Genomic DNA, 133,267 nt, shown 5'->3' on the forward strand with positions numbered 1-133,267 from the left:
GCTTCAATATCCATTTTGATACCCTTGGATTTTCTTTATCTACCCGTGCTGCTACGACTGTACATGTAGGCGATTCAATCATTCAAAGCATTTGTGTACGCCTTCGAAGCACCGCAAGAAACTGCAGCAGGCCTAGCTCGATGTACCAGAAATCCAGCGCCAGTGCTGGGCGAATCAGGGGCGGCCAGCGTGTCGGCGCGGCGGTTGGCTACAAAACGGGCGCGCTCGCCATTGGCCGAAAAGCCTGATTTGTGGGGCGACCATCACTCCGAGAGAAGGATCTTTTTGACCAATGCGGTGACTTCAACATGGGCGCGATCCGGCGCTGATTGGCCGAAAAGGTCCGCGGAATCCCATTCCCTCCGACCAGCCGGGAGGGGGAGGAATCACTTTCGAAAGAAGCCCGAGGCGCGCAGCCACCGTCTGAGAGCCGCAGAGCCGTTGAGAAGAAGCGCAAGCATGGACAAGCTGCTGGAGTACAAGGAGAAGATCTCGGCCAAGCTGGAGCGCTACGAGAAGATCGTGGAGCTGGAGAAGCAGACGGGCGTGGACAAGTTCTACATCTTCTGCGTGGGCGCGCTGCTGGCGGGCATCCTGCTGTTCGTGGTGGGCGGCGAGGAGCTGGTGGTGGGCCTCGTGGGCTTCATCTACCCGGCCTACATGTCGTTCAAGGCCATCAACACGCCCGGCACGGGCGACGACACCCAGTGGCTCACCTACTGGGTCGTCTACGCCTTCTTCAACCTCACGGAGTCCATCACGGACCTCGTGCTCTCGTGGATCCCCTTCTACTTCTTCTTCAAGATCGCCTTCCTCGTCTGGAGCTACCACCCGACCACCCAGGTGCGGCGCTGCCCGTTTTACATCTATATCTACATCTCCCAGCTAGTCAGCTGCAGGAACTGCGCGATCTAACGGTCGTTTTTCCACCGTTTCTCTTTGCTGCTGCAGGGCTCTTCTATCATCTACAACTCGCTCATCAAGCCGTACGTGGCCCCGCACGTGGGCCAGATCGACTCTGCGCTCAAGCGCGGCGAGGAGGCTGCCAAGAGCGTGGCCGCCAAGATCCAGGAGAAGACCCAGTAAGGCGGCGGCGACGTTGGGTGGCGGCGGTGCCTTTGCAGGGAAGAGATCCCAGTCGGTCGAGCTTCCAAGTTGGATGACAGCGCAGCAGGCACCCTCCCCAGCTAGTAGTGACGTGGCAACTGCTCGCCTTGCTCCAGTTGGCGGCAGCGGACGAGTCTGCTCCGCCGCACGGAGCGGCGAGCAACCCGCGAGCAAGGTCTTTGTATTTTCCGTGCCCGGATAATCCATTTCGTACATGGCGAAGAATACACTGTTCTACCCTGTGCACGCTCGCGTTGTTGCCGCCTCGAGTCGCACCACCGCAACGCAATGCAGCGAAGGATAGCCCCATCGCATGCAGCCATCACACGTTGCACCCGACCAGCTGGACGAGAAAGATCGGTCGTCAAATGGTTTTTACAAGACCACGTAATTACCCATCCGCGGCTGTCAATTGGATGAAAAGCACCTTCTCGATATCAACGAATCCGCATCGACAATTTACCGTTCACACCTGCAATTGGCCGAAATGCGGCGTGGATCCGCTCTGCGTTTTTATCACAGTTGAAATCCTGTGAACCAAGCGAGTGGAGGCGATGGCCGTCAGCAAGCCGTTGCCCGCGAAGGAGAGCGCGCTCTTCCGCTCCATCGTGGTGCGTGCCAGCCCCTCCATGCGGCTCACCTTGTTCCCCTCGCTCTCCTCTGTCTATCCATACCCCGCTCGCCCTCCACCGCCCCCTGGAAGCTTGGGAAAAATGGATAATACACAGCTAACTCCACTAACGCTGATACTTTATTGTTTACTACGCTAGAAAAACTATGAGATCAAGCAGTACAAGAAGGGTCTGAAGGCCGCCGACGCCATCCTGAAGAAGTACCCGGAGCACGGCGAGACGCTGGCCATGAAGGGCCTGACGCTCAACTGCATGGGCCGCAAGGACGAGGCCTACGAGTTCGTCAAGAGCGGCCTGCGCCACGACCTGCGCAGCCACGTGTGCTGGCACGTGTTCGGCCTGCTCTACCGCTCGGACCGCAACTACCCGGAGGCCATCAAGTGCTACCGCAACGCCATCCGCATCGACCCGGAGAACCTGCAGATCCTGCGGGACCTGTACCTGCTGCAGGTGCAGATGCGCGACCTCAAGGGCTTCGCGGAGACGCGTCGCACCATGCTCACGCTCAAGCCCAACAACCGCAACAACTGGATCGGCTTCGCCATCGCGCACCACCTCGTGGGCAACTACCAGATGGCCATCGACATCATCGAAAAGTACTTCAGCACGCTGGACAGCGAGCCGGTCGCCAACTACGAGGACAGCGAGATCCACCTGTACCAGAACCAGCTGCTGGAGGAGGCGGGCGACGTCGAGAAGGCCCTCAAGCACCTGGAGGACACCAAGTCCCAGATCACTGACACGCTCTTCTGGCGCCAGAAGAAGGGCCAGTTCCTGCTGCAGCTCGAGCGCTACGACGAAGCCCGCGCGGTGTTCGAGGAGCTGCTGGAGATCAACTTCGACAACTACGAGTTCCAGCGCGGCGTGCAGTGCGCCATCTTGAAGCGCAAGGAACTGTTCGTGGCCAAGTCCACCCAGCAGAAGAAGACGCCGCTTCCGTCCGAGGTGCTGGACTTTGCGAAGGAGAAGAACGGCGCTGAGCTGGAGAAGGCCTTGGCGGAGTTCTACGCGGAAAAGAAGGAGACGATCGGCGCCAAGTCGCTGGTCTCGCTGCGTTTCCCGCTGGACTTCACGCGCGGAGCGGAGTTTAAGAAGTATGCGGATGTGTACCTCAAGAGGCAGCTGAACAAGGGCGTGCCTGTGCTGGGCTCGGACCTGAAGCCGCTGTACGCTAACAAGGACAAGGTGAAGGTGATCGAGGAGCTCATTCTTGGATATCTCAAGACTCTGGAGGCCAAGAAGCCGCTTGATGCTGACGACAACTCTATTGTTGCGACCTCGACGGAGAAGGTGCTGCTGTGGACGAACTACCTTGCGGCGCAGCACTATGACCGCCTGGGCAACCATGCGAAGGCGATGGAGTTCATTGAGAAGTGCATTAAGCAAGAGTCTACCCTGCTAGACTTTTTCCAGCGTAAGGCGCGTATTTTGAAGCACATGGGCGACCTGAACAAGGCCGCTGACGTGATGGTCGAGGGCCGTAAGCTTGACCTTGCGGATCGTTACATTAACAACAAGGCCACGGAGTACCTGCTGCACGCGGACCGCGTGGAGGAGGCTGACGCGACGATTGCTCTTTTCACTCGCCACGAGGGCGACCCGCAGCAGAACCTGTTCGACATGCAGTGCATGTGGTACGAGATCGAGTGCGGCAAGAGCCAGCTGCGTCAGAAGAAGTACGGCCTCGCGCTCAAGCGCTTCTTCGCTGTGGAGAAGCACTTCAACGACTTTGTGGAAGACCAGTTCGACTTCCACACGTATTGCATCCGCAAGATGACGCTGCGCGCGTACATTCAGATGCTGCGTCTGTGCGATGAGATCTACAACCGCCCGTTCTTCGTGGAGGCTGCCCACGGTGCCATCGCTTGTTACGAGGCTCTGGCCGACAAGGAGGAGCTCAAGGCGCAGGAGGAGGCTAAGATCGCTGCTGCCGCTGCTAACATGTCGGCTGCCGAGAAGAAGAAGGCGAAGCGTGCTCTTGCTAAGGCCCGCAAGGCTGAGTTCAAGAGGAAAGAGGAGGAAGAGCTCAATGCCAAGTTGCACAAGGAGGTTGAGGAGAAGGAGCGTGAGGCGACCAAGAACGGTAAGGCCAAAGCCAACCCGGGCCCGGCGCGTCCGAAGGACGACGATCCGTTCGGCGAGAAGCTGGCGGAGAAACCCGCTCTCGAGGAGGCATGGCGCTTCGTGGCCATTCTGCAGAAGTACGTCCCGGAGGACGTGAAGACGCACCTGTCTGCGTTCGACATCGCCCTCCGTAAGAAGAAATTCCTGCTGTGTCTGCAGGCTCTTCTGAAGGCTCAGAAGCTGGAGAATGTGTCAGCGAAGGCCCACAAGGAGCTGAGCTCGCGCCGCGCAGTCTTCCTGGAGGAGGTGAAGCAGGTCACAAACCCCGTCGTGCTGAAGATCATTAACGAGAAGAAGGCTGAGCTGAAGAATTAGAGAGGGGTAGTGTTTCGAGGGCGTGGGCTTCGTGCAGTCGAATCGGTGGTGATGACACTCACGCTTAGAGACGAGGTAGAGACAAGGGATGCAACGGCCAAAGCGCGTCCGTCGACAGTCAATAGAGCGGCATCCTGCTTGCTGCGCCTGCCACAAACAATGATAAGTGTCGTTCGAGTCTCATGCTCCAGTTTGTGGCTACCCCTGATTGTGGCAGTATTATTTGTGGAGAAAGTGGCAGATGCCACGGATAGCAAAAAAGTACTTTTTTATCGGGCAGGGCCGATATCCCAAGATGTGGCGTTCGCTTCGGAGGCAGCGGTGCTTGTCTGTGTGTGGGCTCTCAACTGCTGCTCGTGCACCCGTGAAGCTCTACGTGGTCGCCGGGGAGGCGTCGGGCGATGCGATCGGCGCCAAAGTCATTCGAGCGTTGCAGCGCCACCAACCGCCCCAGTCTCTGGAATTCCGAGGCATCGGAGGGTGCGTCACTTGTGGTCCCATGAAAGAGCGACCGTCGTGACAATTAATTGCTGTTTTGTGGTTGCAGTCCTCAGATGTGTCGGGCCGGTGGCTTTGAGTCGCTCTTCCCCATGCAGGAGTTGTCCGTCATGGGACTCGTGGAAGTGGTGCCCTATCTGTGGCGATTCCGGGTAGGCGGAGGCTTAAGAGTTAGGGCGACCCCGTTAAAGGTTGACTGTCAATTGCTGATATGGATGTGTGTTGGTGACGGTAGCGACGGATTCAAGACACTCTGCGAGATATTGAGGCTTTCCAGCCGGAGTTGGTGCTGACGATCGACTCCAAGGGGTTCACGTTTCGGGTGCTGAAGGCGCTGCAAGCAAGTGAGCGGCAGGCGGGTGGTAAACGCCTCAAGAAGGCGCATTATGTTGCACCGTCAGTATGGGCCTACAAGCACCGAGGCAAGCGCGACTTCACGGAGCTGAAGCAACTTTTGGATGCCATGTTCGTGATCCTGCCGTTTGAAGAGGACATCTTCCGTGCGGGTGAGGAGAAGGAACAGCATTGGTGTCACTTTGTGGGCCACCCAGCTGTGGAAGACTTCCTGGAAAGCCATGGAGCATACGATCGCTTCCTTAGTTATGCGGATGAGATGCCCGAGGAGGCAACACCCCACGAAGTGGAAATCGGAGCTGATGCCCTTCTGGACCTGTCAAAGTTCGATGCGAGCAATTTGTTGTTGCGCGGTCAGCTTTTCCGGGCATTGGCTTCCGGAGGACGTGAATCCGGCTCTAGAGCCCAAGCCAGAAAGGAGTTCGGGATCCCTGCAAACGCGTTTGTGATCTGCGCTCTTGTTGGAAGGTAAACATGCTTTCATTTTTGGGTTGAAGTGACGACACTGTCCTTACTCTTTTTGTCGTTGCAGTCGCGCCAATGAAGTGAAAAAGTCGGCACGATTGGTGCTTGACGCCATCGACGAATTTAAACGAACAAATGCCTCAATGCAAAAGGAAAAGGTAAACTCTACTCAATCAGCTTGCTCCCTGCAACAACTCGCTGACCGTTGTGGACTGGATTGTGTACTAGACCTATGTTGTGTTCCCCACCATCGCTGCAGTGGAAGAACAAGTTAGTGCACACATCTCCGTAGGAGATTGTGAAGTCAAGTGTCGTGTCCTTGCTGACTTAGATGCAGTGGCACGACTTCGGCTATTTCAGGTGATACAAGCATCATTTGGTACGGCAATTGGTGTTGCAAAACTTACTGTTCCCCATATCTTTGTGCAGAGCTCTGATCTAGCGGTTGCCGTGTCTGGGACGATCGTGCTTGAAACCACTCTGGCAACCTTGCCGACCGTGGTCATTTACCGCGCCAACAAACTCACCGAGTGGATCGCCCAAAGACTGGCTTCTGTGCGATTCGTATCCGTCCCGAACCTGCTGCTTGGGAGGTGTGTTTGTATCTACTACAAAATAATCGTGGGGATCGAGGAATTAAGAAGACTGTTCCTGTGTGTAGATCTCTTCTGCCGGAGGTTCTTTTTAGTGATTGTACTCAGTCGAACATTGCTAATGCGCTAAGGTACGTTGTTCAGTTATGCATTGCTACCCAGGGCTTCACATACTAACGCTGTTGATTCATAGCACGCTTCATCGGCAGCCACTTGAGCAACGCGATGAGCTGCACCTAGCGATGGCTGTGAGCACGTTGACTAAATGGCAAGAAAGTAGTGGTGAACCAGCTACAGCGGGTAAGTTACGGCCAATTCGAGCAAGTGGCTTGGTCGCCGAGCATATCCTTAACATTCTGAAGAAGTAACGTCAACTGCAATCAAGGTTCCTCCAAAGATGTTACACAGTTTTTACTAGAATTATGTTTTTAGAGTGTCACGAGGAAGTGATTGAGACCAAATGCTGTAACGAATAGTTGAACCCGGGGAAAGCTGCTGATCCGACGCATTCTTGTCCATAGTATTCAGAGTTCGGGTAGGGTATCGTAAGTACTTTGCATAGGAAATCACCTTGAACGACTCAATACTGACTCCATCGGCCGTCGCCTCCGTTTCCATCTGGAAGAACCCTGTTGTTTCCAGAGGTGGCGAGACGAAAATTGGAATCTTGCAGTTTCCGTCGGGGTAAAACACGCACACTGTTGTCGATGGAAGGTTTTCCCACACGACTCGACTGGCAGGCCCCCAGCCTTTGCTTGTACACACGGTGGTGGGAGCCTCGAACAGCAGCGAAACCTGAGGTAGCGTCACGTGACTTGTTGATAAAACCCAGTCGTGGATCACTCATTAAAATTCGGTTTGCAAACACATGGATGCAAGCATCCGTGTTGTTGACATGTTATATCAAAAGAAGTCAATTTCTATGTGAAGTAATTCCCAACGCTCTGTTTATCAAGTACGCTACTTCTTTTTGCGGTAAATGGCGAAGAAAAATACTGCCATCCTAGTTGTGTGGTAGCGACTCACCCCTGTGATCCAACGTCCGTATCCGCGACGATCGAAGACAAGTTTTCGGGTGTGGACCGGTTCAACACGTCGCTACGTTCGTGATAGTCCGTGAGGTCGTAGTAGCATTCGCTGATGACGCCATTCAACGGATCCATCGACTGGCCGACTGCCATGAGCGACCTGATGGCGACTCCCGCTGAGCTGCTTGTGAGCACCGATGTTCCCGACGCTTGCCCCGTTGGCGACGCGAACACGATTTTGCCTGTACAGTCGTCGTCCGAGTAGTACCAGATGCTCACCGCACCCGGCGCAGCGCGCCAGTTCACGCGATCCGAGTTGGCCCACGCTTTACAGTGCGAAAACGTCGTGCACACTCGAGCCGCAGCGTCGAACCACAGGTCGACGCCATTAACCGTTCGAACTCCAGCGACTGCCATTTCAATTGCCTCGACGAAGTGGACGAATAGGTCGAAGAGAGTGAGATGCCGGTGTTGGTGTCGAGCAAGAACAAAAGTGAAGCATGTCAAGCAACGAGAAATATCGCCATCGGGCAACGTACGTCGAATCGTGCTCGTATCGTTCTTTCGTGGATGATGTTCCTGAAACATCTAGATGATGATCATGAGCGCGAATAATACTAGATGGCGGTAACTATAATGTACTGAGGTCACTATCATATTGTCATCGTATCGGCAAGAAGCGCCGGTCGTACTCTGCCTTCCATCTACATGTAACCCAGAATTATTGCCGTAGCATCCTGAAGACACACTAGGCTTGCTTGCATAAAGCATGCTCAACTTGTCGGCCACCGACATTCCTTCCGTCCAAAAGTCTTCGAATTTGTCTTCATCACGCTGAATCAACTCGCCTGGGTAACTGATAGATGGGCTTGCAAGTTCAAACAGCAATTGTAGGGACGATCGAGTGAAGAGGTTGGCCGTCAACGTCACCAATCGTTGTCTCAAAGTGAAACTTGACGTTGTGATAGTCCGCTGTTCGGACAAAGCTTCGCCTTGGTGCAGAAGTTCCTGCTGTTGTCCGTCCAATTCACCTAACAGCCGCTCTACCAGCAGCGTTTTGTCGAATACTTTCAGGTGGAACTGCCGCTATGTTCGTGGTAGATGAAGCTGATCTGGCGCTGCTCAAACGCATCCTTCAGAGGCTTGAAAAGCAGCAATCCATTTCTCACGTCGTTAATGTCGTCGCAGCCGGCCACATCCTCCGCTAGGTGCGCCACGGTTCGAGGAAACAAGAGGACAGACAAGACCAATTTTGACGGAAAGGCCGTGTTCAGTAGCATACACCGCAACATCCCGTCTTCCTTGTTGTCTTCACCAGATTCTCCTTGAGGCGGTTATAACTGCTGGCTGTCGATGAAGTCCGACAGAGCCACAGCTCATGCAACTCAGAACTTTTGTACCGATCATGAAGAGCATCAATCGCGTGGTCCGAAAGCTCCACCACCACGTGAATTTGTCTCAGTTTTGGAGCAAACTTCCCGGTCATCCCCAACAAAGTAAGCCACGCATCAATCGGTATGGCATCGTTAAGCTCCAAGTCTTCGTTCAACATCTCGAGTTCAGCGCTGTTTTCGCCCCGGTGTTGTAGTTTCCTCATGCCGTCGGTACTTGCCAACTAGCGCCCATTCTTGATGACAGGAAATATTCGCAGCTCGTCCACGTCCGTGTTGCGCTTGCGGTTCCTAACCTCATTCTTCCGGTTGCCACGACCCTGCCGAAAGGTATGCGCACTACGATGGGTTGGCATTCGATTGCGAGTAGCATGCGTGCGAGAAACGGAACCCCCGTCTACTGAAGACGTAAGTGTCGTCGCCAGAGAATGCATCTTTCTTCTTGTCGCTGGCCGTGTTTCCTGTTTCCTCGCACTGAATGTCAACTTTGGGTCGGGATTTTCATAATATTTCGGGACCAAAAGTGGCCATGTGTGACAAGAACTTGTTGTTTTTCGTGATCAGCCGCTTTTAGGATTTGTATTGCAGACCCCTCAAATTTCAGCGTAAAATCAGCACCCGCGATAGCACACAAACAAGTCATTTTAAAAATTGTGTTGATGGGTCTCTCATATAGCAACAGCATTTCATTGTTAATTTGTTTCTCGACGTAGGTGAGGGGGGATTTACGGATTCCGGTCACGAAGCCATTCAAAACGAAAAGTGAAATCAGCACCTACCGAAGGAATCAAATACATACGTTTTAGCAACTCCACGGAGTATTTTGCAAGGCGAAAGTGCTTACCGAAATGTTTCAGCTCGTACTGCAACACGTTTAGGATCAAGCAAAACAGGACTGCCTGCACAGGATAATATTCCCGTTCCAGCACAAATGCGACCTGGTGCAACGGTGAAAATGCGAACTTCCGTTGTACGAATCCGTTGAATGAGATAAATAATCCGATTTCCAGTACCGCAAACAACGAGACGCTCGCTACAGATGCCATATTCCAGTTCCCACCACCACCAGGGTAGTACACCACATTCGGCAAATGCTCGAGCACAGACTTGTAAACCAAGAAAATGATCGGCACAATGCACTCAACGTACTGGACGAGCGCCACGTATTCGCAGTGGAAAAGAAGCCGTACACCTTGGGTTATAATTTTCTGCGATCGGTCGTTCGCTAAACGGAAGTCAGTCGGTCCTGATTGCACTTTGGATGATACCATCTCGCTTGGAGCAATCATAGCACTTTGGTGTCGTGAAAGCCGCCGTTGCGAGTTCACTTGAAGATCTGCGTCTTTGTAGCTGTACACACCCAATTTTTCAAGAGCCTGAAGTCGTTCGACTATTCCTGCCGTTAGCGGATACGGCAAACAAGCCCACAGTCTCACGTTCTCCAGCGATTTCGGCGGGAATGAAGCTGAATCTTGGGTTGCGTCAAGAATGATCGTCAATAAATTGGTCGAGTCTGCAAAGTTGTACTTGCTGCACAGATTAGTTTGAGAAGCTCTTCGTTCGTTCAGCAGTTCTGTCAAAGCTTTGCTATTTGCACGCATGGCACGAAACTCAAGCAATGATTGTCCGGTGCTTGCCAAGACGAATAGGGCCATCAATAAAATAGACCTTGACGTCGACATGCACACCGAGACAAATAGCGTACTTAGGAAATCAACACAAAGAGCCACGAGCACTAGCATGGCATCCTCCAATTCACGCGTGGCATTCACCATGAAGCGTTTCGATGCAAACTTCCAGATCGGCAAAATGATAACTGCGATACCTCGATTAGCCATCGGGATGAGCTCGTATAGGACTTTGTATACCGGGAAGACGGAACCGAGCGTCAGAAATGCTAAAAAGAAGCGATTACATCTGTCAAAATCAACCTTCAACGGTGAGCCCTTTTCAAAGAGCGCTGAGCCCAGGACCACCCGCATCATGATTGTCGAGTAAATTCCGATTGGAATCGCCGAAAACTGCATCATAAACGGCACTGGGAATCCGATATTGTTTGCAGCCAGGAAATAAGTCGCCATCAAAGGGCCCGCAACTCCCACAGCAATCGTCGTTCTCTGAACCAGTGTGAACTGGAGATCTGGTATAAATCGGATCATTTGAGAGTTTACAACAAGGCCAACGACGAACTGGGAGATCAGTAGACGGGTCCAAAAAACCCAATTCGCTCGCCATCCTTCTGAAGGCGATTGCAGAGGCAAACACTCGAGCAGTAACGCCACCGTTGACGCTGGAATCGGAGCAAGTATGCAGATACAGGTTGCTCGGCGAAGTGACGTGGTCTTACGATAAAAATCGAGACTCTCAAGACGTTCAATCGAGTACGCGCCTTGACTTTCAATCTGGATGCCGTCCCATTTCTCCTTTAGCCACTTTGTGGCTAAAACTCGTGGCGATGCATGCTTGATATGTGTTTTCGTTGGCGCTGTGCGTGCCGGAGCATGTCCTAGCACCTCGACCTCCGACATTGATCGCCAAGTTTCGAGGAATGGCACCACGCACCGTCGGAAGTCTCACGCTACAATTATAATACTTGCTCAGCTCAAAGTAAGACGTTTAATTTGTACTATATCGGGGCAAGTGCGTCCTGATTATTTGGGCTCTTCTAGCACGTTGAATTAAAAAAAAGATGGAGCTCTATTCCGCTCATTTGTACATCGTACTACTAGGGAAAACAAGTATGTGTGGCGGGTTAAAGACTACATGTACAGTATATGAACTGAGCAGGAGTTCGCAATTGAACGCTTCTGCCTGCTCCTACTCAATCTAGTGGTCCCGTTGAGTTGTTGGCCATTTTGCAACCACCGTCGTTAACGTTGCATCTCCCAGAAATCTTTGTGTAAGTAAACTCTGCCGGAAGACATGCCAAGTACCTGTACCAAATATCATCGCAATCATACAATAATCGTACAGTCAATTGTCTCAGGCAAATGCTTCGCAGTGGAAGTGAGATAATTCGCTCGCTGACAGAGATGAATGAACAACTTTAAACATAGAGTTATGATCCTGACGCCAGTTTGCTTGAAGAACTGGCGTAGATGTGAGCAATATCGGCGTTATCCGCAAGGGCGTCGTTCCAATTCGGTGGTATCGGCTGATCCTTCGTCAATACATCGTATTCCTAGGACATTGATGTGTCAGAGAGGGCATCGTACCAGTTTGAGGACAGACCGCTGTCGAAGGTCGATCCGTTGTCTCCGGTGTCGTAGCTTGCGTGTTCGTAGTGAGCAGGGCACTTCTGAGTCGTCGACAGGGGGTGGTGCGTGTAGTTGTGGTTCTCGCCGACCATCATGGACTGAATGGACTGGGGGTTCTTAAATGTCTTGATGCTGGAGGTGAGGCCTTGAGGCGATACAAAGACGTACTTGCCATCCGCCTGGCATCGTTTCGACTCGAAGAACATGGCGAACTGGTTGGTGGAGAGGTTCACCCACGAAACGGAGTGCACAGGCTGTCAGAAGTCGCAGTTCTTGAAATCCAGGCAGCGCCACATGCCCGGGTTGTTGTACTTGAGGTTGTCCGTCTTGGGGAACGTCACACGTAGGAACGAATTCGTCATTGCTCTAACTCAATTGCAGCAAGAGGCGCCTGGGAGTGAGTACAACGGAGAATGAAAGCTTAGAACTAATCGATTGATTCCGTTCCTTGCTGGCGCAAATCAAATGGCCAGCCACTTCAAGTTTTGGGACCGCGCGTGTCGTCTCTAGCAACTTATCAAACCTAGGGTGAGACCCACTTAAATTTCATAGTTATTAGATATCGAAACCAATTCTAAGCCACTACCGGAAGGTTTCCAAATCGAACCCCATTTCAAGGACCGCCCTGCTGGGCGTTCGAACTCGCAACATCGCCACCAACTGGGCTTGGGGTGCTTGGAATTGCATCGCTCCAGTTCGACGACGGCCCACTAGCTTCCCCCGATGCATTGGCTCCCCCCACAACGAATGTACTGGCGCCGTTATCGGTAGATCTAAGAGCTGCGTGTTCTTCGTCGTCTGGACACTTGGAATAGATGACTGACGGTCGACGTGCGAGGTCGCTGAAGTCTCCGATCATCACCGATCGGATCGCCTTTGGCTCCGGAAATGTAAACGACCCGTTAACTGCGAAGACGTCCATGCCATTCTCGTCTCTTGCATGGCACGTAGTCGATTCGTAGAAACCCACAAACACAGCGGTGGGGACGTTCGACCACGCCACTTGAGCCGTCTTCTCCCAGTAGCCGCAGCTCTCAAACGTCCAGCAATTCCACGTTGAACGAAGCACGAACTGCAGACTTGCGCCGCTGACGAAAGTCACGTTCAGGGACATGGTACAAGGTACAACTTGTCGCCTCGAACGCAAATTTCCAACTGTGTACGAGCCGTCAGTCTGTAGCCAACTCCAACCGCATACTGGTAAGAACGACGGAACGCATTCGAGTCTGCACGGAGTTGCCTCAGCTTTGTTCGAGCAAAAATTCTGCAGTTGCGTCGCGATTCGAGATTGGAAAACAGAATGTAAACCGTATTATTCCGTGTCACTTCTTCCAGCATACGAGTGGATGTGCTTTCAGTGCTTGGGGGACAAGTTACAGGTATTTACCTACTAGTGGGTGGTGGCTGGTGCAGACGAACGGTAAACAATGTGGTGGTATTATAGCGATACGAGGCTACGCACATGTGCAGTGCAGCCCAAATGGCATACCCTTGATAGTGATAGAGAAGTGTCCTATAGCTATTGTAAGGTCGTTAACTATATGATAGTCCGACGTTGTCTCTACGCTACCAACGCTATGAAATCGGTTTGTACCACGATAAGTTTAGATGACACCTTGTCGGTGTAAAATAAACGGCTCCAAGGCTACAACTGCAGGGAGTTGTCGCCGAAGTAATATTTAGTAATGCACAGCACAACAACACCCCTATCCAGGATAGCTACAAGTAACAGCCCCAACGACGCAAAGTATTTGCTGCCCGGCTCATTGCTTAGTTGGTGTCGGTGGCAGCAGGTACCTCCATTTCGTCGTCGACGTGTTATTGTGCTATCCGTTGACTGACCCCTCTGCTGCCTCTGGCAGAGCATCGGACCAGTTCGACGACAGCCCACCAGTAGAATCTCCGCCCACGACCCACTCGACCTCAGCATCACGCGTTGTCTTGTTCATAGCAACAGGTGTACCTTCATACAAGTGCGGAACGATGGCCCCACTGATAATCTTGGTACTCCAGCAGCCACGGTCGATGGTATCCGAGCCAAACTTCTGCGAGTCTAGGGCATCTTGCGTAACCCCGAGCATCATTGACCGGATCGGCTGGACGTTCTCGAACGCGTGCGACCCATCGACGTCTCCTTGCTCCGTGATGTACACGAAATAGCCCTCGCCGCTGTAGCAATTGTCGGTCTCGAAAAACATGGCAAAGCGGTTGGTTGGGAGGGCAAACCACGAAATCATTTTCGCTGGGTGCCAGTCGTCGCATTCCCCGATCGAGAAGCATGTGTGGCTTTCTGGGTTCGGGTACTCCATGATGACTCCGCTCTGGTACAGTACGCGTAGTTTGTGCATCGCTGGTGTTGGCGTCGACCTTGGCAAAATGAACAATGCGTAGGTTGGTTGGCAAGTTGATCAATCGATGGAGTCGGTCCATAAGAGGATCCGCGGAAGGATGGATTCTACTTTGCAACATCATAGTTACGGAACCGCTTATTGGAGTACACGTCAGTGTGTGGGTGACGGCCCAATGTAACCTCTTCCTTTCCCGATTCAGTGAATAGCAACGAACAGCTTCAGCGCTGTTTGACTACCACCCGGCATCAACTTGAATCAATGGGTTCGATGCAGCCCGATCTCACTGGCAATCACCGAATATAGCAAGCTAGAAACTTCTGTTGATACATAGTACGCTCCTTTGAAAATAAATTCGTTGTATAATACATGTACCAGCAGTATTCTTGCAACATAAGTACTCAGCAGGCATGACGTATCATACAAATGAAAATGATCGAGGTCGAGTTGAACAAAGTGCATTCTTCTTATCTATTAATTTCTTTTAGCAAAAAGAACAGCAAACGTTTCCTCAACTTTGATGCACATTCAACACACCGGCAGTCTAGTGATTAGTTGACTCCAGCGACAGTGATTTCACCTTCATCAGAACCGCTGCCCGCCGTGCTCGATGAACCTGGAAGTTCCTCACTCCAGTTTGCCGATAATCCACCAGTGGCATCGCCTTCGTGCACCCACTCAACCTCGTAGGAAACGTTGCCGTCCGTCGCGTTCCCATCGAGAGTAGCGCTGTCAAATACTGGTGAAAAGTGGAAGAAGGCACAGGAGCGTGACACCGAAGTGGCGGTGAGCTTCTCCTCGAGCACGGCATCTTCGTTGCGACCCAACATCATGGACCGAACCATCTTGACCCCCTCCAGCGGAATACTACCTGTGACGTGCTGTCGGGCCGATCCAGAGTTGTAGGTTGAGTATCCCTCGCGGTATGTGCAGTCAGGAGTCTCATAAAAAGCGGCGACTTTGTGTAGCGGGAGATTCGCCCACTGTACAAGCACAGCTCGAGGCAAGCCGGGGCAGTCGAACGAGCGGCATACGTACTCGGATGGATTATCGTATCTGATGTAGAGATCGCCAGGAAAGAGTACTTCAAGGTACGGGCGACTGCCCGGGACCGGAGTTTCCATTCCTGTCGGAGCAAGGCAAGTGTTCGAGTGTTGGTGAAATGGCAAGTGGTGCTGGCGATCGGGATGTGTGGAAGTATGGAGTGTCGTTTCCAGTGAATCCCAGGGATCACAACGCTGAACTATGGATGGTAAAATACATATTTTACGTTCATATTCGATACATCTGCCTAGATTCATCGTGATTCCGCGTTCCACTCACAACTGTTCGAGGATACTGACGAGTATGCGTCCACACATCTGCACGGTATATACAAATATGCACCGTGCTCTGAAGGAGAAACAAGAATAAAAGGAACGTTCCCAAGTTCATGTGGTTTTCCCCTTCCGAATGTTCTCTTTATCTTGTTGCTGCTTGAATTCATAACTCGCTCCGAGCGAACTTAAGCACTAGTTGTGCACTAGATCGCACGAGTTTCGCGTACCAAGACAAAGAGTGTATCGCCTCTGAAAAAATGAATACTTCTTTAACTGAAGTAAGCTTGACAAATTCATTCTGCTTATTTCGTTTTTCGGCTGCTCAAATTCAGTCTCACGAGAGAAAAAAAAAATCCAAAACGCACCGCGACAATCTGCATTCCGATGACTGTGGGAACGACTTAAGTGCCACCAATAGCACCGCTCGCCAAATCAGCAAGTTCGCCACCCCAGTTTTATGACAACCCGCCAGTAGCATTATTGGCTTCGTTCAGCCACTCAATCTCGTTGGTGGCGTTAACACCCGTCGCGTTCGTGTCGAGATCATGCTGTCAAACAACGGCAAGCGGGGCCACGACAACAACTGCACGTTTAATTCACAGGTGCGAGATACTGAAGTGGCCGTGAGCTTCTCCTCGAGCACGGCGTCTTCATTGCGACCGAGCATCATCGACCGGATCATCTGCCCCTCCGGCAGCAGAGAAGCACCCGTGACCTGCGTTCGGGACGATCCAGTGTTGAATGTGAAGTAACCACGGCGATAGGTGCAGTCGGTAGTCTCGTAAAACGCGGCAACTTTGTGCAACGGCAGATCCGCCCACATCAGGAGCGATGCATGGGGTAAGTGGGGACAGTCGAATGAGCGGTACACATAGTCAGACGGATTCTCGTAGATGATGTGGCGGCCTTCAAGAAATACTTCGAAGTAAAACTTCTATCTGCGGTAAAGTCATTTCTCTTGACGTCTTCAAACGTACCCCTCGAGGTGTTTGTATGTAAATTGAGGAGTGATTAGCAGGCAAGGACGCTTCCCATTTTATATGCAAACACTTCGAGCAGCACTCGTGAAAAGTGGGTATACTATCCAGAACTTTCAAGTGAATGGTGCAGTCGTTGGCAATTTTACAGGCGCAGCATTGTGGATGGTAAAACTGAATAGTTCAGAAGTACTGTTACAGGATTGAATTCGAAATCTACCACTGCATCGAATTCATCCCTATTCACCTCGATTCCACCGATTAGTACCCCTTCTATTGAAGTATATCCACGGTGTACTATGCAGTGATACATGTACCGTACCGTTTGGTTGCTCAGTACAGTTAAGCCAAATTTCTTGACAAGAAACAAACCACATTGATGAACAAATTGTGTAGTTATTCAGTTTCCTCCTGCAATGAAATTCCACAAGGTGTCATCAAACCCCTTCCGCTGGATTGTGTTTTTACTGCAGTGCGTAGTTCAAGATCGTGTAAGGTTTAGTCTCGATCAGTCCACCCCAGTTGGACGAGGTGTCTTCGTCCACAGACCCAACGACAGTCAACTCGGTCGAGTTCACATCATCATCACCACCGTCGCTGCCGTTCAGCGACGCAGCCTCGGCCCGTTTGGCTTTCTTCCGAGGCTTAACGCACTTGTGGGCGACACTCCACGGGATACTCCCCCACAACGGCCGGGCGTAGATCGAGCGGATGGCCTTCGGCGTTTTGAAGGTTTGCATCCCGTCACCGGCCTCGTTTTCCGTCCAGGAGTAGACGTCGCCGTCAGTCACACCGCCGCAGCCATCTTGCTGGTAGAAGTCGACGCTCCAGTGAGCGGGGAGGTTTCTCCACGAGACGGACTGGGCCTTGTTCCAACCAGGGCAACCGGCAAACTCGATGCAGACCGACTCGGAGGGGTTCTGGTACGAGAAATAGTCGCCGTTTTCCAGTACCACGAGCAGCTCGACGGTGTTGGCTTTCTCCATATTGTTGAGGTGGGTGGGAGGTGTTCTCGGTTGCTAGCAAAAGCAAGAGTGGTAACATGCCTCAAAAGTCAATGAATCTCGTGGAACAGCTATGGTATAATCGAGGGTATCGGTGTGCTTGAGCCAGTTTCAATTTTTGGGTTGATGACCGCTGCCCCGAATCATCCGAACAACAGCAATTCATTCCATGATCTTGTAAAAAAAACGTCTCAACCACCATCACTGCACCACCTGCACTGGTAGGGCTATCAAGAGAGCGTGTTGAGTACATGTAGGTGTAGAGTGTTCGATACGAACGCCGTACTGCTAGGTTTTTCTCCTATTCAGCAGGAAGAGGGTCGGTCCAATTCGACGACAGATCTCCGGCACTGCTCCACTCAATGTTGGACGTGGCGTTGGTAAGCGTGCCGTTGACGTCGAGGCCTTCAAATGTCGCTCGAGCCTTGGCGATGTTGCAGGTTTGAGTCGACGACGCCTCCGTGAGATTCAGCTCCAGCAGCGCGTCCTCGTAGTCCCCGAACATGAAGGACCTGAAGGACTTTGCCTGTTCAAAGGTCTTCCACCCGTCAACATGACCTCGCGTCGTCTTGAAGTTGTACTTGTCGTCCCGGAACTTGCAGTCGATGGTCTCGAAGAAGATGCCGACTTGGTGCGTCGGGACCTCCCACCACGAAACCCATGTTGAAGGTGCCCAGTCGTGGCAAGTGTCGAAGCGTAAGCAGAAGCGTTCGGAGGGGTTGTCATAGCGCAAGCGTAGGCCATTGCGGAAGTTAAGCTCGAACACCGGCCGGTTTGGCATGATTTGCCAGCCAAAGCAAAATGAAAAGTGACGAATAGACATCCCTCCCCGCTGATGCACTATCTTCTCAAGTGACGATTCTTGGCTGGTTACATCCTGGAGTATACGGTGACGAATAATTTGTTGTCTTCGAGCCCATTCCTTTTAGGTCAGAGACATCCAGCACTTTATTTCCCAGCGATTGCATCTCCATCCTCGATCGGTTGAAACCAGTTCGACGAAAAGTCTTCAACGATGTCGGAGCTGTTGGTCTTGCTACCATAGACTAGTGTAGACTCGGCATGCTTGACGGGCTGGCGAAGCTGAACGCACTTGCGGGCCACGCTCCACGAGAGTTTTCCCTGGATTGGGCGGGCGTAGATGGACTTGATGCCGCGCGGTGTAGCGAACGTGTGCTGGCCGTTCGTAGCTCTGTCGCGAGAAGCCGAGTACACATCCTCGACGCTGCCGATGCATCTGTCGCTCTGGAAGAAGTTGATGTACCAGTGCGCGGGGAGATTTCGCCACTCCACGGCCTTCGCAGCCTGCCAGTGCGCGCAGTCGGAAAGCTGAATACACACGGTCTTCGACAGGCTTTGGTAGGCAAAATACGCGCCGCTGTCGAGAACCACCCGGGCCTCGAACGTAGTCGCCTTCTCCATTCCACCGCAGACCACGTAATTTCAATCCAGCGAAAGTGGGGATGGCGTCTGGAATTCAACGCTCCCAGCCACTTCAACATGGTCTCCCTCATGGTGACAACCAATTCACTCAGCACCAGTTCCGTCGCCACGTCGACGTTGTCGTTCGTCAGCACCAATTGTCCTCCAAAGTCAGCGTCCAACCCTCGATAAATTACATTCACTTTAGAGCTAGCGGGGGAGGGGGGGGGGAGGTCCGCAGCTTATATCCACTCTTTCCATCCCTCCAATCCGTCAGCCTCCAAGGGGCGCGTCGTTCCGGTACGTGACGACATCAATCTTGCCGGCTTTCCCGCCCGCCGTGTCCATGGCCCTGAGCGCCCACGCCCAGCGCAGCAGCGCGACGCAGCACAGGGCGGCCACGATCTCCAGCAGCTGCAGGGCTTTCACGGCCAGCACGAGGCTGCAGGGCGGCGTGTCGTAGACCAGCAGGGCCTGGAACTCCCTGCGGTGCTTCCAGTAGGGCGAGTGGCCCACGTCGTGCTCGGGTCTGCGCACCGCCAGGTACTCGCCGCACCACTGCAGCTCGCCGAAGCTCAGGCCGGTCACAGCCGCCAGCACCTGCGCCGCGTGCTGCGCGCCGAGGCGGCTCTGGATCTGCTGCTCCTCGCGCGAGACGTCGGCGCAGAGCCGGCACAGCTGCATCTTGTCCTGGTAGCCCCAGAGCCGCACCGAGTCCTTGAAGCCCTCGCAGCTCGTGGCCACGCGGCGGCCGGGAGCGCGCACAGAGTCCACGGGCCAATCGCGCAGCGGGAAGAGCTGCTTGGCCTCGGCCACGCTGCCCAGCTGGCACACCTGCAGCCCCTTGGCGTGGCAGAACACGTCGTTCACCTGCTGCTCGAAGCGGCCCTCGTGCTCGGCGAAGGCCTCGGCCGTCCAGGGGCTCTCGGGCGCGCGGTGGGCGGCCACGGCCGCCAGCAGCAGCGCGTCCGCGACGGCGGCTATGGCTAGGATTATAGCCAATAGCCGGGCGACTCGGCGGGCGGCGGCGACGGGTAATTTTATCCAATGGAGAGCGAGCAGCGCGGCGCCTAAGACGGCGAGGAGGCTGCTGAGCGCCAGCGCGCTCTTGTCCAGCGGCGTGAGCGCCAGCAGCGCCGGCACGGACGACGCGCAGCCCAGCTCCAGCAGCGGGAGAAGCCCCAGCGACGACAGCGCCGCGCCGCCCGCCAGCAGCAGAGCGGGGCGCTTGGCGGCCTCCATGGTCGAATGCGTTATGCGCTTCCCGATGGAGCCATCGCTATACAGCTGCCAAGTGAGCGCGGGCTGTCGCAGGAAAGGTTCCGGATCGGTGATTGGCTGAAAAGGCGGAAGAGGTTGGATTTTTGGAAGGGAAGTGGGTGTCACGTTGTGGGGCACTAGCCGCGCGCCGATGATGCCCCACGCACGATGAGCTAGCTGCCGATCCTCGCGATACAATATATAAATGCCACCGAGCAGCGACTATCCACGCTTCGGCGGAGGGGTGGTGCCGCCGCAGTATCCAGCGATGATGTTGCCCCCCCCGGCGGTGGCAACGGCAGCGGCGACCGCACAGCCAGTTACATGGATCGCTCGGTGCTGCACCGACCTGATTCCGACCAGAGAGCGGGTCGGTGGCGCGGAATGTACTGGGTGCACCGATGAACCCATCGGCGCATCCTATGGCGACCTTTTGGGCTGTCAATCGACGGTCCTCGCTGGTCGCGCGCGACGCTTCCGTGCTGGTGCATAACACGTATATCCACACGATCTCGTCTACTGTTCGTGTTCAAAGTGTTTATAATGTGAAGTCTATTCGGTCTATTATGTACACTATATGCATATGTATCATCTAGCTAAGCTTCGGGTTCCGACAGCTCAGTTCTTGGCCTGCAGCATCTCGAACCACTGGCGCAGCGAGTCCGACAGGATCTCCGGCAGCATGGCCGACGTCGGCAGCAACACGTAGTACGGGAACGGGTAGTTCTCCAGGTACGGCACCATGCGCACCTTGCCCTTCTCGAACGTCACGCTCTGCGTGTCCAGGATGGACGTCTGCTGCGGGTTCTCGCTCTCGGCCGCGCCCTGGTCCACGATGAGCAGCACGATGAGCTGCTGGCGCTCGAGCGCCGTCTCGATCAGTTTGCGGATGCGCACGCGGCCGTCCGAGTCGAAGCGGCCGTCTGAGATGAGGAACACGATCTGCGTGAACTCGACGGTGCTGCTGGACGCGGCGGACGATTGCTTGGCCGTCTCCAGCAGCTGCAGGATTGTGTCCAGCGTCTGGACCATGTTGGTCTTCTTCTGCTGGAAGCCGAAGCGCCCGATGAGGCGACTGCCCGCGTCGTCCGTGAACGGCGTGTCAAACGCGTGCAGCAGCTCCAGCTCCTGGCCGAACTTCACCACAGAGAGCTCGCCGACCTCGAGCTGTGTCATACCCTTGCAGAGCGTTGCCAGAGCTTCCAGTGCCAATCGGCCAGCGTGGTTGTCCGCCATCGACTCCGAATCGTCGATCGCCAGCATCACCTGGTACTGCCGCTTCGACGGGCGCGTACGACGCAGCCAAATCTTGTCCTTGCGGAACTGACTGGCGATGTACGGGATTACCTTGCGCATGTTGATGCGCTTGCCCGTGCGGAAGTCGCCCTCAAGCTTGGCGCGCAGCATCGGCTCCAGCACCAGTCGGAGCTGCTCACACAGCCGCTGAGACGCACCGGCAGTCAGTGCCGTGTATTTGGCCCACAAGTCAGCACCACGTTCCTGTTCCGCTTGAGACGACCAATTAGCGATGAAAGAGTCCAGCTCGTCACGCAAGGCAGCGACCTCGTCAGGAGTCAGGAGCTTCACCGCTCTAGCCTCCGCTTCATCGCCTTCGTCCTGATCTTGCATGCTGTTGGTCAAGTCCAAGTCGCGCAACCTGGACGGGAGCGCGTGTTCCGCCTCCTCATCCAAAAGCTCGTGCTCGCCGCCTTCAGCAGCGTTCTCGGGCTTCATTTCCTGCTCAGCAAGCTTCTGCTGCTCCTTTTCCGCGTTATCCTCAGCTGCATCTGAGTCAGGTTTGGCCTCTTGTTTCACCGGCCTGGGTGTGTCTTTCTGCTCCTGTTCTTCCGTGGATTTCTCCTTCTTCTCCTCCTCTTCTTCATCCACCTCCATGGCAGTAGCTCCGTTTCCAGGGTTTGTTTCTTCCTCTTCCTTCTTCTCGACATCTTTGTCCTCCTCTTCTTCACTTCGAGGCTGATTCATAACCTGGTTTTCGTCAGCAGCAGCCAGCGCATGCTCCACGTCCTCCATTTCCTCATCATCGTCCACGAACTCCGCCGTCGTCATCTCCGCGGCCTTCTCCTGCTTCTCGGAGTTTTTGCTGTCCTGCTCCTTTTCTTCTTCAGTGCGGTCCACCATCTCCACACGCTTTTTCCAGTGCTCTTGAGCCTCCTGTGCATTCCGATACGGGTTTGGCTCGCGACGATCACGACGTTTCTCGCGAGGTTGCTCGTTCTCCGGGTTACTCTCAACCTGTGACTGCGGTTTCCACTCCTGCTCCGCATCTTGGAGTCGTTGCTGCTGCTCTGCTTTTGAGCCCGGCTGCTACTGCTGTCGTCGTTGCTCTGCTCCTGATCCTGAGCATCGGCCTCCTCCATTTCCTGGTCCTCTGCCTCCTGCTCTTCAGCTTCCAGCTCATCCTGGCCATCCTTCGACTGCGTACCAGCCACCGTTGACGCTGCATGCTCTTCCTCGGCGCTCTCAGGCACCTCAGGCTGCTCTGCATCCTCCTCCTCTTTCTCTTCAGCCTGCTCAGGCTCGTCCTCCAGACCGCCACCGCCAAGCTGAACAGCATTGTCCAATTGCTCCTCTTCCTTCTCCTCCTCAGCGTCCTCATCCTCTTCAGCGCCGGCAGTTTCTTCTCCTTCAGCATCCACTGCTGCCTCGTCGTCTGGGTCATCAAGCTTGTCCATGTTTTCATCATCCGGTTTATCCCCTTCAGCGTCGCCATCTTCATCACCGTCGTTGTCAAGCTGCATATCTTCAGGAAGTTCGTCACCGTGCTCCTTCTCGGCTTCGTCCTCTCCGTGACCCTCTTCTCGCTCGGTCGGGTCCACGTCATGATGGTCTTCATACTTATCCTCGAAGTCGTCGTTGACCTCTTCCATCTTCTCATCGTCTCCGTCTTCACCGTCATCATCGCCGCCCTCGTCATCATCGGCACCCTTGTCGTCCGACTGATCCAGCTGCGGCTTCTGCTTGTCATCCTCCTTCTTGTTCGAGTCATTCTTCTCTTCCTCATCGCCGTCCTTGCCGCGCACTTCATCCTCCAGTGCCTCGCCTTCAACCTTCGAATCTTCCTCAAACTTTTCCTTGTCCTTATCGATGTTTTCTTCGTCATCGTCCGAGTCCTCGCCCCACATCTTTTCGTCCACGACATTTTCATCGTCCTGATCGAACTCGCCCATTTCGCGGTCCAGCTCCTCCTCGTCATCATCGTTCTCGTCTTGATCTTCCTTCTCGTCATCCGGGACGTCCTGCATTGTGCCCTCGAAATCGTTCTGCATTTCCAGCCCCGTGTCTTCAGGTTTCTGGTCCGCCGGTGGCTCCGGTTCCTCTTGTTGATCTCCCTGAAGACCAAGAAGTTGCTCCTCATCCTCAATCTCATTGCTCACGTCCTTCTTTCCCTCACCTTCTCCCATACCAGTGCCTTCAACGTCGTCCTGGAACTGCATCTTGCCCGCACCTCCATCGCCTTCTTCGTCATTCTTCTCCTCGTCCGTGCGACAGAAGCCGTGCTGGAACAAGTTTCTGAAGATGCGAACTAACACAAAGTCCAGCTTCATGACGCTCTTGTGCGCCACGAGGAAGTCGACAAGCAGCTGCCGGCTAATACCGCGCACATCGAGCAGACTTGATTCGAAGTGTTCCAAAAGCGACAAAGACTTCAAGAAAATACCTCGCCACTCCTTAGACTGCGTATTGGCGAGCTGGACATACTGATATTGCAACATCTCCAGCAGCTCGCCCAATTGTGAAGCGACATGGTTCACACGTGAGTCCTTCACCATCGCGGAAAGTGTAGCAAGCTGATCACGAAGCGACTGCTCTTCTTCCTCCTTCGATGTGGCTGCTTCCTGGGTGTCCTTCGAGATTTTTGTCAGGTCCTGGATCGAAACCAGGACGGTCTCAACAAGCTTGTCATAGCGCTCGCTAAACGTAGTCAGCGCCTCCGCACTCTCTTGCTCATACTTCTTTTCATCAGTGAATGGTAACGAGCTGCCACTGGCGTTAGCCATCAACTGTGCAAATTTGCTGTCGTCACGAGTGATGCCAGCATATTCGACTAGGAAGGCTTCGAAACAACTCGGGGTTGTCACCGTACCAAATGCCGCGGACGTATTTAACAGGAGATCTTGGATTTCACTGAACCGAGCAGCGTTCGACTTCAGCACATCAACTGCTACAGGCAACCTTTCTGCAGGGTTTTCTGATGACCTCGCCACAACCGGAGACACACCGTAGACACGCTTGGAAGGTCGCGCAAAGGACACAATAGCAGCGTCGCCACCCGCATCCTCGCTAGCGCTCACAGCACGGTGGGGAATCGCTGGCACACCAAGCGACTTTACCAACCCAGCACTATCGGTGAACGAGTTGTGAATGATGTCGCATAGCTCAAAAATGCGCTGGAACAGCTGACGAACATCCATAACCACAGAGGCGTTCTCTGGTGATTGCTGCAAAATTTGCAGCACTGAGATCTCGAGCTCACGGAGAGAGTGCCGCAATGAAACGACGGATGTTTGCTGGAATGCCTGCCACTTACTTGCAGTTTGAGGGTCAATCGCTGCTTCATCATCACTGCTACACGAAAGGTAGTTCGCCTTAAACTGCTTCAGCAATTTGAGCGTGGTTAGTCCATCTACAAGCTTTTCGTGACTCAGTGACGTAGCGTGAAGGATCTGTCGTTGCTGGAGCATCGTGAATAGCATGTTTTCTGCGTATCCACTCATACGCTCGGTTTCGCTCGACGACAGGTCATGAGAGAAACTCGTTATCGCGCTGTACCGCAATGAAGACAACTGGCCGAGGAACCGGTAGTAGTAGCCATCAGCACGCTGCCACAACCACATAGGCGAGTTCTTCGTCAAGGTCTCTTCCGCCGGTTGAGACTGATGAGCGCCACCAGCCTGTTTTCCCTTCTTCTTGCCTCGTTTTTTCTTATCCTTCAAACCTCTGCCACTAGTTGAAGCACTCAAACTCTCGGAATCAACAGCAGCCTCCAGCTCATCCACGTGAATACAGTTCTCCACATCCGGCACATCCAACTCGAATAGTTGCTGGATTTGTTGTTGTTCAACAGGTAGTTGCAGTCGGTGGAACGCCATGCCCTGAGTTTTGAGTTCGCTGAGCAGATCAATCAGTGCCTTTTTCTTGGCACCCTTCGGTAGCCCCGTTGCCTTCTGTAATTTAGCCATCCGGTAGAAGATCGTTTCGCAAAGATCCTCACACAGGTCTCGCACTTGCTGGCGGCGCTCGATCTGCTCGCGAGACAAAATGTGCTTTTGAGTGTACTTCGCGATACGCTTCGACAGCGTAGAGAGCTTCGCCGCGTACGACGAGAGTTGAAGCGTGGCTTCATCTTCGTTGTTCTCGATTGAAGGCGCGCTTGTATGAATCAGGCGCAAAGCAAGCGGTCTGTCAGAATCCTGTGAATCCTCCTCCGTCACGGCCTTAGCCTTCTCATTGTCATTCCCAGAAGCGACACCCTCGGTAGAATTGGTATTTGCATCCTCATCGTCGGTATGTCCAACATCCTTCGGCACGACAACCCTGTCGTCGAGGCCCGCTAGTTCCGCTTTTGTGGATTGAATTCCGACAAATCCGCCGTCCTTCGTAATTCCGCTATCAGTCGAAGCGTCAATCACAGTTTGCATCGAGACAGTCAACACCGCATCGTAATCACGGACAAACTTCATCAGCTTGCGGTGCGATTTCTCAGCCGATTCCGCAAGCGAGTAGTACGTTTGTTCATCCCAGCGGCAAATCTTTACGAATTCAACAAGTTTGCGCTGGATCGGCGCCTTCATGCTGCTCCACTGGCGCTCCAAGTATCCCAAGTGCTGTCCATAGTACCGATACAAATGGTACAACATGTTGGCGAGAGCATACTTTGAAGACTTCGAAGCAAGGGTGTTCGATGATCCGTGACGCTCCGAAGGACTCCACATCTCCATAAACAACTGGGCGCAGAACGAGTAAACCACTAGCAGGCGAGTCTCATATTGGCCGATGGGGCACGAACGAATGTAAGCGTCCAGTGTCTCAAACAATCTGCCCATAAACTCGCGCTGCTTCTCGGCACTTTCTCTAGCTGTATCGCTGAGGGCCTGAACATCCGCCCTGTTCTCGCTTAGCGGCGTAAAAAGCCACTTAGATAGGTGACTCAAGTGAAGCCATTGCAAGTTCTGCGGGTTCGCACGGTTCAGGTCACACTCATCACTCATGCCCTCGTCAGATTCAAACTGCGCTGTCAGCAGCGAGTACATGTTAATCCACGTCTTCTGCGCCGCGAAACGGTGTTGCTTTTCCTTCACATACAGCAGGTGCGGCCAAGAGTAGAGCTCGAGCTTTCGCCACCGCGTAACCAAGGCTGAGAGAGCGCCAAGTTCGTCACTAATTGAGTAAGCCTTTGCCGCATACATCTCCCACTCCTGTGCCTTGCGGAGCAACAGCTCCACACCCGTGAGGGTGCGGACCAGAGGAGAGCTTATTTCAAAGTTGCGGATACGGTCGGCAATAAGGACAATTTGTTGCAGGATCGCATGGTCGGGCCATTGAGCCAAAAGTGACTGGACCTTCACCATCAGGCGCTGCAGAGGCTCCGCAACCAACACAACTTCCTTGACCAAGGGATCACGGTGGAAGTCGATACCTTGAATGTAGTCACTGTTTAAAGATTGGAACGATGGCACAGCTCCCTTTTTGGTGCCCACGCTGCTGCCAAGGCGGGCTTGGACCAAAGAAGCGGCAAGAACTCCAGACGACGCCACAGCACTTTCGATAGAGGTAGACGCTGTAGCATTAAGCGACTTGCGCAACTTCACGGCGAGAGAAAACGCTCTAGCGAATGTGCTCACGATCTCCTCCTTGGAAATCGCAATCTTTGAGTTTGAAGTTTCAGCGTACAGCTTAACGTGAGTTTCACACAAGCGCTGCATGATCTTGTCTGTGATCAGCACGTCCATGTCTGCCGCAGATGGAAGAGCAGCTGCATTAGTATTCGCAGCAGCAGCTTGCTCAGGGCTCAAAAATGCTTGGAAATCACGACCGCTATAGTCTGGGAATTGTTCGCGATACTCCTTCTCTAACAGTTCCTCCTCTGTTTCCAGGTCGAGCTGACGAACCTTGTACTTGAAAAGCTCTTCTTCCTCCTTTCGCTTCTGTTCCTCGCGTTCTTTCTGCTCTTGCCACTTTGTCAAAAACAAATCAAACAAAGTCTTGCTGCTGGTGAGTGCAGTGTCCACTGCCAGTGAGTCCAGATCACGGTTCATGCGTGAAGTCGTCACTGTTTCGCGGAAAAGAAACTCCATTTTGGCAAGTGCCACGTCAAGCAATGTCACCTCGACCTTGCGCTTATTCGCTACACCAGCCCCAAACATGATTGAAGTGCCCGAAGTACCAACAGTTTGCAGCATTAACTGAATTGCACGCCATGATTGATCCACGGTGTTCACGCTTAAAGCAGCCGGGAACTGCACAAGCGCGAGAGCCAAGGTCTCTTTTTGTTGTTCCTTCAGCGAAGCCTCCTTCAGTTGTTGGTAGAGTGACCAAGTGACAAGTGCAACTCCCTCCTTCACGCAGTAAATTGCCGCAGCGACAGGTTCTAGAATATCCCTGAAGCATTCGCCGAACTTCTTGGACAGTTGAGTGAGGAAGCTTTCAGACGTCTGCTGGAACATTTCCAGTTCACGCAGAAGCTCGCGTTTTCGTTGCTGTGACAACTTCGCCGATCGAACCGTCGACAGCAAAGCTGCTAGCTTCTCTGCCGGCATCACCGTAGCATTAAAGCGCAATAGATCGCGGAAGAGTTCTCCGAAAACAGAGGTAGCGACAGGCTTCATTTGCAGCTCACTTGTTTCGATTGCATCACCGTCCCTGCGGATTGTGTTTGGTTGAAAACGCTGGATTGCGAATGCTGATACTTCCCTCACTTGCCCGTACAGCTCGCTCAATGAACGACTAGCATTCTCCACGGCTTCAGGTGATGGCGCAGGCAAAGGATTGAGCCTATTAATCGACAGGCATACTGCGTCCTGCATGGTCAGCATTGCCAAGCGGTTCAGCAAATTCTCCTTCTTCACGAGCGGCTTCGTTACAGGGTCCACCGGTGAAGAAGGAAGAAGCAGTGCAAAGCGCCACAGTCCAAGTGTCACCATACACTCGCCGATTGCTCTTGTGACGATACTCTGGTCATTGTTCATGCGCTGCTGCTCCATCGCCACAGACGCCATCAATGGCGCAACAAGTGGATCCACTAGCGACGCGAACGTGTTGTCGGTAGAACTTCGCAAAGCCTTCAACAATGCTGCTTGAGCCTTAACGCCGAAAGTGAGCGGGCTGTCAGTAAACTGGTGAAGTAGGGACTGAATCTCCTCCCACTGCGTAGGCGCTGTGTTGTGCTTGAAGGTCGACTCAAACGCAAGTACAGTCGCTACGAACAATTCTCGAACAAAGGAGAAGCTTGCGCTCGGCATTAGCTTTCCTGCTTGCGCCTGTTCCGTGGCAAAGTGGCTCTTGATTTTTTTCCAATCGCGCAGCTCGCATCTGAGCCTCACTTGTGGGGCACATCGATTCCTCCAAGTCCACCTCCGCTATACTCTTCAGCACGACTGCACTCTGGACTGCCTGAAACAGCCGCGGGAAACCAGCAATCACCTGAGCGTGGTCAGCAACATCAGTACTCACAGCTGGAAGCCGTTTGTTTGCCTTACGGAGTTTTTTTTCGCGTGTCAAATACCTCCAGGGAGATCAGATCAACCTGGTTAAAGCTGTTGCAACGCAAGAATTGGTGGAATCCAAACAACACGCCGTTCAGGTGTGACTGAACCACCGAAGCGAACTTATCCAACTCTTCAGCCTGGTCAGTATGTTCCTCGCTTGAGACACCCAGAGAAACGAACTTGTGCCCGCACCACACAATATCTTGATACGCGTAGAAGCAAGCAAGGTCACGAAGGCCCAGACGCACGAGCTCCTCAATGATTCCTTCAAGCAACGTCAGCACCTGTGAAATGTCCTTAACAACTGTCACAAGTTTGTCTTGACACAAACCGCTCTTGTACAGGCGATACTTGTTCAGAACGCGCACCAGCTCCGTAATTGCCTGAAGCTCCTGGCGCGCGAGAGCATGCTCTAACAGTGGGCTCAACTGGAACGTCACCATGCGATCCATCAAAAGTGCACTCTCTTTCATATCAAAAAGCAAAATTGGTGCATCCTTGCCAATGCGGCTATCTTCTTCGCTTAGCAGATCCACATGACTGTCACCACTGTCTTCGATTTCACTTAAGTAGAGAGTCTTCTTTGAGATAAGCGCCGTAATTTCGGCTTGCTTTGCGCGCAGCTTCTTCAAAAGAACACCCGGTAGCTTAAACAACTCTTCCGCCATAAGCGCTTGCGGCTGACGTTTCGCACGCTCGCTTCCGCTTTTTCCGCGTGTTTGCTCCTGCGCCAAGTATGAGAATGCACATAGTGCATGCAAAACTTCCTTGCGAGCGTCAACATCCACATAAAATAGCGAAGATACGTCCAGCTTGCCACTTTTCATCGCAGCTTCCATTGAAGCAACACCTCCAAATAACAATGCCAAAACGTCAACCCTGCCGTCGGCAGATCCTTCAGATGCGCCCACAGAAATTGCTGAGAAGGAGGTCGAATTAACTTGCATGAATGACTTGGACAGCCGGTTCAAAAGATACTCAGCCTTCCAGAGATCAGCATTGCTAGGGAGCAACGAGTGGCCGCCCTTCTTCCAAAGCACATTCTTCCTCGATCCACAACCAATAAGTTTCTCGATTGTCCCCTGCATTCGCTGGGACATATCCAGCAGGTCGTTCCAAGTCGACCTCCACGGCGCAGTGAGCTCCGATTGCTCATCGGTCAGCTTCGCAAGCCGCAAAAGCGACTTCTTCAACCATTGCCAGTGGATAAGAAAATGAGTCCATTCGAATGTCTGCACACGCAATTGGATAGAAAACTCAAAGCGGTCTCGGAGGACAGCTTGGACGCCTTCGAAAAACTCCGAATTCATCACCAATTTCGGGAAGTTTTGGGTGAAAGCTCTCAGGAACGCGTTAAACGCGGACAAAAGTGGGTGAACCAAGAATATCAGTTCGTTCTCCACGTTAGAACGGTCAGCATGGTACTTGTGAACTGCATAGGACTGCTGCAGTACTGATAGCTTGTTCACATTGATTTCATGGCGAGTCGCACCTCCCTTTTTCGCCTTGCGCTTGTTGGTCTTCGATGGCGCGGCTTCAAACAGTGTATCAACCTGCTGGTACTGCTCCTGCTCGCAGAATCTCAACCACTCCACACCGTCAAGCAGCTCGAGCTGTCGCTGACCAACCAACATAGATTCCCAGACGCTGTCTAGTTCGGACTTCGCAGGGGGGAAACTCGAGGTACGTGCCGCAACAAGTGACTGCAATCGCAAGAAGCCCGCATGATTGGCAGCAAGATACACAGGCACAGGAGGCAAATCAGCCGATGTACCCAACAAGGCAGTCAGACGTCGAGCCACTTCCTCGATCTTCTGGCTAATATCAGCGTACTGCTCAGATTTTGTCGTCGACTGGAGGAAGCGTGCCAGCAACTCGATTGAACGTAGCGTTTCAGTGTTGCCATTCGCTCCGCGAGCAATCTTCTCTAATGCGAAGAGAAGGCGATCCGCTGTCAACGGCCCATTGATACTGCATGTACTCGCCACTTCCAGAATCTTACGTAGTGCGAAAGGGGCTAATGTCACTGCCAGTGTGTTTTCGCTGTTCTCGTCCTCGAGTCCAAAGAACGATTTTGACGACAGGTGCTTCCGTGCTTCTTCGAGAGCTCTCTGGGAATACATTGTCTTTCCTCGCTGACACCGTGAAGCAACACACTTAAGCCATGCATCTGCGTTGGAGTCTCCATCAGTTATTGCGGCGTCTTCACCCATAGTAATACCGACATCTGGGGTCAGCCAAATCAACTGCAAGTCCATAGCGTTTTCGTCTTCAGGCTTCTGTGAGGATAAAACAAGATGTTCAAGGTATGCAACATCTCGCTGCAGTGCAAAGCTTTCGCTCTGTTGACACAGCACAAACGTTGAGGAACAAGCAACCATTGGAAGCACACGCTGTCTCTGAGATTTTTCTTGCGAAGCTTGGAAAGCACGCAGGAACAACTCTAGAACGTCTTGGCTTAGACCAAGCTGTGCAAGCAACCCGTCACCATACACACGTTGGAAGGACTCGGCGATGGCATTAAGAGGTTGTACTCCACGCGAAAGCTCTGCTGACGCCAGCAAAGACCAGTTCTCCAGGTGTCGACGGTTGATACGGCCGTATTTAGAGCCAATCGTAAACTCTCCAAGTTGCGTTACCACACGCTCATGAGCAGCTTGGAAAGCTTGAGAAAGAGCACAGCCTGGAATTCCGCATGCCAGCGGTATCTTGATGAGGTCTAGACGTGGTGAGTCTTCATCTGCAAGCGCGATTTCAACGCAACGGTTTCTCATTGCACGAGAGACTTCACCGTACTGTGCATCCATCGCCAGAAACATCCGGAAGTTCTTGTGCGGCTTAATCACACGAAGTTTGCCGTTAATGATACCGCACTCGTTGATTAGCATTTCACCACCGGTTTCCATGAGCGAGTTCAGTCGATCCAAAACAGACGAACTGCAAAAGTTGACATTGTCCAGCAGCACCCATTCACCCTTCTCCATTGCTTGGATCAATGTGCCGTCCACCCACTCAAAGCAGCTCGCAATCGATTTAGATTTGCTGAGCTGCACCACGCTTTCAATATCGTTCAACAAGCCAGTAAGTTCCGCTACCACCTCCTCGCTGTTGGTTTCCGTTTTCTGGAGCATGCTAACGATGTCTTTCATCAAATCAACAACCACTTCGTCCAGTTGGCCCTTTGGCAGCTTTTTAGCTTTGTGCGTCTTCCCACTGTTATCACGGCTCCGCGGATAAGCATTCTCGCTGTAATACTTCTCACGCATGTTAAGTGCCCACCATGTGCTGCTGATACGGTTTGCCTTTTCAGAAGCGCTGTTTTCTTTTCTGTGAAATTCCGGTCGAAGCCGAAGACAGCATTAGTTGCTGTAGCACATTCGCATACACAACTTGGATCTTCTGCTTGATGTCACGCAGCTTTCGCCCTACATCCACCTGTTCAAAGCAGCCAAGCAGCTCCGTGGCATCCGTCCCAGCACTCATGCCGAGTTCGTGCAGAGTATTACCGCTCAGCGCAGCCAACAAACGGACCGAAGACGTTTTCCCGCTAGCTGGCGGTCCAACAAGAAGTGCAGGCCACGACATGTTTACACAATGTGCCAGTGCCTCCATTGGTTTTAGAAGGAAGTTAAACAACGGAGGAAGCGCGACCGATCTGCATGTTTTCTTGTCTCTTTAGCAATGCGTTGCCAATCTCCACAAAACCAGCCGACATGCGAAGCGAAACAGCACCTAGATCCATTGGCTTCACACCAAAGAATTCTTCAAAACGCCGGGAGATTAATTCGCGATCCCGAGATGAGCGCATCCTTTCCACATAGATAAAGTTCACATAGTAGCTCAACGCTTGCAGTTGGTGCTCGGCACTGTCTAGCTGTCCATGTTGCTTAAGCAGGTCACAGAAACGAAACACGTCACGCAAATTGAACTCCCACGGCGCACCGAGGCGACCGTATCTGCAATTCACCATCGTGTCTTCATGCACCGCTCGGTTGAAACCGATCATTCGCTCGAGTAGAGTCTGGCCTACCAAGGCCGAGTCGTTCATGTTTTCTTCCGTGACAGGGCAATGTAGTGCGGGATACATTGAGCTCGCAATGTGGATAAGGTCCTGTTCGTGAAGTGTCTCGACAAAGACTCGGGTAAATCGGTTCAAAACGACTTTGGCAGTCCCTTACGACCACCACCCTGACGAAGCGGGTTTTGAGCAGCAAACACACGGAATGTTGGCGGACACTCAAACTCTCGGTCGAGCTCCGGAATGTACACGCTTCCTCTGTGGTCCAGACACGAGTTCAATCCTTCCAATACAGACTGCGATGCGAGATTGAGCTCATCGAGTAGCACCCAATCTCCCGCTTTCAGCGCACGCAAGAAAACGCCATCACACCACTCAAACATGCCGCTGGAGCCTCCTCCTTGAGGTAGTTTGCTGCCCTTGTCATCCGCATTATCAGCAGGCGCCGATGCAGCAGGTAAATCTGACCCAAAGAGGTCGGAGATATCGGTTTGCTCTGACAGATTAATTCGCACAAGCCGATGGCCTGATGCTGCCGCTAATGCACTGATCAAACTGGTCTTGCCCACACCCGGGGAACCTTCCAGAATGATGGGGCGACTAACCTGCATTGCACGCAGGACGCGGTACAGATTTGACATCGTTGTTGGCGCTTTCAGCGAAAATGCGGGTTTTCTCAGCACAGGGTCGGGTCCACGTGGAATAAGGAATGGGGAAATGCCGAAGCTCCCCTCTGTAGCCTTTTCCGAGGAAAACGAATTCAACTGGTCGATGTTGTTGTCCACAGACAGCGATGCAACATTCAACGAGTCCACCACCTTTTGCTTGACGAAATGGTCATCATCGGGCACGAGCGCCAACAAATAGTGGTATGCCTCCTCTCTAGCTTTTAATGCGGTGTGCAGTGCCTTATCAGAACCAAGACCAAGTCCGTCCAGAATCGAGAGTGCTGCACCCTGGACAAATGATGTCCAAGCTGTTACCGTCAACGACGAGTCGTCATTCTGTTTCGTCACCACGGACGTGATAAAGTTAATCCAACTGAGAATGTCACGTAACGTCACGGCTCCGCATCCGCCGACTCCACCGTTTGCCTCGTTGAAGGTTTTCACAAAGCTTAGGATGGGATCGCATAAAGTAGACAAGTTCGCTGATGCGGCTGCTGGCAGAGCGCGAGATGGCGCCACGATTCCCCGGGGTCCAACCAACCGATCACGAATAATCGTAGCGATATCATCCAAGTCGGAGATTGCCGGCACCCAGATTTCAGTGAACCGGTTCCGCAGTGCAGGAGACAACTCACGCTTACCGAAATCGCCTCCAGGATTCATTGTTGCCATTACTCGCCACTTGGAGTGGGCTACAATCTCTTCCACTTGGTCACCACCCTTTTCGGCGAGTAGTAGTGTGCGCGATGGCTCCAAAACACTATTCAGACGTTCCAGCACGGCATCCTCTGCAAGGTTAACTTCATCGATCAAAATCAAGTCACCATTCTTCATGGACTCAACAAGAGGACCATCTGCCCACTCGAAGATAGACTGGAACCTCCGCTTCAACACATCGATACGTTCAACAAGTTCCTTCTGCTGTACCAAGTCGCTATCCACGACGCTAGATCTGGCACTCTCGTATTTGGTCAGCATCGCGGCTACGCCCTCAGATTTGATGTCAGCTCGGCGCTGCTCAACTTCATGTTCGTCGATGCATCCGTCAGTCACGGCAAGAAAATCAACAAGCGCCTCTTCCAACTCGTGCGCAGTTTTCTCCTTTCCGCGCACAGGGCGTAAACAACCCAGGAAATCCGAAGTCTCGGTGTGCTGGTGACAATTCAGGATGTGAAGCGGCTGAGAGAAAAGAAGCGAGTACAACTGGCAAACAGTAGTTTTTCCGCAACCAGTTTCTCCAACGAGCAAAACAGGTTCCTCATTCTGCAAACAGCGACCGACCAGCGCGAAAAGTCTCCGTAGTGACTTAGTAACACTGATCTTCTCGAGACCTGCTGCGTTACCTGCTGATTTTGGCTCACCGCTTGATGTTTTGCCACTTGCAGTTTCCTCAATCGCTTGCTCCACCATCGCTTGGACCCGTTCGAACTGCTCCTTCGTACCCCATACCGTCTCTTGCTCAATCTCGCCGTTCTCGTTCAGCAGATTTGATTCGCGAGGTTTGCCGCTGTAGTAGAGGGCGTCGAGATCAATTTTCACGTTGCATTTCTTTTCCAAAACTTGTTTGACCACCTGCTTCTCTTCATCCTTCCGCAGTCGCTCGGCCAGCAAACAATATCCTTCTTCTGCTAAGGCTTGCTTAGTTGCTGGTCGACGTTCAGCCCATCGAAGCAAGTCACGAGTAGTGATGAAGCCTGACTTGCCAGCGAAAACGGATGATTGCTGTCGAACAAGTTGCAATTGGCGCATGATATCAATCAAAATTCCACAGTAAGACGGAGGTAGCGAGCTACGTTCCTGCAAAATAGTTTGAAGCTCACTGGATGCAACTTCGTCCACTTGAATCTCCAAAAATCGATTACGGAACGCGCGGGACAAAACTTTACGTCCACCATACAGACCTGGTGGATTCTGAGTCGCGAACAACATGAACTTCGGGTGCGGTTTCACCGTCTCTTGTGTTTCCGGCAAAAACAGTTCGCGGTTATCATCCAAAAGTCGATTGAGAGCCTCGAGGACCTCTGACGGAGCCAAATTCAACTCGTCCAGAATGATCCACCAACCCTTTCGCACAGCCTCCACCAAAACACCCTCCTTAAACGCAAGCTTGCCGTTAGAGTCAGACACGTAGCTTCCCATGTACTCCTGGATGTCTGTGTGCTCGTGGTTGTTAATACGCACACACTTTTGTCCGATACGTGCAGCAAGGTAACCAATCAAAGACGTTTTACCGGCCGACGTAGGACCCTGCAAAAGCACAGGGTATTTGCCGATCAATGCTGCTCGCGAAACGTGACGCAAATTTTCTTCCACAGACTTCGTAAGGACAAATTTCCGTCGAGAAGTCACCGGGTCCGGCAACGAGTCGTCTCTGGGCGGCTGAAAATCACCTTTTCGGACCCAGTAGGAGCTCACCAAGACAAATTCGCTAGTCTTTTTGGAACCACCGGGGCATGGGGGAGAGCGCGTCAGTTCCTTCGATTTAATCGTTTTCGCGAATGTATTCTTGATAAGTTTTCAAGATACTGACGCGATTCCATTTCGAGCTGCGTGCAGAAGCTTGAACAGAAGCCTTCAAACATCGCTCGAGATGTACCGTAGCCTCGCTGAATCAAGATGCGAGTGATATGCAGTGCCTGGCTGAGTGTACGGAGGGAGTAGCGAGGCTTGTGGCGCGCACCATCGCTCAACCGTAATTCTGCTTGCTTCCTTGCTTCCAGGTAAAACTCCACCGTTTCTGGCACTAGAGCGCCTGTAATTTCCTTGAACTGGTGGTGAACGACCATCTGCAAGTCTGCAGGATTGACGCATTCATCGACGTAAATCTCCGTAAATCGATTGCGGAGAGAAGGAGGCAAATCCTTTTTACCAACGTCGGTTGAGGGATTCATTGCACCGAACAGTCGGAAATTCGGGTGCGGCCGGATGACTTCGACATCACCACGCTCCGTTAGCGAGAATGCGCTCGTTTCGTGTTCTAGAAGGGTGCTAATTCGCTCCAATGTATCGGATGAGGCAAGATTGATTTCGTCGAGCAACACCCAATGGCCCTCACGTAATGCTTTCACTAATACACCTTCCACAAATGAAAAAGCAAAATGTGATTCAGCTTGTTCCTTCTGCCGTTCAAATCGTACCAGCTCTGCCTCAAAGGTGTCCCATCGGCCCACCAAAACGCTGGTAGAGGCGCCCGAGACAGCCATCTTGTTACTGCTAGCAGCCTCCGAGTTTTCTTCATCTCGGCCAGTGCCACCGCTGCTGTTCTGAAGCTTGGAGGTAGCCATCTGGATCGCTTTACGCATGCCTTTTACGAGCTTCTTCCAATCCTTGTGCTCCAGCGCAATTCGAACAACGTTAAGAAATCCAGCGTTACTCTTCTGTGAAAACGTAGCAGTGAACAGATCCACGAAATCCATGTACAACGGCCGCGCGAGAAGATGAATCTCCACAGGTTTGAATCCGCCCACGAGATCGGAGCTATCACTCTGAATATTCAAGTTCTGAACAACCAGGCGCTGTCCCATCGCCGCTGCCATGTGTTGGATAATCGTAGTTTTACCGCAACCAGTTTCACCAATGAGCAGTGCAGGCTCACAGGTTGCAACAATGGCAGCCATTTTCTCCAACAGTCGTAGAACGTGGCCTGTCATCACAACAGAGCTGTTAGCGGGTTTATCACCTTGTTCCAGCTGCGCCTGCTGCGACAAGGTTGGCAGATGCACCCGACCAAACTCCACTTCGTGTGTATTAAATGCAACGTGAGGCTTGTGCTGCTCCAGATAGTACTCGATCTTTTCAGCCTGTACTTCCCAAATAGCAGCCAACGCGCAAGCAGAATGTAAGCGTGTCTTCGTGTCTCGAATACCGGCACAAAATACATCTAGCGCTTCCACAACAATACGCATACGATCGTCCTCAGTAATGTAATCGTGGCTGGAGGATGCGTTTTCATGAGTAGCGCCCGCAGCATAATAGCAAAGCGGTAAATGCGCTTGCACCACTTCAGCAAATCGCGCAGGCAGAAGTCTCGTCCATAATTCCGACGTGTCTCCTTCCACAACTGCACAGGTCCACCGACCTCTTCGCTTGCATAGCCAGATACTGCATTGTATGTCGTCATGATCTTGGATACAACCTGTCTAGGGATTTTCACGAACCGAGTCAGCATGATCTGCTCGATTTCGCTATCTGCGAGGGGTGCAACACCGACGCTTGTCCACACGGACTCCTGGAATCCCTTCGGCATCTGATGTCCGTGTGTAGTCGTACCGAAAATCTGGAAGTTCGGGTGCGCCACCAGCAACTCGCCACGACCAGGAAGCACCATTTCGCGAGTCTCGAGCAACGGCATCAGCGCTGCCAGGACCTCAAACGGTGCGCGATCAATGTCCTCAATAACCACCCATCGGCCTGCGAGTACGGCGGTTGTGAGTGCACCAGGCTGCCACGTAAACTCGCCGGGGACGTCTGTGCAGACGTACGATCCTAAGAGCGTCTTGCTATCAATCTGGTCGTCCAAGTGGAGCTCAACCATATCGCCGTTGCCCGATAGCCGGGCAAGTTCCCGAATCGTAGCTGTCTTGCCGCATCCCCCAGGCCCGGCCACCAAAATCGGGCGTTTGAGACCAAGAGCAATCGCAAGCGACTGCAAGTTCCGCTTGGTCGACGGGGTTGGTACGAGCGGCTCTGTGGTCACCGCAGCATCTGCCGCGATCTGTCGTTGCTGGTGCAATTTACTCGTCGGGATGACCACGCCAAAAATGTTCTGCAGTGAGTCGTGGAACGGCACGGGCTCGGGTTGCGTCTCGATGGTGTCACTGTCGTCCTGTTCCTGATACACGCTCAGCTCGATGAGCTGTTCCTGTCGGATCGCGTCTTCGCTGTGCAGCTCCAGTTCAATCTGCCGCACTGTCGGGCTGTCTCCGCTCACGGCAGCGTCCTCGCCGACGCCCAGTCCCTTCAAGAATTCATTCCGCTGGGCGTTGCCCATGCTCAGCACCAAGGCCGAGGCGCGCGTTGCGAACCAGCGCACGCGTGTGTCGTCGTGGAAGCTCAGCGGGAAGAAGGGCGTCCAGTTCCAGAGCGCCGTGAGCTCCGTGGGCCTCGCACGCAGCAGCAGGAACGCGGTCTTGGCGATGCGTCGCAGGCGCGCGAGCGTCTCGGCGCTCTGCTGCTTCTGCGCAGCCGCCACCTCCGCGAGCGCGAAGAAGCACGGCGCCGTCTCGAAGTACTGCTGCGCCAGCGTGCTGGTGGCCGGCAGGTACGTGAGCAGCTCGGCGAGCGTGGCCGCCAGCAGCTCGCTGCGCCTCATGCTGTCCGCGCACTCGCTGTACTGCTCGCCCTCGTGTTCGTACAGCACGAGCGCCGGGTCGGTGAGGCGCACCATCAGGTCCAGCAGGAACGGCCGCAGGTGCTTGACAACCAGCACGCGCAGCTTGCGGTGCGCGAGGCACGCGGCCAGCGCCTGCAGCTGCAGGTGCACAGCGGCGGCGGGCTCTTCAATGGTAGGCGTCAGCGCCTGGAGAGCTGGGTGCTGCTGCAGGCTCGTGTCGTTGCTGCTGCGCGCGGCGGCCAGCAGCTGCCGCAGCCCCGCGCGCAGGCGGCCCACGCTCACCTGGCGCTGCTCCGCCGCGTCGGCGCGCGTCGCGTCATGTCCGTCCGCGTCGGCCATCCAGAGTGCGGAATTGCGCAGAGTGATGGTCCGTCAGCCACTGGCGGTGCGGCAAAGTGACGCCACTATGTTGCTTGAAGCGACGCAAGTCGCAGCGGCGACCAACCAAAAGTGGTCCATCCTTTTTTTAGTCTGGCACAAAAAATGTGACACTCGAATTCTGCAGTGCGCATCTTTTTTTTGGTCCGGTACAAAAAGTGTGACGCTCAAATTCTGTAGTTCTAGGTTGAAGTATCCAGATTTAGTTTTTTAGATTCACTTGGTATTTAGAAACCTAAAAGCATGTTGAAGTGACCGGGATTCTGAGTGCGTCCTTCATGCAAAGTAAAACCCGTCGCTGGCCAATTTGCTCGCGGGTCTATGGGAGATCTGGAGCCTGCACCCGCAGCTGCAGCACCGGGTTCTAGCCAAATGTAGGTTGGGAGACCGAGTCTCGCGTTGCACTACACTGCCTCACTCGTACTCTTGTAGCTGCTCCTGCTCGGTGGCAGGCAGTGCGTTGCTCAAGGACGTGGTGTTGCGCGTCCTGCACGCTGTAAACGACCAGCAGTCTCTCGGTTTATCAGCCGGTACGTCTTCACAATGGCTACTTAATCGCTGTTCGTATCCAGAGTACTGCTGACTCACTTCAATCTGCAGCCTGCTTCGTCAACAGCATACACTTGTGGCGCACAAATTATGCATTCGCTTGTGAGCGGTATCGCCGTTCGTACATGATGTAGCCGGACACCCTGTCGAACACCTCGTTGCTCAGCACACTGCGACACACATGCCGTGGCCTCGTCCAAGCATTCGGTCGCCAACTCCACCGCTCGCTTTGAATCTAAGCGAGCACTCTACCAGTCGGCAATGGCGAGAGGTGTGATTCAAGAAGACGAAGGAAACCCAGCCTGTGAACAGTTTAAGCTCAAGACGCTGAAAGAGCACCGATACGACATCCGCTTCCAGGAGAAATGCGTGACGCCGAAAACCTGGCGATCACCTCTGCGTGAAGCCCACAAGCTTATTCAGTACGGGGGCCGTGTGAATCTCGTTGATGCGCTCTATCTGCTACAGGAGCGCATTTGGCTCGACCCCGTGTCTGCAACCTCACCGTGATGTATCTCTTCGACAACCTCGGAGAAGCAGTGAAAGCGTGTCGCAACAGTTTGCGACTCGAACGTCCAACTGGAAAGCGCTGTACAACCTGGGTGTTGCTTTATCCCGTTCCCAGGACTATCGAAACCGCTTGTCAGCTTTTAAAGTCCAGCGGATATTGCTGAAGAAATGGTGTCAATGTTCGAGGACCGCCCGTTCATCGCGTCCAGAAACGGCCAGTGGACCAGCGCCAGGTTGGTACTCGTGTCGTAGCACAGCAGCCTCGAACGTCCGTCATCCGCCTCTAGCACACAAATCCCTGTCACTAGTTGCTGGTCTACCCACGTGCTCAGCGCCGCGGAGGAAATGCCGGCCGCCGGTGCCAGTTGCAGCGAGTGTAGCAGGCAGCCCGACTCGAAGTCGTACATTTCCAGCCGCGACGTAACTGCGCGCGAGCACACCACGAACACAGGCCCCCAGCACGCCACGAGCGTTTGAGCCGCCGTGGCTGCCTTGCTCACACCAGCTGCGCCGCCCGCCTTCGGCTTGGGGTTCGCGCTGAGGTCCTTGCAGCTCGACAACACCTGCCAGTCGCCTGTCTCCGATGCACAGGTGAACACGTAGACGTTTCCCTTCCTCGTGGCGACCACGAGCTTCGTGCTGCACGCGGAGAAGCTCATGCTCGCGACCCGCGGAGAAGCCAGCACTCTGGACAACATGGCGCTGCCGAACGTCGACAACTCGTCGTCGTCGTGTGCATCCAGCCTCCGCAAGAACAGGCGGCCATCCATTGTACCCATAGCAGCAGTGCGTCCATCGTCGGAAAACCTCACCGAGCACACTGCAACCTCGTCGTGCACTCTCGCCACGTGTGTCAATGTCTGCTCAGCTACGTCGCCTTCCTCTGTCAGCTGCAGCTCTACCTTGTAGAGTAACGCTCCGAACGCAGTGCCCACCATGAGCAGAAACTCGCGCTCATCGTCGTCGCCTCCAGCTGCAGATAACAGCGGACGCCGCCGCCGTTTAACGACGTCCATGGACACGACGCCGTACCGCAGCCACAGCCTGGCCAGCACGCGGAAGTCGTCGCCGCTGTAGATCGTCACTCTGCGATCATGGGCGGTTGCAACCGCAGCCCCGTCGCGCGTCCAGCACTGGCAGAAGCTCGCGACCTTCTCCTTCTCCTGCGCCGCAGCCGGCAGCACCTTGCGGACGCGCAGGCAGCTGTGCTCGTCTCTCAGCCGGCTGTTCTGCAGCACCACCAGCTCGCCGCCGGCGCCCAGCACGCTGCAGAGGCCGCGGGAGTCCCCGGAGGGCGCGGCGACTGTCCCGTTCCACGTCGGAAACGGCGGGAACCCATGCAGTCTGGCCGAGCGCACGCCCAGCTCCGCGCCGTCCTCCATTACCAAATGTATCAATGTATCTCGTACTTAGCGGGTACATAGGTACAGGTGGTACCGTACAGTACCGATACCGTAGATTGCCGTTTCTATGCATGCCCTAACTCTGGGAGCACATCATTTTGCGTCGCCGAAGTCGACCACGAAATTCTCCATCACTCTAGTGCTCTCGGCGTGTATCCATGGCCCTGCCACCTCGCACTATCGCTGGTGATTTTAGTCGGGGAACGCAGGCGTCGGCGGCCTGAGTGTCCGCATCAGTCGAAACTGGAAACCTATCACTTCTGCAGGACCAGTCGCCCTAGCCCTACCCCGGTTGCCCATCCAGGGGGCGTTTGCCAAGTCGATTGCATACATCCAGCCGTTACGCGTTGCGGAAAAAGGGGGTGTCGACCTGCTTCCAGATACACACGTCACTGCCAGCGCTTGGAAGTGCGGCGCCATTCGAGCATCGGCGCTGGTGACTTGACTCTCCCTTGAAGCTGGGGCGTGCAGCAGCAGCGAAAGAGAACCGCCACCGTTAGACAGGCAACAACGGGAAAGCAGAGACGACGGCATTCGCCAACTGGCCGGGGCTACACATTCGACGGCAACTTTCCAGCGATGCACGCGGCCATTGCCATCCGACGCGCGCTGCGAGTGGGCGGCAGCGGCATGCGGGCGCTGCTGCTGGCACGTAATGCGCTCCACTTGACAATGGACGTGGCGCTGCCGGCGGATGTCGTGCGCAGCGAGCAACAGCTCCGCGTCCGTCCATGGCGTCGTTTCGGCGGTGACGCGGGAGCGGAGGGCCACAGCTGGAGCAACAGGGAGGTGCTAGCTGTTGGGGTGGCAGCGTCTGCCATGTCGGTAATTGCAGGCGGCGAGGCGCTATGTGAAGCGCTGGAAGGAGAGGAAGACGACAGCGAAGACGACGAGTCGGCGGTGCGACACAAGAATTGCAACTTGTGTCGCGACAGTGACGACAACGACAACATGTCCATCTACTTTGACGCCGAGTACGAGCCCAAAAAGCTGCTGGGCTGCGGCACGTTCGGTGTGGTGATGCAGTGCGTGCACAAGGAGACCGGACGCGTGGCGGCGGTGAAGATGGTGCAGGACATTGCTGGCAACCAGGAGGAGGTGGACCGTGAGAAGGAAGCGCTGGGCCGGCTGGAACGAGCCGGTGGACACGAAAATATCGTCGGGTACGAAGGCTCGTATTACCACAACGACTTCCACTACATTGTGTTGGAGTACGTTGCTGGCATCTCGCTGCACTCGTTCGTCGAGAAGCACAGCGCGCTGGACGCCACGTGGGCTCTGAAGCTCGTGTCGCAGCTGGCCAGTGCACTGCAATTCATGCACGAGGCCGATGTCATCCATCGCGATCTCAAACCTGAGAACGTCATGGCTCTCGTCAACTGTGACGGCAAAGGCCGCAGCAGCGCGCGGGGACGCTAACGAAAACGAGGATGTTACCCTCAAGATCATCGATTTTGGCTCTGCGGGACGTGCGTCGCAGCCAGAATCGTCCAACAAGGCGCGCGCCACGACGCTGTCGGGGACGCGTTGCTATTGGCCTCCGGAGGTGCTGCAGCTGCAGGGCATGACGGCGGCAATGGACATGTGGGCGCTCGGGTGCATCCTGTACATCCTGATTTCCGGTCGCCACCCGTTCGACCTGTCGGGCTGCTCCACCGAGGACGAAGTCATTCAGCGCATCAAAACCGAGCCCGTGTCGTTCCTGCTGCCCGTGTGGCACGACGTCCCTGAGGAGACCAAGGAGCTCATCCGAGGCCTGCTGGAGAAGGACCCCCGCCACCGACTGTCAGCGGACCAAGTGCTCGAGCACCCGGCCGTGGTCGAGGCCACCAAGGAACTGTGAAGTAGTGGCTGCATCGAAGCAGCCGTGTGTTGTACGCGTGCGTGTGCGGTCGTCCCAGTGCACACGCCTCCATTATCTATCCGGCCAACGCCCAAAGTGACGAACATGTTGCCCCCAACATGGCTTCACCCTTGTAACGTAAAAGTCGGCTCCCATCGTCAAATCCCATCACAATATTTTCATTAATCCGCACCGTTCATTCGCTGTTCTAACCTGACAATTACCATTGTTCAAAAGGGGAGGCGTAGGCGACACCAATCCGGCACCCGAATGGTGCGTGCACCTTGCTCGCCCTACCGCTCTACGCGGCCTGCGTGACTCACCGGTTGTGTATTGCCCCGCCATGCAGCAACAGACCCAGGCGTCGCTCGACGCGTGGCGGTACCAGCGCCGCCTGAAGGACGCGGCCAACCACAGTCGCAACCTGCAGCGGGACTTCCCCGTGGACCTCATCAAGCCGTCGCTGGCGTCCGCCGCGCTCTACACGGGGCTGGCAGTGCGCCAGGAGGTGTCCGACCCGGAGCAGATCAGCTTCGACAGGTACCGGCGGCGGCTGCAGGAGTTCGACCGCGAGGAGTACGGGCCGTCGCCCTCCAAGCGGCAGAAGCTGGCGATCGAGAAGGTGGACCACGTGCGCGAGCAGAGCAAGCAGAACCTGAGTCTGCTGCGGAGGCTGCAGAGCGAGCTCAGCGGACGCAGAGATAGGCGTCGCGTGAGCGGTGCAATCGGCTTCGGTAGGATGGGGACCAGGGCGAGCCATAAGCAGGAGGACAAGGTGGGGATTGCCAAGCAGGAAGACAAGCTGGAGAGTGATACCGAGACCAAGGTACGCAGTTTGCGTTGAGGATTATTGTAGGTGGAGGGTGACAGTTGTGGTGAATATGGTATGTTAGGAGGAGGTCGAACCAACGCAGATTGAGGACGACAGCAAGGTTGAAGCTCCGGTGCCGAAAGCTGGCAACGATAATGACGATGAAAAGAGTATTACGGTGAAGTCTCGCGAGGAGGAGATTGCTGAGCTTGAAGGTACGACGCTGCGTTTGGGTATTGCACGAGTCGCTGTGTCTGATTCTGAGGTGTCGGCATGCACGACTTTTGCAGCAAAACTCCGAGCGCAGCATTTGTCCCGGACCTCTGAGGCAGATCGACTGTTCTACGACCGTCTTGCAGAGCGCGAGACTAGCGTACGTTGGTTGCTTCGTTTTGAAAGCCGTAATGGTTGCGTAACGCGCTAACTCGTTTGTGATCGTGCTGTTAATACGCTGCGTGGACAGACCATCTTCGAAGAGGTTTTGCTGGACGAGTTATACGGGTTAGCTGTAAACGTGTTCGACGAAGAAGAAGAGAAATCCCGCAACAAGGAACTACCGCCGGATTTGCTGGAGATTGTCGAGGATGCTCTGCATGAAGGCCCAATGGAGGAAGTGCTAATCCAAAAGTACAACGTAGACATCACGCGGCGCCACCTGCAGGTCTTGCTACCGGGAGTGTGGCTGAACGACGAGGTTCGTGTCATGGACGACTCAAGCCCGTGAAATTGAGTTAGAGGTCGTCGCCTGTTAACCGTGTTGTTGGTGACTGCGTAGGTGATCAACTTTTATTTCCAGATGATGAGCGACCGAGACGAAGCGCTTGTCAATGCAGGCGTGCTGTCCAAGCGCAGTCACTTTTTCAACTCGTTCTTCTTCACAAAAGTGTCCGAGAATGGATATAATTTCATCAATGTCCGCCGGTGGACAAGAAAGGTAATGCTCAATTTGGTTTTTGTTCGTTGGTGGCTATCGCTTATCCCTTCACTGCGTGCCACTCGTGTAGATCGATCTGTTTGCCATGGACAAGATTTTTATGCCGGTGAATGTCGGCAATGTAAGTGTTTCTATTGTTTCACTACAACTCCAAAGGGCTTGTGCTAACACGCCGTGGTTATCTACTGTAGATGCACTGGTGCATGGCTGTCATCTTCATGACGGAGAAGCGCATCCAATACTATGATTCTATGCACGGAAGCGGCGCCCAATGCCTGAAAGTATTGTTCAGGTACACTATTGCTCGTTTGAACGACCGATACTTTCAACGCTGGTAAGTATTTTGATCATCCTGAATTCACTGTTGTTAGGTATTTGCATGACGAGTCGGAGCACAAGAAGAAGCAGAAGTTCGACGAAGAAGGCTGGGAGCTGGTCGCCTGCACTCCCGACACGCCCCAGCAGAACAACGGGTCCGATTGTGGCGTCTTCTCCTGCATGTTCGCCGACTACCTGTCCCAGAGCAAGGTGCGCAACACCCGCCTCCCAAGCTTCTATCCATCGTTGCCCAACTAACCTGTTCTCGCTCGTTGCAGCCGCTGACGCTCAAGCAGAAGGACATCCCGTTCCACCGGCATCGCATGGTACTCCACGTTAGTCGAGGCTACATCCCACTCGAAGAGGAAGGACTATAGAAGACGACACACCAGCACTGCAATTAAACGTCGTCAGGGCCTCTCAGCACTGTCCACAGCAACAACAACAACAACGACAACAGGACTTTTGGCGAGTGGCGTTTATTAATGGCGGGTGGGGATCGCTCGCAATGTCTCTTTCATATATACGTGCAGGCGCAGAGCCGTGCTCGTTGCTCTGCCTACTTGACCGTGAAGCCTTCGCTGCGCAGGCAGGCCTTGTGCGCCTCGATGATGTCCTTGCAGTGCTCCTCGCCGTTGGTGACGATGCACAGGTCGCGCGCCTGCTTGGTGGTCGGGCACGAGCAGCAGATCTTCTTGCCGGACTTGCCCAACACGGGGCCCTCCGTCACGGTCGCGGTGCACTCCTTCTCGGCCATGGTCTGCGGCTGTAGTACAGTAGTGCGCTCGACTTGCGCTCGGCGCTGCTCGTTCAGTTCTGGTGGCCTCAGTCGTTGACAGTCAGGCAGCGCGTCTCTGCAGCCAAGCAAGCATGGCCCCAGAACGAGAAGTACCGTGAACCCCAAAAGAAGCAGTACCCTATGTCGCAGAACCCTTACGTAATCAGAAAAACTCTTTGATCGGATATTGACGGAGTCACACGGGACGCGTTCGATACAAGACAGCAAAAAGTAGCCTCCATAATTGCATCTTATAGGTGCCCTGTTTGTTGGGTGAAGGTGTCGACGAGCTAGCGATCCGACCGACCAGCAAGACCACTTCGCTCAATAGGAATGCCTGGGCTCTGCATGTCACCAAGGTGAAGTTCATGGCAATTGTTGACAAGCCTGCCATGCAACGTGGGGGGGAGAAGAGTTCAAAGCCGAGCTACTTTCCATTTTACCGGCAAATACAAATATACACCCACAGGAGAGAGCATGAGCCCATGACTGCAATGCGCATGGGACTGCAACTCTCCTTCCAGCTTAAATATCGGTCCGTTTCCTTACTCTTCTTCTCAGCACCGCTTGGGCCGCGCTTCTAAGCGTCCTGGTTGCAGCGCGAGCAGCGGCCGTCGACGCGGCGCGTGCCGCAGTGGATGCAAAACGTCCCGGGGACAGACACGCGGTGCAGCATCTCGCCGTGGCTGTCGCGGATGTGGGCGGCGAGGTCGCCGCGCGCGCGGAACAGCATGCTGCAGAATGTGCAGTTTTCCCAGATCTCCTCCTCGGGAACTGACTGGTGGCCGGCCGATGCGGTCGTAGAAGAGCCCGAGCTGGGCGGCGACGCCACTCGGGCCAGCGGGATGTCGCGCACGTTCTCGGCATCTTCCTCGCCGATGAAGAGCATTTCCGTGGCGGTCACGAAGGGCGTGGGCCGTCGGAACCTCGCCACCATGGCGCCGCGGTCGTCTCGCTGCGAGCGCAGCACGGCTCGAAACCGGATGGGGAAGAGCAGCGGCACTTGGTTCTTCCTCTTCTCGAGCGTGAGGAAGCCGATGGCCTTGTTGACCTCCCGCCCCCCGCCGAGCGGGAAGTTCTGCGTGAAGCCCACGGACCGGTCGGGCCAGAAGCAGCTCGTGAGCGTGAACTTGGAGCTCGACGTGAGCGGCTTGCGGTCGGCGATCTGGATGACGAACACCGTCTGCTCGTCGCGCGTGCGCGACCACTTGAGGTACTTGGACACGTGCGTGGCGCGCAGGTACTTGCCCGAGCTCACGCTCACGAGCTGCACGCGCATCTCGTCCAGGATGAGGCGCTCGCGCACCTCCACGACGGGCACGATCTGCACGAACTCGTTGTCGGCGGCCTGGCCGGCGCACTGCGCGTTGTAGAAGCAGGGCGCCACGCTCTCCTTGTCCTTGCAGGCCACGTACGCGTCGTAGCCCTGCCAGAAGAGCTGCAGCGCCACGTGGTCGCGGGACGTCGACCAGGGCGACGTCGTCACGGTCTCCACGGACGACTCGGAGCTGTTGCGGCCGCTGCTGCTGCGGTCGCGGCTCGGCGGGGACGCGTCCTCGGGCGCCTCGCCCAGGCTGTCCAGCGGGAAGAACTCGGTCAGGTCGTCGTCGTCCATGGCGGACACGCGGACCTGCTCCTCCTCGCGCATGGCTGCGGCTCTAGGCGAGAGGGCCGGTACAATACGCCTGTGACTGAAGTAGCTCTTCGGCGAATGAGCAATGAGGACCTGGAAGCGGGCGCCGCTCTCTTTCGCCGGCGATGATGGCGGCGATTGCGCTCCGAGGGTGCTGCGACAGGATTGGCGGAAAAGCGGTGTCTCGGATGTCATGATTGGCCAGAATGCGGCGGAAGGGACTGGAAAAACGCGCCCTATTCCACCCCCTGTGAGCAACGCCGGGGCACAACCCATCGGGACCGACAGAAGCGGGGGCTTTCGGCTGAAAAGCTGCGTCGGGCGACATATGTACCCGCTTTTGGCTGTTCCGTGGCCGTTGCAAAGTGCACTTGAAGTGCCGAGGAGCGTTTCGCGCGGTGAATATCTGCGGCTTGAAGCAGCTTGCTGGTGCTGCAGGCGCAGCTAAGAATGCGATGACCGGCGTTGGGCACCACCGAGTTCATGCAGGTCTCACCGCGGCCCATATTGGCCATGGGATTGTGAGACCGCCACTATGGTCCTGGCCCCCGTAATCAAGCGGTGATGAGACGGTGGATCGCTCGCAGGGAGGCTGCACCGACACACCAGAGCGATCCATGGGCGTCGCTCTCAATCTCCGGTCGCAATGCCTTATTCGCATTGACCTAGTCATCTTAGCCATCAGGCGCCGCTCAATCGCTCGCCGTTCCTTTTGCATTGAAACCCAGCTTTCTCAGTGTTGTGATACCACGAAAACAGTCAAGCACGCTGATCTGGACGCAGGCAACCCAGGTTGCCAGCGCCGTACCCTATTCCGACGCGGTTTGCGCTGCTCCTGGCACATGCCTTGCTGGTCTCCACTCCTGAACCGCATGGGCCACCGAGCGAGCGATCACAGTGGATATTCATACCCAGATACAACTAACGTCGTGCAGGCTGGCAGACAGACACTTGTTTGCCAGCAGCCACCGCGTCAACGTCAGTGTCACAACGCCCACCAGCTGCGTCAAACCAGCGTCCAGCAAACATGACAAAAGACATGTCGATCACATGAACCCTCCAACTGACCGCCCACGGTACCATCCATCTCGTGTGCGCCACACCACCCATCTCCACGACCACCTTTCGACACCTCCTCGATCGTCATGAGCCTGACCAGGGCGCTGTACCGGGAGCTGGTGGCGGCCGCGCGGCTCGTGGACAGCCACGCGTCGCTGCGCGCGCTGGTGTCCGTGGACCTGCGCGAGTCGCCGCTGGCGCCGGGCTCCAAGACGCGGCTGCCGCACGTGGACGCCTTCAACCGCAGCCTCTTGCGCTACTTGGGGGGCCGCAACTTCTACCTGCCAGACGCGCGGCGCCCGTCGCTGCTGCAGCTGGTGCGCGAGGAGTTCCGCAAGCCGCAGACGGTCGCGGGCGGCTCGGACGGCCTGGACACGGCGTTCGTGGCGCTGCGCGCGCTCAACAACACGCTGGCGGAGGCCAAGGACCTGGAGCTGCCGCCGACGCAGCAGCCTCAACACGCACAGCCAATCGATGGCGTGCAGCTCGCAGAGTACGACGAGCTTGAGCTCGTGGCGGAGATTTAACGGCAACGGAATGGATTTTACGGCCGCGAGTGGCTTTTTTGTTGCAGGAGCGCGGCGTCGGGCGTGTTTCTGCTGGCGCACCCGCTGCTGGAGGGCGTCTTCAGCCGCTCGGTGGTCGTCCTGACCGAGCACAAGCCAGAGGGGTCCAAGGGCTACATCGTCAATAAGGTGACGGACAAGCCGCTCGGACGCGCCTTCCAGGTGCCGTCCAGAGTGATGAGGGCCTTCGGGACGAGCGCGGTGCACAGGGGCGGACCGGTGATCACGCGGAATGCAGAGGTGACGGGAGTTTTTTTTTTACTTTGGCGTTGCACTGCGACGCTGATGCTCAAGTGTTTTGCTGTTGTTGTTGTTGTTGTGTGTGTGTGTGTGTGTGTGTGTGTGTGTGTGTTTTTTTTTTCAGGTGCTGCATGGCAGGGCGGAGTTCGGTGGGCAGCGCGTTCCGACGACCAACTTCCCCACGGCCAACGACCCGAGTCTCTTTGTGGGTGTGGACCTTGATGCCGCCGCGCGGGCGATTTACGACGAGACTGCGCAGCAGACGGATCTGGTGTTTATGAACGGTGTGTCTGCCTGGTCCCCGGGTCAGTTGGATAAGGAGTTAAGGGATGGCTCGTGGGTGGTGGTGAAGGCGCCCGTATCGCTGGCGATCAACGCACCTGCAAACTTGTGGCAGGACTTGATGCGGACTCTTGGCGGCGAGTACGCGGAAATGAGCTGTATGCCACCGATGGAGGAGGAGTGAGAGTGCGACCTGCAATAAAGCTAGAAAGTATCATCCAGAAGTCCTGGTGCAGTCTTGCATGCGTTCTATTGATACAAGGTCGACGTTGAAAGCTGCTTGAGCTTCTTTCTTGCTACAAACAAGAAAAAGCGCGTGACGAAGGTCTGCTGGCGGTCTGTAGGAGACATCTCAAGGCACTGCAGTATCTCCCACTCCATAGCGGCATTATCCGACGCCACCCAGTCGAACATGTTTACTCTGTTGCTCGGGCTGCCGAAGGTTAAGAAGAAAAGCAGCCCGTCAGGTTTCAAGATGCGCGCTAGCTGCTGCATGCTGTTCTGTGCGTCGACGAGATCGTCCGGCGAGTCTGGAGTCACAAGCTTCCAATTGGTTTCGTCCGCCTCGGTCTCCGGCTTGAGCAGCATGGCGTCCAAACAGCCTTTGTCTATCACGCAGTCCACGGAGCCCGACTCCCAGCCCTTCATCTGGGTAAGATCGGCCTCCACAAAGCGCACGCCCCACGCATTCTCCTCCGAACGAGCCTGCATTTTCTCGATCACATTGGCAGCGTAGTCCATTGCGACAATGTCCGAATATCCGTCGAGGGCCATTTCACCCGGCAGACGGCTGGTGCCCGTACCCGATATGAGCACCCGTGCAGTCTTGGGGATATACGAGGCAACCAACTCGCGAATATGCGAGTACTCACAGTACCAGTCAAACTCTCCCTCGGCTTCGAACCTCGCCTCCCAGTAGCTCTTTTTGCACAACCCCATCAGCGAAATCTTGCCCGCGTAAGGCCGCACCAACTCTCCTCCTGAGGCCACATCCTTCGTCGTCCACGCGACCGAGAACAGCTTCTGCTGCTCCATACAGAAGATCGGCATCACCTTCAAGTTGCTCTCCTCATCGTTCTCGCGCAGACTGCACCACAACAGCAGCAACATCAATACTCAGCCGACAGCAAATTAGCCGACCACTATTACCCCAACATACCTAGATCCAAGGATGTTGAGCACATAGTACGACATATCGTCCGAATTCGCCCCAAATCGGATGGAAAACGCCAGCAAGTGCAGGTGCCTCACCACGCCCTCCACCTCCTTCTCCACGTCGCTCTCCTCCCCAGAGTCTGTCAGCTCGTGTTTGTCCTCCTCGATGACCTCCTCGACCATTTTCTTCATTTTGCCGCGTAGAGCTGCGTCCTGTCTCAGCTGCGTCTGCGCGTCCACGACCGACTGGAACTCCCATACGTGGCCAACTTGCAGTACCTGCGACGCTGCTGGGAGCGGCATAGTGGCCACCGCACGCAGCTTGCGGTGACTGGCGCCAGCTCGAGAGGCCTCCGAGGCCGCTTGAGTCGACGCTACAGCGCCGAAATCGCTCCAACCGCCCTCAACTTCGTGCACGCAGTCGTAGACTTGCTGGTGGAGGTGGTGCGGCACATTGTAGTGCTGGAGCTGCGGCAGGTGCAGCGCCAGCCACGCCTCGGAATGCATGACGGACGCGATGATACACGAATGGCATTGTTGGGCATGCGTCAGCCGCTTCGAGCGCATGTGATTGGACGGAATCGAGGAGCTACGAAAGCATACTATTCGTTGAAATTATTTTCAGCGAATAAGAATTTGACATTCAGATTTCGTCCAATCGAATTAGTCAATATTTGGCTAGTCGCGTCCAATGTGAAGGACCAAGATCGTGAATAGAGATGGTGATGGACTCGAGGAGGAGTGCAGACAGGAGAAGAGCAGTGGCAAGGCGACAGCTTTGAGAGAACGTGTCGAGATCGTCCATGCCGACTTTATGGAGGTCGACATGCGTGATGCAGACGTCGTAGTTCTCTTCTTCCTCCGCATAAAGAAATCGCCCATACGTTGCAACGGAAATTGCGTCCGTGGACGTGCGTTGTCCCTTACATGTTGTAGATTGCGCAGTGAAAACCCGTCAAGATGGTTCCGACGGTGCCTTTCATGACGGAGAAAGGCTCCTCGTCGATCTACTTGTATCGTGTACCCCGCAACTACTTGGGTTGCGTGCTGTCCGGCGTAGTCCGTTGATAAGGATAGCCGATAAGGAGGATGTGGTGGGGTAGGCTCGCTATTTTGAGGGGATGGCTTTCTTCTCTTGCTTGATGCAGTGCACTACTCAATTAGCTCTCCGGCAGACAGATTGTTAGGAAGGATGGACGTCGGCTATGGAATTTGTGGTCACAAGAACTCGTTTTCGACCGGAGTGAAGATCGGCAACTATGTGGAGGACCGCATCGGCGCACAGTTGGCCCGGAACAGCTCGTCCAAGCCGATCAACAAGCATTCGGAATGCTCTGCGAGCTTCATCGACCCTCGTGCCATGCCCAACAAGAGCGCGCATGCACCGGCGGAAAACCTGGTGGAACGAAACATGCTCCGACAAGGACTCTCGTACGACCTCATCTTTGAGCACGGCCGTCCGCATATTCCAAGCGCGGCCGAACAGAAAGTCAAGTTCACCCCGACGTCCCTCGACTATGGCAGTCGATTGCCGGACTATTTGAAGAGTAGTGCCCCGGGCAACGAATCGGATCGACGCAAGCAGTTGGAACAGAAGAGAGCACGCGAGGCACGAGACCAACGCACCACATATCTTTCCACCTCACAGGCGATCATCCCGACCCAAACAGGTCCTAGACGTTAACCACCATGTATGAAAACACAGCCACCGTTTTAATCGGTTGCCACTCATGTGTACTTTGGAAAATGGGAATGGACTCAGGCCTTTGTGTTTCTCGCATGCACTCGTTTTGGTAATGTAGACTTCTAAGGTCTTTGAAATGAAGTCGATGTACCCGTCAAATATGCACCGATCAGCGATTACAGCGAAAGGTTGTGAACGAGGTAACCATAAGCCTCAATGCTACATGAGGTGTGGTGTATCGTCGTAGTAACTCGTATCATTAGGGACAGCATTTCTCGGCTTCGCGTCATTGGCATCATCCCTCGGTTCCAGCTCCGCATATTCCGAGGGCATACTGCGCCACGTTGGAATTTGCCGCCGCTAGTCTCCGCTAGTATTCCGTTTCCACAACATGTTGGACAGAGTTGGGTTGCGCGCTGCTTTGGGTCGACCCGACAGGTTGGCAGGGTAGCGTACTAGAGGTAGAGGTGACATCTCGTTTGCTTTGGCCTCGGTCCTAGAGGTTTGCATCGGCCTGACAACTGCATCCTCAAGAGCGAGCAATAGGTCCTTTTCGAGAAAAGCGACTCGTGCCTATCGTAGCGCCATGAGTGTGATCTGGACTGCTCGGATTGCGTCGCGTGTGGACTGAATGGACCCTGACATCATACAATGAATGACCTGAATTGGGATAGCTGACAAGGAAGTGGTTTACACAAGCATAATGATTCCGTGAACTGTAGATGCCTAGCTTTTCGGGGCAATGGGAGAAACCAGTGCTCGGAAACAGGTGCTGACGTGCCTTGGCATTGGCGATGGATCGTATCGTGCGATGAAGCGAGAACCGTCGTTGCTGGCCTTGGGTCGTTTTGTCGATGACTGCCTGACCGAACGCTGTTGGGATGCCCAATCCACTGGACATCTTGCGCAGATTGAATCTCTCCATCATCCTGTGATGGTTTGCAGCTTTTCCCCCCAGCATGTACAAATTTCTCGTCGAGCTCTGGCGTTTGAGAACTCCAACGGAGACGGATCGTTCGGCTACTGGAGGCTTTTGAGGATAGTAAAAGAGTTCAGCACATCGTACTCGCTGGTTTTGACATCGCGCGTGTGATGCTAAAGTCGGTGCAAGGAATGCATTCCGAGGTCCGTTCAACAAGGTCAAGACGATCTTGTCAATTCTACGGCATGAAAATCAGCTACACACCACCGCTTTCCCCAGCCAGCATCCATCAATTCTCCTTCGCTTCGGTAACTGCAGTTCTCAAATAGCCACCATGACACCCACTTCCTCGCCCTCAATACGAGATAAGACACACCTACGTGAGACTGATCCCACCTTGTTGAATTATGATAGTGGCAACGACCTGGTCTATGAATTTTACGCATACACTTTTCATGTTGGTACCCGTCGAGCAATCAACGGTGGTGCCGACTCGGCACTGCCGAGTCAACAGTTCAGCATCGTTCAAGCAGAAAAATAGATGACTGGTTTTCGGTTTCGGTATATTTTGATTGAGGCCACCAGTTCAAAGTCCAGCGAGGTCTGCTGAGAACGGTCAAACCCTTATCCAGCCGTGGGCGCGTATTGACGAGGACGGCTTCAGTCGACCAGGTGCTGTTGTGTTATTTTTCATTTCAGAACATGATGGCAAGCTGTTTTGTGAGTGACCTACATGAATTGTGGTACTACTTCTGTGACCATCGACTTACGTACTCGCGGTGTAGAGAAGTCTTATCAAGCTTACGATAGAACAGTTCGTTCCTTACTGAGGTTCCCTTTGGGCTGCAACTTAGCGTGCCGGGTGGGTGACGTTGCCCTCAACTCTCGACACTCTCTTTCGCTTGAGCCCCTGTGCGTAAATGAGCAACCATAGGACGTGTGGTATGACCGACCGTGACCGTAAAACATTAAATACGGCGGTGGAAAGCGTTCGAAGTTTGATACTCCAATCTCAGCATACACCAAATTCTAGCGAATTCGATACTTTAACCTGTAACCTCGAATGTATTTTCTCCAATCAAGGATATCGGTTGGGGAACGAATGGCTAGACTTTGGTGGCATCTTTTTGGCGGGTTTTGTGTTGGGATGAGATGCTTTCAACATTCTTAATGCCAACTCATTCAAGCGCGTGTGACCAGTGTCTAAGGCACTATTGCGAGCATCCAGTGTCAGGTTCTAAGGCAATATCGCGATAATGGCCAGCATCCAGACATAAAACAAGTCATGCAAAACGTAGTGACTCTCAGAACTATCCAAAAATACGTTCATGTGTGAGTCCACTACAGTACTACACGTAGGCGCAGTTTCACGTTAACATTTTCAACCCGTATCAGAGCAACTTAGTGGCATGCTACTTTTAAACGCGGTTTCTTTGAGCCGGGTAGTGATCAGGTTTTGTTCTCGACGAGTAACGTACCCAGAATGTGTCTGTAGAAATGTAGCACAGCTTCTAAGCACAACATAATTCAGTCCATGTAGTAAGCATCATAGTGGTTTTAAAGTTACCGCGTCCCATTTTCCGGCCTAGAAATTTGAAGATATAGGTCTAACGAGGTTGACTCATCAGAACCGACGCTACGGATAGCGGGCGTCTTATCCCAAGACGAAATGCGCATGTGCTTGCTTGGGCTTGTTTCTAAAGTTGGAACACGCAGTCTATTGCATAGTATTCGGTCGTTCCAGTAACCCGACATTTTGTACAACGCACAGTTAGCAGACCACTCTGTAACAACACATGCGATAACAGTCACCCCATTCGACCTTCCCGCCACGCCTGAGCCTCGCTTACCCACCATTCTTCAAATTTCTCGACGTCCTCGCTCGGCCATGGCAGACGCAACAGCAATTGTCGAGAGACCCCCAGTCGCCAAACGAACCGTCTCCGTTGGAGTTCTCAAACGCCAGAGCTCGACGAAAAATTTGTACAAGCTGGGGGAAAAAGCGGCGAACCATCACAGGATGATGAAGAGATTCAATCTGCGCAAGATGTCCAGTGGATTGGGCATCCCAACAGCGTTCGGTCGGGCAGTCATCGACAAAACGACCCAAGGCCAGCAACGACGGTTCTCGCTTCATCGCACGATACGATCCATCACCAATGCCAAGGCACGTCAGCACCTGTTCCGAGCACTGGTTTCTCCCATTGCTCCGAAAAGCTGGGCATCTACAGTTCACGGAATCATTATGCTTGTGATCAACCACTTCCAGTGGATTTATTTGCCAGTCTATGCCTGCTATTTCCCAGACGGCTCGGAAACGACGTCAGCAATCGCCATCTCGCTGGAAACGTTTTACCTGTTCAACGTGCTACTCAATTTCAACACCGCGTACGTCAAGCAGGGCGTACTCGTCACATCTCGAAGAAAAATTGCCCGCCACTACGTCCGAAAATGGTTCGCCTTCGACCTGTTGTCAGCTATCCCAGTTCAGGCCATTCATTGCATGATGTCGGGGTACATTCAGTCCACACGCGACGCAGTCCGAGCAGTCCAGATCACACTCATGGCGCTACGATTGGCACGAATCGCTTTTCTCGAACAGGACGTACTGCTCGCTCGCGTGTTGAAAGCCGCCAACCATTTCACCGAGTGGGTTCGCTACTCGCGTTACTCCCACCTGCTTGGTATCGCTCAGCTCATGTGGCTCGTCTTGCTCATCGCCCACTACATGGCATGCTTCTGGCACGTTGTGTCTTGTGAAAGCAGCTCAACAAATATGTTGACCCAAACCGTGGGCGAGAAATACATCGCCGACTACTACTACGCTGTGAGTCTAATCCAGGGCCAAGGCAACTTCGGTGGCACGTGGAGCGAGAATCTGTACTCGAGCGTGGCTATCATCGCTGGGTCCGTCATCCTCTCCATCGTGTTCGGCAACGTCGCCATGCTCGTGTCCGATTTCAACGCCAACACGACCAACTACCACCGTAAAATGGAGGCGGTCTACGAAACCATGGCCAAGATGGACTTACCGCTGCGGCTGCGCGAGCGAGTGAACGAGTACTACAAGCACGTGTGGCTCGAGTACGAGGCTCTCGATGGCAACGTGAACAAGTTCCAGCAGGAGCTCACGCACACTCTGGGCATCGAGGTCGGGCTCTACAAGCACATGGACCTCGTAGTGATGGTGCCTTTCTGGAAAGACTGCACACCCGACTTCCTCACGCAGATCGTGCTGAACCTGGACGTGCGCGTGTATATGCCCGACGACTACGTGGTTCGTCGTCGCGAAATCGGCAACGAGATGATGATGATCAATCGCGGATACTGCAAGTTGTCCAAACCCTCTCCACAGAATCAAATGGAGGAAGGCGATAACATGCTCAGCAGCATCCACAACACCATGTTTTCCACGCATGACCTCGACCTCGCAAGCGAGATGGACTATCACCAACTCAGCGAGGACGAGGACGAGGACGACAGCGGTGACGACGAGTTCAGACGATGAAGAGCAGGGTTCTTCGGTACTGGCATGTTCGGTGCTTCCGCAGACTCACGACGATTATCAGGAAACGCGTTCGGGCTGCCCGATGACGAGATGAACAACTTCACAGACGTGCGTCGCTTTCAGAACGCCCACTCCAGACGTCCGAGCTACCCGACTGGCACCGGAGCGAAGAAGTCCAAGAAATACCGAGAGTATCTGCATCCTGGTCAAGCGTTCGGCGAGATGAGTCTGCTCATGAACTATAAGCGAACGGCCAACATCCGAGCCATCACTTTTGTTGAAATGTGCGTCCTGGGTCGCAAACAGTTCCAGCAGATCATCTCGCGATACCCGGAAGACCGGCGACGAGTGCTCACTGCGATGTTGGAGAGCTGCATCGAGAAAAGGTGATCCCGTTTCCATGGGAGAACATCATCGAGGCCGTGTCGGCCAAACGGCGCAGCAGCGGCAAGAAAGACATCTCGCGCGCAAACGTGATCGCCACCATGACGGCGAAAGAGGCGGCACGAATTTTAGTTGAGGCCATCGATATCAACGCGCCGGACGAGACCATCAAGTATGGCTTCCAGAGCTTCGACGAAGGCTTCATCGAGGATTCGTCGTTGCGTCAGGCAAACGCGGCCGACGTGAAGATCAGCGACACGCTTCAACGCCGCCGCAGTAGCATTCGCTCGTTGAAAAGTCTATCAGCTCGCACTGCCATGCCCGACATCACGGATAACGATTTGTCGGAGGAAACAAGTCGATCGAGTGGAGGAGCAGAATTTGAAACCTCATCGACTTCAACCTCACCATCGACGCCTTTGAGAGCAATGCAGTCGGATAAAACGCTCAAGAACCTGCTTCTGCTTGTGGAGAGTATGGCGGGCAACATCGCGCGGCTGCAGCAAGATGTGAGCGATCTCAAAAATCGAGATATCACCCCCTGCTCCAGATGCAGGTGCGGTGGGTCCCGACACAACAGCAGCAACAGTCAACGCCTCGCCTCTCCGACAGTGCTGCTTCATCCATCCGGGCTATCAGTTGATACGAGGAAGGAGGAATTCCAGGACCAGACTGCCCGAAAGCCTTCGATTGTTGCGTCGACAGCAGTGCTAAACAAGAGACTCAGTCATCGGAGTAGCGACAGCAAAACACCCCGAGCAATCCTGCGTAAATTGAGAAGCAAACCGCAAGACGATAGCCTTGAACAAACAATTCCGAGCCGCGAGAGTGCAGTCGTCAGGCCGACGCAGACCCCTACAACGGAGGCTACAGCGGCTCCAAGACCGGACGAGCTGTCGCCTCGATCTCAAGCAGATCGCTACCCTGCCAACCTGTCGGGTCGATCCAAAGCAGCGCGCAACCCAACTCTCTCCGACATGCTGTGGAAACGGAGCAATACTAGCGGAGATCTACTGAAGCACACCGATGAAGAACGGCAGGCAGCGAGGTTGAGACGGCAAATTCGGACACGTCGCAGTATGCCCTCGGAATCTGGGGCGGAAGGGTAGCTAAGGATGGTGGCCATGATGACCCAGGTAATGCTGTCCCTGATGATACAAGTTACCACGACGACACGCCCCAGTGGCGTCCTGGTTGCCTCGTTCACAACCTTCCGCTTTAAACGAGGAGTTCTGATCATGGCGATAGCAGCATCGAGTTGAAGCGCTAGGAAAGATGTTGTACAACTGGAATACTTTTTCGATCAAGTTCCCTGTTGCCGCAATTCTTCCTCGATACGAGCAATGAGGTCCGCAGGTAGGTCACAGTTCCGCATCAGTTGCTCGATTTCAATAAAACCTTGGGGCGACATGTGAAAGCCACCATCGAAAGTCGGATTATCCGTGCAGCTTGACTCGGACAACATCGGAGTAGCTGTGAGTGGCTGATCTGCCAAATGGTCCGTTAGCTCCCGCCATTGCGATGAGAAACAGGTTAGCGTCTTGGACTCCATGAGATGGAGACACATCGATAGAGCAAGCGCGAGCCCTTCAGCTGAATAAAATACACCAAACAGAACAACAGAGAGGTCAGAGAGCACGGATGGGGTAGAAATTTTTCCAAGACTTACACGTCGAGGTGCCTCGGCACAAATCCTCGATCAATACCAGCGAAGTCGGAGTCATCGTCGAAAAAATGTGACTCATCTCGCGCATTTCAGTCATGAACGTCGAGTATCCGTACAATTGTTGGTCATACGCGCCGGTCCGCAAGTAAATCGCATCAAACACGGGCAAAACGGCATCTTGGCAAGGCACGAAGCATCCAATTTGGTTCAGGATGACTACGATCCCCAATAGTTGTAAAAGGCTGGCTTGCCCGGACTTCTGGCCGCCATCAAGCAGCAGAAATGTCTTCCCACCAGGTACGGAAAGCTCAAGAGTCACATCGTTGCTGCCTGGCTTAGTCGTAGCACTGGTATCCCTTGTGTCTTGCTCAAATGGGTCAAAAATGCCTTGCAGTCGAAGTGTAGAGCAGTGATCAAGGCCAGGGCGCAGGCCTGGCGTGGACGCCCGTACAAATTTGCGTTTGTGTGACACCAACGCAAAGCTGACTAAGACATCCAGCTCAGCAATCCGAACTGCTAGCTCGTACAAATGGCTTTGAAAGTTCGTTTGGAATTCTGCAACCAGGGAGTCAACCAAACCTGCCGCAGCCTCTTCGTAACTTCGCTTCAGAGATTTCCACTTGGCTCCCAATGCATCAATTGCTGAGGTGGAGAACCAAACGCCTGATGCTCTGGATGCCCGAATCACGCTTACCAGTTTCCCGCTTTGTTGCTGAATCCGGTGGCTATCTTGGCGAGAGACGCGCAGAACGATCCCCATTCTCGTAACATTACTCTGTTCTTCGTCGGCATATATAACCTTGATCCGGTCCTCGGCGATTGAGAGCAAAGCTGCTGCCTATAGCGAAATACATCAGAATCAATACAAGATAACCAACAGCGAGTCATGTGAAGCACGCACCTGTTTGACAGCTGCCGCAACTTGCAACTCGCATTGGCGGATTTGAGTGCGCAACTCCAGCAATGGTGAAGTTGAGGACGTTAGTTCGCTTGCCCCGCTCATTTTCACTGAGCCTTGACCAAGACTGTCGCTGCTTTCCATATTGGCAAGCTTTTCCTGGACCAGAGTACAAAACGGCTGGAGTTGTCTGGAACACAGCTCATGGATTGGACGCAGACACGTAGAGTACAGCGCATCTACTTCGCCCGCACATTCCTCGTCTCCCAAGCAACTCTCAGCTAGAACTTGAAGTTCACCGAGCCACGACTTGAGACCAGAAAAATCCTACACAAAGCACAACGCTTGTAATGAGACAGAACACATTCATCTGCCCCAAACTGACAGGACCTACCGACAAGGATAGCTTAGCATCAGCAGAGATGGTCACTGCGTCCGGCGTCAACGAAGTGAATAGCTGCAAGTCTCGCTCGTAAGCCTGGGCGTGCTGGAATAGGCTCGAGAGCTTCCAGAGCACTGGACTGTTTTCTGACACGGCCGCTATAACTGCATCCACCGTGTCGTGTCGCTCCTTGAGAACGTCCAGGTCAATACAAGGACGCTCCAACCACTGCACTCGAAGCACAAAGTATTGCTTAAGTTATTTTGAAAACGAAAAACAAGCTCGGAAGTATGTGTTTGTCACGATTTTTTTTTTTACCTGTTTTAGGCGTTGTCGACCTCGTTTGGTGCTGCAGGATGGCGCCAAGAGGTTCAGAAGCGACGGCGATCGCGCCTTCGCTGCCGAAGACAGAACGAAAGCCTCCCGAGCAGAATCATTGAGCCTGACATTGTTGTGTGTTGTGTAAGTTGTCAATACAATAATGGTATAGGTGACCCAACTGTACGCACTCCATCGCCTTTCATCTTGTTTGTTTTTTCGCGAAAAATATGTCATTGATTCGGAAGAATGACGCATCTCCAGCGGTGGACGTTCGTGGACACTTTTGGGATATCAACTGTTCGCACATGTACTCTCGTGTTTTAGATGCTCTTGGGATCTCTCGTCTAGATGAGGTTCTGCAGCTCGATCTCGTGCCGCGCCAGCTCGCGCAGCATGGGCTCGTCGAAGTACTTGCTGACGTTCACGTCCTCGCTCAGGCCCTTGCGACGCCGAGTCTTCACCATGAACTCGCGCGCCAGGTCGTTCACCGGCGCGGGCTCCAGAGGACGAAGCACGACGTTCGTGTCCAGCGGGTCGCCCGGCACCACCGCCCAGTGGTCAAACACCTGTGTGATGAAGGCTTGGCCCTGTGTGAACACGCGCAGGTCCGTCTCCAGTCCGAACGACTCGATCACCGGCACGAAGCCGCGCACCGTGTACAGCGGCGAACCAGCCTTAGGAGCGTCGTGTGTGATGTGACCACGCCGACGGCTCAGCACCTGGTACAGCGAGGACACCGTGTCGGCCGGGCACTGGATCTCGAGCGCGTACATCGGCTCGAGCATCCGTGGGGTGGCAGTCAGGAACGCCGAGTAAGCCACACGACGAGACGTCGGGATCACCTGGCCACCGCCGCGGTGGATCGGCTCCGATGCGATCGTAGCGTCAAGGATCTTGAACTTGGTGTTGCGAATCGGCTCGTCGCAAAGAGGTCCTTCGCGGCAGCTCCACTGGAAACCCTGCACGATGCTGTCCTTGATCATGTTCAGCGATGACTTGTTCACTTCGGTGGCGAGTATCATCGAGCAGCACGTTGGGCCCGTTGCTTTCCGGCCCGAACGCCCATACGGAGCGAGCTGCAAGGGCATCCCACTTGTAGTTAGTCTGGAAGAAGCTGGCCACGTCCTTCTTACTCATCTGTTCATCCACGTACGCATGCGTTAGATACACAGATATAGCAATCGAAGTAGTGCAATGACTATACTCACGTCCAGCTTGATAGCTCCCGCTTCAATATCTTGCGCTAGACCGACGTCCAACGGCTCAGAGATCATGGTGACTTTGTTCTTCTGGTTGGGCGTCTCCGCAAAGCACCTGGTGGAATACAGAAGAAACATTGATCGGGTCAGTGATTCGTACAAGTATCAGAGCAACATTTGATCGATCACACGGAGAACGTACTGCACAGAGGACGTTTCTGCGACAGTCTCAGAGAAAGCGACGACAGGGTCTGCCACCTTGATTTCGATCTCCGAATACATTCTCCGCAGGTCGTGCAGGATGCAGTCAGCAGCCAGCTCGCCCGTGCAGAGGATCACATGCTCGCCACTTTCCTCCACCTTGGTCCGAACTAGCGGGTAGCTCTTGCTGATTTTGCGCAGGCCTTCGAGCATCTTCGGTAGTTCCGCTGGATTCAATGGTTCAACAGCCAGTTTCATCACGGAAGTAGTGCCAAAGGCAATGTGAATGGGTCGGAAAATGCCGACTTCCTCATCCTGCAGGAGGTCCTCGTCGGCATCTGTGATCGTAGCGCTCTTGGTAATCGAAGCATCCACGCCCTCGAGCAACACCCAGTTACCTGCCGGAATGCGGTTAACCTGGATTTTGTAGCGTCCTTGGGCAATGCAGACGCTCTCAATGCTTCGTGTGCACATGTCCTCGTCGTCTTCAGCGCTGTAGGCTTCTCCCAGGACCTTCACATCCTTATTCTCCCTGACCTCGCCAGAGTACACACGGCCGAACGCACTGAACGTGGTGCCGTCAGGTGACGAGTACAATTTCACAATATTGACCATCAACGGCGCCTTGGGGTCGCACGACTGGATGCCGCGAACAACACTCAGTTCCGGCGACTGGTTACCTGTGTAAATGCTCTCCAGCTTGGTCTTTGCCGTCACTAGCGGCGATGGAACGTGGTTCACCACCATATCCATAAACCCAGTCGTGACGTTGCCGAAGAATTTGCCCAGCACAAGCTTCAGCAGCGGACGCGGGTTCAGGTTCAACTCCTCCTTCCTCAACCGCAGACCCATGGCACGCAGCGACGCCGACAGCTCCTTCGGATCACCGTTCAGCACCTTCGAGTACATTTTGTAGAGCGGCTCCAGCACAAACTGGATGAACGACCGAAGTGCGCCCGGGTACGGCTGCTCAACACAAAAGACCAAAACCCAACCGTCAGTCACAACGTACTACCCACTCCACTAATTCCCCACAACTTACCGATTTCTTGGTAAACGTGCGCGTCTGCGGGTTAAAGTACTTGTCTCCCCAGAACCGCGCCGCCAACGCCGAGGGCGGCACCCCGGGGTACGTCTCCGCGTAAATCTGCGCGAATGACTCCAGCGTGAAGCTCCAGCCGTGCTGGCCGGACGCAAAGCACACGTTGCCCAGCTCCGGGGACAGCCGCTGCTTCTCCCGATTAGCCGGTGTGTTGGCATCAACAATGGCGTTGATCTCCTCGATCGTGTGCAGCAACTTGAAGTACGCGTCCGCCGGCGGCAGCTTGAGCTCGATAATCAGGCGGTCCACCTTGTTCACCACCAGCACGATCGCCACATTCGCTCTCAACGCCGCCTTCACCAGCCTCTCCGTCTACAAAAAAAAAAAGTTAGATCTCCCAATACAAAAAACTCCAGCCAGCAGCAGCTCCGCACGTTCATCATGACGCCTTCAATAGCGTCCACAACGAGCACCGCTCCGTCCGCGACCTGCAGGGCCGCCGTGGTCTCGTCCGAAAAGTTCACGTGGCCGGGGCAGTCCAGCACGTTGAGCAGGTAGTGCTTGCCCCTGGCCGTGGGCAGCACCAGCGACACGGGCGCGCTCTTGATGCTGAGCCCGCGCTCCTGCTCGTCCTTGCGCGAGTCCGTGAAGCGCTTCTCCTGCGCGGGGTCCCACTTGTCCACGTGCGTCTGCTGGACCAGCAGGTCCGTGAACAGCGTCTTGCCGTGGTGCAGGTCCCCGACGACCGCCACGTGGCGCACGAGCTGCGGGTGGTCCATGAGGCTCGCGAGGAACTGGGTCGAGTAGGTCGTTGTGGACACTTTTTGCTCCAGCACCGAAAAGGATTTCGTCCTCACGGGCTCGATGATGGGCGTCTCGATGGACTGGGCGTCCTCCTCCATCACGAGCGTCTCGGCGTCCCCGTAGACCTCGGCGGCCTCCGGGTAGTACTGCTTGTCCTCGTGGAGGACGATGGCGGACTCGTCCGTGTCCATTCGGGACTCGTGCAGCGCCAAGGTGTCCACGTGCCGTCCGGCGTCGTCCACCTCCGCATCGCTGTCGTTGTCGTTGTGGTTGCCGTTGCCGCGGTCGGACGCCTCGCTCTCCGAGTCGGACGCGGACTCGTCGTCGCTGCTGCGCAGCTCCGGGCCGATGTAGTTGCCGAACTCGTCGTAGAGAGACTCCTCCATGGTCACGCGGCGGTGGATCAGTAGGGGGCCAGTGGATATGTGACGTGTGATTGGGTGGGAGATTTGGCATGGAAAGATGTGATTGGAGGATATTAGGTGGACAGTTGGCGGACATTGGAGGACAATGTGCTTTTAGAACTCGAGACAGCACTCGGCCTCGGCGACTTGAGCGGTTGGGTTGGGGACGTACACGTTGGCGCGGCGACACGAGGTGGACGATTTCTTGGGCGCTGTTGATGCTGCTGCTGGACTGGGAGGGCTGGTGTCTGGATGGAGCCGTAATGCAGTGAGTGTCTGTCTTGCTCGAGTTGTGGACACTTGGTTGTGGGACAGAGGTGTCCTCTTCTGAAGCCTCCAGACGTGGATGCTGCCGTCCACCGCGCCCGAGACGATCGTGGAGCCCGAGCTGCTGACGGACAGCGCGCTGATGCCCGCGTCGTGAGCTTGCGGGATCTCGAAGACCAGCTCGGTGCCCGCGGGCTCGTGCAGCTTCCAGAAGAGCAGCTTGCCGGCGGTGGTGCCACCCACCGCGTACTTGCCGTCGCTGTCGAAGCTCCGCACTTGGCCGGCCGTGCGGATCTCCATGCTCCAGAGCTTCTCGCCGCGCAGATTGAACTGTACTAGTTCGCTCTGCACCGTCACGCAGACGTACGACTTGTTGTCGGCGGCGAACGATATGGACGCGATGCCGCCTCCGTGCAAAGAGCTCGCGTCAACTTGGTTGCGCAGCACGGCGGCGCTCAGGTCGAAGAGGTACACTGACCCAGTCCGAGTCCCCGCAGCACCGAATCGACCATCGCGGCTGACGTCTAGACACAACACGGACTCTTCGCAGTCTACGAAGGTCCGGATGGGGGTAGCGACAATGTACCTGGACGTGTAGCGCCACAACTTGATGGTAGAATCCCACGAACTTGTGAGAAAACGGTCTTGCAGCACACGGATGGCCGATATCCCGTCAGAGTGAGCAAACACTTTGTCCAGTACCAGCCCTGTAGTCGGCGAGTGCATATACACGCTGTTGTCCCATGACCCAACGAACACGACGCTTTCGTCGGGCGAGACATCGCAGCAAGAGAGTGCAGACTCGCTCGAAACTGTACGAAATTCACCCACATCCCGGGTCGATGACAACTTCAGAGAGCTGTCCTTGCTGGTCGTGAACAAAATGCCGTCGTCCTTGGAGAGGATCGTGCTGGTGACTTCTCCTTTATGCAGCTGGGACGACGAAATCTGCTTCCAACCCCACGAAGTCGATAAGCTGTACTTGGTCCTCAACCGTGACCTCCACCTCCAATTCTTGGGCGGTTTGCCTGAGCTTATGCTACCCCACAACTGCGAGGAGAGGCCTTCAATAGCAGTTGGTAGGCGCTCCCAGGGGGTCTGGAAGCACACCAGACTATACCGGTGGCGACTTCTTCGATGACGACTCATCATGTCATCACCCTCCGCTTCATCGTCAGAGTCGTCGTAGTCTTCGAATGCGCTCAGTGTGACTTCTCTCCGCTGTTGAAGACCGGGATCGGATACACTAGCAAGAGGATACGAGACTCGGCGGACGCGAGGAACGATGGCCCGCGGCGACAGTAACAAGTCTGGGGTAGCCACTTCGATTTGCCCCTCGCCTTCATTTCTAGACGGGTGAGGCGTCGAGAACAGCAACTTCGGTGTCTGCCCGAATTCCTGGATTTGCGATTCTAAGGAGCATTTCTGGACGGGATCGTCGATAGTCTCTAGATCCACCGATCCCTCATACGATAAATAATAAAATACTGCGAAGCATACAGAAAACGCGGCAACGGTTAGTACGCTGGACACCACCAGAAAGATCAAAAACAGGTACTTACAGTTATTTGCTTTGACAGCTTCCTCGCCTTGCTGCTTGTAGCCGAAAATTAAGTCAATCCAATGGTGTAAATGATCTGATACGTAGTCGCTCTCAAGTGCAGCACGGTTCTTTCGAACGAACTCAGCTGCGTCACCATGCGTCCACGGCGGAAGCTCCACATCGTCAACTCGGTCAAATTTCTGTGTAGTTCCCAAGTCGAGGTGTTTAGTGTTTTGCAGCCATTCATCCGCTGGCAATGCGAAGTCATAGAACTCGGGAATGAGTTCCTTCACATCGGTATGGTTCGTCACACAGCCGTCCCAGGTAACTTTGATGCTACGAAACAAGCGGTCTGGCGCGTCAAACTTCCCACTCTGCAAGCACAACATGTACTCGGGAACCATGCGTACAAGGAAATACAGCACGTAGCCCGGAGTTGAATAATGCGTGCCATACAGGAATGGAGGCGGCATTCCCTCCGCTTCGTCGCCACGAGGCATCACTTCATATCTTGCCTTGAAATACTCTAAACGCTCGTCATTGAGCGCACCGATGGGCTTGGAGAGATCTCTGTACACTTTCGGATCTCTCAAGTTGAGCTCCGAGCTCGTGTAGTCACGTAAAACCCACGGGAAAACAGGGTATTGCGTCAGGTCGTTGCGCGTTCGGCCCGAGGCGTTGTTCAGGAACAGCAAATAGTCAAAATTGGACAGCTCACGACGCTGCCACTTGCGCATCATGAACTGTAAATCCTTTCGTCGACAGCGTTGAAGCTCCGGCTGGCCCACCATCAACGCATAAAAGGCGTCGCGCTCTTTGCTAGATTGGAACGAGAAGAAGAAGCTCTCTCCATTCCTCAAGTACACCTCCAGCCCCGTTTGTTGCAGCAAGTATCGCCGCTTGTATACTTGCTCCACGTTCGTGTACTCCCAGTTGAGCACAGGTTCGAACACGTTGTTGAGCTGTGCAGGCTGGAAGTACAGGCGGAGCGTAGTGAGCATGAGGCAGCCTGGGAATTTCAGCAGCGGCTCGATCCGGTCTGCCACGCAGCCCGCGTCGAGCAGCAGCCTCTCTCGGAAGTCGATCAGCAAGCTCGGGTCGAACTTGTCCGTGAGTCTCGGGGCCAGCACAGGCGCCAGCAAGCTCTCTTCTTCCGCCTTAGCCAGCATCCGACGCGGCAGGTTGGCCACCTCGTAGATGACGTGGATGCTGGCCAGGAACGCCTCGAGCGTCACGTGCTGCAGCGTGAAGATGAACTTGGCCGGCATCTCCGCGCCAAAGCTGCTACTGCTGCTGCTTCGACTGTCGGTGGCGCTGCCAGCCTCCACACCGTCCGTGGTGTCCTTGTAGACGTACGGGTGGTCGATGCCTCGTTCTCTCATCTCAACCACCTGCTTCGTCTGGAACGTCATGTACGTCACCACCAGCTCCGCAGCGTCAGCGTCTGGAGGTGGCACGAAGCACTCGGCCACGGGCTCAGCGGCCATGCAGCGGAACGGGAAGCGCAGGATGGGGAGCTGCAGGTCTTGGGGCACGAAGAACAGTCCGCGCGTGCAGACTTTGATCCTTCCAGGCGTCTTGCGGTGCGTCCGCGCATTCGGCTCCAGGTACCGGCAGGCGCTGTGGTCCTGCACGGGTCAAACGGATACCGTCAGTGCGTGACAGGAGATGCAATAGATGCTGACGCACGTACATCGAGGAAGAGCTCGCCGTCCTCGAGCAGCAGCAGGCTGAAGCGCGTGGTCTGCGCGTTCTTGCTGCTGCGGCGGCGTCGGTGCATGGCTGGGAGATCGGGAGGGCGATGGGTCGCTGCACCGCCGCCGCACGCGCAGCCAGTTCTCTGCGCCAGCTAAAAGGGTCCAACTGATGGCGGGATGATGGACCATTTTACCAGGAACGACGTCGAGCTGCCAGCGACTCGACTCGGCTACATATCTATTTGGTGTTGTTGGTGGTGGTGTTTACAGCTGCGCACTGCTAATACATTGTTGGCTTAGTTACTTGGTTGCTCGCTCCGCTCGTCCCCGACGGCTAATACTAAAACTGGGGGCTTGGCGGCACTTGGATAATGATGGTGGTGGTGATGAGTTGCTACCTGTGGCCACAGGTCTTCAGCCGCAGACGGCGGTGCAGCTGTTCCTTCTGTCCGCCTCGAGCGAGCCCAAGCTCGGCACGATGTCGTCGCGCATCTCCTCCTCGGGCTCCGCCTCGGGCACGGGCGGCAGCAGGCACGTCGGAGGCGTGGGGGCCGAGCACGCGCGCGTGCGCAGCGGCGGCGTGCTGGTGTAGCACTCGCCCTCGCCCACGTACGTGAGGCGCGTGAGCGAGTGCACCCAGTTGCGCTTGGAGCTCTTGGAGTCCGCGGTCAGGATGACGCGCTCGCCGTTGGCCTTGATCACGTAGAACATGAGCGCGATGTGCGTGGGCAGCGACGCGCCGAAGAGCGCGAACTTCTTGTGCATGGACAGCGTCTGGCAGTCCTGCACGCGCAGCACGGTGAGCTGCGCCTTGAGCCCGGAGCTGCGCGCCGCGTGCGCCGCCGAGCTGAACATCTGCAGCCGGTGGCCGCGCAGCAGGCAGTAGTAGCGGCGCTGCTGGAAGAAGGGCGCGTTCACGGGCAGGCTCAGGAAGCCCTGCTCCAGGATCGTGTCCTCCGGCTGGCCGGCGAAGCGCGACTCGCGGTGCACGAGCTGCTTGGCCAGCGCCTCCATCTCGCCCAGCTCGTCGGCCGAGTAGTGGTAGCAGCGCTTCTCCTCTGCGGAGCAGGCGGGGCGCTCGAACTCCTGGGCCTCGTGCTCCACGAAGCGCACGCGGCGCTGCTTGGCCGACGAGTCCTTGAGGCCCATGGCCTCGATGTACGAGCTCCACTTGACGGCGAGCGGCGACTGCGACTTCTTGAGGCTGGGCGCGAGGGGCGAGACGGAGGCGCGGCGGCCGAAGGGCAGGGGCAGGTGGCTGAGGGTATGCTGGTCTTGCTGCTGCTTGTGCTGCTCGGGGCACTGGTCGTCGTCCTCGAGGCTGCTGCTGTGGCTGTGGAGGTCCAGCCACTTCTTGAGGTGCGAGCGGCGCGACTCGCGGCGCTGGTTCTCGCACTCGAGGCGGCGTGCTTCCCGGATGAGGCGCATGGTGCTAGTGGGTAGAAGTGGAGTGAGGGTGTGGATGGAGCTTAGCTCTCAGGAGCGGCGTCTGCGGGCGATTGGCGACTGCGACGCTCGGAGAGAGAGAGAGAGGGCGGCGTCGTGTGCTCGCGGGCGGGGCTTTCGATGTTTGACCCAGAAGGAAGCAGGGCGAGGCCCAAGGCTGCACTGCACGGCTGCGCCGCACTGGACTGGACCAGGTGGCACGGTCGTGACGAAACGCTGAATGGGCTGAGCTGCTGGCGTTGAAGAAGCCGAGCTGGTTCTCGGCATACAAACGCCAAGATGTCGCGTGCGACTTTGCAGCTCCGCAAAGTCGGTTGAACTTTCTGCTGAGAGTGGGACCCTGATGTCCCACTCTGATCCGAGGCTCGCTGTCCCGAGCGAAGTGCCCCCCGCCCCGACAAGAACGCACGAGCGCAGACACATGTGCGTGTTGGCCCCAGCTGCAGCAGCGCCAGCTTGGCCAGCCTTGGCAAGGACAGCTAACTATTGTTGACAGCAGCTTGTCAGGCCAAGGATAACGCTGCAGCAGCCGTTGTGCAATGCTTCTGGTAGCCCTAGCCCGGCGTACCGCACAAATTTTGGCCAATGGGAGATGAGACACAGCCCGAAAATCCAACGCAATTGCGGCTCCAAATGAGGCGGGCTTGCTCTCAGCTAGCGAGGCAACCAGCCCAGCCACGACCGATGCGAACACGGTTTCAAGAGGCAAGCGAGAGGCAGCGGATTGTGGTGTTGAGCGCAAAAAGTTTGGTCGGTGGTCTCACGGCGTTTCTTGTGCGAGCGTTTCGCGTCGGAAGCGATTTATGACCAATCGGAGGGGGCTAAAAATAGATGGATACGAACTCGACAACCATCATAAGTGATGAAGCTCTTCGTCACGAAAGCCAGCCTTTGCCTTGACTGAGCGTGAGCGAATAGGATGTCGCGCGGGCGAACGCAAGTACACTCCTCAGATAGCTCTCGCCTCCAGTGTTCGAACAGCTTGCCTGCCAAACTCGCTGGCTTGCTGTATTGCGGCCTCATCCCCCTTTGGTGTGACACACACACGGCGGGGCCATGCAGAAATACGCGAGGTGCCACTGGAATCAGGGCCCATACTGGGGCCAAGTCACGCGACCAACTTCAACGTTGTGAGGATCCCGTTAAACGCATCCATGCACCCACCCACCTTCAATTCTGAAGCGCGAGCCTCGGTTGAGTCAAGACCAAGGCCCGAGGACGGCAATGCATTGCTGCCAGCAGTCCAATTTGGATTCGCTTATCGCGGTGATCGCTGATGTCCATCGATGCCCAGCGTTTCTCTGTGAACGGAGCATGGCCGTATCTCCCGCAACCCGATGCACCACCAGTACTTCGACGACGTCAATAGAAACTTGCTGTTTACTGAGTACACGTACAGGTAGTGTAGGAGGATTTGGGCGCGTAGTGCCGAGTTAAAGGAGGTGCTGCCGCCATTTAGCCTCTGAGTCCCTACATCAGTCGCTTGCTTGCCAAGACACTCCGATCTTTCATTGCGAATTTTAAGGCAAGTCCCTCATTAATTAAAAGTTGGTGTCACTGGTGTGTAGGGGCTCGAATCCAGCCTGGATGGCATACTGCAGTGTCTGCAAAGTGAATCGCAGTCCAAGGCAGCCATTAATCCATAGTGATTAACCCATGGAGGGACATTCACTTCGTCCTGCTTGCCTCGAGGCCGTTTAACTCTGTTTCGCTCTACAATCTGCTCTGAACAAGTCAAGTGGTGCTGGAAAGGGAGGGGAAGGCTCTCCTGGGCAGCGGCGCTCCGAACGGCAGGCTTGGCGGGACGCGGAGGTGGAGAAGACTTCACGAGTCACTCGCGCCGACAACCCAAGCAGGCCAAGAACGTCGGCCCTGTACCTGCAGCGACGATGCCAACAGATGAGCTGTCCACCAGTCTCGAGGAGCGTCTCCCACAAACTTTGGTTGGCGCCGACACCGCGAGCTTCGGAAGCAACACCTGACTGACCGGCAAAGTCACCAAGGGTAGGCACCAGCAACATTCATGAGAAGTTTGACCACACGCACCATGAAACGAGTGCCCTTGCCGGCACAGCTAGCAGGCTCCACCTTCACGAGTGAATAGATGATGGCAGACTCTTATGTAGATTCTTGCTTGCAGCCCGGAACCTCGGGTCTCCTAGCTCTAAGTAATCACGACGAGGCGACCCTCTCGGACCAAGGCAACACCAGCGAGCACGGCTCGACGCGAGACCAAATAAACGGAACTAACGTATCCGCCGCAGTACGTTGAAGTGTATTTTCCAAAAATTTGTCCAATCAAATTTGAATTTAGTCCGCGCGCCCTTTTCGCGCAATGAGCATGGCCGCTCCGCCACCGGCGCCGCCCGCGGAGCCTCTGGGGCCTGTGGTGGCCAGCCACGTGAACGCCGGCGTGGAGTTCATCGACGACCTGGTGCGCGGGTCCCGCTTCTCCGTCTATTGCAGACCCAATCGCTCACAGTGGCCCAATTCATTGCCAGGCCGCCGACGACGAGCGCGATGAGCTGGTGGAGCAGCTGAATCTGCACGGCAACTCGATCCAGAGCATGGACGGGCTCGAGAGCTTCACGGGGTACGGGGACTGGTGCAATTTGGGTTCAAACAATGGGGACTGACGACTGGTTTGCGGCTCTGCAGCCTCGTGGAGCTCTGCTTGTCCAGCAATTACATCGAGGAGGTGGCCTTCCACGCGCTGCAGCCGCTGGTGCAGCTCCGCGTGCTGGACCTGTCGGCCAATAGGTGGGGGGGCGCTGAGGTTCTTGTTTTTTATTCTAGTGCAGAGAGTGACAGCGTTGTTGTTGTTGTTGTTGTTGTTGTTGTTGCAGCATTTCGTCGACGCTCGGGTTTCCGCAGCTGCCGCGGCTGGAGGAGCTGTCCATGGCCCACAATTGGTGGGAATGTGGCTGGATGGCTGTGGTGTTGGTGGAGGTTGGGCTTATGGTTGATTGGGCGTGGTGGTTGTAGCTTGAGAGGGCTGGAGGGCCTGACGCGGCCGGTCAAGTTCCCCAAGTTGCGGTACATGGACCTCCGAGGCAACGAGATCGCGGAGTTCGACGATCTTGGCGCGTTGCAACGCTTCAAGGTGATCTGCTTTATTCTTTATGGGGCTTGAGGAGGAAGTTAATGCCGTGTGGCTCATGGTGGGTGTGGTTTTGGGCAGCGGCTGTCGCACATTCGACTGCAAGCGGCTAACGGCGACCAAGCGAACCCGATCTGCGATCTGGACGACTACCACCACGTCATTATCAAGGTGATACATGACGCGAGAGATGGCTGGTTGCATCGAATCTAATGGGCTCTTGCTTCTTGGTGCACCTTAGATGCTTCCGAAGCTGGAGCTGCTTGACGAGGAAGAAGTGGACTTTTTGAAAGAGATGGGCAGTCTTCACATGCCGAAGTACCGCTCGCTTATGCGCCGAATTGTCGAGAATAAGCGCAGTGAACAGCATTCTAGGAGGAGCCCCCAAAGTATTAAGCAAGTTCAAGCCACGTCTGAACATTACGGACGCGATGGAGGCCAGCCAGATCGACATCCGACCAATCAACGTCACCATCGACCTCCAAGAATTCAAACCGATATTGATGATCAAGGGGCCATGGGCCATCGATCTAGGTATGCTGAAAGCGAACCGAAGAAGGCCCAGCCAACGCACTCTCCTACTGGAAACCAATCACCTGTGCTAACTACTGAAGGTCCAGACGAAGGTAACCAGCACTCACAGCAACGACTCGTCGTAAAGGATAGCGGCACAAACACTGACGTGGATATGGAGAAGGATATCTTAAAACGCGAGTTTGCCATCGGGCAGAAAGAAACTGAATTTCTTGAAAGGAAAAGGCATTCCTTTCCAAGGAAAACGAGTTCCACGCCAAGGAACAACTCATGAAGTCGCAGATTGCCGATCTCCAGGATAAACTGAATGCTGCTGAGATTCGAGCGACCAAAGCTGAAGCAACGCTGCTTGAAATGTCGAACCACCTGCTGCAAAAGAAAGGACCAAGCTGCTGTGACTGCTGCATCTGATGAATCCGCCAGCGCCTTCCAGCAGTCCCAAAGTGACCAGCAGCGGGAGTGGGATGCCACGCTTGCTAACTTAAAAGTATCACACCAACAGGCATTGGCGACACTCAGCACTGAAAAAGCGGATCTACTGGATCGAATCGCTTTGCTGGAGGCAGACACCACCGCAATCACCCAGAAACATCGTGAGGCTGAACAGTTACTGCAACAGAAGTCAATTGCACTGGAGAGAAGTGAGAGCAAGGCAGATGAGGTGGCGGGCGAGCTTGAACTCGCTCGCAAAACTCACGAAGCAACCATCACCCGACTATCCGATGAAGCCAAGTACCACAAAGACCGCTCAGAACAAGCTGAAAAGCGGGCTGTGCAGCTAGAAAAGCAAGTCGCCGAACTGAAAATCAACGTTGAAACCGTCTACAACAAATGCATCGAGAAGGATGATGCAATTCAGCAACTGAAAAAGAGTTTGGCCACTCGGCAGGATGAGATCGAAACGTTGAGGCTGCAACACGTGAAAGATACTGAGCGCCAAGACAAGTTGCAGCAGCAGCAACAAGATTTGTATGAAAGACAGCTTCAAGCTTCTATCATCCAGGTGGAAATGGAGTTTCGCAAGGAATACCAGCAATCGGTGCAGAAGTTTCAGCTGTTGCAGCGCAAGAATCAGGAACGTTTGAAGGATATCAAAAAGGTCCGGGAAGCATATCAAGTTAGTCTCCAGCGCGAGGCTGCGTCCAAGGTAGAGGTTGACAAGCTTCGGGCAATTCTCGCAGACGACAAACAAAAACTTTTTGTGGAAGATGCAAAGCGTTCGGATGCGTTTAAAGCTGAAATCCGTGGTGAGAGGGCAAAACGCAAAGAGCTTGAGCAGAAACTCGCAGACGAGCAGATGAGGAGTGCACAAGTAGCTTCGTTGCATGCAGAGCTCGACGGAAGGGATCTTGAAATCCACAAGCTTCGGGAGGAAATGCAATTGCTTGAAGAGCAGCGCGAGACCTGGAGGAAGCTCGAGGACGACTTACGGGCAGCGCTAAAAGTGAAGGATGTCATGCTCGCGGACCAGCTACGCCAAATTCAGGAGCTAACCAGCGAACGTCAGCAAGTTGAAGTACAATTCAATGATGAAATGAACGAGTATCAGACGCAAATTGAAGACTTGGAAGCCGCGTTGGATGAGAGTCTTCAGAAGGTAGCAGAAGAGGAAGTTAAAGCAGAGGCACTAAATACCAAGCTTGCAGCGTTGGAGAAGGATGCACCCGAGAAGGAGAAGGAATTAAGCTCTCTTCGTGCAGATCTAGAGCAGAAGGTGTCGGCGTTGGAATTTCTTGATCAGGAAATGCAGCGTATGAGAACTGTTCTCGAAAACCAGGACGCGCTGTTCCAGAAGCGCATGCAAAAGCACCTCGAACAGCAGCGCGAAGAGGTGGAGCGTGTTCGTGCGGGAGCAGAAGAGGAGCGCGAGCACCAGCTCCACGGGTGGGAAACTGAACGCGGTGAAATGATGCACAAGTACGAGGTGTTAGCTACCGAGATGGAGAACGTAGCGGCACAAAACGGGAAGTTGCGGGTGGCTCTGGACCAAGAGCGTCGCAAAAACGCTCAAAACGATCGGGATATGCGGATTCTGCTTGCACAGGTACGATGGGAGTAACTTGGCCAGTAGTTTTCAGGTTGCTGCTTACACTTCCTCACTTGTGTGTACAGATCGACCGCGAGCGGCAATCGAAGAAAGAAAATCTGCGGCAGATTAAGTCTCTATTTGAGCAGCTGCAGAGAGAAGCGTCGTAGCCTTGTGCGAAACTAACGTTAGTGTATCTGTAAGTATTAGGCGCATTAGAAAGAATCCTCGTCACTGCCATCCTCTGAAAAGTATTCCAACTCCTCGGACTGAACATCCTCCTCGCTCACATCCGACTCACTTCTCAACGCCTTGGTCTTCTTCGCATCTTCCTCAGCTTCACCTTCACTCTGTTCCTCCTTTTCAGCTTCTGAAGTTGCTGCACCGACAGGTTTCTCCTCATGATCACTTTCATGGTCCAATTCCTCCATTTCATCATGGCTACCTGGCTTATCTATCGGTGGAGGAGCTTCCTCTTCTTCCTCACCCGCACTGCCACCTCCTCGATCACTTCCAGCGTCATGACTTGATACGAATGCGCCGCGGTTCGCATTCACCTCCAACGTCGTCGACAGCACCCGCGGTTCCGGCGTTGCGTGCTCGTCCGACCGCGAGGCTTCAGCCGCCGAGCTTTCCGTCACACTGTCCTCCATCACGGACTCCTCCATCACGCTCTCCTCCAGCTCACTCTCCGACGCTGCGTCCTCTCTCCGCTCGCTCTCCTTCTCTCTCGTTGTAGCCGCCACCAACGGTATTCGGACTTGATCCGAAATGGTCGGAGCTGGGTCCGGCAGGTTCTGCACCAGCCGATCCAGCAGCCGCTTCAGCTGCGTCTCGCTCACGACGTCCGGCGCCAAGAAGCGGCCGTTGTCCTGCTGCAATTGGCGCGTGATCTGCTGCGTCTCCGACGTGTGCGTGAGCATCGGCAGCTCCACGACGTGCAGCTTCCTGACTGGCGCGGGGGGCGCAGCACCGTCGCCGTCTCGATACACATACAGGGACGGGGAATTGTCGCCCGTTGCATCCACGACGCCATTGAGGTCGTCCTCGTACTCCAGCGCCAGCGTCGGGATCGGCGCGTACTTGAGGCCGAAGCGCGTGGGCACGATCATCGAGGTCGGTCGAAGTTGAAGTGGCCTTCGCGTCGTTTCGCGACGTATACGGGGGTACGGTAGGGTTACGCGATTGTAACCCCTTCCTTCTCGAGCACACAGCGTATGCTCCCCACCCTTGTTGTCGCTGTGCTGGTTATTTCTGGTGTCGCTGATGCTCGGCAGTCTCGTGTCTGGTGTCGCTGATGCTCGGCAGTCTCGTGTATTGCCGGATGGAGCACCGACAGCTTGGCATTTAGCCGTGTTCGCGCATCTAGAAAGTGTAGCCATCTAGCGATGGCCGCCGTGCGACCCATCCCGCTGGAGCAGCGTAACCCTAGTGAGCAGCTCCGTACCCCCGTCGACCTGACGTGGCAAAGGAAGTACGTGGCCTCGGACGACGACGACGACAGCGACGGCGCCGTGAGCTCAAGCTCCAACGACTCAGACTCTGATTCCGAAGGGTCCATCGCCTCCTCCGACGCGTCCTCCGAAGGGTCCATCTCCTCCTCCGACGCGTCCTCAAGTGACCAGGAGGACGACTTCGACAGCTCTTCCGACTCGGAATCGACTTTATCCGCTTCCGACTACGAAGAGGACGACGACATCGGAGGACGCTATTCGTCCGACGAACAAGAAAGTGGACGTCCAGCTGAAGTTGCCTACTACCACCAATCAAGAACTACCACTGCCAAGACGCTGGTGGACACTTTGGGGGACATGGCGCGCACCGACAACCTCGGCTACATCGCGTGGCTCGTGCCCTTCACGGGCATCTGCACCATGGTGGGCACGGAGCTGCTGGCCTGCTCGACGCACTTCAGCTGCTCGGAAAACTTTCCCACGCTCTCTTACGCCGCCACCTTCCGGCCGGAGGGCTACGCCTTCACTGGGGGCATGTGCCTCACCGCCATCTTCATCTTCGCGTCGGTCGTGCTCTTCTTCTGGTACCTGCGTCTGCGGATGGCTCCGCGGAGGCAGGTTGAAGGTGATGACTACGAGGAGAGGAGGACCTCCAAGCATTTGGCAGCGGGGTACGCGAGTTTGCTTTCCGGGGTGACGGCTGCGGTGTCGCTGTTCGGACTGGCAGTCATGGACATGCGCACGCACCACGACGCACACATCAACTTCACGATCGCGTTCTTCGTCGCGGCGTGGGCCACAATGATCGCCGTGCAGATTGCCAGGAAGAGTATCCTGCATGAAGATGACACTGCGGGTGGTGATGGCAAGTCCGGCCTTGTGGCTGTGCTGCGGCGACGCTCGTTTTGGATTTCTCTGCGTCGGTGGAGACGGCTGGATTTCTTCACGGCGTACACGCTCGGTCGCCTACTGCTCAACATCGGACTCGCGTCCACATTCCTGTGTAAGTTTTGCTTTTGATTTTCGCGCTCCTGCGTTTTGTGACGAGTCTCTGATCTCCACTGCTTTTAGTTGCGCTGTTTTTCCTGTGCGCTAATGGGGTGTGGCCGAACCCACTGGGCTTTACTGCGGTGCAAGAGGCTTTCTTCGAGGCCCTCGCGATTGTGTGTCAGCTTCTTTTCATGGGGACACTCTCTTGCGAGCTGGCACGACTTACGCGTCTTGTTGAACACAGCGACTACACGGAGCTAGAGAGAAGCGAATAGCCAGAAGCGAATAGCCAAGTACATGACGTTTGATGCTGCAGGATGGTCGAGTCAGTAGAAATTCTTGCTTATTCCTTAGATTCCAGTGAGTTTCCACTGCACCAATGCCGCTCTAATGCCTAAGCCTGTTGGTTCAGGTACTCGACGAAGAGGTCTCCAATCGCTGCAACAGCGCACGGCCGCAAACGCGTGATCTTGATGTACTGACGGCGGTGGCGCCGAGCTTCCGCCGTGGACAGCGGTCTGGTAAGTCTGAGTTCGTTATTAACAGTATGCGGCGGAACACGCAGGCCGTCAGCCACTCCAGCATCCCGTTGATGCGCCAACAAAGCCTCCACCACAGCACTAGTGACCTCATCCAGCGCCTGCAGAAAACTCGTTTCCGCAGCAGGAGCCGCTTTCGTGGCGAGCCCCGCCTTCACCGTCTTCCCGAATCGAACAGCTTCCGTGATGGCATCCAGCGGCACTCCTGTTCCGTCCGCAGCAAAGTCCTCGGGCGTCAAGCGGAACAGCGGACTGTCCCATCGATTCTTCTCCACGGGGACCTCGAATCGATCCGCCAGCTCCTCAAGCAGCTTTGGGTCAAACCGTCCCTCCCGCGCTGCGTTACGCTGCAAAGCCACCTCCACCGGGGTGTCCACATACACCACACAGTAGGTGGTGCTCTCGGCCTTGGCCTTGCAGAAGAGCTCGTAGCGCTCTCCTTTCGTGTAGTTGAGGGCGTCCAGCACCACGATCGTCTCGGCGTTCACCGCCTTCTCCACTGCAGCTTTCAATGCGCTGCGGGTGTTCTTCTCCTCCCTGCTGTCTGCAGCCAACTACTCATTAGCCTTTCGTGCCACGCAGGACAAGTCTCCCTCGACCACCCATTCCAGTCACGAAGTGTTACCAGCATAGCCCCGCGTTTTGTCCACATTGACGGCGGTGGTCGAAATGCACACAACCGCCTGCTGTGTTGATTGACCTCGAAGATGATCCACCACCGCAGTGGCGACCGTGGTCTTGCCAGCCGCAGGAATCCCACACACCACGACCAGCGGCATGATGAAAAGCGCACTTAGATGGTGTAGCCATCTGGCCACTGTAATGTAGCCATGTTTCAGCATTGGTGAAGCCATCGAGCAAGTTGAAGTGAACTTGCAACCGTTCCTGGTGATCTCAGTTCCATTAGATTTTCCGTGACGTTTCTCGCGCTCAAAGTAGGACAAGCGATGGCCGTAATTTTAGCTTTATCGGCACCAGGTTCCGCCTCAAAAGCTTGGACTCGTTTGCGACTACTGTAGTGATCGTAATTGCCTGCAGTGCTAGCATTTGCTGCCTTTGGAACCGGCAGGTGACATGCCGACCTCCTCAGGTAGCGAGCTCACCGTCCTGCTGCGTCATGTCCCCAAGATCGTGGTCTCCCGCTTCCTGAACCAGCCCGAGCGGCCTCGAGGACCCGAGAGCTGCTCGTTCTTGGCCACAGTGGCGCTCTTCGACATCTCGGGGTTCTCTTCTCTCGGCAGCAGACTCAGTGAGGACGAACGACGGCAAAGCAGGGATCCGCACAACAGCAACAGCAGTAACAATAATTCTGGTTCAGCTGCATCTCCCAGTACTAGTCCCTCGTCTCCGTCAGCGGTGACGTTAGGCCCAGCAGTTAACAAACAACCTCTAACCAGTGCCGCACGCAGTAGCAGCGTCATAAAGGTGCAAAAAGTGTCCAAGTCTCGCATTCCTACTGCCGCGAACATCTTCAGCTCCGGTTATCGAGAGCTGTCAAGACGAGAACACTCGTCCCGACGAGAACTATCTTCAAAACGAGAGTCGTCAGCGAAAAAACGACGATGAAGCTAGTTTGGAAGGTGACGGTGATGAATCCAGTCCAAGTGATAAGATGCGGCAGCGGCGACAAAGCAGCGCTCAGTTCTCGTCTCCTTCCAGCATGAGTTTCGTCCACGGCCCTAAAACTTCGACTGCGACGCAAGGAATCGCCGTGGAGACGCTCACTACCGCGCTGAATCAAAGTCTGAAGCCGGTAATCGACGTGATTCTCAAACATGGAGGCGATATTATCAAGTTTGCAGGCGATGCGCTCATTGTCATGTGGGAGACGGAGGCGTCGCGAGGGAAAGTAACTCCAGCTGGAGAACTGGTATATCGCGCTGCTTGCTGTGCGTTAGAGGCCTTGCACGCACTGGAGGCAGCGGTCGGTGAACACGACAGCGAACCTTCTCATTTGAAGCTGCTTGGAATGCACGTGGGCATTGGTGTCAGCGAGATGACGGGGAATCACGTTGGTGGGGTACTCAACCGGTGGGAATTCTATCTGAGTGGTGACGCCAATCGACAAATGAGCTTTGCGGAGGAGAACGCTAAGAAAGGTCAGCTGGCGCTTTCGCCTGAGGCGTTCAATGCTTTAGAGACACGGTTTGGCACTTTACCTGAGCTGGACATTGTGTGTCATGTAAGTGGAAACTATCTCGTGCTTGAAGCTCCAAGAGACTCACCAGCACCTGTAGCGCATCGAACAAGTGCTACATTCCCACCGCTTGAACCGACCTCCGATTTGATCGTTTTTCTTCGGTGCTACGTGCCTGGGGCAATTGTATCACACCTGCAAAAAGGTCTCACCCTCAGTCCGTGTCGTCTGAATGTCACTGTCGCGTTCGTAAAACTTGAAGGAGTTATTGAGATTAAGGACAAGCAGAAACAGCTTCAAACTATTCACCAGAACCTGTGCACTATTCAAGAATGCGCGTACAAAGCACAGGGTATGTTGCGTCAGTTCGTTATCGACGACAAAGGAGCAATCGCCATCGTAGTGATTGGCCTCCCCCCATTTTTTCACGAAAATAATGGTAAGAAACTATCACAAAAAAGTGTCATTGCCTATTGATACCTAACAGTACGTTCGTTTTCTAGGTTTTCGGGGTATTAAATTTGCGTCTTACGTTCTGGAAAGTGGTGTTAGGGCATCTATCGGGTACGCCTGGTGTGATTTAGTTGTCAGACAGTGTGTATTATCTGACAGATACGTTCTCAACTCTCGAACAGAGTGACAACAGGCTCTGTGTTTTGTGGATCTGTAGGTAGCAGCGCTCGTGCGGAGTATGCCGTTGTTGGTGACTCTATTAACCTGGCTGCACGGTTGATGGCAGCAGCGCCTGTGGGAGAAATTTACTGCGACGATCGCACACGCAAAGACACTAAAGACTCCATACATTTTCGTGATGCGATTGAAATGATAGTGAAAGGGAAGACTGAGCCGATCCAGGTATTTCCTGTCCAACAATATTCTCATGCGACCGAAGTGTTCGCCACGAATTTGTCAGACACCGCATATCCTGCACCGTACAGGTGTAGCAATATTCTGGATGCGGTGCCGCTCTTTGGTTCGGCCCCAAAGTCTCACAGCAGTGAATCTCACCGAGCGCTGGTCGTGTGCGGTGAAAGCGGCACAGGTAAAACTATGCTGATAAATCATGTTGTTCAGCGCCATTCATTGCGGTGCTTTAAGGGAATCGGAGATAGTATGGACATTGCTGTGGATTTTCACGCATGGCGCGGTATTGCTAAAGCTATGGCTGGTGTCATGGTGAAACTTTCACAAAACAAGGTTTCGCTACCGATCATCGATGTAACAGGGCTGAATCGTAATACTTCCAGCAGCGTTGGAGACTCCACAGGGCTTGAGGTAGTCCGAAGCAACAGCTTGACGGGGCATCGATCGAGCCAACACGGGCGAACTTCACGAACCAGCACATTAACAACTCATGATGAGAACAACAGTGACCCTAAAAGCGAAGCTGACCTTGATAGTAACTTTGTTCAGCGCATTGTTGACATTACCAAACCCGAACTATCATCACCGAATGGCCAGCGGGTTACAGTGCTCGACTACTTGTTAATCCATCAGCAAGTCACGAAAGAGACACTGAAAGCACTGCGCAACTGGTTCCCGTACGAAGATACTATTACAGCCCCGGCGGAATCTACTGCTGAAAAGGGAGAAGGAGTGTTGAAGTCCTTTCGACACGTCCTATTCTCCATGATCGCAGTGGTGAGCGCTGCGAAGCCTATTATGCTGGTGTTCGACGATGCTCAATGGATGGATAATCGGAGTTTGAGCCTGGTACTTAAAGTGCTCGAAGAATTGCCCAACGTATACTTCTTGCTCACTGTTCGTGGGATATCAAAGCACACGGCGAGCGCCAGATCATTACTGCTGGCTCTTGTTATGAGTCTGCCGAATGTTGACACGCGTCAGATGGACAGCTTCACGTACCAAGATACGAGTCTGTTTTGTGTCAGCAATACCATATCACGATCATGGACACAGAAGTGCTGAACTTCGTGTTTGAAAGAACTGAAGGGAATCCGGGATCGCTAATCAAGCTGGTGAACTTCATGCTGGACGCAAAATACATCGCTATCGAGTCAAAGAGCAACAACTTCGTCATTCTCAAAGACTTGGATGAGATGGATGCTCTGGTGCCGCAGCATATTCGAGCTCGGGTGATGTCGATCGTCGATTCCCTCGATGCACTCGCGCAGACAGCACTAAGGTTGCTCAGCATAAATCCACAGCCAAGCGAAGAGAGGATGGTAAACGGCATCCTAACACTCTTGTCGACAACCTTTCAAGATGAAAACATGGGCGAGAATAGCGGTCTTGAGCTCAAAGCTCCACGGCCGACGTCGGAAGTCTCGTTACTTCGTCAAGTGCGCGACAGCCTCATCCCGTGCGAGAAAGCGCTTCTGACGATTGACCCGCACAACAAATTGTACTTCTTCAATACCGAAGAAATGCGTCTTGTGGTGTATGACACGATGCTGCCATCCCAGCGCAAAGTTCTTCACGGTTTGTACGCCGAGTGGCTCAGATATGCAGCCACTAAGGCTGGTCGAAACTCGCTTACTCCACCCTCCCTTGCGACGGTAGGCTCCATGTCTTCCGAAGCGAACTTGATGGCTACTGCAGAGAGTCCCAAAACTGCATCAACTATTCGCCCAATGCCGTACCAGCACTATGCTCTGCTTGGTTATCATCTTTCCCAGTCCGACAACCCGAAAGAGGCCCTAGAAGCGTATTATCTTGCCGCTGAAGGTGGTATGGAGGCGAAGGAGCTGGGATTTGCAGAGGAATGCATGCACACCTCGAACAAGATTCTGAATGCCCACCCCCGTATCAAAGACCTTAGCGAGTTGGATACAATTTTGCTGAAGAGCCGTATCGAGTTCATCCGCGGCACCATCGCAGTCGAGAACAACGACTTGAATCTGGCAAGCACCCACATGTCCTATGTTACCCGTTTCTTTAACCGCAAGGGCAGCATCCTGCGCCAATACTCGAATGATGTCCAGCGCGAAGGGCTTCCAAGGCGGCCTTCTGGCAACTTAACCAGCAGTCGTCGTACAAGTTTCCCAATGTCCACAATCGGTGACCCAGTTCCTTCAGCTCGAAAAGACTCGAAAGGTTTGGAGACCATTCAAGCTCGATGCATGCCGCGCTTATTTACTTTCAACAGCATCTTCCCGTCCGGTTTGCGATCAACAGGCCCACTGGGACGACAACGACTAAGAACAAAGCCTAAATCGAATCGTATCCAGGCCGAGCAAACGCTGGAAGCTCTGGACCAGATCAACTTCTATCGGCGGAAGGCGTCGGCTCTGATCAAGCAGATCAACTACACTAAGAAGAAGGAAGATGAAATGCATCGCCACATCCAAAGGTTTGCCCAGAGAAGCCTACAAACGAAAGACAAGCGATGACAAGTTTTGGATCTCTTTGAGGTCATGCGAAAACTTTAGTTGGTTCCGCTATCAAATGTATCGATGTAAATATGACGTACTTACAGCGGATCAAACACCAGCAAACTTGTTGTAATCCTGACAACTGCAACTTTAAATTCATCATTTGGTGTGGCGTATTGCTTCAAGTTGACCAAAACGGCGTTCTCGATAATAAAAGCCTATCTGTGGCTTAGCTCTCCAGTTGGAGCAGATCCATGATAGCGCCAATTTTGCTCTTGTACTCAAGGTGTCCGCCGATAATTTCCGACAGATCCACGTTCTCAACACCAGCAATATCGATAGGAGCGATTCCAGCAGAATTCAGTGCCCAACCCTGGTAGCGGTACATGATGCCCAGCATCCAATCCTTCTCTGAGTACCCGTTGATAAGCCTCCCAGAGACTACACGACGGGCGCTGGTCCAATCTTCTTGAGACAAGGGAACGGGGGAACCGAGCAGCACAGCGTTTTCCACAATACCGCACGCCTCATCCAGGGAATCACTCTTGGCCAACTCTTTCAGACAAGAGAAGATCAATCTGGCACCCATGCCATATCCGATCAACGTAACTGGACGCAGGCCCTGCTCACGCTGACGCAACGCATCAGCCAACAATTTGCCAGACGCGTCTGCAGCATTCATAGTAACTGTCCAGGCGTTATCGATGATATCAGCAAGTCGAAGAATGACCCGCGGAATCGCCACTGCAGCAAACAACGCTGCGAGAGCCGTGTACTTGACTAGCTCTGCCGTCGCGTATTGAGAAACTTGTTCGGCTGCAAAAGTGCGCATTGATTTACCAAAGCGCCGTAGCCCTGCTTCCTCCCACATCAGACAGTACTGGTCGCCCTGAGGGAAGCGGTCCTTCCATCGCCACGCACGCAGCGGTTCGTGCTTTGTTCCCAGTTCCCAAACTGAGCCGCCGCTGCCACTACTCGTTCTTGCGGTTGACGTGGTGCTAGAAATCGCGTTTGAGTCACTGTTCAAACTTGTAAAATCGCTGTATCGCGCATCTTGGTCCGCTATCGACATCCGCGACAGATCCGCAATCCCCAATGGGTCGTTCTCCGGGCTGCCTGCCTCGATACCATATTTGCGGCGCAAGATGGCGAAGAATTCATCCTCCCGTCCTTTATACCGATCCATGACCTGGTCCACCTGCTCCACCTTCTCCGGGTTTCTCTGTCTGTAGAACGCGCGCAAGTACTCCCTGCTATCCCCCCACGCCCGTCGAAATCCCCTCCCAGGCGGGTCTTCGTCATCCAGCCACCCGGACACGCAGATGTACACGTTCATGCCGTCACCAGCTGACACAAGGTCAAAGCTAAAGTCATGCACGCCTCTCGTCCTGGTGTCTGCCTTCATCCCCATCACACCCGCCCCGCCGTTCCAAACAGCACGGTCGTGGCCGTCACCCCACCGTCGAGCCCACCGCGGCGCCAATAGTCACTCCTGCTCCCCCGAGCGCCGTCAAGCTGGCCGCAATGGCCGGAGCCGCCAGCCCCCCGGTGACAGCCAGCAGCGCTCCCCCCGTGACCGCCGCTACGCCGATGGCGGCGTTGCGCTTCCAGTCGCCCCAGAGCTTGGGCTTGGCCGCCACCTTGTCCAGCGGCATGGCCGTGGCCTCGGCGAACAGCGTCTGGCCGATCTCGACCTCCTCCCGGGTCACGTCCCCAGTGCAGCTGCATGGCCAGCACCAGGCGGCGCAGCAGCGTGCGCGTGCGGGCGTCGTAGCCCACGCTCTTGACGGAGAACCAGAGCAGGCGCTTGACCACTTCGAGGCGGAAGTGCTCGGTGGTGAGCACCTCGGCCTCGAAGGGGGCGTCCCCACTAGTGTTATTATTATTAAGGGGTCCATGTCTGGCCTTGTGCGTGAGCCTCTTGGCCCAGCGCTTGAGGCCCCCGGCGGCTTCTCGGTCGGGCACGATGAGGGCCAGGAATGGGGCCGGGTCCAGCTCTTCTAGGGTGGCGCACGACGGCTCGTGCGCCTTTTGGGTCAACTGCAGCGACCGGGAGGTCAGAATGGGCAAATAGGCCTCGGTTTGGGCGCTCGAGAGCCCCACGAAGTGCTCGATGAGCAGCCGCAGGAAGCCCTTGGACCACGTGAGCTCGGGCGAGCCGTCCGTCACGGCCGGCAGCAGGCAGGCGACCACGCCCGCCACGCCGCGCTTCTGCGACTCGGACAGGAAGTCCATGGAGAACTCGGAGGCTACGGATACGGCGCGCGCGCGGCCCGCGGGCGAAGAGGCGGCCGGAGGCTCCTGCGAACTGGGCGACGGCCGGTGCCGGGCGAGCAGCTTCTTCATCGCCTTTTTCAGCTAGTCGTCGAGTGTTAAGTTCGAAGGACTTAAGTACGCACAAGTTGAGCGCGGATTGGCTATTAATGCGATATCTGATTCCACCAGCTGTTTTGTGAAAATGAAAAACAGACTGCTTTTTTTATAAGCCAAGGGAAATATTATCTGACATGTTATCCAATCGGAAAGATTTCCCCGCAAAGTGAACATATGCCAACAAATGTTGTTCAAACATGTATGTTAACTTTCAAAACAAAAACATTCTGTAAAAGTACGGATCTAGGCAAGCGAAGACGTCTTGAAAGGGCGCAAGGAGCATCTGACAACATGGCGGACAAGGGGGTTCCTAGTGGACGCGGTGGCGCAGTTCGTGCAGGGCAGCGAGTGGCGCGACGCCGTGACGCACTTCCTGGAGACGCACTACAAGCGGTTCCTGGCGGACCCGGAGGACGCCAAGCCGCAGGGGAAGATGGCGGAGCTACTCGCTTGAGCAGTTCGACTCGTTCATGGCCTTCAAGGACCGCGTGGAGCGGCTGCTGGAGAAGGTGGTGGGCGACCTGGGCTGCTCCGGACAGGACCTAGTGGACGCCATCCAGGACAACCTCCAGCACGAGTCGGCGCTGTCCACCGAGAAGCGCTTCTGCATCCAGACGCTGCTCACGTTCGACGACTTCGACGCCTTCTACTCGCGCATCAGCGAGTACGCGGCCGAGAAGCAAGGTGCAGTGGCCTGCTGCAGCTGAAGTGGACGGGTGACAGTGCTTTGGTTCATTGTTTTGGTGGATTTTGCAGCTGTCGGGTACGACACCACCGCCAGTGGGAACGCTGAGGTCTCCGAGTGGGCGCTGCAGGAGGCGATCGCGAGGTCGATTCTCGAAGCCCACGTAAGCGGCTAGTAGGGACTTTGCACGGGTTTATTATACAGGATGGAAGGTTGATTCAGGATGGTGGTGTCGCAGGCAAGAGGGCAGCTCGATGAGACTGAGGCGAGCTGGCTTCCCTGGGCGGAAGCGTTCGTGCAAATGAGCCAGGCTGCTGCGCCGGCTGAAAGTGGCGTCGCTACAGAAGAGGAGTTTGATCAAGGTGCGGATACATGCAGATGACCTCAAGCTCGCAGATAGGCAAATTCATGGCTGTTATGTGTCTGTACTTACAGCAAAGGATTCGCCTGACGAAGCCAAAGCGGAAACAAAGGATACTGCAGAAGACGGCGAAGACGAGAAGGATGACGGACGTATGCAAGAACTGGAGAAAACATTGATCCGAGAGGTACGTCGTGAGAGACGCTTGTTGATTGTTTCGAAGTTGAGAGCTAATATTTGCTTGGTGTCGTTGCTTTCCACTGACAGAGGTTCAAGGTGGACCTGCTGGTCGCGCAGCGAATCGCGGATTCCAATGCTCAGATGAAGAAGCAAATGCTCAATCTTGTGGCTGAAGCTGTGGATCGAGACGAACTAGGCGACGACTTATCTACGCCCGAGCAAGCTGCCGAAGAAGAGCTGGCGGGGCTCTTTACACACATCGAAACGATCGGCGAACGTCTAAAAGACGTGAAATCACGCTGCTTCAAATTCGAAAGTGTGACGCAGCAGCAAATGGACACCATGTAAGATTTCTGTTGTTGTTCAGATCAGGGCAGGTTGGAGCGCTAATGGGTGACATGTTGCAGATATCTCTTTCTAAAGGAGAAGGTTCACTACAAGCAGGACCTCGTCGCCCAGGAGAGGGACATATCGGCGTTTATCTTCACGCAGATTCACGAGAAAGATGAAGCTCTCATCCCGCTGATGTTGGAGTGGCTGCTACTTGAATCGGAGCAGCTTCGAACGCAAAACCAGATCCAAGAACATCTCGCTGGGCCTCGTGATGAAGGCTACTGGACGCAGGTGTGGGATGAAGCGTCCCAGGCATTCTATTACGTCAATTCGGTGTCGAAGGAGAGTGTTTGGGAGCCCCTTCTGTTGGTTACTATGACATTAACAAAGAGTTCCAAGTTCCTGGTCTTGAGAGCGAAGTTGGAGCCTCTACTCTACCAACAGCAGATGCGTGGAGTGCTGTTAGCAATGAATCTACCCAAGAAGTTCCATACTCTGAGGCGGGTACGGCTGCCGAGTCAAAAGCGTGGGAAGAAGCGCCACCACAAGACGTATCAGGTGAAGCTGAAGTATATAGTGCGGAACCGCGCTCAGAAGACCAAGTCCCGACGCTGGATCAAGCGTCATCTCAGCTGGACGCTACTTTTGAGCTCAAAATTGGTCCGGACGCTACTGAAATGGTAAGCGACTTCTTGCTTGATTTTTCTTCTCGAACTAACCTGCTTGTTCATATGCCTTCCTAGATCGAGATGGAAAGCGTTCTTGAGCGTATTTCGCGAGAGCACGAACAGGAGCGTAAGCGGTTGGAACTGGTTTTGAATTGGAGAAGGCTCGACAGGAAGGGAGGAACTACGCAAACGCAAAGAGAAAAGGCGACGAGAGAAGCTGGCTAAGAAGCAAAGGCAGAAGGAAGAGGCATTCTGTGACGAAGAAGCTCCAAAGGAGGACGGAGAGGCTTCGGCCCAACCTTTGCCAGCACCTGTGACTTCACGAGTCGCAGAAGCAAAGCCTGACGATAAATCCCCCCTTAGTATCAATGTGCCAGGCCACGGTCGAGTCGACCTATCTCACCTTCTGAGCGATGCGCACGCTTCTCGTCATCGCCAGATGAAGGGAATCACCCCAGCTCACGAGCGCGCAATGCTCAACCCAGCAACACTGCGCTACCTCACGGAGCAAATGGCGATTAAGCAACCGGAGGTGCTAGGGCAGCAAGTAAGCCTACGCAAGGAGATCGTCTTAGATGACTTTGCAGATGAAAAGTATGCTTGAGATGAATTTTGCGACAGCGGATGACCCGAAGTTGGCGATGTCCGTCAAATAAACTCAAAACAAGGATTACCCTTGTTAGTCTTCTCAACTTGATAGTATCACTACGCCATATTACTTGAAGTATGTCGTAGTGCATTTGGCCAAAAGTTGAGCTGTACTAGTTAAGTGACAATGATCCTCAATTCAAAAACAAAAAATTGAGCGCCCACTTTTCGGATTTTAGTATCAAGTTCGTCGCTCCAACTGGCAGTCAGGCTTCACTTGTACATGTAGTGAAGGTCCGAAACTTCGAACACGCTCACACCCCTCGATCGCGTTCATAATGTCAGGTCTAAGCTTTTTGTATCTCAAGTCGATAACCATTTGACAGCTTCTCCAACCTTCTTGAGCGCTCGTACAGATCCAACTCGGAAAACGACTTGCACTGGTGACTGGAAATTTAACGTGGTGCTGTCCGTCGACGATCCTTTCCAGTGCCGCACGATACTGTTGACTGGCATGAGTGCGCTTGCGAATGCTGTACAAGTCGATAAGGTGGGCACCGAAATACAGCACTCCTAATCCTAATTAAGTCGTGTCGTAAGCGTGTGATGAACTGGTACCTTTGTGTCGGCCTCCTCCCATCCTGGTTCCCCCGTACCATGCAGTCCGACGAACAAATAAACGTGAATTATTTCGTAGCACTGAGCACAGGGGAGCCAAAAAGCCCCACCGCTCCCCCATCAGCTCCTCCGACGACGGCATAGCAAAACGTTTGGGCAACAAGGAAGCATAATCGAGAATGGAGCTAAACTTTGACTCGTTGCTTTTTGGTGATCGGTTAAAAAGTCACAACAGCAGCTCACGGCGAAAAAACCTACCTACCGACTCCTCCTTTCACGTGGGCATCATCCGCTCGCGCCTTCTCCTTACAGGATGAAGGGGACGATGGCTTTGCGGCGCAGCTTCTTGTAGTCGTCGCCGTAGGTCTTGAGGTACCCGCGGTGTTTCTTGAGCGCCCAGTCGGCCATCTGCAGGAAGCCCACCACCGTGAACACGTAGCTGGCGGCCACCTGCGTGAAGAGCGAGAAGCCGACCCAGCCCAGCACCTCGAACGTGTAGTTGGGGCACGACACGAGGGCAAAGAGCGGGCCCTTGGGGATGGGGCGCAGCTTGGAGCCCTCGGCCGGGCGCATGTTGCGCAGCTGCACGTGCACGCACAGGTTGAGGAGCTCGGAGACTCCCATGAGCGCGAGGCCCGCCTGGACCTGCAGGTCCGACGTCGGGCCCGCGTACTGCGGGTGGCACAGCGGGTAGCCCACCACGGCGCCGAAGCTCCAGTAGTAGACGCAGTTCTTGAAGAGGTTGAAGAGCGGCATGGTGGGGCGGCTGAAGCGGTGCACGAAGAAGGTCTCGAACTCGCGCTTGAGGAAGTGCAGCGACCAGGCGCCCACGCCCAGCAGCGCCGTGCGGCTCAGCGGCTGCGCGGCGGCGTCCGCGCCGTAGATGAAGGCGGGGCGCAGCGCGTAGCCAAGCACGAAGAGCAGCGGGCCCAAGTACTCGGCCACGAACACGGTGCGGTAGCCGATCTGCGGGCCCAGGTCGCGGAACACGAGCGTGCAGCCGTCCTTGACGCCGTAGTCCACCAGCAGCTTGGCGTCGTCCGCCAGCGCCACGAGCGCGCCGTCCGCCTGCTGCAGCTTGAGGCTCTGGCGGAAGCGCGACACGCGTGCGTGCTGCTCGAAGGCCGCCTTGAGCTGCGCCACCGTGGGGGCCGAGCCCGCCACCTGCACGGAGCCGTAGTCCTTGGCGCGCTTGCCGGCCTTGATCACCTTGACCTGCATCGTCCTGATACTCTCTGATACTTTTTGGAGAATGACGCGCAAGATCCGGCGAGTGACGTCGATTTTCTCATCTGTGGCTCCAAGCGAAAGGGTGCAATCTTTTGAGTATTTGGGGATGGGGGACTAGTTTTATGCGGGGGACTATTATCAGATGGCTACCTTACGGCGAGAGCTGCTTGCTGCCTGCTCTTTTCGTTTGCTTCTTCAGTTGGCGCAAGCTCTCGAGCTTGACCCGGTACTCCGCTTCGGCCTGCTTCTCCAGGTACTTTGCGAGGGCTTTGTTGACCTCCATCGCTGCATCTCGGTCGGAGGTGCTGAGGCTGAGGTCCTTGCGGATGGTGTCGGTGTACGCGTTGACGCTTTCGGCGGCGTGCTTCTTCCTCTGCATAGCAGCAGACAAGCCATCACAATAAGGAGCCTTTGGGCCGTAGTTGGTGCAGGAAAGTAATGGAGGCATACCGCGTTGTAGTCGAGGACTTTACCACCGTGCTGGATGAGGAGCTTGGCCACGCTGAGCGACTTGACGTAGTGCATCGGCGAGCACGCGAACCGATCGCGAGTGGATGCGTCCGCGCCGTGACTAAGCAGAAGGAAAACAATGGGACGGAAATTGTTCGTCACCGCCAAGTGAAGCGGCGTGCAGCGGCCCTGCAGCATGACATGTTAGTTGAAATGAGCTTCAACATCTGACGCCGAAGCTCCACACCCTCACCAGCATCGTCCGAAGCATCAAGTCTGCCTCCGTCTCCTGTAGCAAAAACTTAACGACCCCCATTTGTCCTCTCGCACAGGCTTCATGAAGCAGCGACCTCCCAGTCTTGGGGTTGCGCGCATTGATGGCAAAATTCGGGTCGTCCTGCATCAGCTGTGCCAATGCCTCCACGTCGCCCTCAACCACCAAATCTAGCGCTGAAGCTTCTGGCCGCGGATTCTCTTCTTCGCCAGCAACAACACTCTCTTCCTCCTTGTTTTCGCTCGGAAACGCGAGCAGGTCGTCCACCAAATCTGCATAGCCGTCCATGGAGTAAAATCCATTAACGTCGCTTCAACGTGCCCCCACACGTCACATATTCCACGTACAACACATAATGTAGTGTTTTACCTATGTACAAACCGAAACAAATTGTGGCCGTCGTCGACGATGTCCATGATGATGTTGGCTCGACGTCTTCAGCAGCTCCGGAATGGGTCCAAACTCAATGCCGGAGCCATTCCCAACCTCCCATGTGCTCGCAGTTTGTCTAGCGATAGTAGCACCGAGGATTGGAGCGACTTCAATAGCGTCATCAAGGTGAAAAACCGTTGGTCTCCGATAATTCAGAGGTGTACCACGACTGACTGGCGTTGAATGGATTTACAGGAGCTCCGGAACATTTCGAGGGAGAACGGACTGGAGGGAGCTATGCCAGACACGAAACTGCTGAAAGATTTAGGCTACGGGGCGCTGGTGATGGCGATCCGCAAGAAACACGGCGGGATGGTGGCTGTGGCGGCCAAAATGGGCACACGTAAGGACGACCACGTCTTCGACGTGCACAAGAAGACGAGTGCCCGCGCCAAGCGCCGCCAGCAACGACACGAGAGACTCAATAAGCACGACTTTTATTGAATACATCTGAGGCACAGAGCCTCGAGACAATTTACACAAAGCAACAACGCATGCTCACTGAGTCACGATCCACGAGCTGCCGTGGGTTATTCTGTTCTCGAGAACTTTTCGAACTCGCTTGTCTAGTACTGACACGTCGTTGTATAACACGAGGCGCTCGACGCGAAGAACGTCACCCTTAATCCATGCGCGCGCCAGAATTTTCGCAATCGCTTCTTGCTCGACGCTGCGGCTGGTACTAGATTGAAGGCCAGTGTCCTTGTCCTTCTTCAAACTGAAGACGGCGAAGCGCAACTCACCTTTCGGATATTTTGTCTGGAAAGCCTGTTGCATCTCGACGAGCCAAGACCGCTCGAATACGTAACCTCGTCGGCTCGAAAGCGAAATTGACAGTGGCATTTTTACCAACAGGTCTTGATTTGACGCTTTCGCAAGGTCATTCAGCACTCCCTGTACCACCTCGCCAAAATGTCCACCAAGCTCTCTAAATCGAACACTGCAAGCAGAAGTGTTGACATCAGTTGTCAGGAAGTCCAAGATCGCGTCTGCGGAACATCGAACGTCTTGGATGTCAATATGAGCGAGGTTTGGGGCGCGCCACAGAGCTGCTAGCCCACGATCCATGATAGTGTGACAAGTCCAGACACTGCTTCCTTTCCTGGCAGTGGTCGAGGAACCCAGCTCGCGGATTCTTAAAGAACGGAGCTGTGGGCAATTATCCGTCAGGGCCAGGAAGAAATCATCGTTGAACACGTCTGGGTCAATCATTTCGTCAATTTGCGGGTAGATCAACGCGTCACACGGTTGCAGACGGTGAAGAACGACGTCCAAATGCTCCAAGGCCGGACAGCCCGCAAGGAGTACGTTCAAACCACCTGTCGAATATTCATGTCGTCGGATACGGAACGGTGCGCGAGTGTTGTACGTCAACTGCAGCCGCGTCAGCAGCGGCTTTATAGTTTCTCCGAAAGGCAGAAAGAACTCATCAGAGAACGGCACCACAACCCAGCTGAACTCGCGCAGCGCAACGCACGACTTGCAGAACGTCTTCCAGACCTCACGCGAGACACATAAGCTCTCGTCACACGCGACCAACCTCGAACCTTCATGATACGATCGTTTCCAGCCATCCAGGTACTCCAGGTTCGGACACAACCTCTGCACCGTCGACAAGAACTCGTTCGACGTGCCTTCGCGATCAAACTCGCTCCTCGTCGGCACCGTCAGTTGTCTCAATCCCCCGCAGTTTCGCTCCACCTCTCCAGCGCCGAATACAGTCTCCAGAACACAAAGTCCATATTATCCGCCACTGCATCTGCATACAGCCGGTCTTTCTTGGGCAGTATCAACGCCTCCAGACGCTTGCAGTACATCGACGCAGCGTCCAGCAAGTCCCCCATTGCTAGATGATGCAGCGGCACCCCGGTCAAGTCCAGCCGGCGCAAATTGGGGCATAATTTGAGCATGTGTCTCCACTCCACCCACTGGGAGAGCTCGGACTCCGCCGCTTCCGTTTGGTCGGGCGTCGGGGTCTGTCCCTGCGCGTCCAGGTCCCACCACAGAGCCCTCTTCTCGGCGGTGATGACGATCCTCAAGTCCAGTAGTCGGTCACCCTTATTGCCACTAATTAACTGTTTAATTATCTGCTTTTCCTGCTCCTGCTCGTGGCCTGTAGTGAAGTTTAGCGTCAACACGCGCGTGGCTTCGTGTTCCGCGCAGAATTCCGCGACGATATCTCGCCACGAGCGGCATACGCACGCCAAACGCTGCAGATTCAGCGTGGACGGCTCGGTCAAGTGTGCGGCGAAGTGGGAGACGCTGCGGCCGCCCACGTCGTGCGGAATGAGCTCTGGCGCCGCCGCGAACGAGCAGATCTCGCGCTGCAGCGCTAATGGTAGCAGCTCCATGGCAATTATCTGCACGGGTTTGAATTTTAAAGAAAAGGGCCAATGGGTGGAGAGGAACACGCTGTTTATTATGATGATTTTTGCGGAAAACGAACATGGCTACATCGACTTTGACTTGGAATCTGCACTATGGTTGTTTTGGTTTACTTGTGTTGTGTCCTCTCTCCCTTGAACGCACAGTTTTTCTAGTTGATTTACTCCGTGTTGTTGGATTGACAAGCATCAGCATTTGACGATCCAGTTGAAGGGCGTCGAGATGGCGATATCTCCGCGGTAGAAAGTGCCTTCGATGACGTCCTGGTATTTCCAGTTCGTGGTGAAGACTGCGAGTTTCGAGATGAAGAACTTGTTGCTGGTTAGCGCGAATGTACCCAGAGGCTTTTCCTGCTCCAGAGTGAGCTGGAAGCGCAGTGTCGGGTGGTTGGATTCGACTTGGAGTTGAATCTTTTGAAGTTGGTCTTCCCACTCTTGTGGGCGACAGGTCTTCTGCGTAAAATCACGCAGATGGCCGACGTTCACCAGCATGAGCGCGAAGGACTGATCTGAGAAGGTACCAGCAGGCTCAGATGCCACGAACTTCAGAAGCGGCAGGATGATAGAATCGAAGTCCCGCATCACGCCGATCTTAACGTTGCGCTGCTGGATAATCGACGACTTGCGCTGGATAAACGGGAACACTCCAGCGCCCGACGTGCTTGACAATGCTGCGATCGAGATATCTGAGAGATGGGTCATGCTTGCAAGCGACAACAGGCCTCGATCGCTGACGCATTCCAGAGCTTGCGGCCCACCGTACCTCCCCGCCTCGGCAAAACTGAAATGGGCCAGGTACTGCGAGGACTTCGACAACTGCTGCAAGAATTCGTCGTCGAAAACGTCGAGATCGATTCGGTGTCGTGGATGCAGAAACACTTTGAATGACCGCAGGAATGGTAGGCCGCGTACCAGGGAGCAGAGTCCAGCCGATGAGTACGGGCGAGAAGAATCGTCGAGAGCCGCGATTTCTGCTTCCGTCACGGCTTCTACTGGAACTGCAGCTTGGAGAGACCACGCTCGTATGAGCTGCTCAGCCAAGTTGCTACTCGTCGTCATGATAGTGCTAATAGTACCCGACGCCCGTTTTCTCTTGAGGAACGCGTCAGTAAAATCAAACGCGAGATCTGTGAGGCGGCATTTCTGGGTGGCACCGAAGGGTTTGAAGAATGCGTCGGCGAATGGGACCACGGCCCAGTTAAACTCGCGCAAGTCGGAGCAGTTAGCGCAAAATTTCTCCCACACGTCGATAGACACTCGCCACTCTTCGTCGCACAGTACAGCTCCCCATCCGTCGCTAACGTACGTGAGTTTCCAGCCGTCCAAAATCTCCACGTTCGGGCAAAATCGGCTCACCGCCGTCAAGAACTCGTTCGACAGCGCTGGGATGTGTGGAATTACCAGTTGCCGCAGACCGCCACAGTGGCCGCGCACGAACCACCGCTCCAGTGCCGCTGTAAGATGCTTGACAAGAGTGACATCGTCAATGTCATTCCGGTACGCGCCCACAATTTTCGGAGCGCGCTTGCTCCACCTCATCGGCAGCGGTAGCACTATCGCCTTCATCTTCAAGCAATACTTGGAGGCTGTATCAAGCACTTTCCCGAGATCCCGCCGCGTAAGATACGCCATCTTGGAGACATCGAGGCGCTGCAAATTCGGACACGCACTGAGCAGTGCTGGCCAATCCACCACCTGAGTCATATCGGCGCCGACTCGCCTGGTGGTGTGCCCGAAGAGTGCGATTCGGAGCTCGATCACTCTCGGTCCAGCACTGGTCACGAGTTTCAGCATGGCTGTCTGCTGCTGCTCGGACTTGTGCGAGAGGTTGAGCTTGGCGGTCCGCTGCTGGTACTGGGCCAGGATCTCCCCGAGCAGGTCGCGCCAATAGTGACAGACCAAGCGCCACTCTGCTATTGTGGCCAGCGGCGTCTTGTCCGGCCGCGCCAGTCGTCTCCAGCCCCTGCGCTTCGTCGGCAGCACCTTGGCCTCCGACACGTTCTTGACGGCGAAGGACAGCACCAACTCCATCACGGCCCGAGGCAGCGTCGTCATGTCCAGACGCGCGGCCACTCGCATGCCCGAGGCATCGCAGAGCTTTGGCTTGGGTTGATTGCGAGCCTCATCCGCAGCTTGGGCCGGCCGCTTGAGCGAGGAGCTCATCGCAATGAGGAGCTACTGTACTGGTCGCATGTGACGACGTCAAACGGTCTGATCTATGCACAGGTAGTCAGATTTGCCCCATCGACGGGCATAATAGAGTCAGATTTGGCCTGCGATATGGCATATATACACTTGAAGTGAGGAGAGATAAGACAGGGTGCAGTGCTCCACAGCTGTGTAATATTTCGGTTTGTAGTTATTGTGCCGATACAGTGGAAGCGGAACTCTCTAGATTGACAGCTAGAAGAGCAGAGAATAGGAGCGATTACTTCTTGCCCTTCTTGCCACCCTTCTGCTTCTCTGTAGTGACCACAAAACACAGTACAGTGAGTTTCAGGATACCATCAGCTTGGCTCTGAAATGACCGCGCGACGTACCCTCCTTGGCGGGTTGCTCCTTCTTGCCACCCTTGGCGTTGCCGGCGTTCTTCTCGGCGGCGGGCTTCTCCTCCTCCTTGGCCTGCTGCTGCTTCTTGTCCTTGCGGCCCATGGTTGACGGAGAGTGTGAGCGTGGAAACTTGGCTTGAGGTGCTTGAGGCGAAAACCAGAATGATCGAGTTCGAGGATCGAGGCGATCTCAAGCAGCAGGCACGAGCGCGAAGACGGAGGTGCCTTTTCTCGGACGGGTATGGCGGTTGGGAAACGACCCGAAGAAAAAATAACTTGGGTTGAGAATAGCGCAAGTTGAAGTGGCCCACCCAATCAGCGCTTTCCGCTTCGGTATCTGACACCGAGCATTCAACTGCCAGCACCAGCGGGAGGGTATCCTGTGCACCGAGACCGTTATCTGAGTGCAGTTACCGCACTGCGACAGCGTCGCATGCACGTCTATTCATCACCAACCTGTAGACGTGCCGTAAGGGCAAACTTCTCAGCAAGCGATGCCCAAGCTACGGACTGAGGACGTGCCAATGCGAGGGCCAGCAGTAACACGGCGTCGGAGAAGGGATGCTGCGCTTCAGTGCAGTACGCGCACGAACCAGATTTTCAAGTAACGATCGGCCGCCAAACTTCAGGTGGTGGCTGCGATTGCTCGCGTCAAAGTTTGAAGTTATAACGGCGTCCTGTTGCCTTTGCAAGTTGGACCCAGTAAGGTCAATGTTCCTGCGATGTCGACGGCATTTGGTGCAGATCAAACACAAGACAAGAACCGCACAACAACGGCGCGGAGCGTGAAGTACTGGCCAAGTCCATCCTGTTGATATTTTATGGTGCTAGTGGCATTAGTACTATTGTGTAGAATGGTGTTGGCCTGCTATCGCACGAGCGAGGTCGCGGCGAGGTTACTTCTTGCCCTTCTTGCCTCCCTTCTGCTTCTCTGATTAATGAAAACGAGGGAGAATGTGAGTGATTGGTTTGTGCTCCAATGAGCCATGGCACAAGAACACTGCATGGGTGCTCAGCAGGGTTCCTCACCTTCCTTGGGGGCCTGTTCTTTCTTGCCTCCCTTGGCATTGGCAGCGGGCTTCTCCTCCTCCTTGGCCTGCTGTTGCTTCTTGTCCTTGCGGCCCATGTTTGACGGAGAGGTGATTCTTGGAGGTTTCGCTTGTGGAGCTTGAGGCGAGTTCGAGAATGATCAAGCGAGCGCATGCACTGCAGAGCTGCAGTCCCCTGGCAGCTGCAGGTGGAGGGCAAGCAGAGGTTTCGTGGACGAGTTCCAATTTAGAAACGCCTTGCTGCAAAATAGCGTTGGTTGAAGGATTGTTTCGCAATTTTTAGAGGCACGAATGCACCAATCGAATTGTCATCAGCACCGCAGTCGCTCAGCGGGGCAAGTAGGCAACATTTTATTTTCTTGGAGATCGGAGAATATCGACAGCATACCTACAGGGACGGCAGGTGCCTTTCAGTTTGTTCCAAACCAGCATTTCCATGTGCTCAGCGTATCATCGAGAACAAGTAGGCACTTGTGTAGCATATTTATCAAATATCCAAAGAAATATATATGCATAGGCAACAGATGAATTCATACTTCAGTATCTTTTTGGGATCGATATTCACTGCGAAAGCGCACAGCAAAGCGGTTAGAGTTCTTACGACCGGCCGCACTCTAGCCGTCACGCATTCACTGTCCGTTTTCACAAAGAAAAAAAAACATTGCAAACTCGTGTCACACGGACTGAGTTGCCAACATCATCCTTGTTGAGAGTGTCTTTATGTTTTTATGTTGCTAGGGACTAGCGAGTAGAGTGACGATGGCCGCGCTATAGACCGTATGATATTACTTCTTGCCCTTCTTACCACCCTTCTGCTTCTCTGTAGCAATAAAGTAAGATTACAATGCAAACAATGAGCCAGGGCCAATCGACTGGACACAAGTAGCGGTGGAGTGACATCTCGACGTACCCTCCTTGGCAGGTTGCTCCTTCTTGCCGCCCTTGGCATTGCCGGCGTTCTTCTCAGCGGCGGGCTTCTCCTCCTCCTTGGCTTGCTGTTGCTTCTTGTCCTTGCGGCCCATGGCTGGTGGAGAGGCTGGGGCTTGGTTTGAGGTGATCGAGGCGAAATCCAGAATGGGCAGATCCACGAGAACGGCAGGCACTCCACCAAGGATACCAAGGACGGTTATAAATGGATCTCGACAACTGCGAGAACGCGTCCGTTTCGTGATAAGAGCACGACAAGAAGGCGAGCTTCTCTTGCAACCTGTGCCATGCACTTGACATGAGATCCTTCGCGTCTGATGCGAGTCACTACAAACTTCAACAAGTCGCATATAAAAAGTAAGCATAGCAAACGGCTGCGCCCCTTTGGAGAGCAGTAGAAAACCGTCCAAAGCTGAAGTCCAAGCATCTCTTTGTCGCTCTCATTCTGGATTTCGCCTCAAGCACCCCGTCAAGAACCGAACCACACTCATCGTCAGCAATGGGCCGCAAGGACAAGAAGCAGCAGCAGGCTAAGGAGGAGGAGAAACCCGCCGCCGAGAAGAATGCTGGCAATGTCAAGGGCGGCAAGAAGGAGCAGCCCGCCAAGGAGGGTACGTCGAGCTGTCGGATCTCTGTGCCAGGCACTGGCGGTGCTCGAGTTGATGGACACAAAACTTACTGGTTGTATTGTACTTCTTGTCACTGCAGATAAGCAAAAGGGCGGCAAGAAGGGCAAGAAGTAACGCCGCCTACAAGCCGGCCTACGCACTATAGTAGCCTCTATTAGCGGCATAAATCATAAACATGGATCGCTTTGGCAGCTGAGTTGTGATGTCCTGGGTTCCTGTTGTGTTGTGCTGTCCATTCCGTGCGAGCTAGTTTAATAATAAAAGGAGTGTATTTGCGAGAGGAGTGCAGATCGGCCCGTCCGCCTCAAAGGAAGATGGCAGACAGATGAGTGGTGCAGCGCCGTGAAGCTAGCACTATAAAAGTAAGTCGATCGCCGTTGGTCAACCAAACGCTGGGAATCCAAACTGGCAAAGGGATTGTAGCGGGTTGCGTACGCTGGTTCAGTCGATACAACATTGGCTTCCCTGGCTGCGAAATGGTTTAGTACGCGTTAACACTATGATAAAAACACACGCACAGTGTCGTTAGTCAAGGCAGTGAGTGTCTGCCTATCCTCTCGCAAATACACTCCTTTTATTATTAAACTAGCTCGCACGGAATGGACAGCACAACACAACAGGAACCCAGGACATCACAACTCAGCTGCCAAAGCGATCCATGTTTATGCTTTATGCCGCTAATAGAGGCTATTATAGTGCGTAGGCCGGCTTGTAGGCGGCGTTACTTCTTGCCCTTCTTGCCGCCCTTTTGCTTATCTGCAGTGACAAGAAGTACAATACAACCAGTAAGTTTTGTGTCCATCAACTCGAGCACCGCCAGTGCCTGGCACAGAGATCCGACAGCTCGACGTACCCTCCTTGGCGGGCTGCTCCTTCTTGCCGCCCTTGACATTGCCAGCATTCTTCTCGGCGGCGGGTTTCTCCTCCTCCTTAGCCTGCTGCTGCTTCTTGTCCTTGCGGCCCATTGCTGACGATGAGTGTGGTTCGGTTCTTGACGGGGTGCTTGAGGCGAAATCCAGAATGAGAGCGACAAAGAGATGCTTGGACTTCAGCTTTGGACGGTTTTCTACTGCTCTCCAAAGGGACGCAGCCGTTTGCTATGCTTACTTTTTATATGCGACTTGTTGAAGTTTGTAGTGACTCGCATCAGACGCGAAGGATCTCATGTCAAGTGCATGGCACAGGTTGCAAGAGAAGCTCGCCTTCTTGTCGTGCTCTTATCACGAAACGGACGCGTTCTCGCAGTTGTCGAGATCCATTTATAACCGTCCTTGGTATCCTTGGTGGAGTGCCTGCCGTTCTCGTGGATCTGCCCATTCTGGATTTCGCCTCGATCACCTCAAACCAAGCCCCCAGCCTCTCCACCAGCCATGGGCCGCAAGGACAAGAAGCAACAGCAAGCCAAGGAGGAGGAGAAGCCCGCCGCTGAGAAGAACGCCGGCAATGCCAAGGGCGGCAAGAAGGAGCAACCTGCCAAGGAGGGTACGTCGAGATGTCACTCCACCGCTACCTGTGTCCAGTCGATTGGCCCGAAGCTCATTGTTTGCATTGTAATCTTACTTTATTGCTACAGAGAAGCAGAAGGGTGGTAAGAAGGGCAAGAAGTAATATCATACGGTCTATAGCGCGGCCATCGTCACTCTACTCGCTAGTCCCTAGCAACATAAAAACATAAAGACACTCTCAACAAGGATGATGTTGGCAACTCAGTCCGTGTGACACGAGTTTGCAATGTTTTTTTTTCTTTGTGAAAACGGACAGTGAATGCGTGACGGCTAGAGTGCGGCCGGTCGTAAGAACTCTAACCGCTTTGCTGTGCGCTTTCGCAGTGAATATCGATCCCAAAAAGATACTGAAGTATGAATTCATCTGTTGCCTATGCATATATATTTCTTTGGATATTTGATAAATATGCTACACAAGTGCCTACTTGTTCTCGATGATACGCTGAGCACATGGAAATGCTGGTTTGGAACAAACTGAAAGGCACCTGCCGTCCCTGTAGGTATGCTGTCGATATTCTCCGATCTCCAAGAAAATAAAATGTTGCCTACTTGCCCCGCTGAGCGACTGCGGTGCTGATGACAATTCGATTGGTGCATTCGTGCCTCTAAAAAATTGCGAAACAATCCTTCAACCAACGCTATTTTGCAGCAAGGTGTTTCTAAATTGGAACTCGTCCACGAAACCTCTGCTTGCCCTCCACCTGCAGCTGCCAGGGGACTGCAGCTCTGCAGTGCATGCGCTCGCTTGATCATTCTCGAACTCGCCTCAAGCTCCACAAGCGAAACCTCCAAGAATCACCTCTCCGTCAAACATGGGCCGCAAGGACAAGAAGCAACAGCAGGCCAAGGAGGAGGAGAAGCCCGCTGCCAATGCCAAGGGAGGCAAGAAAGAACAGGCCCCCAAGGAAGGTGAGGAACCCTGCTGAGCACCCATGCAGTGTTCTTGTGCCATGGCTCATTGGAGCACAAACCAATCACTCACATTCTCCCTCGTTTTCATTAATCAGAGAAGCAGAAGGGAGGCAAGAAGGGCAAGAAGTAACCTCGCCGCGACCTCGCTCGTGCGATAGCAGGCCAACACCATTCTACACAATAGTACTAATGCCACTAGCACCATAAAATATCAACAGGATGGACTTGGCCAGTACTTCACGCTCCGCGCCGTTGTTGTGCGGTTCTTGTCTTGTGTTTGATCTGCACCAAATGCCGTCGACATCGCAGGAACATTGACCTTACTGGGTCCAACTTGCAAAGGCAACAGGACGCCGTTATAACTTCAAACTTTGACGCGAGCAATCGCAGCCACCACCTGAAGTTTGGCGGCCGATCGTTACTTGAAAATCTGGTTCGTGCGCGTACTGCACTGAAGCGCAGCATCCCTTCTCCGACGCCGTGTTACTGCTGGCCCTCGCATTGGCACGTCCTCAGTCCGTAGCTTGGGCATCGCTTGCTGAGAAGTTTGCCCTTACGGCACGTCTACAGGTTGGTGATGAATAGACGTGCATGCGACGCTGTCGCAGTGCGGTAACTGCACTCAGATAACGGTCTCGGTGCACAGGATACCCTCCCGCTGGTGCTGGCAGTTGAATGCTCGGTGTCAGATACCGAAGCGGAAAGCGCTGATTGGTGGGCCACTTCAACTTGCGCTATTCTCAACCCAAGTTATTTTTTTCTTCGGGTCGTTTCCCAACCGCCATACCCGTCCGAGAAAAAGGCACCTCCGTCTTCGCGCTCGTGCCTGCTGCTTGAGATCGCCTCGATCCTCGAACTCTCGATCATTCTGGTTTTCGCCTCAAGCACCTCAAGCCAAGTTTCCAAGCTCACACTCTCCGTCAACCATGGGCCGCAAGGACAAGAAACAGCAGCAGGCCAAGGAGGAGGAGAAGCCCGCCGCCGAGAAGAACGCCGGCAACGCCAAGGGTGGCAAGAAGGAGCAACCCGCCAAGGAGGGTACGTCGCGCGGTCATTTCAGAGCCAAGCTGATGGTATCCTGAAACTCACTGTACTGTGTTTTGTGGTCACTACAGAGAAGCAGAAGGGTGGCAAGAAGGGCAAGAAGTAACCACTTCTATGACTCAGCCATAGCCATCCTCTCCATTTAACCGCATAGAGACATAAAGTATCAACATGGACGACTTTGGCAAATTCACTCTTGTTTGGCTAATAGATGCGTGACCTAACAATGGTTCCAGCGTTGAATAAAAGACAAGAAAAACATGGATCAACATAAGCTTGCCTACGATCAAGCAGCACGTGTCGGATCCCAGGTTCGTCTTCCTGTTCAAGGAGCGCTAGCAGCCTTGATCCTCGTGTCTTCACGCAGTTGGAGCTGGCGCCGTAGAATCTTGCCAGACATTGTCTTGGGGATCGCGTCCACAAACTCGACCTGACGGACGCGCTTGAACGGCGCGACCTTCTCGCCTACGAAGTTCATGATCTCTTCAGCAGAGCTGGAGGCGCCTTCTCGCAGAACCACGAAAGCTTTGGGGATCTCCTCGCCGGACCCCAAGTCCATGCCACGCACGCAGCACGAGTCCACAACTGCTGGGTGGCCGTGCAGCACGTCTTCGAGCTCTGCAGGGGCCACCTGGTGTCCCTTGTACTTTATCATCTCTTTGACTCGGTCGACGATGAAGATGAATCCATCCGCGTCAATGTAGCCGACGTCGCCCGTGTGCACGAAACCTTCCTCCGTGATGGATTTCTTGGTCTCTTCTGGGTTTTTGAAGTATCCGTCCATCATAGCGGGCGTGTGGATAAGCAGCTCGCCCACCTCGTTCGGCCCCAAGTCTGCTCCGTTGCTGAGCGACAGAACGCGCAACTTCGAGTTAGGCAGAAGTTGGCCGACTGAGCCGGGGCGGTTGATCTCGTACGCCGGCATGGTCACCGGCCCACACAGCTCGGTCATGCCGTAGCCTTGGCCCACCTTGACGCCAATGCGCTTGAACACTGCCTCCTCCACTTCGGTGCCCATAGGAGCCCCTCCTGCTCCAATATACTTAAGCGATGACAGGTCATACTTGTCCACTAGCGGGTGTTTGGCGAAGAACTGGACAATCGGAGGTGCCACGTACACGTTCCAGACCTTGTACTTGGCAATTGCGCTCAGGTATTCATCCGGGAGGAACTTGGGCAGGATGATAGTTCCCCAGCCCCGGTAGAAGGCCATGTGGAACAGCAGTGTGGACATGATGTGGAAGAATGGCAGCACCGTCATGGTGTACTCCATATCCTTCTCGGAGTGACTTGCCATTATCGCACCGGCGAAGAGAGCACGCCCCGACAGAAGAACACCTTTGGGTCGAGCCGTGGTGCCACTTGAGAAGGGCATTGCGACAATAGCATCAGGATCAATCGGAGGCAGGTTCGGGAATGGGATGTCCTTCGCCAACATGTCCCTGGAGTGGCAGCGAATTAGTATACATGTCGTGCAAGTTCGTTCGAGGATAACAGCACAACATACGTACTCAATCGACATCAGCGAGGCGGAGATGTCGGTGTGGCCAATGGTATACACGCGGTTCAATTCGATGCCACTGAGCGACGCAGCTTTGACTGCCGTGTCGACCATCTTGGCATGGGTGATGATCGCAGTAGACTGTAGACGGTAAAGCACTCGAAAAGTTAGTCGGACAACAAACAATACCAGGACATCAAAGCACTTTTTGCCGTACCTCCGAGTGTTTGAGTTGGTCAGCAAGTTCCTCCTCATTGAAAAGAGGCGACGCGGTGGAGCACACAGCGCCGAGACGCGTGAGCGCCAAGAAGATGACGGGGTACTCGACGCAGTTGAACGAGTGCAACGTCACAACCTGCAACAACCGAAGCCCCAAAACTATTAGCACCTCACCAGTGGTTGGCAACCATTGCATATCAGGGATTCGTACATCTCCCTTCTTGATACCCTCGGCCGCCAACGCGGCACAAATCCTGCGAGCTTGGTCATGAACATCCGCGAACGTCAGTTTGCGTTCCGTGATGGCACAGACGTACGCCGGTTTGTTGGGGATGTTGGCGGCGTGCTCTTCGACCCAGTCCCAAGCTGTCTTGCCCTCCGTGATCGGGATAACTCCGTGCGGCGACGAGAAGACCATTTTAATGAACGGATGCACCGATGAGCACCAGTGGCGACGTCCAGGCAAATGCGATAGTGAGCACGTTGCGTGTCAAGGCCATAGGATGTCGACCCCCATGCAGTGAAGAGACCGGATGACCAGCAATTGGCCATGGCCATCGACTGCTTGTCGAGGTGTCCAGGACTCGTCTGACGTGGCCATCCAGCACGTGCGAGGCCACGCCCTCCCATCTGTAGCAACGAGTCCACTATGACATCACTTGCATCCCTCGCGGCACGACTTGACGCCACTGTGCACGTGCTATACGCCATTGCAAAGCCAAGCTTTCATGTTGAAGTGACAGGGCTACATGTACATGCAGCGGATACCGTTCGTGTCGACCACCGACGTCACCCGAGAAATCATAGGCGACTATGCAGACTGGTCTTGATCTGCCTGGTCTTCTCGTCCTGCAGGCGCTGCAGTTCCTTGCGCAGTATCTTGCCCGACAAGCTCTTGGGGATTTCAGCGATGAACTCCACCTCACGCGTTTGTATCCCGCTACCTTCGCGGCTACGAACTCGATCAGCTCTTCCTACGTCAGCTTCGAGCCTTCAGCGAGGACCACGAAAGCCTTCGGGATCTCCTCACCCGTGACCGCCTCAAAGCCACGGACGCAGCACGAATCGGTCACGGATGGATGGTTGTTCAGAACGTCTTCGAGCTCAGCAGGAACCACCTGATGCCCCTTGTACTTGATCAACTCCTTGAGCCGGTCGACGATGAACATGTAGCCATCCTCGTCGATGTAGCCGATGTCACCCGTGCGGGTGAAGTCGTCGGCAGTGAACGCAGTACGGTTGGCCTCCGAGTCATTGTAGTACCCCTTCATCATGGACGGCGTGCGGAACAACAGCTCTTCGGTCTTGTTGGCAAGCAGATCCTCGTCCGTCTGCAGGTCCTTGACTTTCAGCTCGACATTAGGCAGCAAACGTCCTGTTGAGCCAGCTCTGCTGTGGTCGAGCGTGCCATTCGCCACGCCACCAGCGAACTCGGTCATCCCGTATGCCTGCAGAACTCGAGCGCCGATGCGTTTCTCCTCCGCGTGCTCGACCTCCTTACCCATCGGCGCTCCTCCAGAGGCGAGCACCTTCACGCTCGACAAGTCGAACTTGTCCACGATCGGGTGCTTCGCCAAGAAGAGGACGAGGGGCGGGGCGAGAGTGAGCTTTTCTAGGCGGTACTTCTCCACGACGCCCAAGAAGGTCTCGAGGTCGAAGCTCGGCAGATCTACCAGCCCCAGGCCTTTGAAAATCGTCGCGTGGAATAGAATCGCTGCTAGGATGTGGTAGAACGGCAGCACTCCAATATAATAAGGCAGGTTGTCCTCCACCGCTGCGAGTTGGGCAGATGCGGCGAGCATCGCGTACCCTGTGAGCTCCATGCCCTTGGGGCGGCCTGTTGTTCCGCTTGAAAAGGCAGCGTGCGTGACGACATCCATCGGGTCCATAGGTGGCAGCTTCAGAGGTAGATCCTGTGCAATCAGGTCCCTGCACAACACTGTTAGACCCGAGTCACATGCACTGCATATTCACGAAAACTTACTCTAGCGACTCGGCTGTGGCGGGTCCTTCTTCTTCACCGTAGACAAACACGCGCTCCGGTTTGAGGTCCTTCAGGTAAGCAGCTTCGACAGTCATATTTGCCAACGCTCCGTGCCCGATAAGCCTAGATGCCATCACCATGGATTAGACGGCATGACCATTTTGGTAAGTACCGACGTACCTTAGCAATCTCGATCTGCATAGCTAGTTCTTCTCCGTTGAACATCGATGGCGACGGGGAGCAAACCGCACCAATTCGGTTGAGCGAGGAACACGACGGGATACTCGATGCAGTTGAACGAATGCAAGACGACAACCTGTAGACGTCAAGTACCTGCTTAGCCGCCACAGATGATCACTCAGAGCAAACAGTTTGACTAGCATACGTCTCCTTTCGTGATGCCGCGTGCCACCAAGCCTACACTCAGAGCTTTCGCCTTCTGGAGCAGCTCCGCGAACGTCAGCACCTTGTCCGTGATTCCACACACAAATGCGGGCTTGTCCCCACGCTCGCGCGCATGCAGCTCCAGCATGTTCCAGACCGTCTTCCCCTTCGGGATCGGGATATCCGGGTGTGGCGACGTGAAGATCATGGCGCTGTCGGTATGAGCGGAGGGAAGCGAGCAAATCGGCAATTGGTGCTGCCACGTAGCGATCGCTTGACCGCCAGATGCTTGAAATGCACACAGCCATCCAGGGCGTCATTTATCCATACGCATGGAGGGATCATTCATCATTCATAGGACAACCACGTCCCTGCACAACACAAATGCGATCAGTGCCCAAGAGACCACCGACATCTCTGGATTCACGCAAAGTACACGAAAGGTAGGGCGTCAACCGTTGTTAACATTTGGGCGTGCTGGTTAGAGTCGACTCCGCTGCATCTCAACCTTCTTGTCCTGCACCAACTGCAGTTTGCGTCGGAGGATCTTACCCGACAGGCTTTTCGGGATGACGTCGATGAATTCCACCTCACGCACCCGTTTAAAGCCCGCCACCTTGGCAGCCACATAGTCCATCAACGCTTTGGTTGTCAACGATTCACCTTCCTTGAGCACGACAAAAGCCTTGGGGATTTCTTCGCCAGTTCTCAAGTCGCGTCCTCGCACACAGCAGGAATCCGCGACCAGAGGATGGGAGTTCACAACGTCTTCCACTTCGGCTGGCGCCACTTGGTGTCCTTTGTACTTGATCAGCTCTTTGAGTCTGTCCACGATGAAGATGAACCCGTCATCGTCAATGTAGCCGAGATCTCCGGTGCGGAGGAACCCGTCCTCTGTGAATGCAGCACGGGTGGCATCAGGATTCTTGTAGTAGCCCTTCATCATCGCTGGGGTGCGGAACAGCAGCTCTCCCGTCCTGTTTGCTGGTAGGTCTTCGCCTGTTTCGAGGTCCTTCACCTTCAGCTCCGTGTTGGGATGCAATGTGCCTGAGGAGCCATCACGCACAACGCTCGGGTACGATCGGCAGCCGCAACCAACAAACTCCGTCATGCCGTATCCCTGAAGCACTTGAATGCCGAGGCGCTGCATGACAGCGCGTTCCACCTCTTTGCCCAGTGGGGCTCCTCCGGATTTCACGTGTTTCACGTGAGAGAGGTCACACTTGTCAACAATTGGGTGCTTGGCCAGGAATGTGACGAGTGGTGGGGCTAGATTGATCATGTCGAGCTTGTACTTCTCCACCGTCTTCAGGAACGTCTCTGGCGTGAAGCCAGGAAGTACGATCATTGGTTTCCCGAGGTAGAGCGTGACGTGGAAGTTCATAGTCATCATGATGTGGAAGAACGGCAGCATGCCCAGCACGCACCCAGTCTTGCTCTCCCTGTACGCTGGAATTATCCCAGACGCGTACATTGCTCGCGCAGTTAACTCCACCCCCTTCGGCCGACCTGTTGTGCCACTGGAGAAGGGCAGCATCACGACTTGGTTCGTGTCAATAGGAGGAATGTCTGGGAACGGCAGGTCTTGAGCAATTAAACCCCTGCACACAAAATTCATCACGTCACATGTTGAGTTATCTTTCTAAGTCCAAAAAGCATTTCTGACGTACTCGATTGATTGGAGTCCACAGCGCGAATTTGCTTCGCCAAGAGTATACACATACAACAGCGGAATACCACGCATCCCTGCAGCTTGTACTGCTACGTTGGCAAATTTCTTGTGCGAGATGATAGCAACCGCCTGCAGCAGCACCCCCCATCCATCAATTGCTAGTAGAAGACACTTCTCATTTATTGCCGCTCGCGTCAAAGACTCACCTCGGCGATCTCAATTTGGTTCGCGAGCTCCTGCCCATTGAATAATGGCGACGATGGAGAGCAGATTGCCCCGAGGCGGTTGAGCGCCAGGAACACCACCACGTACTCGAGGCAGTTGAACGAGTGCAAGACCACAACCTGAATAAGCAGAATATAGTCAACAACAGAGCACTTACTTCGTTCGAATCCTTCGAAGTGATTGATGAACGTACGTCGCCCTTCTTGAGTCCGTTGGCCGCCAGGCCCGCACACACTTGCTTGGCCTGTCGAAGCAGCTCTGCGAACGTGAGCGTCCTATCCGTCAGTCCACAGATGAATGCCGGTCGGTCGCCGATATCCCTCGCATGCCGCTCCACGACATTCCAGATGCAGGCGTCGTCCGGAATCGGCAGCGTCGGGCACTTGGACCGGAAGATCATCCCGTTGCAACCAGCGGTCGACACGCACAGCACTCCAAGAATCCGAGTGATGACGGGCTCGTCAAACCACGCAGCGGATGCCCCTTTTCAACACCAGCCACCCGACATCGACGCTCCATAGCAAGCAAGCACCTAAAGCAGCAGCGTCAATCACCATTCATTGCTAAACTGGAACTGGACTACAATACTCGAACCTCTCCAGCTGTATCAGCATCGCCACGCTGGACTCGGATCAGGACCCGAGTCACAGTCGACTACGCATCGACCGAGCTGCCTCGACCTTCTTGTCCTGCTCAAGCTGCAGCTGGCGGCGGAGGATTTTGCCCGATAGACTTTTAGGGATAGTATCGACGAACTCCACCTCGCGCACTCGCTTGAAGCCCGCCACTTTCGACGCCACGAACTCCATGAGCTCCTCAGCCGTCAGCGGTTCGTCCCCATTGAACTTTTGCACCACGAAGGCTTTGGGGATCTCGTCACCCGTGGCCAAATCGATTCCGCGCACGCAGCACGAGTCGGCGACTTGAGGGTGCGAGTTCACCACGTCTTCGATTTCAGCGGGGGCGACTTGGTGGCCCTTGTACTTGATGAGCTCCTTGATGCGGTCGACGATGAAGATGTAGCCGTCCTGGTCGATATACCCGACGTCACCAGTGTGAATGAATCCGTCCTCCGTGAAGATCTCGCGAGTAGCTTCGGGGTTGTTGAGGTAGCGCTTCATGACCGCCGGCGATCGGATCAACAACTCTCCTGGTCGGTTCACAGGCAGATCGACGCCAGTGTCGAGACACCTCACCCGTAGCTCCGTGTTGGGGAGCAGCTTTCCAGAGGCACCGTTGCGGAATACCGTCTCGGACGAATGGGTAGCTGTGCCCGCAAGCTCCGTCATCCCGTAGCTCTGCAGAACTGGAACACCGAATCGACTGTGAATGGCGTGAACAAGCTCGTCTCCCAATGGTGCAGCGCCCGACCCCAACCGGTTAATGGTTGAGAGATCGTACTTGTCCACGAGAGGGTGTTTCGCGAGGAACTGGATGATCGGGGGCACGACGTTGACTGTGTCCAGCTTGTACTTCTCGATGGTGCGCAGGAAACTGCCGGGCTCGAATCGAGGCAGCACGATCGTCGTGATCTTCTTGAAGATCGTCACGTGGAAGATCATGGTCGCCGCGATGTGGAAGAACGGCAGCACGGCGAGCATGTGGGCTGCGTCGCGTTCCAGAGCAGCCACTCGAGCACCGCAGGCGTACATTGCACGAGCTGTGAGCTCAACGCCCTTAGGACGACCAGTAGTTCCGCTCGAAAACGGCAGCAACACGACGTCGTCGGGGTTAATTGCTGGCAACGCTGGGAAGGGCAGCTTCTGCGCCACTAGAGCTCTACGTGGACACAAGTGTTAGTGTTTGAATGGATCAAGACGAGTAGTATGGCACGTACTCGATGGTTTGCAGACCGGAAGCGCCTTTGGGGTGTCCGAGCGTGAATACCCGGTTGAGTGAGACGCCTGTGCGTGTTGAGGCTTGGATCACCACGTCAGCCAACGCAACATGCGATATCACTGCCGAGGCCTGGGGATACATGAAAAGGTTAGTGGTTGCAGCGGTGAAGAGTTTGATGCTTGCGTTGTACCTTGGCCGATAGGATTTGGTCGAGAAGTTCCTCGCTGTTGAACAGCGGAGAGGACGGCGAGCAGACTGCGCCCAAGCGATTCAACGCGAGGAACACGACGGGATACTCCAGACAATTGAAGGAGTGCAACACCACGACCTGTTGCCAGAAGTGGAGTGAATATCTCGACAAGAAGATGAAAAAGGATGCAAGCACGTACGTCGCCCTTCTTGACGCCGCTTGCCAACAAACCGGCAACGAGGAATTGCGCCATCTTGAACACTTCAGCGAAGCTCAACGTTCTCTCCGACATCCCGCAGACAAATGCCGGCTTGTCGCCATTCTCGCGAGCGTGTTCCTCCAACTTGTTCCAGATAGCAGCGTCTTGCGGGATCGAAACGTCCGGGTACGGCGACTTGAACGTGATGGCCATGGTAGACGAATTCACTGGTCGAGTTGATGGAGGTGGGATGAGGAAGGCGCGAATTCAAAAGTGACGGACGAAGAGGTCGACCACTGCATGAACACAGTGCACTGTGGTGCTCAGGACTGAAGTGGGAGCATTGTCGAACTTCGCACGACCTTCGAACCCCGAGAATTGCTGAATTGCATGCTCGAGCATTCGACAAAGTTCCAATTCCACCAACACTGGATGATTTTGCAGCGTGACGTCGGTCAGCAGTACCCTTGCTTCGGATTCCAATACGCGGAATTCGTGTCGATATTACTCAGCACCATACCATACGTGTTTTTCAACTTAATCCTTACTTCCTCTGCTCCACCACCTTACAGACGACTCTGGGTCGCCTTCATCTTTTCGTTCTGACGGATCTGCAGCACGCGACGCAGGATTTTGCCCGACAGACTCTTGGGGATCACGTCGATGAACTCGACCTCACGCACGCGCTTGTAGCCTGTCACTTTGCCCGCCACGTATTCCATGAGCTCTTCCTCGCTCAACGACTCGCCCTCCTTAAGCACCACGAAAGCCTTGGGGATCTCTTCACCCGTGGCGGGGTCGAAGCCTCGAACACACCCAGAGTCCGCAACTTTCGGGTGCGAGTTGACCACGTCCTCCACCTCGGCAGGCGCAACCTGGTGGCCCTTGTACTTGATGAGCTCCTTGAGACGGTCGACGATGAAGACGTAGCCGTCCTCATCGATGTACCCGACGTCGCCCGTGCGCACGAATCCGTCCTCGGTGAACGTCACGCGGTTGGCTTCCGGGTTCTTGTAGTACCCTTCATCAGCGCCGGGGTGCGGAACAGCAGCTCTCCGGTCTGGTTCACCCCGAGCTCCTGGCCCGTTTCCAGGTCCTGCACCTTCAACTCCGTGTTGGGGTGCAGCGTCCCAGAGGCGCCGTCACGGAACGTCATGGGGTACGAGCTGGTCGCGCAGCCGGCGAACTCCGTCATGCCGTAGCCCTGCAGCACCTGGATCCCCAGTCTCTGCAGCACGGCGTGCTCCACCTCCTGCCCAACGGAGCCCCGCCAGAGCCCACGTGGGTCACGTGAGAGAGGTCGTACTTGTCCACGATCGGGTGCTTGGCCAGGAACGTCACGAGCGGCGGCGCGAGGTTGAGCTTGGTCATCTTGTACTTGACCACGGTGCTGAGGAACGTCTCCGGGTCGAAGCCGGGCAGCACGACCATGGTCACGCCCTTGTAGATGGTCACGTGGAAGATCATGGTGGCCATGATGTGGAAGAACGGCAGCATGCCTAGAACATACTCCATCTCGGCCTCCCGGTAGGCAGGCAGGATCCCGCACGCGTACATTGCCCGCGCCGTGAGCTCCACGCCCTTGGGGCGGCCAGTGGTGCCGCTGGAGAACGGCAGCGTCACGACCTGGTCGGTGTCGATGGGCGGGATGTTGGGGAACGGCAGGTTCTGGGCTATCAAGCCCTCGACGGACTTGAGGCCGGCCGGGCCCTCAGCCTGGCCGAGCGTGAAGACCTGCGACAGCGGGAGCCGCCGCAGCCCCGCGGCCTCCACCGCCACCTTTGCGAACTTCTTGTGGGTGATGACGGCCACCGCCTCGGCGATCTCGATCTGGTCGGCCAGCTCCTTCCCGTTGAACAGGGGCGAGGACGGCGAGCAGATCGCCCCGAGGCGGTTGAGTGCCAGGAACACCACCACGTACTCGAGGCAGTTGAACGAGTGCAGGATGACCACGTCCCCCTTCTTGAGCCCGTTGGCGGCCAGCCCCGCGCACAGCTTCCTGGCTTGCTGCAGCAGCTGTGAGAAGGTCAGGGACCGCTCGGTGATGCCGCAGATGAAGGCCTTCTTGTCCGGCTTGGCGGCCGCGTGCTGCTCCACCATCTTCCAGATGGACGCGTCGGCCGGAATGGGCTGCGTGAGGCAGCGCGACTTGAAGATCATGGCGGACGTGAGATGGCGGAGATCGCTGGGGACTTTGGACTGTCGCCTCCAGGACGCAAATGCAGGAATGACACAAGCACCAACAGCAGTTGAGGCCGTGTTAAACCACCGGAGGGCAGTCAGGCTTTGCACGGGATCCCTAGCGGATTGGCCGAGAGCTCGAACCAAACGATAACTTCAAGTTGAGCATCGTCCGAGCTTGTCGACTCAACGTCCTTGAATCTGGCTGACGTCAAACTTTCTTGTCGGGCTCGAAGCGGAAGCTGAGGTTGAGGGTCCGCCTCCGTGGCAGGAGTGATCGATAAATGGCTTTCATCGTAGCTGTCGCCACGGAGAAAGCTGCTGAATGACCACCGACACGTAAGGCTATTAGCAAGTTGCTAATACATGTAGCAATGCCTCGAAGGCTAACTGGTGTGTGGAACGCCATCGACACTCGCTTCAAATCTAGTGCTCTACATACATGTTGCATCTGCCCAGGCACAAATAATTGAGCTACAGTACATATTATAATACATGCAAAACACTGTGCGAGGTTGAACTTACTTGGCGCCGCCAAGTTGGCGGTAGGAATGCTGCCGAACGGCAGATAAATGTTTGCTGATGCCCACCATCAATGATGCCAACGACCCTCAAACCAGGAGTCGAGACGTGTCTGGTGCCGAGTGAAATACCGGTAAGGTCGGCTACGTCCAAAGGAGGTTCCATGCAAGCCCTGTACATTACGTGTACAAGCGTATTGATACCTACATGTATTAAGAAAGGGTTAATACATGTTGTCCACGTCTCCAGCGAAGAGCTCCACCGAAACTCTCGAATCGTGTGTACAGTACACAGTGCACTGTAGGCAAATCCATTCTTGAGATCACCTGCTGTGAGAAGTGCTGGGCGGCCGTAACAACGATTCGTTGTCAACAAAAATCCCCCCCCCACACACACGCTTTAATGAGGAGATCTTCCATCGAGAGATAAGTAAATAGATCTCGTTTGCTGGACGTTATGGCTTCGCAAGCGTGCCGCTCGATATCTCGTGTGTCCATATTTCCGCATAGAGCAGCATTACAAGTGATGCTGAACTATCGACTTGACTGACCATACCGTGTAACGGTTTACATGTGTGGACAAATGCCAGCGGGCTTTGCCCAAAATCTTGTACTGTACCTGTGACTGTGTCAGTCAGTTTTGGTACACCAGAATTGCCCGTGAAGCTTCGGCAACTATCACCAACTAGTTTGCACATGTCTATCTAAAGAATCAAACTTTCAAGTTGACTGCCAAATAACAGGCACACTCTCCAACAACATGGAATCCCAAAATACTTCGGCAGCTCTGTACTAATGCGTAGTTGATCGCGTGGCACGGTGTGTGCGTAACATGACGTGTACAGTACTGTACCCGAACTTGCACTGTGTTAAAGTTGAGCATCTCCGACGTGCTAATACTTTGCAGGAGAACATGGGACTCGCTCATATTAATAGAGCTGTCCCATACACTCTCGACCGGGATTGCCTCCTCCACCAGGGACCACCAGTCCTCACTCCGTCTTTTGACTGTTAAAACAAAAGCACCTCCGGGCATCCTTCCTACTCCGAGACTTCTTCCTTCGGCACCTTGACGCTGTCCTCCGCTGTTCTATTCCTTCCTCAACATGTCCGGTCCAAAAGCTTAACACACTGCGACTCATTGTCACACGATCATGCGATTTACGGAAACGTATGGGATTACCAACCGCGATGGGCTCCACCCTCCGTACATACATATGTAGCCGCATTTCGATAGTCAATCTCAGTTCGGCGCCAATTGGCCACTTCTGTTCGCACAATTTGTACGAAAATTCTATCATCCGATGTGCATCGAGGTTACGGTGTCCCCAACTTCTGTAGGCAATCCCTGTGCTCATTTCGTAAAAGCTGCACCGCAACGAAGAAAGGCATGAATCTCCGTCGATTCGCAGCCTCCGTCTTCGTGGGTGTACTGGGCCTCACGTCCACTGCCCCACGCGTCGAAGTCCAGGCTCAGGAATGCAAGGCAAAGGATAACAAATTCGGCTTTCTCGTGGATAAACTGCCGACGGCGTACGGTATGAACACTTGCGTGGCCAACAATGTCGGAACGATCAGTTGGGCGATCGCCAGCACTATCTTCAGTAGCTGTGGAATGTTGGACGTTTACGATGTGGTCAAGAATAAGGACCTGACGAACTTCTTCAACCTGCTCAAATCCGTCGCTGCAACCCCCGCCGACATTTCCCCGCTCATATACAAGTTCATGGCAGCCCAAAACGACGATTCTGTGGATAACCTCTGTGACGCCTTCAGCAATGCCATCGGACCGTGTGGCCAAAAAGTTCTGCCGAAACTCATCCCAGCGTTTCAGAAGGACAACGTGTGCTGCGGGCAGATCAGTGACCTGATTGATCTGTTTAACCTTGTTGTGCCGCCCGACAAAAACACCATGTTCTTCATTCTCAACGAGCTGATCGACGGCTTCAACAGGTTCTTGTGCTCCAAGAAGGGGAAAAACTCGTGCGGCCTTGACATGTTCGAGCAGTTGGCGAGAAGATATACGGTCGACAATTTCGATTTCTTCGAGCACTTGGTGCTGCCGTTCATGACTGTCGGTCAGGGAGAAGAGTGTTCGGGTTTGTCGGGCAACCCATACAAGAACACAGCCTCGCAGAAGTCGGCCACGACTATCAACTTCGGGTGTTGTGTGCACCAGATGCGACCGCTCATTCAAACAATCCAGAGTGCCGTCAAGCACATGGTGAGCGATGAAACTTGGGACATCCTGAGCGGCATGGTTTCGTTCACGGCCCCCAATGGTGGGTTCGTTGACACACTTACAGGAACGAAGTCTTGCGAGTTTGACGGCGCTTCGTGCCGCGATCCGAAGGGCATCACTGACGACGTGGTGATGACCCGCGATGTCGGCTCGAAGAACCCAGGCAAGAACGACCTTGTTAACACGACCTGCACCTTGGAGGACAAGTGCAGTGGGGACAAATCAGTGTGCAGTCAAGTGTGCAAAAGAGGTTCTGTTGCCGTTCCCGACTGGCTCAAGTCTACCCTTGCTTATCAGCGCAACTTGGCAAACAGCGGTCCGTTCTGCTACGCGCAGATCCCCGCTACCCACAACAGTGCGATTACACTCGCGGATGGCTTTGGAAACCGCGACCAGCTCTTCAACAAGAACCTGAACCCGGATAAATGGTATTCGTACCTCAAGACAAACAACCAGGTGCTGAGTATGACAGATCAGCTCGACATTGGTATTCGATTCATCGAAATTGATACCCACTTCTTCCTGAACGACCTCCACACGGGACACTGTGGTAATCTTGGCTCAGACGCTGTGGCGGGTTTCTTCGGTGCTATCGGTAAGACGCTTGGAAACTACGGCACGTACAACTGGGGCCCCGAGCTACTGGGCTGCTTTCCTTCGATTTCCGGGATTAAAGCGTCGGAGCAACCTCTGACGAAAAATTCGATGGATGAAATCAAGGCATGGCTCAATGCGAACCCCACGGAGTTCGTGGTGGTTTACTTAGACACGGGTTCGGACATCAAGCGGTCGGACAAATTCGGCGCTATCGACACACTGTTTACCGATACGTTTGGGGACTTGCTTGTCCCGTTGACGGCGCTGGATGATTTGGCGAAGGGCAAGTGGACGGGCGGCAGTATCAACGAGTTCATCAACGCTGGCCACCAAGTGTTGGCTCTTACGAATACCAAGACCAAGGCTGCCTACAGTTTGTATGACATGTGCACAACGGAGAAGGAGCTCACGGTCGAGTTTATCGATAGCCTGCCTGACGCCAAGCGCCAGATCAACGGACTCACGATCTACAGCAACACGAACTGGATCCGCTCGTGGTCGGAGCAGCTGCGATACATCTCGCTCACAGCGACGGGTGCCCTTATGAACAAGTTCCCGGTGTTCTTGGACGCCGACAGCATTCCCAAGTATCTGCGGTGGAACCTGAACCTCATCGCTATTGACAACGCTGACGTTGCCAAGATGGGGGCTCAGGTCTGGTCGTGGGCGGAGAACGAACCCAGCACCACAGCGGCTGGTGCGTACGTGCTTATGGGCACGAATGGCCGATGGGTGGCTAGCACCAAGGCTAAGAAGGGAACCCGGGCCTGCTGGGACAGCGCCAAGCTAGCGTGGTCCATCGTCGACTTCGCTAAGGACTGCCCTGCAGGAACATCATTCAAGGCCCCTTCGGACCCGTACCAGAACTACTTGTTGCACGAGGCGCTCGTGGCCCAGAAGATCGCGGACACATCGCTGGTAATCAATGCTACTTTGACAGCAGTCGGTGCTCCCACCCCCGTGCCGTCAGAAGTAGCGGTGCTTACAGATTGATGACCGTGTTGCTGATCCCGTCTCCAACAGTACTGCAGCTAGTAGTGCTGGAAAAACGGAGGTCAGGGGGCAGACTTCACCCGACGTATGTTGTGTAAAAGCGTCGGTCCAATGCAGAACAGATACTCGCATGTACGTAGTTGAGAGTCTCCCGATATAATCTCATACTAATTAGTAAGCTCGACGTTAGCGTTCAACTCGTCACAAAATCAACATTTGGATTTCGGACGCAAGGGCTTCACGAAGACTAGGATAACTTAAAACACCAATCAAGGGCTCAGATACTATGCTAAGACTATTGCTAGGACAAACAAAGTGACGTTCACTAGGTTTCAGTATTGTGTATCTAAAAATTATCCTAGGACAGGCGACTAGACCAAATTTGTAGTACACTATACTGAAATCAAGATAAATTTGATTTTGTCCTTCCTAGCAATAGTCTCGGTGGGGTTGGCATACATCGGCCCTGGATCGTGCCGAGTAGCTGATCGCGGTGGTGCTAGAAACGTTAAAAAAAATCGGCATTTCCTCGTGGCATGCTCCGCATCCTACGGAGCCCGCTGGATGACACGTTGATACCGATCAACAAATAAACAGTCCGGACCGACGGCCATTTCGTGCCACGAACTACGACCAATGCCAACGCTAGTCGAGCATGACGAGTAGCAAATGTCACTTTTTCATTTTTGACCAAGAGATAACAAGAAAGAGAACATATTGTATCGGTATTACAAGGACTGAGTTGCTGTAACGTAGTGGAAGATTGGACTCGTTAAGGGCAAAATGAAAAGTGGTATTGTCCTTAAAGATATTGATGACTTAAAGTCCGTACTCTCTTGTAATCTAGATCAGCTACTCACTTCATGACCACTCGTTGTTGAATGCAATTGTTAGTTGACGGGTCGCCTCGTAAACTTCACCTTGAAGCTGTCCCGTAAGTCGTCCCGTAAGTCGTCCCGTAAGTCGTCCCGTAAGTAGTCCCGTAAGTCGTCCCGTAATACGTACCCAAAAATGTAAATTACGTGCTCCGATAATAAATTACGAAACCAGAAATATATAAGGCAGTGCGTTACAAGACCCAGTTTTGAAAGCGGCGAACTTACTTCGACGGACCGTTTGGCGCGATGTGACCCCCTTTCTTGCAGCGATGGCAAGTAGCCGTAGATTGCTTGTCATTGTCCAGCATGAGAGCACGTTTCCCGAGCCAGCGCTTGAGGAGCTCGTCTTGGCGTCGAACGTGATGATGTCGGACGCGATGGTTTGGCCAGCACCTGTTGTCACTCGATCTCCGTCGACATTGCAGGATCTTGCTCGTGTTCCGGTTGCTGGACAGGGAGTTGCAACGGTCTTGGCACTTCTTGGTCACCTTGACCGCATCCACGACCTCGTCCGACTCCATCAGGACTCAAAGCGGGCACATTCTCGTTAGCGTTAGTAGGTATAATTTTCACAACGCACATTCAACTTCCAACCTCTGAATCCGGGAACGCGCACCACGCGTGACGTGGCGCTACTGTAACGGGGTTTCATACACACACAAGTGACAACAGTCACGTGTGCATGACAACGGTCACAAGTGACAACAGTCACGTGTGCATGACAACAGTCACAAGTGACAACAGTCACTTGTGCGCGACAATTGTCACTTATGGTTTAACAGATAAATATCTGTTAAATGTTTTAGATACTTCCTCACATTGGTGTAAGGCACACCAATGGATACATTGAAGTGAGACACCACAATCAGTGGTCCACACCTACACAAAGATCCTATTGGTAGAAAGCAGCATCTTTCTACCAATTAGAGTCGTGCATATTAGCGGGGCTCTGACAGCCAGCCGCTGCCAACCCCTTTCAGAAACGATAAACATTTTTTAGCAGATTTAGGAGGAAGATCAATTTACAAACAATACAGTTCTCATTTTACCTAATCGAAGTCACTTGGAATCTTATCTGATTTAACTTATATTTGTGTATTCAAATATAATTAACCTAAGTAATTACTAAGTACTTACGATTCCTCATACACGTAGCGCAACGCGTAAGCTAAAGTAGTGAGTCAAGTTAGACCCACTACACCTGGTAGCACTTTGTAGTCCAACGACCGACTGCTTGACGTTCGTACGAGGTGTACGAACGTGGAGTCGAGAACCACATGAGCACGGAGGTGCCCATGGAGAGCTCCAACACGCCTGCAACGCATGTTGCACGCGCTGACTGCCCCCACTTGTCTGACCCAGAGTGGGAAGCCCTCCAACGACTGTCAACAGTCATTGGAGAAGCGACGATAGCTACGATGCTGCGTACGCTATCGCCGACGGAGCAACATGGTGTTGTTCTGGGGTTCATCATGAAGGAGCAGCGTGATGCTGCTTCCTCAGTGACGGCGTCGTCAGGGACGACACCGCGTGCTCAACCATTAAAGCTGAGCGTAAGCAATTATGTGGGAAGAGAGGGCGAGCCTCTCCTCCGATGGCTTGTCGAGCTCGACACAGCCATAGCGGCTCGACGCATCGTCGACCCGCTGTCGAAGGTCCCGTTCGCCATGTCCTGCCTTGGCGGACGAGTGAGGAGTTGGGCGTACGGACGCCGACTCTCAGATCCTACGTGCTTCAGCACGTATAAGATATTCAAAGAGGAGCTCAGACAAGCGTTTGAGCCCCCGCAAAATGAGTTCCGGTCGAGGGCGGAGTTCCTCGACCTTCAGCAGGGTAAGCATGACGTTCATGCTTACGCGCAGCATGCACGGTACTTGGTCTAGAACATCGTGACCAACCCGATGGATGAGGCGACTAAGGTCATCACGTTCATGAAGGGACTGAGAGATGGGCCTGTGAAGACCTATCTCTTCCGAGAGTACCCGAGTACTCTCGAAGCTGCGATTATTCTCGCAATGCAAGTAGAGTTTAACCTGCGGCAGGCTAAACTGCATGCGAACGTGCCAAGGTCGTAACCGCGCCCGGTAGTAAGCACGGGAGGTCCGGAACCAATGGACCTCTCGACCGCAACGGCTGCTGGTCACCAGCAGCACGGAAGTACTGTGCGATGTTTCCGTTGCGGAAGGATCGGTCACTTTGCCAGAGAGTGCACGTCTCCCGTGCACTGCAATGGTGGCCGTCGTGGCGATGCCGGGCATCGCCGCGAACAAAAAAAAACGTGAACATCCAGAGGCGCGGGGCGCCCTACTGGTAATACTGCCACGCGTGCCAACATTGGGCACGCGACACTGAGGACTGCAGCCCCCAGGAAGACCAGATCTTGCTGCAAGAAGCAAGATGACAGGCCGAACCTGGTCATCTTGAAGGTAACGTCGAAGAGAACGAGCGACTCTCTTCGCGCTCCGGTAGATTCGGGCACGTCGAGCAACTTTGTTCGATTGCGGAGTTTACCGAGCCTTGACTTCGAGGAGGTAAAGGTACCTCGACGTCTTCTGGAAGTTCGATTGGCAACATGAAGACCGAGAACCGCGTCGTGAACGTGCGCTTCTCGTACAAACAGCGTGTGTTTGTCGAACACTTTATCGTCCTGGACCTGGACGATAAGTTCGACGTTGTTATGGAATGCCGTGGCTTGTACGGCATGATCCGGTAATTGACTGGAAGAAGCACACGCTCGTGCGCTTCGGTCGCGACTGCGGAACGGAGAGCGATGATCCTGTTACGGCAGCGCACGCACCAGCAGGTGCACGCGACTTGCCAGTCGAGACAGTGCTTAATGCTGCTGTCCCGGAGTGCCCAAGGGGTGCGCGGGGATGCGCAGGGATGCGCACAAGTGGGATCCACGTCGGCGGTGCTGCCGACGTCGGAAGGTGAAGATGTGTCAGTTCCGGGAACCAACACTCGCGTTCAAGTACACATAGGACAGTCCCTGACCCGAGAGGTCAGGTCGACGACAACGCGTCGACTCCTGGAGTCGACGCACCCTCGGTCATGAGGGGCTCCGCCAATGAATGGCGTCGAGGTGACGAAGGCGTGTCAACTCCGGGAGTTGACACTGCAAACGGTGCGGACGGTTGCAAACGTCCCGTACTGACGCAATTTGCACGCTGTCGTGCGGCCGGGCTGTACGGCGAAGCGCCATGCGATCAAGCCAGGCTTGATATCGCGCGCCCACAGAAGGGTCTGTCGGCGTAGGAACACATTACCGTGCAGCCGGGCTTCACGAAGAAACATGCGGTCAAGCCGGGCTTGATACCGCGCGCCCGCGGACAGGGTCCGCCGGCGAATAACTGTCCATGGCCAAGCCTGGACCAGAAGAACCACCGTGCGGAGCCTGGCTCCGCGCAACAAGAAGACGGTGCATGCGAAGAACGCTGGGCAAGTCTCGGCCCGGGACCGAAACGCTGCAAGAACTGTCTGCCGGACAGAAACCGCGTTTGCCCGCAAAGCTGTTTAGCGAGAGTGGTGTTGCTGGTAAAACATCAATTAGACGTGCATTGTCTGAGACGCCTAACAATCACCCTATTCCTTTCGATCAGATAACGGAATGTGGCTTCATGACGTGGATTGTGCGACTAAAACAACACTGGATTCTATCACAGGTTTTCTGCGTACGCTGGTCATCGGTCAGCATTTTATAATCCCTTCCAATATTTTCATGGAGTGATGCAGAGGGATTTTGCTCGCGAGCTCAGCAGTAGCTTCAGTATAATTGAGTGCAAGGTTACACAGGCAGTCGGACAATGGCGTGATCAAATCAAAGTTGAAAAATGCTCATTACCACCGAGTCTGTACAAGTGTGGGCCAGTGTCCCCGAGAAGGCGTTCCGAACATAGGACAAGCCGGTACGATGGATGGAGAGTGACGCTGTCGACTTTGCCGAAAAGGTTTGACGGATCGATGGGCTTCAACGCGGCGCATGCATCTGACCGTCTCAGCAACAGTGCTAAACCAACACTGGGTCTGGCACCCGTCTATGAACAGCCCATCACCCAGACTCCGTAACTCAAGATCCCGTCTTCCAAACCGCGTTACACGGGATTCAAGATTATGGGCTGTAAATTAGGTTGACGATCGGCGGTGGGAGGCACGACAGAAGTAGGGTTAGCTCGGGCTTGCTTGCTAGCGGCAAAAAAACGAAAGAAGACAAAAGACGCAGACTATGGAATGGAAAGCTTAGCAAGCATAGGTAGCCAGTGTCATTAGGGTTCAGTCCCAACATTTCTCTGCACCACAAAGACCTACAGTCTCATCTGCGGATCTTCTCGGTTCAGGGGAATTACTAAACGTCGGCAAGTTTGTCCACAAGAAATGCGTCACCCACCGACGTATGGTGGTTCACGACCCCCCCCTCATCCCCGTGCCTAATAGGAGGGCTCGTTAAACGTTACTGTATAGGCGCACCTGATAACGCACTGCTCAAGTCGAAGAATGGTACTGGCCCGATGATCGCCGTGCACAAGACCGCGTAGACCCTATTACGCCACGCAAAATACGGCCCGATAACGCCGTACGCCTGAGGGAGACGATGCGCCTGCGCTACGAACGGGACGTCACTGTTAGACTCCAACGCTGGCGTTTGCAGGAACGATCTGCAAGTTCCTTTATCGAAGATACGCTACTCAAGAACCAGGAAATAGCCTGACACGACTGCGAATAGGATGTAATGAGTTTGTGCGAGGGCGAACTTACAATTTTCTACTCGAGCGCTACTCCACACAAGCAAGTTGCCATGTCAATGCTTACTAGTTCCTCGAGGGATATTACATTTGCTAGGACATGTATGATCCTGTCTTGGAATTTGATGTCTCTGAAATGGCTCAAGGATGCTCTCTGTGCGTATTTCACGCACAATCAAAACGATCAACGGGGAACCCGACCTCGAGACCCGCGAAACGTGTACGCAAATCCGACCTCTCCCGAAATCTGCCTATTATTGCACTCCGTAAAAGCTATGTATGAATGACTATGCGCACAATAAATTGGTAGAGCTAACTAAATGTTGATGTGATAGGAATGCATTGGGCTTCATACGGTGTTGACGTCTCCGATACATATCTATTTCCTGGTAATGATCAGTACGAGCGCTTCATCAAGGTATTACGATGGGTGGTAAGAACTACCATCCTTTGTGACTGAGCTTGTTCGCCGTGGAACGGATGCCAATGATATCGGAATGCCTCCATGAACAAAGGGACATTACATTTTATTCGGCAGGGTCCGCAGCCGGTGGTTGCTGTGTTGGATGGGTCACCGGAGGTGCTCAAGACGTGCACTTAAGACATGGTGCAGCTGGAAATAAGTTTGTTGGAATAAACAGTAAGCGGTCTACCGAGTTTGAAATCTGATTTCGCTATTTTCCCATTTACTAATGGCAACAAGGCAGCTCAACGAAAAGTAGCTTTGCTTCCCAGGATTACCTCGACCTGCTCAATTTATTGCAGAATTTGCGCTAGCCTCAATTAGCTGTCATGTGGGTTTCGTTCGCCAACATCTCAAAATCAAACCCTTTTCCAGCCACCATTATTTCTCATTCTGATTTAATTTATCACCAGGGCTCGGTTGTCAACACAGATGGGATAGATAGTGATACTCAACCTACAGGTATACCACCACACCTTATAATTCTCTAAAGAGTTTGTGCAGCCCAAACTTCTATTCAAGAACTAATAGATAGTTGACAAGCAGATATGAAAAAAATCGACTCTCATAACGATCGATATGAGCACTCGATGTCTGGAGCCACTTTATAATTGGAAGAGCGCGTTATTCATGCTGGTGTTCCGCCTGGTAATAGCATTGAAGATTCGATTATGGAGTGACTAGAAAATGCACGTGGATCGGAGATCTTACGCTCAAATCAGTCAGCGGCCAGTTGGGGAGGCAATTTGTTCCCTGAGGACATTCGGTAAAGACTTCCTCGTTTTCGATGGTATCAACCAAATCACTTGGTGGATCATAACCTGCGCAAAAGACTGGCGTTGAAGTTCTAGATGAGTAAAATTGAGCAACGAGCTCGCAGTCTTGGTCTATCAACGGCTAATTTGTTATGTGTAAAGGCTGTCGATGTGTTCCAGATATCGAACTGCCAATCCAGAAAATGAACAACAGTAAACGTCGAAGAGGCCAAGTTGTTTGGGTCACAGCAACTATCATCTTGCCAAAGCAGGCAAAACAGCTAGATTCACCCAAAACGAAGCCTGCAGTGAGGGGTATTGTACTAGCGAGATGAGCTAATACAGTAGTTGCATATAACGTGGTGCATCTTCAGTCTCCAAAACCAAATCCCCAAGCGTTACCAAGGCCAGCGCGAATATGGCTGGCTCCACCGCATTGTACATTACCAGTCGCCACTGACACCGCGCCGTTTTCCGATTCGCTATGTTCTACCAAACGCCCCATAAAAGGATGCTCATGGTGCGTACGCACAGGTGTGTTTTGGTCGACGTTCAGCAACGGCTGGATCTCCTTAGCCGATCCGGGCGCGAGCGTTTTGCCAAGTGTCCTGCGGTCTCAGAGAGTACAGCTGCGGGCGGAGTGATCGCCCGGAACGCGTACGGTGACGAAGCGTTTGAGGTTCCTCAGCGAAGCGCGGTCGCCCACCGAGGTCCGTATTTGAATAGCACCACGATTATATTACGGACAATCTAAATGACCGTAATTTTTTACAACCTCGAAGATCATCTGTTCTTATCTACAAACTCTAACAGGTATAGCCATTTACGTTCGAGGTGCTTCACTTATATGGGGTTATTGAAATATACGAGTCATGTATTTTACCGATGAGTCCAGCTGAAATCAGCTGTGTGGCACATAGCCCCGTCTTGGCAGGAGGCAACCTTCTTGTTTAAGTATAGGTTTGGCCTGAGCACACGTTTGGAGCTCGTAACTGGCTTTTTTAACGGGTCGATACAGAGCTTTCGAACGGTACCTTTAGGTTCGAAAATTACCAGGTAGACCAAGAGTTCTGGCCTCCCAAATTGGTGTATGAGTTCACTCGCCAGTACAATAGTGACTCCTTTATGAACATAAATTGTCCGTCGTCTTTGTGCTTTGATTTTGATTAATTCATTTACATTTTTCATCCTTCTACTTGGTGGAGGCTGCATACCTAGCTTTAGTACCTACCAATTCACCAACAGCCGTCCAGTAAATTCCGCCCAACCCTTTTATTAACCTCATTTTATTGAATCGACCTCGATTTATCATAACTGGAGATGAGCTAGCAAAGCACAATAGCACGTTCTCGACATCAGGGCTGCCGCCGTAATGTTGATCGTGATAGTTTCATTCGAAAACATTACCGCGACTCGAAACGACCACACGATTTCAGTTTTTTGTGCGTTTTTCGGGACCGTATGGGATTACCAAAGCGATAAGCTCTGCTCTCTCGGAACTGCATTTCGATAGTCAGCCGCTTTGTTCGACGCCTATTGGCCACTCCCGTTTGTACTAAAGGTACATACGGTACAGTATGTACAGTACTATGTCATACGCGCAACGAGGTTACGGTGTCCCCAACTTCTGCAATCCCTGTGCTCATTTCGTAAAAGCTGCACCGCAACGAAGAAAGGCATGAATCTCCGTCGATTCGCAGCCTCCGTCTTCGTGGGTGTACTGGGCCTCACGTCCACTACCCCACGCGTCGAAGTCCAGGCTCAGGAATGCAAGGCAAAGGATAACAAATTCGGCTTTCTCGTGGATAAACTGCCGACGGCGTACGGTATGAACACTTGCGTGGCCAACAATGTCGGAACGATCAGTTGGGCGATCGCCAGCACTATCTTCAGTAGCTGTGGAATGTTGGACGTTTACGATGTGGTCAAGAATAAGGACCTGACGAACTTCTTCAACCTGCTCAAATCCGTCGCTGCAACCCCCGCCGACATTTCCCCGCTCATATACAAGTTCATGGCAGCCCAAAACGACGATTCTGTGGATAACCTCTGTGACGCCTTCAGCAATGCCATCGGACCGTGTGGCCAAAAAGTTCTGCCGAAACTCATCCCAGCGTTTCAGAAGGACAACGTGTGCTGCGGGCAGATCAGTGACCTGATTGATCTGTTTAACCTTGTTGTGCCGCCCGACAAAAACACCATGTTCTTCATTCTCAACGAGCTGATCGACGGCTTCAACAGGTTCTTGTGCTCCAAGAAGGGGAAAAACTCGTGCGGCCTTGACATGTTCGAGCAGTTGACGAGAAGATATACGGTCGACAATTTCGATTTCTTTGAGCACTTGGTGCTGCCGTTCATGACTGTCGGCCAGGGAGAAGAGTGTTCGGGTTTGTCGGGCAACCCATACAAGAACACAGCCTCGCAGAAGTCGGCTACGACTATCAACTTCGGGTGTTGTGTGCACCAGATGCGACCACTCATTCAAACAATCCAGAGTGCCGTCAAGTACATGGTGAGCGATGAAACTTGGGACATCCTGAGCGGCATGGTTTCGTTCACGGCCCCCAATGGTGGGTTCGTTGACACACTTACAGGAACGACGTCTTGCAAGTTCGACGGCGCTTCGTGCCGCGATCCGAAGGGCATCACAAACAGCCAGGGGTGACCCGCGATGTCGGCTCGAAGAACCCAGGCAAGAACGACCTTGTTAACACGACCTGCACCTTGGAGGACAAGTGCAGTGGGGACAAATCAGTGTGCAGTCAAGTGTGCAAAAGAGGTTCTGTTGCCGTTCCCGACTGGCTCAAGTCTACCCTTGCTTATCAGCGCAACTTGGCAAACAGCGGTCCGTTCTGCTACGCGCAGATCCCCGCTACCCACAACAGTGCGATTACACTCGCGGATGGCTTTGGAAACCGCGACCAGCTCTTCAACAAGAACCTGAACCCGGATAAATGGTATTCGTACCTCAAGACAAACAACCAGGTGCTGAGTATGACAGATCAGCTCGACATTGGTATTCGATTCATCGAAATTGATACCCACTTCTTCCTGAACGACCTCCACACGGGACACTGTGGTAATCTTGGCTCAGACGCTGTGGCGGGTTTCTTCGGTGCTATCGGTAAGACGCTTGGAAACTACGGCACGTACAACTGGGGCCCCGAGCTACTGGGCTGCTTTCCTTCGATTTCCGGGATTAAAGCGTCGGAGCAACCTCTGACGAAAAATTCGATGGATGAAATCAAGGCATGGCTCAATGCGAACCCCACGGAGTTCGTGGTGGTTTACTTAGACACGGGTTCGGACATCAAGCGGTCGGACAAATTCGGCGCTATCGACACACTGTTTACCGATACGTTTGGGGACTTGCTTGTCCCGTTGACGGCGCTGGATGATTTGGCGAAGGGCAAGTGGACGGGCGGCAGTATCAACGAGTTCATCAACGCTGGCCACCAAGTGTTGGCTCTTACGAATACCAAGACCAAGGCTGCCTACAGTTTGTATGACATGTGCACAACGGAGAAGGAGCTCACGGTCGAGTTTATCGATAGCCTGCCTGACGCCAAGCGCCAGATCAACGGACTCACGATCTACAGCAACACGAACTGGATCCGCTCGTGGTCGGAGCAGCTGCGATACATCTCGCTCACAGCGACGGGTGCCCTTATGAACAAGTTCCCGGTGTTCTTGGACGCCGACAGCATTCCCAAGTATCTGCGGTGGAACCTGAACCTCATCGCTATTGACAACGCTGACGTTGCCAAGATGGGGGCTCAGGTCTGGTCGTGGGCGGAGAACGAACCCAGCACCACAGCGGCTGGTGCGTACGTGCTTATGGGCACGAATGGCCGATGGGTGGCTAGCACCAAGGCTAAGAAGGGAACCCGGGCCTGCTGGGACAGCGCCAAGCTAGCGTGGTCCATCGTCGACTTCGCTAAGGACTGCCCTGCAGGAACATCATTCAAGGCCCCTTCGGACCCGTACCAGAACTACTTGTTGCACGAGGCGCTCGTGGCCCAGAAGATCGCGGACACATCGCTGGTAATCAATGCTACTTTGACAGCAGTCGGTGCTCCCACCCCCGTGCCGTCAGAAGTAGCGGTCGTGATCAATGGTGGTCAAGCCGCTGCTCCTAACAGTACTGCGGCGAGCGGTGCTGCCAGCGCTGCCGCGAGTGCTGCTAGCGACGCTGGTAGTAGTCCTGCCAGTGATGCTGCTAGCAATTCTACCAGTGATGCGGCTAGCGCCTCAGCCGGCGATGCAGCTAGTACCTCAGACAGCGATGCGGCTAGCGTCTCAGACAGCGATGCGGCTAGCGCCTCAACAAGCGATGTTGCTAGTACTTTATCCAGCGATGCTGCTAGTACTTCTGCAAGTGAGTCTGCCAGTGCTGCTGCCTCGGATGCTACAAGCGATGTTGCCGACCCTGAGCAGACCAAGCAGACCGAGCAGACTGAAGAATCTGCAAGCGATGCTGCTGCTAGCAATTCCTCCAGCGATTCTGGTAGTACTTCTGCTAGCAGTGCTGATTCTGGGGCTCTAGAGGAACCTGCACCTGACCTAACGTTGTGTAGATCGCCGGGAGATTGCGGTCCGAGGAAGGGCCTGAAAACCTCAGTAAACTAGACTTTGGGTAGTGTTCACACGTCACAGGAAAATGTACCACGTCGCAGACTTTTTGTTACTTTTTGATCAGAATTCCAGTCGTTGACCATGGAGCGCGTGCCGACGCTGCCGTTGCCGCTGTTCTCGAGCATTGTGGGCTTCGCCGTGCCCGACTTCTCGGAGGAGATCGTCCCGGACAAGCGCAGCTTCTGGTTCGCCTCCAACGGCCTAAAAAACCTGGCGCTCGTGTCCAAACTGTGGCACAATTCCGTTCGCGAAGTAGTGGCCCAGTGCCAACAGTCGACGCTGACGCTTAAGTTTCACACCGCGAGTCGTTCCGAGCTGCTGGAGATGAGGGCAAAAGCGCTGACAAGAGGCAGACAGGTGACAGATCTGAGGATCTCCATGGGCCGAGTCGGCTCCTTCGGGGAGCATTTCACTCGGCGCCGGCGTCTACCGGAGACTCTGGACTCGCTGGAGCTCGGGTGGGACGCTCTGGTCGCCCGCGTGCCAGGGCTGCGTCGACTGGACTTGTCCGAGATGCCGCTGTGCAGTCCCCACACCGTGAAGGTGGTGGAGGCTGCGACCAAATTCTGTCGAGAGCTGGAAGCTCTCATTCTGCCTGGAAAGGAGCACCATGAAATGCGTCCAGGAGTCGAAGTTGACCCCCTTTTGGACGCGGTGTACAAGGGACTTGAGAGTTGGAAACCGATGGGCCATCGAGCAGGACTGAGGCAGCTGAAGGTCCCGACGATTAACGAGGCGGCGAGGTACCAGTCGTGCAGAAAGTTTTCCACAAGGTGGCGACGCTTTGCCCGCAGGTGGAGTATCTGGATGGATACAAGCAGTCCTTGAGTGAGATGGATAAGCTGACGTGTCAGGATGCGTGGTTGCTGAATTTGGAGGACTGGAGGAAGTTTAACAAGGCGTGTACGAACATCCGAGAATTCAATTGGGTCGTTGCTCCGTTTGCCGATCCGTACTTTGAATTGTTCGGGGAGTATGCCAAACCCCAACTTACAAAGCTCGTTCTCTGCATTAACATGCTTTGGGACTGGGGGCGATACTTTTTTGAGCTGGACAAAGAGGCGGGTATGCTGGCGAGAACCAATATCATCAATTATCGCGAGGGTTACGGAGTGTTCGCGAGACATCCAAGTACTGCGCTTCTTGGCTGCCCGGGTTTGCAAGAGCTTGAAATTGCGCTTTACCACCCACTTAGTGAAGATGAACTAGATGACCCGTTTGCCGAGAATACAGACCCACGCTACTTTCCCGACGAAGAAGTACTAGACAAGAACATTTTTTGCGACCAGTTTTGGGAAACGCTCGCTACCAGCTGCCCACTAGTTAAGCGTATCACATTGTGGGAGATTGTGGAGGGACTTGAGCAGCAACACATCCATACATTTACGGACCACGGCCTGATAGCACTGGCGCAACTAAAATACTTGGATTTTATGGAACTGCGCCCGATAAACTGCACTGGTAACGGCCTTTTCGAATTCCTCAATGGCTTCTCGGATGAGTTTACAGGGCAGCGCACGTTTCAAATTTGCGTGGGTGGAAAATCGATCATGCCAGAGCTGAAGAGGACAGATTTGGATTTTTACGATGCAGCCTTGAACTTGCTAACTCGAATCGCTGATACACCTGCAAATGACCTGCGGATGTCGCAGCAGAGAATTGTGCTTCGCTTAAGGAACGCGATCACCAGCTCGGTGGAGAGAGCCTGGGGTGTTGATTATCTAGATCGTATTAAAACACTGGTAGCTCGAGTCAAGGAAACCCACCTATCGCTTCGACTGCGGATTACAGCACGCGGGTACAGTGGCAAAAGCTTCAGAAGTATCATCGAACTGGGTCTCTACGCGGCGCACGCCGATCCCAGCTGTTGGTTTGGTTGGGACAATGAGGAGAACAACCGCGATACCGTGTTCGTCAACCGCGAAGGTGAGCCATATCCTGACGAAGGCTCAGAAGCTGTATCTCGAGACGACGATGATGGCGACTCTGACAGTGAGTACGACATGGATCACGGCAATGATGATGACGAGGCGCTGTAACGGTAGTACCTGTAGTTTTTTACTTTGATACTCCTCGCAAGCACAAGGAAAACAAATTAAAAAAAGATGCAACAACGTGCAGTGAAACAATTTTTGTGAAATGTCTTTATTTTTTGTGTAGTCTGCAGCACAAGCTTGTATGTATGTCTGCATTTCAGTCGAAAGTTATCATCAAGATCTCCCGGGGCCGTTGTGGTCGTCCATCCTGGCGTTGCAGTGCCCGACTACGCCGAAGACCTGACCCCCCCCACAAGCGCGAGCTTCCTGTTGACAGTTTTAAAAGTCTCGCGCTGGTCTGCAAGACTTAGCAGGCCGTCATCAACGACATCGTAGAAAACTTCCTGTCTTCCACGCTAACGCTCAAGTATCTAACGGGGTCTCCGACCGAATTAGGGGAAATAAAACGGCAGGCGTCGGAAAAGGGACCGCAAGTGTTGGGCCTGCGTGTCTGCATGGGCAGACTCGTGGCCCGCCGCCACTTTCACGAAAATTCCGACGCCATCGCTATCAGGAAGTGTGACGCCCCGCCCCTCGACGCTGTGGATCTCGGGTGGGATTCGCTTTTCCAGCATTTCACCTATTTGAAACAATTGGATCTGTCTCTGATCACCTTGACGAGCCCCCCCCATGTAAAGCATATCGTGGAAGCTGCGGGCAAGCATTACACAGGTTTGGAAGTTCTGGTTCTTCCCAGGCGATTTCGAGCGATCAGCAGGCGTGTTCCTCCGGACCCCATCGATTTCATTGTCTCGATACTGGCAGCTGTTTATAAAGCTGCTGAACACTGGCGAGCTGCTGGCTGTCGCGGAGGACTGCGACAGCTCACGATTCCAACGCTGAATGATGATGATCGTTTCACTTCGTGCGCCGAGTTCATCAACAACGTTGTGAAGAACTGTCCTAACGTGGAGTATTTGGATGGACGCGTTTACTCAGTGCGTGATACTGCCGTGCTGACTTGCCGACAGTTTTGGCCGCTGACAATTGATTTGTGGGATACATTTTGCGCTACATGTACGAATTTACGTGAATTCAATTGGGTGGTTGCTCCGTTTGGAGACCCATTTTTCGAGCTTTCGGAGAAACTGTCAAGCCCCGGTTGAAGAAGTTAACGTTTGGCGTCAACATGTTTTGGGATTGGGAATACTACATTCGTACCTGTGACGAAGCCTGGGGGTTGAGGCAAACGTAATTACTCCTGCAACGAGACCAGGAAACGGTGCTGACGCCAGAGATGTTACCAGCGCTCTGAAGGGATGCCCAGCTCTGGAAGAACTTCATGTGAACTTATATCACCCAATGAGTCGCGAGAACTGAGGTTATATGATGACTGCAGAGAGCAATAAGAGGCTGTTTCCTCGCGACGAGGTTGTAAATCTGGACGCATTTGATGACCGCTTCTGCGAAACACTGGCCACGTATTGTCCAATGATGAAGTGTATTGCTATTAAGGAGGTCGCTACGGAAGTTTGTCAAGCCCGGTATCCTATCCAGACATTCACCGGTGCTGGTCTTGGCTTCCTGGCGAAGCTCAAATTTCTGAAGACTTCACACTTGCGCCCGATCAACTGTAGTGCTAAAGGATTATTTCAGTTCCTGAATAGTTTATCCGACGAGTTTTGGTGCAACGGACATTAGAGCTTGCTGTGGCGGGGGAATACCCGGGATTTGTCAATGGACTTTTACGTGTTCCTTCAGGAGCTGCTGAGGATGCTAGCCGATGCAAACCTTCACGAACTGAGATACACCCACCAAAACAAGTAAGTAACTCAGGCGACGCCGTGATGGATTCTGTGTGGGGTGAAAGTTACATCAGTGTGCTGAAGAGCATGATGGCGAAAGGTACGAATAAGCACAAGTCGTTGACGCTTCGGGTTGTGCGCACGAGGAAGCGCGCCACTGCAGAATTTGAGAGTATCCGCGAGCTCGGGATTTGAACACGGTCTGCCACGCCTAGCTCATCCTATGGCTGGGACATCGAGGAAAGTAACGCAGCTTTTGTCGTGGAGAGCTGTGACTAGTGCTGAAGTTTGAAAGTTT

The 133,267-nt window shown here is 54.2% G+C and overlaps 45 protein-coding genes across 49 annotated transcripts; 13 read left to right on the forward strand and 32 right to left on the reverse strand.

Annotated features, from left to right (window-relative positions):
• Positions 1-459: 459 nt before the first annotated feature.
• Positions 460-1,086, forward strand: IUM83_17084 (ER membrane protein DP1/Yop1; the record flags this gene model as incomplete). The annotated part of the gene is made up of 2 exons (XM_067942011.1): positions 460-843; positions 952-1,086. 2 exons carry the CDS (start codon positions 460-462, stop codon positions 1,084-1,086), a joined length of 519 nt encoding a protein of 172 aa, XP_067792551.1.
• Positions 1,087-1,661: 575 nt separating this feature from the next.
• Positions 1,662-4,178, forward strand: IUM83_17085 (N-terminal acetyltransferase A complex subunit nat1-like protein; the record flags this gene model as incomplete). The annotated part of the gene is made up of 2 exons (XM_067942012.1): positions 1,662-1,718; positions 1,878-4,178. 2 exons carry the CDS (start codon positions 1,662-1,664, stop codon positions 4,176-4,178), a joined length of 2,358 nt encoding a protein of 785 aa, XP_067792540.1.
• Positions 4,179-4,473: 295 nt separating this feature from the next.
• IUM83_17086 (Lipid-A-disaccharide synthase) lies at positions 4,474-6,456 on the forward strand (the record flags this gene model as incomplete). The annotated part of the gene is made up of 8 exons (XM_067942013.1): positions 4,474-4,658; positions 4,726-4,828; positions 4,912-5,498; positions 5,563-5,653; positions 5,724-5,855; positions 5,925-6,088; positions 6,157-6,219; positions 6,282-6,456. The coding sequence occupies 8 exons, from the start codon at positions 4,474-4,476 to the stop codon at positions 6,454-6,456; spliced, it is 1,500 nt and encodes a 499-aa protein (XP_067792549.1).
• Positions 6,457-7,110: 654 nt separating this feature from the next.
• On the reverse strand, positions 7,111-7,533 carry IUM83_17087 (uncharacterized protein; the record flags this gene model as incomplete). The annotated part of the gene is made up of 1 exon (XM_067942014.1): positions 7,111-7,533. The coding sequence occupies one exon, from the start codon at positions 7,531-7,533 to the stop codon at positions 7,111-7,113; it is 423 nt and encodes a 140-aa protein (XP_067792550.1).
• Positions 7,534-11,688: 4,155 nt separating this feature from the next.
• Positions 11,689-11,970, reverse strand: IUM83_17088 (uncharacterized protein; the record flags this gene model as incomplete). Its single annotated transcript, XM_067942015.1, has 1 exon — positions 11,689-11,970. One exon carries the CDS (start codon positions 11,968-11,970, stop codon positions 11,689-11,691), a length of 282 nt encoding a protein of 93 aa, XP_067792555.1.
• A 51-nt stretch (positions 11,971-12,021) lies between these two features.
• On the reverse strand, positions 12,022-12,878 carry IUM83_17089 (uncharacterized protein; the record flags this gene model as incomplete). Its single annotated transcript, XM_067942016.1, has 2 exons — positions 12,022-12,130; positions 12,589-12,878. 2 exons carry the CDS (start codon positions 12,876-12,878, stop codon positions 12,022-12,024), a joined length of 399 nt encoding a protein of 132 aa, XP_067792541.1.
• Positions 12,879-13,590: 712 nt separating this feature from the next.
• IUM83_17090 (NEDD8-specific protease 1) lies at positions 13,591-14,112 on the reverse strand (the record flags this gene model as incomplete). Its single annotated transcript, XM_067942017.1, has 1 exon — positions 13,591-14,112. The coding sequence occupies one exon, from the start codon at positions 14,110-14,112 to the stop codon at positions 13,591-13,593; it is 522 nt and encodes a 173-aa protein (XP_067792492.1).
• Positions 14,113-14,663: 551 nt separating this feature from the next.
• Positions 14,664-15,236, reverse strand: IUM83_17091 (NEDD8-specific protease 1; the record flags this gene model as incomplete). The annotated part of the gene is made up of 1 exon (XM_067942018.1): positions 14,664-15,236. One exon carries the CDS (start codon positions 15,234-15,236, stop codon positions 14,664-14,666), a length of 573 nt encoding a protein of 190 aa, XP_067792556.1.
• A 1,636-nt stretch (positions 15,237-16,872) lies between these two features.
• IUM83_17092 (uncharacterized protein) lies at positions 16,873-17,394 on the reverse strand (the record flags this gene model as incomplete). The annotated part of the gene is made up of 1 exon (XM_067942019.1): positions 16,873-17,394. One exon carries the CDS (start codon positions 17,392-17,394, stop codon positions 16,873-16,875), a length of 522 nt encoding a protein of 173 aa, XP_067792494.1.
• A 319-nt stretch (positions 17,395-17,713) lies between these two features.
• IUM83_17093 (NEDD8-specific protease 1) lies at positions 17,714-18,193 on the reverse strand (the record flags this gene model as incomplete). Its single annotated transcript, XM_067942020.1, has 1 exon — positions 17,714-18,193. The coding sequence occupies one exon, from the start codon at positions 18,191-18,193 to the stop codon at positions 17,714-17,716; it is 480 nt and encodes a 159-aa protein (XP_067792493.1).
• Positions 18,194-18,360: 167 nt separating this feature from the next.
• IUM83_17094 (uncharacterized protein) lies at positions 18,361-18,834 on the reverse strand (the record flags this gene model as incomplete). The annotated part of the gene is made up of 1 exon (XM_067942021.1): positions 18,361-18,834. One exon carries the CDS (start codon positions 18,832-18,834, stop codon positions 18,361-18,363), a length of 474 nt encoding a protein of 157 aa, XP_067792496.1.
• A 273-nt stretch (positions 18,835-19,107) lies between these two features.
• Positions 19,108-20,076, reverse strand: IUM83_17095 (uncharacterized protein; the record flags this gene model as incomplete). The annotated part of the gene is made up of 1 exon (XM_067942022.1): positions 19,108-20,076. The coding sequence occupies one exon, from the start codon at positions 20,074-20,076 to the stop codon at positions 19,108-19,110; it is 969 nt and encodes a 322-aa protein (XP_067792495.1).
• A 636-nt stretch (positions 20,077-20,712) lies between these two features.
• Positions 20,713-30,454, reverse strand: IUM83_17096 (Midasin-like protein; the record flags this gene model as incomplete). 3 transcript variants are annotated; one of them, XM_067942025.1, is made up of 4 exons in its annotated part: positions 20,713-22,266; positions 22,341-28,531; positions 28,656-28,755; positions 28,838-30,454. In XM_067942025.1, the coding sequence occupies 4 exons, from the start codon at positions 30,452-30,454 to the stop codon at positions 20,713-20,715; spliced, it is 9,462 nt and encodes a 3,153-aa protein (XP_067792499.1). The 3 variants fall into 3 exon arrangements, with proteins under 3 accessions (XP_067792499.1, XP_067792500.1, XP_067792498.1); XM_067942024.1 differs by lacking the exons at positions 28,656-28,755; positions 28,838-30,454 and having other exon boundaries at positions 22,341-25,907; XM_067942023.1 differs by lacking the exons at positions 28,656-28,755; positions 28,838-30,454 and having other exon boundaries at positions 22,341-25,205.
• Positions 30,455-32,972: 2,518 nt separating this feature from the next.
• Positions 32,973-37,042, reverse strand: IUM83_17097 (midasin-like protein; the record flags this gene model as incomplete). The annotated part of the gene is made up of 2 exons (XM_067942026.1): positions 32,973-35,753; positions 36,644-37,042. The coding sequence occupies 2 exons, from the start codon at positions 37,040-37,042 to the stop codon at positions 32,973-32,975; spliced, it is 3,180 nt and encodes a 1,059-aa protein (XP_067792497.1).
• A 344-nt stretch (positions 37,043-37,386) lies between these two features.
• Positions 37,387-39,177, reverse strand: IUM83_17098 (midasin-like protein; the record flags this gene model as incomplete). Its single annotated transcript, XM_067942027.1, has 1 exon — positions 37,387-39,177. The coding sequence occupies one exon, from the start codon at positions 39,175-39,177 to the stop codon at positions 37,387-37,389; it is 1,791 nt and encodes a 596-aa protein (XP_067792501.1).
• Positions 39,178-40,415: 1,238 nt separating this feature from the next.
• On the reverse strand, positions 40,416-41,657 carry IUM83_17099 (WD40/YVTN repeat-like-containing domain; the record flags this gene model as incomplete). Its single annotated transcript, XM_067942028.1, has 3 exons — positions 40,416-41,019; positions 41,088-41,095; positions 41,178-41,657. 3 exons carry the CDS (start codon positions 41,655-41,657, stop codon positions 40,416-40,418), a joined length of 1,092 nt encoding a protein of 363 aa, XP_067792529.1.
• A 600-nt stretch (positions 41,658-42,257) lies between these two features.
• Positions 42,258-43,521, forward strand: IUM83_17100 (CAMK protein kinase; the record flags this gene model as incomplete). The annotated part of the gene is made up of 2 exons (XM_067942029.1): positions 42,258-43,052; positions 43,123-43,521. The coding sequence occupies 2 exons, from the start codon at positions 42,258-42,260 to the stop codon at positions 43,519-43,521; spliced, it is 1,194 nt and encodes a 397-aa protein (XP_067792514.1).
• Positions 43,522-43,791: 270 nt separating this feature from the next.
• Positions 43,792-45,961, forward strand: IUM83_17101 (putative SUMO protease; the record flags this gene model as incomplete). Its single annotated transcript, XM_067942030.1, has 10 exons — positions 43,792-43,794; positions 43,871-44,347; positions 44,415-44,547; positions 44,623-44,705; positions 44,796-45,026; positions 45,108-45,266; positions 45,337-45,387; positions 45,458-45,558; positions 45,638-45,794; positions 45,863-45,961. 10 exons carry the CDS (start codon positions 43,792-43,794, stop codon positions 45,959-45,961), a joined length of 1,494 nt encoding a protein of 497 aa, XP_067792513.1.
• Positions 45,962-45,994: 33 nt separating this feature from the next.
• On the reverse strand, positions 45,995-46,341 carry IUM83_17102 (Cytochrome c oxidase assembly protein subunit 17; the record flags this gene model as incomplete). The annotated part of the gene is made up of 2 exons (XM_067942031.1): positions 45,995-46,010; positions 46,148-46,341. The coding sequence occupies 2 exons, from the start codon at positions 46,339-46,341 to the stop codon at positions 45,995-45,997; spliced, it is 210 nt and encodes a 69-aa protein (XP_067792512.1).
• Positions 46,342-46,942: 601 nt separating this feature from the next.
• On the reverse strand, positions 46,943-48,010 carry IUM83_17103 (Zinc finger, C2H2; the record flags this gene model as incomplete). The annotated part of the gene is made up of 1 exon (XM_067942032.1): positions 46,943-48,010. The coding sequence occupies one exon, from the start codon at positions 48,008-48,010 to the stop codon at positions 46,943-46,945; it is 1,068 nt and encodes a 355-aa protein (XP_067792511.1).
• A 1,130-nt stretch (positions 48,011-49,140) lies between these two features.
• IUM83_17104 (uncharacterized protein) lies at positions 49,141-50,326 on the forward strand (the record flags this gene model as incomplete). Its single annotated transcript, XM_067942033.1, has 3 exons — positions 49,141-49,547; positions 49,629-49,860; positions 49,985-50,326. 3 exons carry the CDS (start codon positions 49,141-49,143, stop codon positions 50,324-50,326), a joined length of 981 nt encoding a protein of 326 aa, XP_067792510.1.
• Positions 50,327-50,391: 65 nt separating this feature from the next.
• On the reverse strand, positions 50,392-51,864 carry IUM83_17105 (putative spermine/spermidine synthase; the record flags this gene model as incomplete). Its single annotated transcript, XM_067942034.1, has 2 exons — positions 50,392-51,229; positions 51,302-51,864. The coding sequence occupies 2 exons, from the start codon at positions 51,862-51,864 to the stop codon at positions 50,392-50,394; spliced, it is 1,401 nt and encodes a 466-aa protein (XP_067792509.1).
• A 625-nt stretch (positions 51,865-52,489) lies between these two features.
• Positions 52,490-52,981, forward strand: IUM83_17106 (inactive purple acid phosphatase 9; the record flags this gene model as incomplete). The annotated part of the gene is made up of 1 exon (XM_067942035.1): positions 52,490-52,981. The coding sequence occupies one exon, from the start codon at positions 52,490-52,492 to the stop codon at positions 52,979-52,981; it is 492 nt and encodes a 163-aa protein (XP_067792508.1).
• A 4,283-nt stretch (positions 52,982-57,264) lies between these two features.
• On the forward strand, positions 57,265-61,207 carry IUM83_17107 (cAMP-dependent protein kinase catalytic subunit alpha; the record flags this gene model as incomplete). Its single annotated transcript, XM_067942036.1, has 4 exons — positions 57,265-57,388; positions 57,455-57,616; positions 57,718-58,351; positions 61,069-61,207. 4 exons carry the CDS (start codon positions 57,265-57,267, stop codon positions 61,205-61,207), a joined length of 1,059 nt encoding a protein of 352 aa, XP_067792507.1.
• Positions 59,099-60,945, reverse strand: IUM83_17108 (the record flags this gene model as incomplete). Of its 3 annotated transcripts, XM_067942038.1 has the most annotated exons (5): positions 59,099-59,388; positions 59,465-59,747; positions 60,156-60,299; positions 60,363-60,686; positions 60,754-60,945. In XM_067942038.1, 5 exons carry the CDS (start codon positions 60,943-60,945, stop codon positions 59,099-59,101), a joined length of 1,233 nt encoding a protein of 410 aa, XP_067792516.1. The 3 variants fall into 3 exon arrangements, with proteins under 3 accessions (XP_067792516.1, XP_067792517.1, XP_067792518.1); XM_067942037.1 differs by lacking the exon at positions 60,754-60,945 and having other exon boundaries at positions 60,363-60,464; XM_067942039.1 differs by lacking the exons at positions 59,099-59,388; positions 59,465-59,747; positions 60,156-60,299 and having other exon boundaries at positions 60,641-60,686; positions 60,758-60,945.
• A 199-nt stretch (positions 61,208-61,406) lies between the features above and the next one.
• IUM83_17109 (U5 small nuclear ribonucleoprotein component) lies at positions 61,407-64,694 on the reverse strand (the record flags this gene model as incomplete). The annotated part of the gene is made up of 7 exons (XM_067942040.1): positions 61,407-61,996; positions 62,067-62,199; positions 62,271-62,376; positions 62,464-63,428; positions 63,505-63,876; positions 63,939-64,560; positions 64,627-64,694. 7 exons carry the CDS (start codon positions 64,692-64,694, stop codon positions 61,407-61,409), a joined length of 2,856 nt encoding a protein of 951 aa, XP_067792515.1.
• Positions 64,695-64,826: 132 nt separating this feature from the next.
• Positions 64,827-68,302, reverse strand: IUM83_17110 (FAN protein; the record flags this gene model as incomplete). The annotated part of the gene is made up of 3 exons (XM_067942041.1): positions 64,827-66,466; positions 66,542-68,150; positions 68,216-68,302. 3 exons carry the CDS (start codon positions 68,300-68,302, stop codon positions 64,827-64,829), a joined length of 3,336 nt encoding a protein of 1,111 aa, XP_067792456.1.
• A 331-nt stretch (positions 68,303-68,633) lies between these two features.
• IUM83_17111 (Multiple inositol polyphosphate phosphatase 1) lies at positions 68,634-69,647 on the reverse strand (the record flags this gene model as incomplete). Its single annotated transcript, XM_067942042.1, has 1 exon — positions 68,634-69,647. One exon carries the CDS (start codon positions 69,645-69,647, stop codon positions 68,634-68,636), a length of 1,014 nt encoding a protein of 337 aa, XP_067792457.1.
• A 2,353-nt stretch (positions 69,648-72,000) lies between these two features.
• IUM83_17112 (WD repeat-containing protein 96) lies at positions 72,001-75,495 on the forward strand (the record flags this gene model as incomplete). The annotated part of the gene is made up of 9 exons (XM_067942043.1): positions 72,001-72,099; positions 72,167-72,258; positions 72,324-72,425; positions 72,512-72,577; positions 72,651-72,768; positions 72,847-72,936; positions 73,007-73,083; positions 73,723-75,343; positions 75,412-75,495. 9 exons carry the CDS (start codon positions 72,001-72,003, stop codon positions 75,493-75,495), a joined length of 2,349 nt encoding a protein of 782 aa, XP_067792458.1.
• Positions 75,496-75,540: 45 nt separating this feature from the next.
• Positions 75,541-76,437, reverse strand: IUM83_17113 (uncharacterized protein; the record flags this gene model as incomplete). Its single annotated transcript, XM_067942044.1, has 1 exon — positions 75,541-76,437. One exon carries the CDS (start codon positions 76,435-76,437, stop codon positions 75,541-75,543), a length of 897 nt encoding a protein of 298 aa, XP_067792459.1.
• A 276-nt stretch (positions 76,438-76,713) lies between these two features.
• Positions 76,714-78,044, forward strand: IUM83_17114 (uncharacterized protein; the record flags this gene model as incomplete). Its single annotated transcript, XM_067942045.1, has 2 exons — positions 76,714-77,782; positions 77,851-78,044. The coding sequence occupies 2 exons, from the start codon at positions 76,714-76,716 to the stop codon at positions 78,042-78,044; spliced, it is 1,263 nt and encodes a 420-aa protein (XP_067792452.1).
• A 119-nt stretch (positions 78,045-78,163) lies between these two features.
• Positions 78,164-79,087, reverse strand: IUM83_17115 (RNA polymerase II elongator associated protein; the record flags this gene model as incomplete). Its single annotated transcript, XM_067942046.1, has 2 exons — positions 78,164-78,852; positions 78,934-79,087. 2 exons carry the CDS (start codon positions 79,085-79,087, stop codon positions 78,164-78,166), a joined length of 843 nt encoding a protein of 280 aa, XP_067792453.1.
• Positions 79,088-82,355: 3,268 nt separating this feature from the next.
• Positions 82,356-83,798, forward strand: IUM83_17116 (Adenylate cyclase type 10; the record flags this gene model as incomplete). Its single annotated transcript, XM_067942047.1, has 1 exon — positions 82,356-83,798. One exon carries the CDS (start codon positions 82,356-82,358, stop codon positions 83,796-83,798), a length of 1,443 nt encoding a protein of 480 aa, XP_067792454.1.
• A 211-nt stretch (positions 83,799-84,009) lies between these two features.
• On the reverse strand, positions 84,010-86,126 carry IUM83_17117 (uncharacterized protein; the record flags this gene model as incomplete). Its single annotated transcript, XM_067942048.1, has 3 exons — positions 84,010-85,179; positions 85,241-85,502; positions 85,576-86,126. The coding sequence occupies 3 exons, from the start codon at positions 86,124-86,126 to the stop codon at positions 84,010-84,012; spliced, it is 1,983 nt and encodes a 660-aa protein (XP_067792455.1).
• Positions 86,127-86,623: 497 nt separating this feature from the next.
• On the forward strand, positions 86,624-88,396 carry IUM83_17118 (uncharacterized protein; the record flags this gene model as incomplete). Its single annotated transcript, XM_067942049.1, has 6 exons — positions 86,624-86,837; positions 86,910-87,001; positions 87,077-87,200; positions 87,274-87,386; positions 87,467-87,723; positions 87,787-88,396. 6 exons carry the CDS (start codon positions 86,624-86,626, stop codon positions 88,394-88,396), a joined length of 1,410 nt encoding a protein of 469 aa, XP_067792460.1.
• A 1,496-nt stretch (positions 88,397-89,892) lies between these two features.
• Positions 89,893-90,807, reverse strand: IUM83_17119 (putative 3-oxo-5-alpha-steroid 4-dehydrogenase; the record flags this gene model as incomplete). Its single annotated transcript, XM_067942050.1, has 1 exon — positions 89,893-90,807. The coding sequence occupies one exon, from the start codon at positions 90,805-90,807 to the stop codon at positions 89,893-89,895; it is 915 nt and encodes a 304-aa protein (XP_067792461.1).
• A 160-nt stretch (positions 90,808-90,967) lies between these two features.
• Positions 90,968-91,828, reverse strand: IUM83_17120 (uncharacterized protein; the record flags this gene model as incomplete). The annotated part of the gene is made up of 3 exons (XM_067942051.1): positions 90,968-91,189; positions 91,267-91,455; positions 91,520-91,828. The coding sequence occupies 3 exons, from the start codon at positions 91,826-91,828 to the stop codon at positions 90,968-90,970; spliced, it is 720 nt and encodes a 239-aa protein (XP_067792522.1).
• A 120-nt stretch (positions 91,829-91,948) lies between these two features.
• Positions 91,949-92,416, forward strand: IUM83_17121 (uncharacterized protein; the record flags this gene model as incomplete). The annotated part of the gene is made up of 2 exons (XM_067942052.1): positions 91,949-92,098; positions 92,168-92,416. 2 exons carry the CDS (start codon positions 91,949-91,951, stop codon positions 92,414-92,416), a joined length of 399 nt encoding a protein of 132 aa, XP_067792521.1.
• A 1,232-nt stretch (positions 92,417-93,648) lies between these two features.
• IUM83_17122 (Interferon-induced GTP-binding protein Mx) lies at positions 93,649-94,323 on the reverse strand (the record flags this gene model as incomplete). The annotated part of the gene is made up of 1 exon (XM_067942053.1): positions 93,649-94,323. The coding sequence occupies one exon, from the start codon at positions 94,321-94,323 to the stop codon at positions 93,649-93,651; it is 675 nt and encodes a 224-aa protein (XP_067792524.1).
• Positions 94,324-94,545: 222 nt separating this feature from the next.
• On the reverse strand, positions 94,546-96,519 carry IUM83_17123 (Interferon-induced GTP-binding protein Mx; the record flags this gene model as incomplete). Its single annotated transcript, XM_067942054.1, has 2 exons — positions 94,546-95,499; positions 95,713-96,519. The coding sequence occupies 2 exons, from the start codon at positions 96,517-96,519 to the stop codon at positions 94,546-94,548; spliced, it is 1,761 nt and encodes a 586-aa protein (XP_067792523.1).
• A 6,777-nt stretch (positions 96,520-103,296) lies between these two features.
• On the reverse strand, positions 103,297-105,109 carry IUM83_17124 (4-coumarate-CoA ligase; the record flags this gene model as incomplete). Its single annotated transcript, XM_067942055.1, has 4 exons — positions 103,297-104,413; positions 104,483-104,613; positions 104,690-104,827; positions 104,903-105,109. The coding sequence occupies 4 exons, from the start codon at positions 105,107-105,109 to the stop codon at positions 103,297-103,299; spliced, it is 1,593 nt and encodes a 530-aa protein (XP_067792526.1).
• Positions 105,110-105,665: 556 nt separating this feature from the next.
• On the reverse strand, positions 105,666-107,267 carry IUM83_17125 (putative AMP-binding enzyme; the record flags this gene model as incomplete). Its single annotated transcript, XM_067942056.1, has 5 exons — positions 105,666-106,620; positions 106,676-106,798; positions 106,856-106,870; positions 106,948-106,991; positions 107,061-107,267. The coding sequence occupies 5 exons, from the start codon at positions 107,265-107,267 to the stop codon at positions 105,666-105,668; spliced, it is 1,344 nt and encodes a 447-aa protein (XP_067792525.1).
• Positions 107,268-107,540: 273 nt separating this feature from the next.
• IUM83_17126 (putative AMP-binding enzyme) lies at positions 107,541-109,356 on the reverse strand (the record flags this gene model as incomplete). The annotated part of the gene is made up of 4 exons (XM_067942057.1): positions 107,541-108,660; positions 108,730-108,860; positions 108,938-109,075; positions 109,150-109,356. 4 exons carry the CDS (start codon positions 109,354-109,356, stop codon positions 107,541-107,543), a joined length of 1,596 nt encoding a protein of 531 aa, XP_067792528.1.
• Positions 109,357-109,600: 244 nt separating this feature from the next.
• IUM83_17127 (4-coumarate--CoA ligase 3) lies at positions 109,601-111,397 on the reverse strand (the record flags this gene model as incomplete). Its single annotated transcript, XM_067942058.1, has 4 exons — positions 109,601-110,735; positions 110,794-110,924; positions 110,986-111,123; positions 111,185-111,397. 4 exons carry the CDS (start codon positions 111,395-111,397, stop codon positions 109,601-109,603), a joined length of 1,617 nt encoding a protein of 538 aa, XP_067792527.1.
• Positions 111,398-111,750: 353 nt separating this feature from the next.
• Positions 111,751-113,344, reverse strand: IUM83_17128 (putative AMP-binding enzyme; the record flags this gene model as incomplete). The annotated part of the gene is made up of 3 exons (XM_067942059.1): positions 111,751-112,194; positions 112,254-112,412; positions 112,475-113,344. The coding sequence occupies 3 exons, from the start codon at positions 113,342-113,344 to the stop codon at positions 111,751-111,753; spliced, it is 1,473 nt and encodes a 490-aa protein (XP_067792520.1).
• Positions 113,345-133,267: the final 19,923 nt, after the last annotated feature.

The sequence above is a fragment of the Phytophthora cinnamomi genome (assembly GCF_018691715.1).
Source record: "Phytophthora cinnamomi strain GKB4 chromosome Unknown Contig34, whole genome shotgun sequence".
Lineage (NCBI taxonomy): Eukaryota > Oomycota > Peronosporomycetes > Peronosporales > Peronosporaceae > Phytophthora > Phytophthora cinnamomi.